We start from the raw sequence: 144,179 nt of genomic DNA, 5'->3' as shown, positions 1-144,179 counted from the left end.
CTACCTCATCACATGGAGGTTTGAATTATTTTTTTTGCTAATGCTGTGCAGAAAAAGTGAAATCCTTGTAACACAGGAAAAGACAGTTGTGTGTGCCCAAAACGCTTGTGTGACAAAGACTCATTGTCACAGCTTCTATCCGACAGGGGCCCTTCTATTTCGACTCCCAGACAAAAAAAATTTAAAAAACAGATCAGATATCAGTCCTCTGAACTGTGCAATCCAGCGGCTGGGGTCGATTCCTGGGGGTTGTAAAGGGGGCTTTACATCTCCCAAAGCCCTACTCTTCCTCCCCTCTGTATGTAATCCCCCCGAGAAGGGACCCCTTCTTAAATCAAAGACAGCAGAACTCGAATCCTGTGGGGCAGGGAGGCCGGGGAGCAAAAGAACAAGAAAAGCAAGAAGACATTATGTACAACTGAACAACCCTATTAAACAAGGCACTAGACTAGAGCAATAGATCAGCTCTCCTGGGTGTCTGTCTGCAAGTGTCTGGCATGCAGATGCAATGACACTGGGGGAATCAAGCGACAGAGGGTGAATCTGATGGGCACACAGGAGGTGGCTAGACAAGCAGGACACTAACCGCAATACACAATTAAAGTACCCTGAATAACAGTGACTACCGGTAAAAAATTATTTTTACTGTATTTATAAAGTGCATAATATTGCTGGCAAGGCGTCGAAGTGCATTTTTCGGCGGCACAGGGGTGTGCACCAGATGCAAGACACACATGGCCGGCGTTAAAGGCGGTAAATGCCAGCAGGAGCGCCAGTCCTTATCGCCCTTAGACTTGGGATTTATTTAACAAATAGGGTCATTCTGGGACTTGTAGTGTGTGTGAGTTGTGCTTCCTTTAAAGCAATCTTCAAAAAACAAGGGAACCCATTCAGTTATCTAGGGACCGTGGGTATCAACAATTCTCAAGCAACAATAGTCCCCAGAATATCTAGGATCAAGAATATGGATAAAATATAGGCCACAATGGGAGCTATATTTGGCCACTGTCCAGCCGGACAGGGTATTTTATTTTATATCAATTGAAAACAAAATAACGGGATGTATATCAGGCACATTCCTGTACCGTATTGGGAACACACAGGGAAGGGAATTTTTAGGCAAGAAAGTGCATTATTGGCCACTTGTAATTCAGTGATGTTTGTAAGTAATGCCAAACAAGTGCTAGACACAACATGAATAAAACATAATAGTTAGGTTGTTAAAGCACTTTTAACAAGTCAAAACTTGTCTTGTTAAAAGTGCTTTAACAACCTAACTATTATGTTTTATTCATGTTGTGTCTAGCATTTGTTTGGCATTACAAGTGGCCAATAATGCTCTTTCTTGCCTAAAAATTCCCTTCCCTGTGTGTTCCCAATACGGCACAGGAATGTGCCTGATATACATCCCGTTATTTTGTTTTCAATTGATATAAAATAAAATACCCTGTCCGGCTGGACAGTGGCCAAATATAGCTCCCATTGTGGCCTATATTTTATCCATTTTCTTGATCCTAGATATTCTGGGGACTATTGTTGCTTGAGAATCCTTTAAAGCAATAGCACCAACAGGGCTGAAGATCACACGCCCACCACTGGAAGCACGGGGACCCGCTAAACTCGAGCGATCTGATAACTCTGGGTGTAGGAGGTTAGCACACGTCAGAGGGATCGGGCGCAAGTGGTGGGCATCCAGGACTGGAGAACTCCCTTCCAACCCCCGAGATCGAGTCTCACTTTAATTAAAATATAATTACTTCCTGGTTCACCCTCTATATTAACCATTTAGTTAAAATAATTTCAATAGGAGTACACAATGAATCAGAGCTTTCAAGTTTGCCGGTTTCTTGCGTAAGAAGCTCGCCCAGCCCAGGTTTTCTCCCACTGCATTCTGGGATTTGTGGTCCTAGTTAACCTGCAGACTCCAGGATTGGAAGTCACAGAATGAAAACAAGCACGAATCACGTGGTGTCCAGTTAACCAATAGGGTGTAGGGTCTCGAGGGCGTAGTGAAACCGTTTTTCAGTAAACGCCGCTTGGTCGGTCCGGCGGCAATCAGTGACGTCAGGGGAGTACGAGAGAGCGGAGTTCCGGTGTCTGCGAAACTTGGAGCACAGCCAGCAATGACCTGTGAATACATAGAATGGGGGTCTTGTGTGCGTGCGTGTGTGTATTTAGTGTGTGTGCGTGTGTGTGTGTGTGTGTGCCTGCCTGCGTGTGTGCCTGCCTGCCTGTGTGTGTACCTGCCTGCATGTGTGTGTGTGTGTGTGCCTGCCTGCCTGCCTGTGTGCCTGCATGCCTGCATGTGTGTGTGCCTGCCTGCCTGCCTGTGTATGTGTGTGCATGCGTAGTGTGGCTGTGTGTGTGTATGTGTTAGTCACTTGCCAGGAATGTTCAATAGGAGATGTGCACGGCACAGGGCTGGGTTGGCACGCCCACGAGGTGAAATCGCCGAGGGCTTGCGCGTGCACATCCCCTGTCTCACATTCCCGGCAAGCCAACAGCAATAGGTCTTTCGCTGGACAGCGAGACCTAAAAAGGGTCAGTTTTGAGTGGGAAAATGTGATGTGTCCCCAATTGTGTTTTGGGCCTTTTGCTGTTGAGGGCACCAGGCCTACCCACACAAGTATGGTACCAGTTTTTATTGGGAGACTTGGGGGAATCCTGGGTGGAAGGAAGTGTGTGGCTCCATGAACATTTCTTTACTTTTCATAACAGAAATGTGAGGAAAAAATGTTTTTTAGTCAAACCTTGAGGTTTGCAAGGAATTCACAGTAAATAAACCTAGTGCGTGCCATGCAGGTTTACCCCAGGTGTCTAGTTTACAAAAATATGCAGGTTTTCTAGTTTTCCCTTGGTGAGGCTGAGCTAGGGCCCAAAATCCACAGCTACCTCTTTGCAAAAAAAAAAAAAAGAGTCAGTTTTGACTGTAAAAATATGATGTCTCATGTTGCGGTTTGGGCCCCTTCCTGTTATGGTCACTAGGCTTACCCGCACAAGTGAGGTACCATTTTTATCAGGGTACTTGGGTGTTGGACCTGTCGGCCTTAGGGTTGTCTTCCCCTACTTTTTTGCCCTTGCGCCTCCCATTTTCACTGTATCTTTTTGTTGGACTTAGGACTCTGGGCGCCTCACCACTGCTAAACAGTGCTGAGGTGCAGGTGCTCTCCCCTAAAACCATATGACGCTGGCATATCTGCCACAAGCCCCTGCTACCGCAGTAAGGCTTAATCCTCCATAGGCTAACATTGGGAACCCCCCTTATGGGATAATTTCTGACATGTACTTAATAAGCCTGTCATGTTTGGTCTTGTTGGACTCTGGGTGGGAAACCCTTTCCAATGATATATCGGGTTTGGGCACTACTACGCTAGGGTTCCCACTTTTAGAAAGTGGACCTTTTCCTGCCTACACTTAGATTGGGCACTGCCGACTCCCTCCTCCCCTCTGCATACTGATAGCTTCCTGGGTTGGTCTGTGGTAAATAAATAATTAATTACCGGTACTATTTTTGAATACAGTGAATAAAACAGATAGCTCAATAAATAAGAGACAGGATTCAAGGTATCTGAGTCTATCAGGCTTTAATCAGGCATAAGGGAAGGGACAGGAACGGGATAGCCTGCACGGAAATAGAATGGATGGCAGCTGCCAGGGAATGGGAATGGCATGGGCGGCTTTCAGTAACAGTACACAGTATATATATACTAAAACAATTACATTACATTCAATACAGTAGGCGTAGCAGTAGGCGTAACTCGTAGCAGTCGCGAAAGATAAGGACAAGATGGGTGTAACAAGAAGGCGTGTACAGGGCGTATACATAGACATGTGGTATGAAACGTCACAGAAATGTCATGAGTGGGCGGAAACATGGAGGGGGCTGCCTGAGAGCAGCTGGGACCTTTAACCTAGTGGTGCGCGCAAACGGGCAATGACGTGTTACCAGGAAGAACTGGGGGCTATGACTTCTGCACTAGAAGAGGAGACTAAAGTCTACGGTGTCAGGACGACATGTACCTATGGCATATCTGGTATCTTGTGTTTGGAGTACATGTTGATAGAAACTAAAAGTTATCAGGGCAGAGGCTACTTGACTCTAAGACTGGTGCATGCATTATTCTACATGTATTGCGTGTGCTAGGAATATTCTACGAATATTAATACAGTATTTCTCTTACATGGAGACAGAAAGACTAGACCATGGCTGGAACTGTTGATGTAATTCAGTAGCTTAGGAATGCAAAGACGAGAGGCTGGACTGATAACTAGAAGCATAACATACTCTTGGCAGACAGGCAGGCAGAGCCAGGCCGGGCCGGGCACCGCGCGGCAGAAAGTAAGTGAAGGGTCAGGGATGCAGGTGGGGGCTGTATCGCTCCTCGGAGCGGGTTCAGAAGACTGGAGCTTGAATCTGGTGTCCGGGCCCTTTTGAGGCCTAGAAATGGGGACAATGCGGTGAATTAACGTGCACACTGTAAACGTGGCAACATAGACCTAATACTCGTTGCTTTCACGAGAACTGGAAATTGGCATACTAGAGTTGGACACAACTGTGATTGCGTCTTTAATCGATCATAGGGGGATACATATGCATATTTAATCATGCACATATAACATAGGATGGGGAACACGTAGGCACATATAACATGGCAAAATTTACTTTTCCACATTCCCTCCTGGTGCCCTACGTTTCCATCAGGAAACATCAATATTCATGATACCATCTATCTGTTCATATAGCATCATTTGCTCGTCTCGAATTGTCTTGGAACGGGACTTAGGACTAGGAATACAGGATGTAGCACACAAGCCGCAAATCGCAGGGCCACATTGTAAACAGAGGCAGCAACTGAATATGATCATTACTGCTATACCTAGGTATGACAATACTTTCCATCCCCAGGCAGATATGATACTCCAGAGCCAACCAGACCATGTCCAGGTGCCTGGATTCTGGTGTAACTGATGGGCAATTTTATGAAGTCTGGTTATAGCTGAATAAACAGACGGCGCGTTATTAGGAATGAAAATGCAGCAACTAGATCCGATGACTCTACAAGCTCCTCCTCTATCGGCCAGTATGACGTCAAGAACGAGACGATTTTGGAGCACGACAAATCTAATGGCAGATTGCTTTTCGGTTAAGTTACCTAGAGCGGAAGTAGTCTCATTCACTACTGCTTCAAGGGTTCTGGCTAACCTACGTATTAACTTACTATTCTGGACAGGGCCTATAAAGAAAAAGAAACCTTTGTTGAAGTCTTGATATTGTTCTAGAGTAGTTTCAGTTTGATCGACAATTGGGGACTCAGTCTCCCTTCTATGTCTAACGTGTACTAGATGTGTGTTTCTGTGATAATCGGATGGGGCTAGAAAAACTGGTGGCAGTAGGAAGGCAATGTAAAATGTTCCATCCCAATCGAGGGGCAGACGAACATATGCGGTCTGACCACAAACAAAATAAGAATGACGTGAGGCTTTGAAAATAGATTTCCCACTGTCACTATACTCGACCACAGTAGTACAATCACTATGTCCTACATGTGCGGAACCATTCTTTCTGACACATAATTCGCCTTTGACTGGTAGTACTGAAATAGCAGGCAAATCTGGAGTAGTATCGGACTGAACATTCAGAACCATGAAATTCGAGGAATACTTACCTAAATCATATACTTCATTTTCTAGATCTAACCCTGTTCTATGGGAAAGACCTTGCTTGTCTGGGAAACATGTTCGATTCAGAAGAGACATATCAGTGGAGGATGACGTTAACGTGGACCATGCTCCACACGAACCATTATGTGAAAACGGATAAGGAAAGAGTGGCAGAACTCCCTTCGGTGTCTGGAAAGGGGGGAGTTGACCACACACCCAACAATTAGTAGCGTTGCTGGTCCGGTGTGAATAGTGCAACATTCGGATGAATGTGTTGTTACGCATAGCAAGACGATAGGATAGCTCGTGAGGAGGCAGATCACTAAATGTGTGCTCTATTTTAGCATTAGAAAACATATGTACATGTGAAATAGGAAAACATAAATGTAAAGCATAACTTATGCATGTAACCTAAGACTCAAAAATAATAAAAAGAATAGAACGATAATACATCTTTTAGAGTTTTGACTAACTCTCTCACTGTGTGGGTCTGTCTCATACATGTCAGGAACCTGTCTAACCGTTTCACCCGAGAGGGACTTAGACAATTAAACTGGCTGACTTATTTTACTAGACCGGAGTTTTGCTTTATACTCCTGCTGCGGAGTTTTCTCTAACAGGGGAAGTTTGAATTCAGAGTCTGTCTTTGGGCAGTCCTTAAGAATAGGGCAGTCTTTGATAAATGTCTTTTGTCGCAATCCATGGAATTTCTTGATATGGCTGGTATGCACCCAGCCCTTGCGTCCCTCGAGCTTGACGGCGGTCCTTGTTGTTAATAACACCAGCTGGGGCTCCTTCCAACGGGGCTCCAACGGACTTGAACGATCAAAATTGCGCACCAGGACGAATTCTCCCGGAACGACTTCATGCGGTTTCACCTCAGTGTTGTCTGGAAAAGCAGCGGCAACCTGTGAACGACAAGAGTGTAGGGCAGACATCAAGGAAGCTAGGTAATCTGTCAGCATATTACTGGAAACGTCTGTAATCTTTCGGGGCATAGGTGTACCCCACATATTAGGAGGACGGCCGAATACGACCTCGTATGGGGACAGACCTGATCTAGAGTGTGCAACCATTCTCATATAAAAAAGGGCAACTGGCAGTGCTACCAACCAATCTACACCTTTTTCTGTACATACTTTTGCAATGCGGATTTTCAAAGTCTGGTTATGTCTCTCAACTAGACCAGCTGCTTCGGGGTGCCGTACACAGTGGAACTTCCACTGGTACCCTAACAGAAGGGATACTTGTTTCATGAGTTCAGATGAGAATGGCTGGCCGTTGTCTGAATACACGACCCTTGGTAAACCATAGCGGGGAAAATACTCACGAACCAACTGCCTGGCAGTGGTCGCGGCTGTGTAATCTGGAACCGGATACGCTTCTGTCCATCTGGACAAAGCGCATACGACTACGAGGACATACTTGAAACCTCGACATCTCTCCATCTGAATATAATCTATTTGGAGGACTTCAAAAGGGTGGTCAGGAGGTTGGAATCCACCTTGTTCCACCGGGACACTTTTACCTGGATTGAACTGACAACATATCATACAGGTACGCACTTTCTGTTTGGCTGCTGCTCGTAAATGCTTGTTGAACCATATGTTCTGAATACTGTCTAACATGGCCTTTTCTCCTAGGTGTACTGGACTATGTGCGGTATTAATAATGACTTGAACCATTGAGTCGGGGAGAAACCATGTGGCTTTTCCCTTCGTCAACCATCCCTGATCTGTCTGGACCCCTCCTTGTTCGGACCATTTCTTGATTTCATCTGGAGTGGCATGTGACTGTATATCTATTACATCTTGTGTAGGGTCCTTAACTGTCATACAAGTAGTCTGATCTGGAATGAGTGTCGGTGTCGTGTTAACTGGAATGTCTGGAGTCTGAGCTGTAAGCTTGGCTGTTCGATCTGCCAGGTCGTTACCCTGGGAAATGATGTCAGTAACTTTCGTATGTGCCTTGCACTTCATAATGGCAATAGCTGTTGGCAAATGTATTGCATCTAACAGGGCTTGAATGAGGAGACCATGCTGAATCTTAGTTCCATGAGAAGTCATGAAACCTCTCTCTTGCCAGAGCATTCCAAAGTCGTGTACGACTCCGAATGCATAACGTGAATCTGTATATATGTTAACTTTCAGGTTCTTGGCACGTATACAGGCTTGGGTCAGGGCGACTAGCTCTGCTGCTTGAGCAGACAGGGTATCAATACGGTGTGTTTCTATAACTTTGGTTTCAGTAGTCACTGCATACGCGGCTACTAGTTCTCCTGTACTTGTTCTCATACATGAACCATCCACATAAAGTGTCAGGTCGGGATCAGGTAATGCAATGTCTGTCAAGTCTTGTCTTGGCTTTGTCATGGTGTTAACAATTTCCACACAGTCATGTGTGGCAGTATTTGAAGTAACTGACGGTAACAGTGTAGCTGGATTTAAAACGTTGCAGCGTCTGATTTCTATGTGTGGCTGAAACAGTGTCAGTTCATAACCTGTTAAACGTGCAATTGTCAAATGCTGGGTCTGAGTTCGGTTTAAAAGAACTTCCACGGAGTGTGGAACTTGTACTGTCAGGGAGTGTCCTAACACTATGGAATCACTTTGTCTGATAGCTAGAGCTGTGGCTGCAACTGACTTGAGGCACGCAGGCAGAGCCTGGGCCACTGGATCTAATGTGCTAGAAAAATAAGCACAGGGCTTGTATTGTCCTGCTTGATCTTGTGTAAGAACAGATAATGCAGTACCATCGCGTTCAGTAACAAAAAGTGTAAAAGGCTTACTGTAGTTTGGTGTTGCTAGAACAGGTGCTTGGCATAAAGCTTTCTTTAATTCATTAAAAACAAGTGTATGTTCCTGGGTCCAAGGGAGGACAGTCGATGTGGCTGCCTCCTGTGTTGTCAACTGTATCAGTGGTTTGGCTAGATATGCATACTGAGGAATCCATTGTCTGCAGTAAGAAGTGAGGCCGATAAAAGCTCGTACCTCCTTCTGTGTCTTGGGCTGTGGAAGATGCGCTATTAACTGGATACGGTCAGGTGTCAACTGCCTACCCCACTTGGACAGTAAGTGTCCCAAGTATACCACTTGCTGGACACAGAATTGTAATTTGGAAGGGGAAACCTTGTGCCCCATCTCGGCCAGAAAATACAGAACTTTAAGTGACGCACGCTCGCAGTCACGTTCAGAACGGGCTGTGATCAGTAGATCATCGACATACTGGAGCAGGGCAGTGTCAGTTGGCATGTGAATATTGTCTAGTTGTCTCTTAAGTGCTTGACTGTAAATACTAGGGCTTTCTGTAAAACCTTGAGGAGCTCGTGTGAATTTATAGCTTCTTCCATTTAAACAGAAACCGAAAAGGAACTGGCTGTCTGGATGAATGGGGACACTGAAGAATGCGTTCTTGAGATCGATAACTGTGAAGAACGTAGCTTCAGAATCAATGGCTGTCAATAGGGATGAAATATCTGGGACTACTGGGTACTGGGGTATGATACATTTATTAAGTTCTCGAAGGTCAATCACTAATCGATAAACTGGAGGTGCTTTTGGATCAGTACGTTTCAAGACTGGAATGATAGGAGAATTACATACATTGGAGTCAGTTTCTACAACCACTCCTTGGGCAATAAGTTCGTCAATAATTTTGGATAAGGCTGCTACAGCCTCAGGTGGCAATTTGTACTGTCTGATTCGTGGTAAAACAACACCTTGCTTTAGAGTCACACGATGGGGTGTGATATGCATACAACCTACATCAGTTGGACCTTGCGCCCATAAATGCTGTGGTACATTCAATAATCTTGGATCAAAATCACGTAATACATAATGACCTTTAAAATCTCGCAGGAACTGTCTTACTCCCTCTGGGGAGCAACAAATTATGGCACCTAATTCTTTCAGTGTCTTAATGCCTAATAAATTGTTAGGAATATTACACATTGTGGTAATTTAGCATTTTTTTAATGAAACACTTTTACATTCTGCATGTGAGTAAGGGGAGGGTAAGTGCATAACCCTTGTCCTGAAGAAGGAGGCTGTGACCTCCGAAACATGTTGACACTTTCACAGTGGTTTTCGATACCTTAACTCGTATCTACTTAACCACGCTCTGCACTTCTTTTTAACAATACCAGCCGGGGATTAATAAAATCCTGTTTTCTCCCACGTGCCAGGTATTTTTTAACTCTCCACTTTTTTCACCTCACCTCACTCACACCTTGGTTATATACACACACACCCCCACACATAGTTCACTTCAAAGTGCTCCTGCGTACCCGCGAGTCGTAGCACGCCGCATCCCGTAGAGGGGTGCGAAGGCCCCGATGATGAAGCATGACACCAAGGGGCCTGTTGGTGTGTGAGGGGCATTTAAACAACACTGTGTGTCTCCCCATCACTTTAGGGATCACCATCACCTTGAGTGGATTCCACTTTGTTTATTTAATACATTTTCTGGACATGACTTCGTAAGTAACAAATCTGTAGTTCGGGACAGTGGACCAACTTCTAGAGTAACTGGTTTCGATATTTCATTAACAATAGGCTTTCCTGAATATCCAAGGGAAACATTTCTTGAGCCTGAGAGCGGAGCCCCTGGAACCTCGTCATGACTGATGGTAGTCCTACTTGCCCCTGTATCAATCAGAAACTTTCTGTCTTTCCCTAATACTTGACTATGTACATAGGGACCCTCTTGATCTACAGGAATCTCGATGAGAGGCAAGCCAACCTCCCTCTCTAGGCTGTTTCATGAATACGGCTGATAATCTGGATACTCTGACTGTGCATACTGGTACATCTGCTGTGTAACGTGCTGTGTTGCAGCTATAGGCTGCGGTGCTGTAACTGTCTGTTGTGCGTTCTGCGGTGGCTGGGAAGTCTGTGAAACTTGTTCTTGTCTAGGCGGACGTGGTCTTTCTTTAGTTTTACCAGTAGCTATGTTGTGTTTCAGAACTGCACACTCGTTTATAAAATGACCTGGCTGTTTACAGTAATTGCAGGTCCCTTTAACGGGAGCTGCAGGATGACTGGCTTGATTCGGACCCCTCTTCTGACTGTCTTGTGGAACAGATTGTGCAACTAATACTTTCATTTTCGTGTCTTTCATACGTCTCCTTTCGTGTTCCTGCTCCTCCCTGATTCTGTTCTGGTGATACTGGAGCATTTGTAGCATCTGTGACGGAGTATTAGCTTGCCAGGTGCTTTCGACTTTCAATACTCGATTTTTAACTTGTGGACTTGAATTCTCGACTAGTTTGGTAACAAAAAGATGAGGGTACGATTCACTACTTGTTTTCAGACCACTATTAATAATAAAACATTTTTCAAATCTAGAATAAAAATCACTAGTATCTTCATCTTGTTTCTGTTTACAGGCTGAGATAGCATCCCAATCTTCCTTTTTCGTGGCTAGTAATCTTGGCAAGACTTGTATTAATAACTCGGGCAATTCTTTAGCTTTATCCCCAAGACCGGTACCTGGTACTCGTGTATTATCTTCAGCTTCTAGAGCTGTCCAATCTATCTTTTTCTCTCCTACCTCCCATTCTTTTTCTTTTTTTTTTTTCTTTTTTTTTATATATATTTTTATTAGTAAATCACCAAAGGAGAAATATACATACAGGGTGACAGCAAACGAAATACAACACATTTGCGGACCAGCAATAGAAGTGAAGAAGCGCTGCACAGTTCGAATCAACTGAGAAATCAACACCATCATATAGCCGAAGCAAAAACAATTAAACAGTACCGACCGCATTCACAGAATATACGAAGCAAACACAGGACACCCAGCTACGTGGAGACAGAACAGGATAATACGCCACATCTCTCGTGAAGAAGGGAAAAGGGAGATAGAATGGTCATAGAAAATAACAAAGGAAACATAAAAAACCCCGCCACGTCCCCCCACCCTACACCCCTGCAGATGGCTACGACCTAACCCCATTAGCAGTGTGCCTGTCGCCCCCTAAACTACACCCCAAGGAAGGGGAAAAAGTTGGAGGAGGAGAAAATTACAAATCAATACGGGCTCCCGGACTCCCATCCCCCCACGAAAGGCTGACGCCCCCTACCTTAGTAAGTAGCAAGTTTTAACAAATCAAGAGACAGCCGGAAGCAGGGGAGCAGCAATCAGAAAAGGACCATCCCACCCGACCCCGTTACACTAAAGAACTAAGATCGGGGGATCCAATATACGCCCACAACGCCTCTCGGTAGTAATGTTCAAGGTGGAACCCACACATTTACCGCTCAAATCAATGTCCGCTCAGATCAATGTCTCAAAACAGAAATCGTCCTCAGCCTTGACCCGCGCGATCATGCACACAGTAGTACGGCACCCGAGCCGCCGCCATCTTAGAAGAGTCAACAAACCGGAGATGAATGTCGAAATGTACACAGAAGCAAACCCAAAACAAATGTACACATTCGAGTCCACTGTCTCCAGGTCCCAGCAATGCCGACAAAAATTCTCGGAGTCGCTTCAAGTCCTGACGCACCAACTCAAAAGAGGGCGAGCGTACCGCCCGGATGATCCTCCACGGTTTCTGCACAGAAGCCAGCAGCCTCGACACATGGCTCGATTGTCCTCGTATCCGTCGCAGTGTCCCACACTCTGACACAGTCGGCACAGCCAGTACCTGGGCATGATCAGAGACACCCTCCCGAGAATCATGTATCCCACGCATCTCAGGGTCGACCTCAATAAGACTGGGTTCAGTGGACTCCAGTACTCTGGCAATACCACCAGTTTCAGAAACAGCCGTTTGTAAATGTCCCCATCCGAGAGCAGCGGCATCTAGTTTACTCCCCAGGATATGTGTCCTCCGGGCCAAGAAAAGACAGAGACCATCGAGTGCTGCAAGTATTACTCCAAGCGTAAGCTGAACTCCGGGCCGTTCCGTAAGCATCAGCCCGCAAGCGGCTTCCCGGACAGGAGATGGAGAGTCCACACAAAGAACATGGCCGTCCGGCTCATCTGCAGAACTGGGCTCGGGCGCCTTGGCGGAGCGGGTCTGGCTCACCGAGGGGTTGACGTGAGGCACCATACCTTGCTCTCGGCTCCCGGTCCGTCTCCCGGGCCCCCAGAGACAGACCCTCCAAAGATTAAGGGTAGAACCAGCAAGTCAATCCATCCGCGTGAGAGGGGGTCACTGCCTGATCAGGATATACCCGCGACCATCAGACCGACACCCCTCCGTGCTCCGGCAGAACAACACGCCACTTGTACCCACAGTTGAAGTAGTAGTACACTTCACTCCGGTGCCAAAAACCCCCGAATAGTGAGTTGCGATATCAGCGCAAACCTCCCCTCCGCTCCGACGGGCCGGCTCCTCCTCATTTTTATGGCCGATGACATCGAGCCGATGGCCGGCCGCACTCGCAATCGCGGCCCCGCTGAGGCAGGCAGCAAACTTCAGGGCGACGTTACAGCGCAATCAGAGCAGTAAAATCTTCGGGGTTACACGAGTCGGCACCATTCCAATTCCGCTACACGGGGGCAGCGCGCAGGTACAGGATGGGTGGCAGGATCTTGCAGCAGGATTAGGAGGGTTACGGAGCCGGGAACCTAAGCGGCCATCGCGGTCGCCATCTTGGCTCCTCCCCCCCATTCTTTTTCTTTGAGTTTTTCATATATGCCCGCGGGCAACAGGACCTTTAGCATTTTAATGATATCAGGATACGTGTATTCTCCCATACGGAGCATGTCTTTTAATTCACGGTGGAACCCTGCTGGATCTTTATCGTGACAGGGAATTAGCTTTTTCATCTCTAAGAGTTCCATTTTTGTGATGGGGGTGTAAACAAATACTCGTTCTAGAGCACCCCCCGTTGTCCTAACTGGATGTACTTCTCGTAACGGATTCTGTCTATCTATGTAGAATGACTTCCTTACTGGAGGTGGAACGGGAACAAAATGCGGATTCAGAAAAGTTCGGTATTTGTGGCGTTGTTCTAGAATGACATTAATTAAATCGGTACCTAGACCTTTCCATCTGTACTGGAGTAACTCGTTTAGTACATCATGTAGAGGACCTGGATCAGAATGTTGTTCCTCATACAATGTGATGAGGTGCTGAATCATATACATACCCACCAGACGTTGCTCGGCTGGGGGCAGTTTCAGGAACATTTGTGCCACTATTTCGTCTGGAAAAGTGGTAGAATCAGTAGTCCACCGGACTGCTGATCGGGCTAGTTCTTGTTCATGCATTGTACTGAGCTCACTATAACCTATTTGTGATTTCAGGATGTGATCGGTAGCTTGGAATACTTGCTCAAGAGAGCACTGTTCTGGTGCTGGAGGAGGAAAAACTTTCTGTACGGATAAAACAATATATTCTGTCTAGGTGTTCTCTCATATCGGGCAGGGTGTCCAAATAGTCGGTCACCCGTCTTAAACGTAATGAATATATGACCATATTACCATCGCCTGGAACTGGATCATAACGACATTCGGTAAGTGCTCGCTTGATATCTACGTATGTATTCACTTTTGGCGTACGCTGTAACGCTAGTTCATGTAGCGTCATACGTCTGTGTTGAGGCGGGGTACCAGGAGAATCTCCCCCCGCTGCTCCTAAACTAGAATCGTCGGTGTGTACTGTACGTGCTGGGAGAGTGACTGACGAAACGGGTACATGTACTGTGGGCTGGGCCGGGGGTGCTGTAACGGGTGCTGTAACATGAACTGAACCCACGGAACCAGCAACTGGAGGAACAGGAATTACATTATTAACGGGAGCAGGCGGAATGGGATTTGTATATTCTGGAACTGTATCGTCCAAATAGGACGAAAGAAAAATTTCAGCTGCGGTCGGTTTATGACGTAGCTTAGTCGGGACTAATGGTGGCGGAAAATTACTGGATGCTTCCGGGGTTGCCTTCGGCAAGCCCTCGGCAAGAAGAGGATACATGCCCTTAATAAGGGCATTTCTCTGTCTGTCTGACTGTTCTGCTCTAACTCGTTCACCTTCTTCGATTAATTCCCTTTCCTGGGCTTTTTCTGCGGATTCCGTACTTAATTCTGTTTTTCTGAATTCTTTTTCGGTTCTTTTATGAGATTCTTTACGCCATAACTCGATGGCATCTTTCTGGGACTGTCTGGCTTTCTTTTTCCATAATGCTTCTTCTACTCGCATGATGCACTCGGCATCCCATGTACCTGATACAGGCCATCTATATTTCTCTTCTAGATCCTTGGTATAGTCGACCCATAAGTCTAGATATAATATGCCACCTAAGCCATGCTTATGATACATAAAATGTCCTGGACTGTCCCTAGGCGGGACAGGAACTGATTCTTCGAGTAACCCTTTCCGGGTTCCTATCTGGCGTAACTTGGAAAACAGAGGCATTCTAGACTTGAATCCAAACACAATACAATACACGCTAAACACAGTAATGAATAGCAAAACAAATCACTCATACCACGGCATTGAAAACACATTAAATAACATTAATAACAGTTCGAACAGAATATTACCTGGTACATTGAAAACAGAACACATGAATTTCTCGAGAACAGACTTACTAGAATTACTGGATGCACTGCTAAAACAGTACAGAACATACCGGTCCCATAAAGAGACACGTCGGACCCGTATCCACCTAGGTGAATACTTGGGACTGGATCTGTGTACCCAAACCCAACGGACCAGAGACAAATTAATTGACCCTGTCTAGATACTACCCCAGCAACGGTACTCACCGGGCAGCAAGAACGGAAGGCCTCGGACTGGACTGGACTGCTACGACGTCGGACTACAAACTTCGGACTTCAGTTACAGGTGGGCCTCCGGATACCTCGGACCTTGTACTCTCGGCTTGGGCTCTGGTCGGGACTCGCCGCGTTCCTCACCGCCTCGTCTGGATGCTGGACCGCAACCTCCGTCTCCTCCGTGGGCCTGAGGGATACTTGAAGCAGAAATATCTGCACGTGCACGGTATGGTTCCGTCACGGCTGCAGAGGGTCAGGGGGCCTGCGTGGCTTCGCCGGCGCGTGGGGAAAGGGCAAGTCCCTATTCGGGCGCCATTATGTGGTAAATAAATAATTAATTACCGGTACTATTTTTGAATGCAGTGAATAAAACAGATAGCTCAATAAATAAGAGACAGGATTCGAGGTATCTGAGTCTATCAGGCTTTAATCAGGCATAAGGGAAGGGACAGGAACGGGATAGCCTGCACGGAAATAGAATGGATGGCAGCTGCCAGGGAATGGGAATGGCATGGGCGGCTTTCAGTAACAGTACACAGTATATATATACTAAAACAATTACATTACATTCAATACAGTAGGCGTAACTCGTAGCAGTCGCGAAAGATAAGGACAAGATGGGTGTAACAAGAAGGCGTGTACAGGGCGTATACATAGACATGTGGTATGAAACGTCACAGAAATGTCATGAGTGGGCGGAAACATGGAGGGGGCTGCCTGAGAGCAGCTGGGACCTTTAACCTAGTGGTGCGCGCAAACGGGCAATGACGTGTTACCAGGAAGAACTGGGGGCTATGACTTCTGCACTAGAAGAGGAGACTAAAGTCTACGGTGTCAGGACGACATGTACCTATGGCATATCTGGTATCTTGTGTTTGGAGTACATGTTGATAGAAACTAAAAGTTATCAGGGCAGAGGCTACTTGACTCTAAGACTGGTGCATGCATTATTCTACATGTATTGCGTGTGCTAGGAATATTCTACGAATATTAATACAGTATTTCTCTTACATGGAGACAGAAAGACTAGACCATGGCTGGAACTGTTGATGTAATTCAGTAGCTTAGGAATGCAAAGACGAGAGGCTGGACTGATAACTAGAAGCATAACATACTCTTGGCAGACAGGCAGGCAGAGCCAGGCCGGGCCGGGCACCGCGCGGCAGAAAGTAAGTGAAGGGTCAGGGATGCAGGTGGGGGCTTTATCGCTCCTCGGAGCGGGTTCAGAAGACTGGAGCTTGAATCTGGTGTCCGGGCCCTTTTGAGGCCTAGAAACGGGGACAATGCGGTGAATTAACGTACACACTGTAAACGTGGCAACATAGACCTAATACTCGTTGCTTTCACGAGAACTGGAAATTGGCATACTAGAGTTGGACACAACTGTGATTGCGTCTTTAATCGATCATAGGGGGATACATATGCATATTTAATCATGCACATATAACATAGGATGGGGAACACGTAGGCACATATAACATGGCAAAATTTACTTTTCCACAGGTCAAAGTAGACAATAGAGGGCTGCGGGGTCCAGTTTAGCCCGATAGCGGGACAGCAGGGAAGGGTGCAACCGGCATCTGGGGAGCAGGGACAACAGAGGCAAGTTCCAATGAAAGCCGGCTGTGTTCTCACGTTAAGTGCAGCTGGACCAATCTCAGCGCCAGCTTGACACCCTTTGCGTCTGCATTCTTACTGGGACACGGCGGGGGAGCATCAATGCTGGGAGGTTAACTCTTGTGGCACCAGGACTGTTTTTCTGGCTTTGGCGGCTGGATCTCATTTAAAGGGACATTAGTTTTGAACTGACTCTACCTTTCATCGCGGGCCCGAGGGCAACTGTGCACTTCAGACCACAGAGCCATTGCAGACTGTTGGTCCCCTTTCCTTTCCACACCGTGGGCCCATTAACTTGCACCTTTTGCCCTGCTGATAGCATAGGGACATGTGTTGGTAACCTTTCAACCACGGAGGATTCCACGACAATCTGCCCCAAATCTGTGACTGTTTTACACTAATGCAGATGGCTGGGGAAATCTTGGGCCCACAAGCCCAATTTTTTGACAACCTTACAGAGAGCTTTTTAAAGCCCTTTTTGGCCCTGAAACCTTTATGACTGTAAGTGGAATATCCTCGCCATATTTTTAGATCTTGCATAATTTGAGATAAACATATCTTTAATTCTATATCCAACTGGTGTGGTGTCCTTATGTAAGTGTTTTTACTGTGTCATTGTTGAAGTGTGTTGCACAATTACTTTACACATTGCCTCTGAAGTTACGCCTTCCCGCTCTGTGCCAGGCTACCCTGTCGGAAGCGATGGTCCCTACTTGGACTAGGGTACATACCCCGGCCAACTAGAGACCCCGGTTTTAACATTGGGGAAATTCTGGGTGGGTGGATGTTTGTCACTACCTCCAGATTTCAGAACTTTCCATCACAGAAATGTGAGAGAACTGTGTTTTTAGACATTGTTTGTGGATTGCAAGGGATTCTAGGTAATAGAACCTGGTGAATGCCACAGTTGCCACCACATGCTAGATTCCCTGGGTGTCTAGTTTTAAAAAATGTACAGGTTTGCTAGGTTTTCCTATGTGCTGGCTGAGCTAGTGTACAAAATCCACAGCTAGGGACATTGCAAAACAGAGACAGTTTTCAGTGGAAAAATGTGATGTGTCCACGTTGCAATTTGGGCTGTTTCTTGTCACAGGCACTATGCCTACCCAAACAAGAGAGGTACTATTTTTATTGGAAGACTTAGGGTAAAACAGAATGGTAGAATAAGTGTTATTACCAATGGTCTTTCTATGCATTTCTGCCTTCCAAACGTAACACAGTGTAAAAAAGAAGAAATTTTCAAAAATGCCCTCTAATTCACATGATAATATGGGTACCCACAAATTCAGAGATGTGCAAATACCCACTGGCTCTAAACTTAATATCTTATTCTCATTTAGGAAATGCATAGGTTCCCTTGATACCTATTTTTTCACTCTTTTTTTTTACAAAATGAATCGCTGTATTCCAAGTAGACAAATAAAACCATTGGAAGGTGCAGCTCAGTTATTGGCTCTGGATACCTCAGATTCTTGATGAACCTACAAGCCCTATATATCCCCACAACCAGAAAGGTCCGGCAGACATAACGGTTTATTGTTTTTATAAATCTGTCATAGTTTAAAAGAATTTACAGGTGAAAACGTAGGCAAAATGGCAGTTTCTTCAACTCAATTTGAATATTTTTTTATTTGAACTGTTACTTTTAATAGGAAAATCTTGAAGGGTATACACAAATGACCCCCTGCTAAATCCAGAATGTTGTCTACTTTTCAGAAATGTATAGCTTTCTGGGATCCATGATTGGTATCAAACTACCTGGAAGGAGGTTGAAAGCACAAATAAAATTGGGAAAAAGGCTTTGTCTCACTAATATGCCAAAACTGTGTAGAAAGTTTGCAGCCGCGGTCGGTAGGGGAGTACCTGCCGGGCGGTGATGTGGGGAGGGGGAGGGGCAGGGTGGGGGTTAGTAATGTATGGATAATGGAGGTTTGCAGGTAAGCAATTTTGGAAAAGGGGGGTGGTGATGGACAGAGTTTCTGAATGATGCAGAATACTCTTACCAAGTCAAGAGATCATGGTTTTAATCCATCACCGTTTTTTAGCTCACTGCACCATCCCAGCTCAGAACCTGGCTATATGCAAATTAGTCTGTTCCTGTCCCAGAGCATGATGGGAACAGGGCAAACCAAACTACCAAGCCAATTCTTATAATGGGAAGGAAACAAGCTTCCGGGGACCGGTTTCTGGCATCACAGCCTTCTTCGGCCCGGCTTGCTTGAATCCTGATGGTGCAATGAGCAAGGGACTCACGTCTGAGTATACCCTCCCACACATAGTGTGGATAAAACCGATTTTGGAAAAGGGGGGTGGTGATGGACAGAGTTTCTGAATGATGCAGAATACTCTTACCAAGTCAAGAGATCATGGTTTTAATCCATCACCGTTTTTTAGCTCACTGCACCATCCCAGCTCAGAACCTGGCTATATGCAAATTAGTCTGTTCCTGTCCCAAGCAAGCTGGGCCGAAGAAGGCTGTGATGCCAGAAACCGGTCCCCAGAAGCTTGTTTCCTTCCCAGTATAAGAATTGGCTTGGTAGTTTGGTTTGCCCTGTTCCCATCATGCACTGGGACAGGAACAGACTAATTTGCATATAGCCAGGTTCTGAGCTGGGATGGTGCAGTGAGCTAAAAAACGGTGATGGATTAAAACCATGATCTATTGACTTGGTAAGAGTATTCTGCATCATTCAGAAACTCTGTCCATCACCACCCCCCTTTTCCAAAATCGGTTTTATCCACACTATGTGTGGGAGGGTATACTCAGACGTGAGTCCCTTGCTCATTGCACCATCAGGATTCAAGCAAGCTGGGCCGAAGAAAGCTGTGATGCCAGAAACCGGTCCCCGGAAGCTTGTTTCCTTCCCAGTATAAGAATTGGCTTGGTAGTTTGGTTTGCCCTGTTCCCATCATGCACTGGGACAGGAACAGACTAATTTGCATATAGCCAGGTTCTGAGCTCGGATGGTGCAGTGAGCTAAAAAACGGTGATGGATTAAAACCATGATCTCTTGACTTGGTAAGAGTATTCTGCATCATTCAGAAACTCTGTCCATCACCACCCCCCTTTTCCAAAATCGGTTTTATCCACACTATGTGTGGGAGGGTATACTCAGACGTGAGTCCCTTGCTCATTGCACCATCAGGATTCAAGCAAGCTGGGCCGAAGAAGGCTGTGATGCCAGAAACCGGTCCCCGGAAGCTTGTTTCCTTCCCAGTATAAGAATTGGCTTGGTAGTTTGGTTTGCCCTGTTCCCATCATGCACTGGGACAGGAACAGACTAATTTGCATATAGCCAGGTTCTGAGCTGGGATGGTGCAGTGAGCTAAAAAACGGTGATGGATTAAAACCATGATCTATTGACTTGGTAAGAGTATTCTGCATCATTCAGAAACTCTGTCCATCACCACCCCCCTTTTCCAAAATCGGTTTTATCCACACTATGTGTGGGAGGGTATACTCAGACGTGAGTCCCTTGCTCATTGCACCATCAGGATTCAAGCAAGCTGGGCCGAAGAAGGCTGTGATGCCAGAAACCGGTCCCCGGAAGCTTGTTTCCTTCCCAGTATAAGAATTGGCTTGGTAGTTTGGTTTGCCCTGTTCCCATCATGCACTGGGACAGGAACAGACTAATTTGCATATAGCCAGGTTCTGAGCTGGGATGGTGCAGTGAGCTAAAAAACAGTGATGGATTAAAACCATGATCTATTGACTTGGTAAGAGTATTCTGCATCATTCAGAAACTCTGTCCATCACCACCCCCCTTTTCCAAAATCGGTTTTATCCACACTATGTGTGGGAGGGTATACTCAGACGTGAGTCCCTTGCTCATTGCACCATCAGAATTCAAGCAAGCTGGGCCGAAGAAGGCTGTGATGCCAGAAAACGGTCCCCGGAAGCTTGTTTCCTTCCCAGTATAAGAATTGGCTTGGTAGTTTGGTTTGCCCTGTTCCCATCATGCACTGGGACAGGAACAGACTAATTTGCATATAGCCAGGTTCTGAGCTGGGATGGTGCAGTGAGCTAAAAAACGGTGATGGATTAAAACCATGATCTATTGACTTGGTAAGAGTATTCTGCATCATTCAGAAACTCTGTCCATCACCACCCCCCTTTTCCAAAATCGGTTTTATCCACACTATGTGTGGGAGGGTATACTCAGACGTGAGTCCCTTGCTCATTGCACCATCAGGATTCAAGCAAGCTGGGCCGAAGAAGGCTGTGATGCCAGAAACCGGTCCCCGGAAGCTTGTTTCCTTCCCAGTATAAGAATTGGCTTGGTAGTTTGGTTTGCCCTGTTCCCATCATGCACTGGGACAGGAACAGACTAATTTGCATATAGCCAGGTTCTGAGCTGGGATGGTGCAGTGAGCTAAAAAACGGTGATGGATTAAAACCATGATCTATTGACTTGGTAAGAGTATTCTGCATCATTCAGAAACTCTGTCCATCACCACCCCCCTTTTCCAAAATCGGTTTTATCCACACTATGTGTGGGAGGGTATACTCAGACGTGAGTCCCTTGCTCATTGCACCATCAGGATTCAAGCAAGCTGGGCCGAAGAAGGCTGTGATGCCAGAAACCGGTCCCCGGAAGCTTGTTTCCTTCCCAGTATAAGAATTGGCCTGGTAGTTTGGTTTGCCCTGTTCCCATCATGCACTGGGACAGGAACAGACTAATTTGCATATAGCCAGGTTCTGAGCTGGGATGGTGCAGTGAGCTAAAAAACGGTGATGGATTAAAACCATGATCTATTGACTTGGTAAGAGTATTCTGCATCATTCAGAAACTCTGTCCATCACCACCCCCCTTTTCCAAAATCGGTTTTATCCACACTATGTGTGGGAGGGTATACTCAGACGTGAGTCCCTTGCTCATTGCACCATCAGGATTCAAGCAAGCTGGGCCGAAGAAGGCTGTGATGCCAGAAACCGGTCCCCGGAAGCTTGTTTCCTTCCCAGTATAAGAATTGGCTTGGTAGTTTGGTTTGCCCTGTTCCCATCATGCACTGGGACAGGAACAGACTAATTTGCATATAGCCAGGTTCTGAGCTGGGATGGTGCAGTGAGCTAAAAAACGGTGATGGATTAAAACCATGATCTATTGACTTGGTAAGAGTATTCTGCATCATTCAGAAACTCTGTCCATCACCACCCCCCTTTTCCAAAATAGGTTTTATCCACACTATGTGTGGGAGGGTATACTCAGACGTGAGTCCCTTGCTCATTGCACCATCAGGATTCAAGCAAGCTGGGCCGAAGAAGGCTGTGATGCCAGAAACCGGTCCCCGGAAGCTTGTTTCCTTCCCAGTATAAGAATTGGCTTGGTAGTTTGGTTTGCCCTGTTCCCATCATGCACTGGGACAGGAACAGACTAATTTGCATATAGCCAGGTTCTGAGCTGGGATGGTGCAGTGAGCTAAAAAACGGTGATGGATTAAAACCATGATCTATTGACTTGGTAAGAGTATTCTGCATCATTCAGAAACTCTGTCCATCACCACCCCCCTTTTCCAAAATCGGTTTTATCCACACTATGTGTGGGAGGGTATACTCAGACGTGAGTCCCTTGCTCATTGCACCATCAGGATTCAAGCAAGCTGGGCCGAAGAAGGCTGTGATGCCAGAAACCGGTCCCCGGAAGCTTGTTTCATTCCCAGTATAAGAATTGGCTTGGTAGTTTGGTTTGCCCTGTTCCCATCATGCACTGGGACAGGAACAGACTAATTTGCATATAGCCAGGTTCTGAGCTGGGATGGTGCAGTGAGCTAAAAAACGGTGATGGATTAAAACCATGATCTATTGACTTGGTAAGAGTATTCTGCATCATTCAGAAACTCTGTCCATCACCACCCCACTTTTCCAAAATCGGTTTGCAGGTAAGCAAACATTTAAATAAATCAAACGAATTTCGTTGTGCGCACTGCATTGCATTTGGGGATGCAGTGCGCACGACGAAATTCGTTTGATATATTTAAATGTTTACTTACCTGCAAGCCTCCATTATTCATACATTACTAACGCCCACCCCGCCCCTCCCCACGTCACCGCCCAGGAAGGTACTCCCCTACCGACCACGGCTGAAAGTTTGGTTTTCTGACAAATGTCTGCCTATTCCTGAAAGCTGGGAAGATGGCAATTTGAGCACTGCAAACCCTTTGTTGATAACATTTGCAGGGGGTGCAGGGGGTGGGGGGGCGGGGAAGATGCTTTCTTCTGCAGCACTTGTTTCCCATTTTTCAAAAACAAAATGAAATGTAGCTGTATTTTTGCTAATTTCTCTGTCTTGTCCAGGGGAACCCACAAACCCAGGGTACCTTTAGAATCCTCAGGATGTTGGAAAAAATGTATGCAAATTTTCCATAGATGCCTTATGTGGACAAAACGTTATGGGGCCCTAAGCGCCAACTACCCCAGATAGCCAATACAAGGCTTGGCATGGGAGGGTTAAAGGCTTGGCAGCAAAAGGGCTAGAGTAGCATAGTGGGTAAAAGATACAAACTGAAATGGTGTCTTGAGTGGATGAGATTGAATCATGCACTCCTTTCTTTGCTTTATTGTTTAGTACATTCTATACCCTATGTGTAACCCGTATGCCCAGATGGTAAGAGGATATTTTTCTCTGTGTTCCAACAGACTCAAGCTATACCTCAACCCAGTAGGTCTAATTAGGTCGAAACTGGTCATGAGTTGCCTTTTCCCAAACTGGAGGGGACCTGTCCTGACCATTCAAGCTGACCTGTTACTTTTGGAGCAGCACAGGACTGATTTGCATATGGCAAGTCTTTGTCTTGATTGGCATGATAGCAACAAACGATGGACTGAATTGCAATCTAGAGTAAAACACAAGTGGTTGAAATTCCCTTATACATTTATTTCATCACCTTGATGTTTGCTGCAGTAGATGTTCTAAATGGTATGCCCATACTAGAAGTGGTTCCTGTGTTCTCTGTGCCACAGGCCTAAAGTTAGTTATACCTCACTGAATAGGTCTCAGTGATGTATAACTCAGAACCCAGTCTGTAGTTCTTTGAGTTCCTGTCTGGAGGAGACTTGGACTGGCAGTCTGAGTCTGACAGTTTCTATTGGAGCAGGCCAAGATTGATCTGTATATGGAAAGTCGACAGCTAGAATGGCATACTGGGGGAATTATTATGAAGTTCAATGTGGTGAGAATGATTGCCAGTGATTGATATTATTGCAAGCATTTCTTCAATTACCTTCATGTATGTTGCACAGTACAGAAACTGCATAACACAGACGGAAAGGAGAAATAATAGGAATGAGAAATGTTAATTGATTTTCTCCTATTAAAAGCACTATATTTCTTCTTTTAATTGCCCATGCTTTCCTTGCTATCACTTCCGAACCAGGCGAGGAAGGAATACTGCATAATTAGTACAAAGAGACGTATTTCTGCATTTAGGTGAACAGTGAACATCGTGAGGTAGTGTCCCATCCCCTAACATGAAAATCTGTTTTCAGAACTTCATTTTAGCATTGTGGAAGGTGTAGGGAGCATGCACCGAGAGAGCAGGGTTGGGTACAATAAGTAGTGAAGAATTGCAGCTGAATTATAATTGAAAAAGCCCCACTCATCCTTTTCAGTTGGAGCAGCCACTTGATCTGATTCTGAGAAGAGCACACTGAAACTCAATGTAGAAGAACATTGTTACCAGCGTGAACTCTAGTCTCTAACCTGCCTGCACATCTGATTCACTCCAATGTTATACCACCTCTACCCATATTTATTATTTGGCTCGATTAACAGATACTAATTAAATTCCCTACCTATCATGAATATAAATTTAGGCAACCTTAGGCCCCGAATAGTGAGCCTGACGTGGGCCTATTCACTCGTATGAAACCTAGTATTTTGGTATTTTTCTAGGGTTTCTGACTTTCCCTTTCAACCAACTGTGACATTTGTGTCCAAATATTTCCTGTAGTGATAATGTTCTTTCTACAATGGCCTTTGAGGATATTGACACATCTATCTCTGTTTTTTGCTATTTTCCTTATTATTGTTATCTCTTGTGGAGAAGTGTGGCTCAATGATTAGAGCGGCAGACCGTGATGCAGAGGTCTAGCCCGGGACCAGGGTTCAATTCCCTGCCTCGGCGGGTCTTGGGCTCAAAATTCCACGGACCTGATAATTCTCGCCTCGGTGCCTATTCCAATCATGGAGTCCCACTCTGCAACTCTGAGCAATAGCTTGCTTAATCTCCACAACGGCCCCCACAACGCTAAGGATGCCTGGCCTCCACCTTGGGGGTGCCCAGGAGTGGACACCTCACAGGGAAAGCCAGGATGGGTTCCACAGCAGTATTCGTACAAGCGCCTTGAGACCCTTGCGGGTGAGTAGTGCGCTATACAAGTATCAATTTACAATTTACATTTAATAAACTTACTTTGGAACTTTAAGGCCATTCTGTGTTACATGGAATTGCTGTCAGGCTGTGGTGTTACACAGAACACCTCATGCGCTTTTGTAAAATGTCTTGCTGATCCAAGCTAACTACTATTGGTGAACCAACACCGTGTCCTAGGTTTCCTATAGCCAATAAGGAATGCTCCTGCAATCTTCAAAATAAATAAGCATGTTAATTTTAGCATGGCACTAAACTCAGAAAACCGATGTTAATATTTTGAAATTGCATTCAATGGCATTATTTCTTGATCATGTCAAACAATCTTTAAATGCCTTAATTTATTCTGGACAATAACATATGACAAGTACAATTTCTAAAAATAAAAACGCATGCAACTATGCAATTTGACAAACCATACTAATGCAACACTATTGTGCCCTTCTTCTTTTGTTGTGGTTCTTTCACTCGTGTGTCAATCCAAAGGTCATCTTCACAAGTCCTTAGGAGTCGTCCCCAGCTATATTCAGTTACTGCAGAGAGATTTCATTTCCGGGCAAAATAAAATGCTTACCATGTATTTGAACAGTGTTTCTAAAAGTGCCTGAGTTTGCATTCTACTGTAAACTCAAACTTCCGAATCCAATACTTTTTAGGTTGTAGTCCATCCAACTTAAAGTCAATACCCTATAAACATTGTAAACTAGACACCAGAGACGCTTTTGTAAACTGTCCATCAATGCTACTAGCCCTCTTATCTGCAGAACACCAGGGTTCTGCCAGAATCGTGGGTGCCCTGTTGGCCCTCAAGAAAAGCAACTTAAGGGACTCTAATTTAAAATAGCATTGTAGCGTACATTGATGAATTAATTTTTGATTTTAAAAAAGAAACACGGAAGGTTGTGGCATGTTATATCTAACTCTAAATTAGGCCCCAAAAGACAGCAAATAAAAACATTCTTTCTGTTTAGAAATCAGAAGTAATAATGCAACAATCATGGCTACCTCTTCTTTCTGCATTGCCATTATTTAAAATGTTGCAATGCATTTATTATACGTGCTTGTTTTTTGAATGAGTAACAATAAAATGAATAGAAAACACACTAAAATGATTTGCTATGATTGGAATAATTGGGATGTCCCAAACACAAACCCACTGGAAAGTAAACGCTGTTGATCAGGTATTTGACCACCTCCATTTCAAGATTAAGAGCTCAAGCTTTGACTCCAAAGTCTCAGGGAATCAGTCACTAATATGGAAAGACAAATCATTTTTAACTGCAGGTGGGAATAAATAAACATAAATAATTATGCGGTTTCTAAAAAAATATATATATTTATATGCACTTGTTGTTTTTTCAATTATCAGTATAGGATGTGATGAGGTAATTTAGATTTAGGGATTAGGATGGCAGAGACAAAAAAATGGCCAATAAATAATTATAATTTTCTTAATTCTTATTTTTCTGCTGTCCAGCACCAAAATAAAAGTGGAATTCCTTGGAGTTAGAACGGAATACCACACTTGTCCCAGTCATTTTTGCTAATGTCTACGGCAGCCTTTTGCTGCCAAAACAACATTTATATCAAATATCTTCTAAATATGTCAGTAATGGCAGCCAGTAAGAATTTAACACTTCTAGCTAGACGGAACATTCAAAATGTCATCAAACACGACTCAAACAAGAACGGTTATTTTTTTTAGTTGTACATTGTTTGACGGTGAAGAAAGCTACAAATATTTTCACTGTAACAGAAGACAATTTGTTATAAGTACAAATTTCGAAAATTAAAGCCATGCATTTAAAACAATAATATTACAATCTAGTAATGTTTCACTTTCAAAACTTGACAATGTTGACATTAACTACTGCTGAGCGCCCCTTCACTTATTTATGTTATAGTGTGGGTAAAATGATGCCTTCTTACTTTTTAGCGTCTCACTCAGGCCTTTCCATTACCACGTGGATTATTTTGGGAATTCCTATTTTGATTTGGATTAATTGTGTGTGTCATGAACATTCGTTTTCATGTTCTAATTACTAAACAGTGATGAATAATATTTGATACTCAGAAATGATCAATGCACTTTCCGGCTGAAACCAAACCCGTGAATTATTAGACGAGGCGACTGTATGCAGGTGCTCAAAGCGCAGCTTAAAGCTGGTATTGTCATGTGAGGTGCTATCAGAAATAATGGAAAATGCACTTGAAGAATTTAACATAAAACAACGTGACTATACAATACAAACTATGATCGCGCGTGTATTTTTAGCCATTAGAATGGAGTACTAAATTGTATACATTTATTCATAAATCTTAATGGAGTATGACAAAAAGATATGAAAAAATAGAAGTTCCTGAGGTTTACACTGTAAACGTTTTAGTACCTTTTCCATAAACAGAATTTGGGAAATATTGAAAGTGATCTGAATCTCCCTAATTTTGTGTTACACTTAATGAAAAGTCTACTCTCGTTTGTTCAACCAAATGATGAAGTCTATAATTTGTAGCTGATTTTCTGTAATACCAAGACATCAAGACATACCTCCATTTTTATTTTATGGGTTTTTAGAATATGCCTTATAATTTTGAGACGTCTGACAGGTCAATGAGAAGTTCCCTGTCAATTCTTCATTCGTTCTATACCATAGTCCAATAAATGCTAACCCGCTGTTTTGTAAAGGATGGCCCAACTATTCAGAGCACATAGCACTTAGACATCTCAGTGAAGTTTCATATTGCCTCCCTTGTTAACAGCTGATATGCGACCTCATTAAAAATGCAAATGACCTTTGAAAGAATGTACAGTACTGTAATGGACAAAGTTGCTGACATGGGCAGCAGACAGAGTGCTGCATTTTGCACTTGGCCTTACCTCCCACTGTACGGCGCACTGACCGCACACAAGATTTTCCGAAAGTTCATGATGAAAATGCATATATATATATTCTTATTTAAAAAGGAAGAGAGAAACAATTAGGTTTCGCTAAGGTTGCCATTGTACTGTTTTCTACCGACTGCAATTAAAAGTAATAAAATGGTGTATTGTAAGGGTCTGAGGTTTAATATTTAATTATGAAGGACAGAACCATTGACTCTGTAATGTGCCAAACTGGTCAATTCTTATATTAAGATCACACATTAAATACCTAATCGTTGTTGCAAACAATCCTCGGTAGTTAACATTTATTTGCACCTTGTTATATACAATATTATATCTCTATGTAATAATTTAAAAATTGTTGCTTTCAATACAAATTAAACACATTGGAAAAGCATGATAACATACCACATGTTATTTCTGTTTTGTTTCAAAACTTTTGAAAACCTCAAAATGTTCTTTATGAAATAGGAAAGTGTGGCATGCTTTCAATTGAGAAAAGCAACATTAAAGAACAATGATAACTTTCTCAGAGTTTTTGTGACTACGCGCCTTGCGGAATGTGATGTAAGGAGGCCTAGTCTGGCGAGAGGTGGAGAAGGCCACTAAGTGAGGGGTCTGACGCCACTCTCTGAAACCGGCCTTGTTGTCCATTGGCAAACCTGTATAGTGCTGTAGCAGGTAACCCTGTCACCACTGCCACTGTAGTGCAATAGCATTTTACCAGGGCTGTAACACAGGGCCCTGCAGTCCCAACACTAAAGGGGCCCCAAACGGCCCAGTCCACACTAGGCTAGTGGATATTTATGAGATATGGCAGACTCAGAGCCCATCTTCACAATCAGCAGAGGGGCCCCATCATTTTACATTACACGACTGCATCTTACTGCATTTTATGTATATGTTTGAGACGAACAAGCATACTTATATTAGCTGCATAACCTTTTTTCGGAACCGTTTGTTCCAAATCGTGTGATATTTATTGTTTTGTCAGAGGTGAATATTATGCTGAACCAGAACCTGATACATTTTTATAAATTCAAGAGGTGAGAACTCTGCAAAATGTTGAGTATATAAAAACAAAAATACGGGTTTGAGGTGTTGATGCGTGCTCAGAGGTAACATTTGCAGAGTGCTGCAAAGAATGATGTCTTGAGGTAATTATGGGGGATGGCTTATCATGAATTCATTCAGCAGCCAGGCTTTTACCATGGGTTCGGGGCAGGTTTATAGGGAGCTAGATCGTTTTAACTAATAGAGAATAGAAAGATGTCTAATGGGGATGTGAGGAAAGAGAATTAGATAGGGCTACTTATGGTACCTGTGCTAAGATAAGACCATCTTATGGCCTTACTTTCTGCAGAGCCATGGTAAGGGTCTGATTTCATGACATTTGCCAGTTTGAAATGTACTATCTAAAGGCGTATCAAAAAAGGATATGTATGTCAAAAATGTAAAACCCTCTAAAGGTTTTGCATGATTCAGAACAATGACAAAATGTTTTTATTCAACAGTTAGCTAGCTCAGTTAATAAGGTGGTGAAGATGTGATCTGCCAAAATAAGGAACCTATAAGACAGAAAGATAATTGCACAGGTTTTGTTTTTGAATGTATATTAAACAGCACTCGTGGGGCACATCAAATGGTGTTCCCCTACTCCATATCGCCTTGATCCCTTGATACACCTCCCTTATGCCAAATATAGCATTTCATCCTCTGGCTGCCTTATTCACATGATCCTAAAGCACTTACGTTGCAGGATTCTTTACAACTGTTGATCTGTTTGCACTGGTAGCAGTAGGTTTGCTTGTGTGCATGACTGATTGTATTTCTGTTAGGCCTTATGAAAATGGGTGCCTATAACATGCTTGTTCTTTGCTCATATGTTCAGTCTCTATTTGTTCATGTATGGTTACATGTTGTTTGCCTTTTTGGGCAGACAGTTTACAGACACCAAATCAATCGGCTTTACCAATATCTGTTACTACTGCTACTTAATCTACGTTCCTCTCCATCAAATAAAGCTCAGGGTAATGATTTTGCTTAACCTAAATGAGTATCTCCTGGAAAAGAAATGTCAGCTCTTTATGCTTTACGTACATCGCCAGTTGGTTTTATAGCATTAATTCAAGACTCTATGGAGGTAAGAGTGTATTTGGAACATATTCTGGGGCAGATTTATGAGGCCCTTGCGCCTCTTTGCGCCGCAATTGCATCACTTAATTTGACGCAACGGCGATGCAAACAATGAGCCCTATTTACAACGTGACGCATCTAGGAGATGCGTCATGTTGGAACGCCCTGCGCCATAAGGAGGCATTCCTGCGCAGGGGGGGGGGGGGGGGGTCCTGCGCAGGAACGCCTCCTAAAAGTGGCTGAGTGAAATCTATGAGATTTCACTTTCTACGTCAATTCCTTATGCCTGCTTGAAGCAGGCATAAGAGTGACGCACCATGCATTGTAGGGGTGGCCCCTGTGCATTGCAGCAATGCGCCGCCCGTACGCCGAAAGATGCGTCACACATCTTCCCTGCCTTGCACCATGGTGCGCCGTATTGTAAATGCGGCGCACCATGGGTGGCGGAGCTGTGGCGCACTGTGGCGCACATTAACTGGCGCATCCCTGGGGATGCGCCAGTTAACATAAATCTGCCCCTCTATATTTATTGAAGCATTACGAATGCATTTATGGGCAGATGAGTAGGGGTTTGCCTACTGTTTTATTGATTCATGATTAAGTACTTTACTTTGAAGAATCAATGCTTTTGTAAATACAAATTATCGAAGCAAGACAACAATGGCATTCTACAGAAGTTTAAAATGTTTTTATATACGCAAATTAAACATTTTTATAATGGGCATGCAGTGTGTGCCTTTAAACTAACTAAACCACAGAGTTACATACAATACCATACAAATATAAAAATCTACACAAAAATCTAAAACAAGACCACTATTAAGAATAAAAAGAGAAAGGACCATATTAAAAATATTTTGCCTGTATAAACCTAATACAGTTTCCAAATTCAATCACAATATATCAGCATGCTCAGTGGAAGATAAAGCAACTGGTGCATCACTGCGCCTTCTAATTCCATATTTTCATACTTTACTCAAAGTATTTCCACTGAGTATCATCATAGGTGGGATACTGCAATCACCAAACTAAAATACCTCCTAACAGGACCCGAAGTTCACGACACACATCCTAGGCACCCCTTGCGGCGGTCCCTCAACTTGGCTATAGTCAACAAAAGAAGAGCCCTAAGGAGGGCTATGCACCTGCATAAACTCAATGGTACAGTGCTCATTGCCAAAAACATGGCCTCATTAAGTGAAGCCTACAAAAAATCAACAAGGGAAGCTAAGAAACAAAAATAACAGATGGAGTGGCTAAAAATACATGGCCTCTTAAAAGAAAAATAAACGACACATTTCTGGAAATATATAAATAAACTTCACTCCTCCAACAAGAGCAGAGGGAATGCGGTCACTGAAGAAGCCTGGTTACGATGCGTTACCCAACAATATTGCTATGAAAGTTCAGATGTCACCCAACAATACTGCTGTGAAAGTCCAGACCTCACTGAGGCCGAAAACAGTGAGGCTTATGATAAGAAGGCCACGGATATCTGTGTGTTGACCACTTCGGCCCAGGTCTGTAGGCTTCTTAAATCCATGAAAAATGACAGTACCCCAGGGCCTAATGGCCTTCCATCCGCCGTATTTAAATGTGCGGAGGATAAACTGGCCAAGCTGTTTTTCTCCCTGTATAACTCTGCGTTTACTACATTCCAGATTCCAGGCTCATGGAAGGGTTCAATTTTATGCCCAATTTTCAAAAAAGGAGATCCCTCCCGCCCAGCTAATTCCTGACTCATAGCCCTGCTAGATCTTGAGGATAAGGTCTAGGCCTAGTGTCTTCTTAAGGCATTTGAAGAATGGGTTGCAGAAAACAATATACTACCATACTTTCAAACTGTGTTTCGAGCTTCTGCTCCACAATTGACAACTATCCTAGGTCATCAAGCAGTTCAAAGAAGTCAGCTTCTCATCTTTTGCTGCTTTATAGACTATAGTGCCCCCTTCGACAAAGTGTCTCGTAACACTCTTTGGAGGAAATTATACAATTGGGGATCCCAGGGAGTCTGCTCGAAGCCCTAATTTCCTTGCATAAGAACACATGGGTGCGTGTTAGAACAGGCCCCATGTCTGTCTCTGCAAAAATCTCTACATCAGATGGTCTAAAGCAAGGATGCGTTCTTGCACCTCTCTTGTTCAACCTTTAAACTGCTGTTCTTGGGAGATACCTGGAGCATAGCAGTCTAATTCCGTCACAATTGGGTCATGCAAAATCGAATCTGCACATTTTACAATATGCTGATGACATCTTCATAATGGACCAGGCCAGATGTGGCCTTCAACGAGCCCTGTGTAGGCTTGATGAATACAACAACGCTAACGCCCTTAAAATCAATCAGGAGAAGACTAAGGTCCTGATTTTTTGCCGCTTTCAAAAAAAGAAAACTCTAACATGAAACATCGAGTGCGCAAAGATAAATCCACATCTAAGTACAACTATTTGGAGGTATGTTTTAGTGAGTCTTCCAGAATATCTGTCCATGTTACTGCCCTGAAAAGAAAGCCGGGGCCATAAAATACAGTCCATGAGAAGTCCCTCAGCAGATCCTATACTGAAGGTGAATAAAGCCACCTTGCTTCCCGCCCTAAGCTATGGGCATCAGGCCTTTCCTGATGCATGTACAGCCAGTCTTGACCAAGCCCAGATTAATATCTCCCAAAACATCTTTCAACTTCTGAAATATATACATAGGGCAAGACTATGACTGGAGTTAGGCCTTATAAGACAATCTCTCTCCTGTGAGGCAAACACCCTGAAGTATTACATAAGGGTATTAAAAGCAGCAGATAACACTCTTAAGGCCCGTCTAAAAGAAACCTTTGCTAGTTCTGGGAACCCAAGGAACTGAAAAATTGAAAAGGTCATAAGATCCCTACAAATTGAGGACTCATCACTAACAGCAGACTATGTTCCCTACACAGTCTAGAAAAGGGTTATAAATAAGAAGGCAAGAAAAATCTCATTTAAGATAGACCGCCGGGCCTTAAAAACTACTACTATTCTGCTTCCTTTGAACGATTCATGCCTTCCAGGGCTTCCTCAACCATATCTCTCTGACAGTTTAAACGCATTGGCCCGCAGAAACATTATGTTTATGTGACTTCTAGGTCTGCAATCCACTGCTTTTAACCGTTGGGCCCCACGTGGTGAGCAGGGGGCTTGTAGATTGTGCAATAACAGGTCCGAATCATAGCTACATCTTCTGTGATGCTGTCCTGCCTTGGATGCCCTTGGAAGAGTCCGCCTACAGCCATTATATCTAAAAAGGGGCATTTACACATGCTTGGAGGCATCTGCTCCAAGCATGTGTAAGCAGATAATCAAATGCTTGCAAGGTCAGGAAAATATGTGAGAACTTTGGAAAATCTATTCTCTCCTCCCATTGCCTCTTCTCACTTGGTCATCATTTCTCAAAAACTTATCACAGACTAATTTGCACTATGTCTCAGTGGTTCTGCACTACACTGAGTCAGAATGTTATTTTATCTTCCATTCTGATGTTTTTGCCAGGGATTATGGCTATTGTATGAGATTGCCTTGTCCGAATAATGTGTTTTAAATGTGATGTTCTGCTCCGCCCTGCCTTGATGATGTAAAGATGTATCGGGGGCATTTCCATTGCAATGGTTTTTAACTGCTCAAAATTAATAACATCTTGAAATCTAATTCCATAATTTCTAAACAAAGTATGACAAACCTTTTTGTCGCAAAATGTGATGCAGGGCGCACTACGAAATTAGTTTTATTCATTTAATTGTTTACTTACCTGCAATCATCCATATTCCGGTGTTTATCACCCACCATCCTGCCCCTCCCTTGCCCCGCCTGTCTGCCCCACCTCAACTCCCTCCACGGGCCGCGGCTCTTTGGGGGCGAAGGCTCAACTGAGGTTCCCTGCCACATTGTGTGTTATGTGGATTAACCACATGATCCGCTCACCACAAGAAGTTGACACTTTAATAGCAAAAATCCAGCTTGATAAGCATGGAGGCCTGTGAGGGGGGAGCATAGAAGTCCAATGTAACACCTCAAGTCAAGCCGCCAGTTTACCATTATGTATTAATGTTTTTTTTTCTTAAAGCCCGGAGGGGGGAAGAGCCCAAATAGGCATTTCCCTATTGGAAGGTAGGGTTCCTCAGGGGGTAAGAGGGTTTGGGGGTCACGAGGAGGCAGAGAGGGAAGAGGGAGGTGGGAAGGAGGATGGGGAGGGGTGGGGCAAAGGGTGGCAGGAAAAAAGGAAAAAATCCTTCTCATCTCACTGGTCATCTAGACTATATTGTAAGTGTTATTTGCTAAGCAGGCAAGTCAGTGTGGAAAGACAAAATGAAGGGGGGGCGTAATATCCCATTTATTTAGTGGAATATGGCTTGAAATGTCCTAGAAGACAAAGACTGATCTTTAAATATTTAGAGATGTTACCAGTGCAGGTCTGCATATTGCTGGAAACCCACCTAAATCAAACAGAGTCTAAGAGCATTTTTTTTCAAACTCCCCTGGATACAATGTTTTTGCCACTCCCAACAATCAATAAACTGCCGTGGGGTGGTAATTTTGGTCAAGAGGGGATTTAGTTGTGAAATAAAATTGGTTTTAACAGACCAATCAGGAAGATGGATCATCGCCCAGTTGGATTTTGAAGGGGAAAAGCTGACTTGTTCCTCCTTCTATGGCCCCAACGTGGACGACCCTTTTTTTCTGGTTAAATTACAAGATAATCTCATCTCAGCATCACCCCCTCTAATAGTGGGAGGTGATTTTAATGTCCGGCTTGACCAGGTTAAGGATAGGTCATGCCACCAGATCCCCAAGATCCCGAAGGGCTTGAAAAATCTCCTATTAAACATCAATCTGGTGGACGTTTGGAGAGCTAAGGTGGGTAGCACACAGGGTTTTACCTTCCATAGTAAAAAGTATCACCACAGCTAGGATAGATTCTGTAATGATTAACAAAGAAGCCCTAGATGAGATCCTCAGTATCTCTATAGCACTAAGTCATCTTTCACACCATGCCCCTCTGCTTTTTTTTTTTGTAGAGTTTTATAGCGCGAACTAGACCAGAATCGAATCAGGTATCAGAGCGCTTTACATAGCACCAGTTACGTTACATGAAGACACACTTTCATTTTAGGCACGGGGAGATTAAATGATTTGCCCAGAATCACAGGAGGTTTTTTGGCGTCGTTACTGAGACTCGAAACCAGATCCCCAGGTCCGAGGTCGAGCGCCTTAGCCGTTAGGCCAACCCCTCCACGAGTAGTCCATGTCCACAAACAAGGTGGACTTTGAGTAGAGCATTCTTGTCAGACTCACAGATCATTCAGGCAACCAAAGAGGCTACTATTGAATTTTTTACTTTTAATATGGGTTCCACCTCAATAGATCAGATCTGGGATGCATATAAAGCCAATTTGAGAGGGGTGCTGGGCAGTAAAATAAGATCTAAAACTAAAAAAAAGACCCTGGAACTACAGTCCCTAGAGTCAAGAATATCTGCTCTTGAAAAAGAAAGGAATCTCATCAATCAAGAGAATACTAGGAATTTGGATGATCTGAAGGAGGAACATGAGAAAGCCGGGCAGAATCTTAGGATTTTCCTGGAGAATTTTGAATACGGGGAAAGTGCCGGAGCATTGTTGGCCTGGAAAGCAAGGTTGGACCGGGCAAAAAATGATATAAAAGAACTTATCATAGATAGTGAGGGTACTAAATCAAGTAAGCCTGCAGAAATGCAGGAATGCCTGCGTCCCTCTTTTCAACACTGTATAGAGAGGACATAACACCTTCCCCTGAAGCAATTAGCTCATGGTTAAGGGTCAAGTCCCTGCCCGTGTTAACTGAAGCTGACAAAGATTTGTTAGAAGCACCTATCTCCATTGAGGAGATAGGGGCCCAAATTAAGAGGGCAAAAAATAAAAAAGTGGCTGGCCTTGACTCTCTCCCCAATGAAATTTACAAATTATTAGCGGATGAGCTTTTGCCTATTCTTCATACACTTTTTATTTCAGTTTATTCCACTTCCGGGGTGGTCCCAAGATCTTGGAAAGAGGCCACAATAGTTTTAATATTGAAGCCAGGGAAGGACCCCCTGTTGGCAGACTCCCACCGACCAATCTTCCTGCTGAACGCCGACTATAAGATCTTTATGGGCATTTTAGCAGGGAGGTTGGTAAAATTGGCACCAAGCCTAATAATTACCGATCAGAAAGGCTTCATTTGTTGGGAGATCCTTTCAGGAGCAAACTCAGATTTTGATCGGGAATATCGATCTGGCAGAGAGTAGAGGCGACCCCTTAGCGGTAGTGGCCTAAGACGCCGCTAAGGCGTTTGATCGCGTGTGCTGTAGATATCTATGAGGGCGTTAGAGACTGCAGGAATGGGCCCAGTATTTGTGCAGACCCTAAAAAAATGCTACGCTGGGGAATCTGCAAAAATCTTGTTAAATGGTTCCCTGATTCCTAGTTTCGAAACACAGAGAGGAACAAGGTATGGATGCCCCCTGTCCCCGCTTTTATTCAATATATATATTGAACCCTTGGGGCAGATGATCAGGTTGGATTACGGTATTAGACCATTTAAATCACAAGATTATCAGAGCAAAATTGAACTTTATGCTGAGGATGTTATTATTTACACCAGTGACCCCAACATTGCCATTCCTCAGATCGAGATATTATTACAGGAGTTTGGCTCATTGTCATGATACCTTGCTAACTCGGTCAAAACTGAAATTATGTGTTGGAATACAACCCACAGGGGAGGCTCAGAAAGGGGGGAATTTAGATATCTTGGGATTAAAATAGTGAAGGATCTGAAGAAAATCCCCCTTCTAAATTTGGTTAAAATTGGAAATGACATAGATTATCTCTTTGCTAGTTGGAAAAACCTCCCTATGACGATCTACGGAAGGGTAAACCTAGTAAAGATGTCGGTCCTTCCTAAACTGACATATCTGTTTAACACGTTCCCTCTCACTTTTTCACAGAAAATCATTAGCAAAATCCAGGGTAAAATTGGAAGCTTTATATGGGGGCAGAAAAGCGCAAGATTATCCTGGAAGAAACTAAGAAGAAAGGTCTTAAAGGGCGGCATGGCCTTGCCAGATATTAACTGGTATCTAATGGCATTTTTAGTTTAAGGGCATCAGTATGTTGTTAACAACACCAGAGGAGACTAAGTGGGTTAGGCTTTTGAGGGAAATGGTATCAGCAGAGGGGGATAACGGGCAAAGTGGGTTTCTGTATAAATTTGGGGCTTTCAGATTCTTTAAACGAGTGCGCCTCAATGTTTTGAAAACTGCCTTGTTAATCTGGTATAAATTGAGGCGAATTTGGGGTAGAGGGTATTTTTCTGATCTCGCCCCAATATGGGATTCACCAGGGACCACAGAATGCCTGAATGGCAGCCTAGCGACTCCCATGAGGAAGGCTGGTCTGTGGAGATGGTCGGACCTGGTGGATCTAGATGGTCTACTCCCATGGGAACTGTTACTAGTTAAGATTGGCACCACCTTTTCAAGGTTTAAGTACCTCCAATTGACATCATGGTACAAGGCGGAAGCGGGTGAAATTAAAGGGAACTGGGATCTTGACCAGCTATTTCTAGTAAGGGTGGGCGTAGTAGGCGTAGTGGGCTATGCGAAGCTACGCGAAGTGGACCAGAAACTACGTCCACCTACGCACTTCGCGTAGCCCCACTACGTGCCACCCGCCTCCCTCCCGCCCTCACTAAATACCACCCGCGTGAGAAATGCGCATGCGCGGGTGGCCGCGCATGCGCATTACTATCCATGATGGCGGCGCGGTTACCAGAGGAAGCCCCGGAGACGCCGCCGACAAGGTAAGTGGTGTTTATTGTTTTTAAAATAAATATTTAAGTATTTAGGGAGGGCGGGAGGGAGGCGGGTGGCGGGCAACTTCGCTACGCCCACGGAGTGGGCGTAGTGTTGCCTGCTACGCCTACTTCGCAAATGGCGAAGTAGGTAACACTACGCTCACTCCGTGGGCGTAGCGAAGTGCTACGCCCAGGGTTAATTTCTAGAGCCGCAACCAAGGAAAAATGAAATATCCCTTTGGTATGCAAGATTGCTTGAAGCAGAGGATAGCGAGACCCCGTCTCAATCTTCGGTGTGGAACTCCCTTCCCCAGGCCTTCCCCACAGAAGTTCGATTTGAATCCTCCCTAAAACTGCTCTACAGATTTATAAAACCAGCTAGGCTAAAGAAGAAGCACTTTTTTTGTGCTAAATAGGCTTTATTATACCCTGACCTGACCAGCTGACCCTAATCACGTGAGAAAGCCCTGGGGGGGCATAGATCTTTGCAGTGAGCCGAAGGGCGCCCAGATACAACTCAGTCGGCTTGTAAAATCTGCCCCAATCTAAGGTGAGATGAGGACACAAAAAAAAAAAAAAGAATCACTAAGTATTCTCAGTCTGCATGCTTGTCGAGGATCAGTAATTCTATGCCATAAAGTGCTTAGGGAATGAACTTACTTACACAAGAAGCCTTTCCTAATGGGTACAAATGAATAGTTCCCATATTGTATGTTAAACCGTTTCAGTTTGCCAATCATTTCCATCACCATCCTGGCCATTTCCCATAGAGCAAAACAGTGATCAATTGTAAAATAGTTTTGAGTGAATCCTTTCTGCTCTATTAGAATAATTCCCTCCCCAAACACCCATGACTCAAGATGTTTCAACAGCATTTGGGCATATATTTCAGAGGATATATTCAGAAGGGAGCTCAGTCTGCAATTTGGTGGATCATTATTTCGGCCCTTTTTATGGATCAGTTTTATAACTGCAACTGACACCCTCTATGATTCAGGGATTACCCCTGTTGCTGATACACGTTTGAAGAAAGGGCTAAGCGTAGCAGTCCCTTTTGAGGATTACCATTAAATATAATGGAGGGCAAGTAATCGGGTCCCCCTACATGTGATGACATCATGTTGCTGATTATTTCAGAGATGAACGCCACACTGTGGGATAGTATTAGCAGACTATCCAACAAGGGGTTCTCGACTTGCTCCATATCAATTGGCCCATCAATATGATAAAGTGATGAGATAAACTTAATATACAGAGTTTCAATCACTTGGGCTTCCAGATTTGTGGGTGAAATCAACATTTTGCTATTTAATAGATGCCAATAATGTTTGGATTTATTGTTAAATATAGCAGCCAGCATATTGTTCAAGTTATAATATTATCACTCATAAACATGCTGTATTTATGTCTCAGAGGTTTAAACTCTCTGCTCACAATTTAATTGTCTCCATTTGTTAATATTTGGGTCACATCATCAACCCACCCACAAGGAGAATCCCTTTTGTTTTTGGTTTTATAGTTAGCTTTCAGGAGAGTCAGTACTAGCCTAATGAATGTGTTGTACTATTCTACATCATGGACACCCTTATTTGTCAACTCGAATTCGTATCTGTTTTGACCTTTGTGAACTCTTTGAGACTTTTATCAGTGATGGACACAATTATTCTATGATTATAGAACACTTAAATGTCAAGACTTGCCTTATTGGTTTTACTGGGTAACCTGTAAAGCACTTTCTCCATTGACAAGTTGTCCCTTTGCCCTACATCAGTCACCTTAAGCTTTTCAATGGATCCAAACAGCTCAAGAGGTATAATTACCTAATCAATCGACAGCCTTGCACTCCCATACCTAAATGTGACAGCTGCTGGACAATCAATTTGAATGGCCTTTTAAGTTTATTACATGATGTTGTGCTAATGTTGATAGAACTCCTTATTTGAAAAAGTTTGCATTGCTAGCCAGATCTTTCCCATGTGTATCCCTTTCTAGAGGCAGAAGTAACAATGGAGGTCTAGTTAATAAGGATGAGTTAATCTGTTAGTGCTGGTAGTGCTTGTTTGATGCACATTGCATATGTCAGTCAGGTTATATACATTATTTCACTGGCTTGTGTCTTTCCACATAAGTTAAACCAAGGGATCATTTTCATACTTGATTACACCACTCATTTTTATTATAGCCCATAGCTTAGCCTTAGTCATTCGTAGCTTTGCTACTTAAATTCATAGTGTTACCCCTCTTTGTCAGGATACATTTTTGATAATAAAAGTTCAGATTTCTCTATTTCTTCAAGTCTATATGGTCACATGTAGCTGTGTTACCTCTGCCATGGGTTATGCTAAAGTTTGACATATGTATATTCACCTCTTCTGTACTTTTCTAGACACTTCAGCCACCCTGAAGAGTCTAGGTAATTTTCTCCAACATTGTTTGATTCTTACAAATATTCCACCACAGCCCCTTATAATTATTGGTTCACACAAGAAATAATTGAAAAAATAAGGTAATTCTCCTCCAAATACATGATCTCTTTTTATTCTGCCCCTGCATTTCTGTTGTTCTGCACTCTTCTCAGACAGCTGTTTTATGTCTGACGAAGAGAGATAATACCTTAATTGTTTCCACTGATACTTAGTTACTTATTTATTCAAGTGAGTTGTACAGAACTGTGCATTGGCTTACAGTTAAGCCAGTGCATAGGGAAGTACTAAAGTTCCTGTCCATTCTGTGTCATCTCACAAATTAGTTGCAGCAATCTTTTCAGATCTACAAAGCATTTTAGATTTAGGAATTCTAACTTCTAACAGTTTCTGTATTTTTGGTTGGATTCAGCTATCTCAGTTCGGCCACAGTTATCATGGAAACGTGATGATATTTCTAGAACAAATAGTCAGATTTTAAGAAGCCACATCTTCTTTCTTCAATGCTTAGGCTCGTTGTCTTCCACAAATTTCAGATATGACCTTGTTCTTCAGAAACTCCACATTTCCAAATGGTTCAGATGTGCCTATTCTTTGCCAAAACAACATACACATTTTTAAAAACCTTCATGGTCTCAGTGAAATCTTTGTCTAGTTTTGTCCACACATCTTGGGTACTGAGGACAACAATGTTGGTCGTTTCCCATAAGGACATTATAATCAAACTATACTCTACTTTTAAAGCCCTTTTTCCTCATTTGGGGAATAGTTCCGCTCCATCTTGGTAGCAAAGGTGGAGAAGACCAGACCACATAATTAAGCCTCATCTTCTGCTGCTCGCACTTTCATTAGCTCCACTCCTCTCTTTTGGATCCTGATGACCTGGTAGAGAGGGGCAATCGATCACACCAGTTCACCATCTGATGTCAGAGCTCAGAGGAATTCTGTGTTCACCCAGAACATCTCTTTTGTGATAGGCTGTCAACAGTTCTTAAGAATCCCACAGATAGTTTCTCTCACAGCATGATCCAAAGCATTCAGAGTAGCATGTGTGACAGTGCTCTTGGGTTCCACACTGTCCTCCATTGGTACAGGGCACCATCAGACATGAAATGCAGTAGCATCCTGGCACCCAAAGCAGCTTCGACTACTGCCGCAGGGTCTTCAGCAGCAGTATTTACACAACACACCCTGTACCCACTCATGATGCTTCTGTAATCAATGGCAAGTAGGTAAAATTCACAATCACAGGCAAGTAATTCCACCTTGAGACCCGGCTTTGTGGGCTTATGAAGCACCCTGCACTCTGCCATAATTACTAGTTGCCATCTTGTAAGAAAGCTATACATTTCCATTTACATCACATATCATCACTAACATTGATTAATGTCATATCAATTGCAACTAATAGATCATAGGATTTGTATTATGTTTACAATTACTTGGACTATACTTGCCACTTGCCTTAATAAAGAGACACCATGCAGCTATATGTTGTTAGCTCTGTAAATGCACGAGTTTCTCAATAAAAATATGTTAACATTTTGAATTTTCAGATACGACTAGTATTTAATAAATGCAAAATACAGAAACAAAGCTGTATGGCCCGTGTTTTACAAATACACAACAATAACAGCATGAAAGGAGTGCAATCACAAAACTAAGAAATGTTGCAACATGCAAAACTTGAAACTATCATAGTTTGATATGATTCGACTAAACCTAAACGAAGGACCTGACCTCAAAAACATTTAAATTTGTCATTCAAAAATTTATAGTGGTTATCGCAATGCTCATTCCCTGTTTTGTGGAACTCTTTCTAAGGTGTTGACAAATCAGAGGCAGTTTCAGCACGACCAGTGAAACTATCTGCCTAGCTCTTTTGACATCTCACACTGAAGAAAATGCAAACATATCACTACTTATTGGATTCGATTTTTTTTAACACAATATATGTTTATCGCAATATAAGCGGTATTTTGCCATTCTGGGCAGCTGATAAATATTGTAGCAAACTTTATTTCAGCCATGCAAATAGGTTTCTGTTTCAGTCTTCAGTCTGTCTTTTCCTGAAATCCTACCAACAAAAAACTGTAGATTACATTTGGAACAATTCCACGGGGGTAAATAGACAGGTGTTCTACTTTTTCCACACAGGGCTCTGAGCACATATTCAGTGATGAACTGACACTTCACCTGAATATCATTCAAGAGAAAAAAAGTGAATAAGGCGGGTGAAACAGTTTTCTAGTGTTTGTAAAGCGAATCCTTTGACCTCTTAACAACATGGGAAATCAGGCATCGTCACAACAGAGACAGAACTTATACAGTTCAGTTTTATGTAGAGCTTCATTTCAGGCCCGCCAGGAACTGAATTTTCATTTTATATTTGCCCTTTACTTCCCTCATTGACCTATATCTCCATTCCCCAGGCTGAACGACTTTATCTTTACTTCCAAATCACAAAACATGCACTTGTGTGTCCTGGTGTGGAGGTATTTCTGTTCGGGTACTCGCTCAATCATCTGACACTGCTTTACAACTCAACTCTCAACATTCACTTATGGCAGAACGTGGTGCAAAATTGTGCACGACTTCTGGAACCTTTTTTACGTCATGGTTTGTCCTCAGCAGGCGTCACAAGTGGTAGGGTTACAAAAAAGCCTGGATGTTAAGATCTGAACACTGGTACATCTTACCACCATATTACATACTGCAATATATCATAGGATTTGTATTAGGTTTACAATTACTTGGACTATACTTGCCACTTGCCTTAATAAAGAGACACCATGCAGCTATATGTTGTTAGCTCTGTAAATGCACGAGTTTCTCAATAAAAATATGTTAACATTTTGAATTTTCAGATACGACTAGTATTTAATAAATGCAAAATACAGAAAGAAAGCTGTATGGCCCGCGTTTTACAAATACACAACAATAACAGCATGAAAGGAGTGCAACCACAAAACTAAGAAGTGTTGCAACATGCAAAACTTGAAACTGTCATAGTTTGATATGATTCGACTAAACCTAAACGAAGGACAATTCCACGGGGGTAAATAGACAGATGTTCTACTGTGGGGGCCCTGTGCCTCTGGTTCTAAATGACACAAATGAACAGGAAATCCCATTACTTTGACATATATTTTTCATTTCTATGACTTCGATTATATAGGGTATGTGTGGAGCACTGACATGGCCTTAACAATTATGCACGTTAAATGCCCAAATGCAGAAACAGCCTTTCAAATGTGAATATTAAGTACGTTTTATCACTTCTAAATTGCAATAAGAAATACATTTTTCATGTCATAACCACAGAATAGAATATTGCTCTGTCATCATAGCCGGGATAACCCACGTACTTCATAATTCTTTTTTAAGTGTTTTTTCTTTGCCTTCGTCTCAATGTGAATATTTCAGGATGCAGATTGGATTAGACAATCCTCAAAATGCAGATGTCACAGTTTATCAGCATTTATTAAAGGTTATATGATTGACTTATACATTCTACAAAGAATATTTAACAATCATAAGAGGTGCAGAGTAGATATTGCAACTGTTTGTTCCAGTTCATGGTTTCTGGTCAATGAAGATATCCAAAACGTGTGACATACCAAAATACTCTTCTTGAGTATCCTGTGAAAATAGTAACTGTTCTGAAAATATGAGTCTGCAAATAATATCCCACTTTTCTCTGAAGAACTACTACACATTTTTGACACAGCAAACTACAAATCAATCATAAGACCAAGCATGATCATATTTTTTACACACAAAAATAATATAACCTCATAGCCTTCTGCTGAGAGCTATAACAGTTGTTAAATGACTGAGTCACGGGCGAGGGCCTATAACAAGGGGAGTGGGCCTTTAATATCTGGTTTAGCCGGAGGCACAGGACCATAAGGATATTAGAGCATGCCATACTCTGAGGGTATGATATTGCAACTAAAAAGATAGCAACAGAAAGACCATTATTGCAATGTAGGATCAATAGGCTTATACCACCCATTATCAGCCCTGAGCCCATGTCTTCAATGGAGCGCCCAACACTTTAATATTCCAATACTTTATATTCCACATGCAGGATTCAGAACAGCAGTGCACTCACCTTGGCAGGGACAACAACTTATTCTTATATCTTGCAAAATCCATGCTGAGTCCCTTCAAAAAAATTCTCCATGTGGCTTTTTCCCTCATCAAAGGTGCAGACGAATCAGAACACGTAACTCCCATTTTGAAAGATCTTGATTTGCCTCCCCTGCAAAACCAGAATTTACTTCATATTTGCCTGCATCACACACAAAGTACTGGAGCCTAGATTTGCTAAGATTTTCTTTCAGGGTTGCGTCACTTTTATGGCGCAGCCCCAACACAAAAATAATTTTAGGATTTTCCAAGCAAAGTTGATTTGCTTGGCTTTGCATTGTTTAATAAAATACAAAGTGCTCCTGTGTCCTGGGCACTCCCCAATTAGTTTTGCTGACTGGTACTGGTTGTAACTGACTCTGGTTGACACTGGGCTCTTAACCAGGTCCAGGGCCAGTGCAATGCTGAAAGAGACACTTAGAATACAGTGAAAACACCTACATACACTAGTGTACACTATGGGTTAAGGTACTCCTTCGATTGGCATGGCCTCCCCTATAAGGTCCTTGTACACAATAGGGCAGGGGTATTGAAACTAGAGGCCAGCAGCCATTTCTGCACTTGCATGTGTGCACTGCTGAAGCCTCAGGTCGGTTCACAACCAGCCCTGTGTTGCAGGATTGCTCTTAAAATGCAAATTATGTCCAAATTTGACTTTGCTATTTGGGGGGGGGGTCAGGTATTTATAAGGAGGACCCTTATAAGATGAGTTTTGTATGCCCTGGGTTAGTTGAAATGACACATTTCACTTCCCACATTGTGATAAAGTGCTTCACAAAATCGACTTTTGTGCTAGGAGCACTGTGGAGTGAGGAACTACTATATATTCACATATTCTGAACCCCTAAAGTCTCCCCTAGGTGTCCAGGGGTATGAGGTTCTGTAGGTTTAGGCAGGGCTCTTATAAAATATGTTTTATAAACCATGGTGTTAGAAAAATGGCCTAAGTCATTTTTCCCATTGCAAATCCCCTGCCACATAGGTTAACATGGCAAGAAGTTATTAACGAATAATTCCCGCTAGGAGAATCATAAAAATGGTATTGATAAAACCAATAAGATGGTATTGTTGAATTTCTCCTAATGTGTACAGACAAAAAGTTATATGACTTTCTTGTCTGTAAGTCAAAATTCAGCCTTCCTGTGGTGTGTCATGATTGGTCAGAGTTAAGTGGATTAGCCAGGCCAGGCTCCTTTGATGAGGTGATAAATAGCCCCTCGGGTTATCCAGCTTTTCTGGAATGACAGGGTTCTTTTACATAGGAATGCCAGTGCAGGTGTCATAAACCATATTCTTCAATGGAAGGAGGAGACAGGCAGAAGAAGTTTTTTTTTTTTTGTAAAGCGCCTGGTTACAACTGAACGGTGTGTCCCCGTGTTGAAGTCCTAAGCAACAGTGAAGAGAGAAACAAGAATCAGATGAAATCAAGGAGTTAGCAAGAGTTGTAGAACAGCCAGGTTTTTCAGTTTACTTCGGAACGCTGTCTGTGAAGGAGAGTTTCAATTTACGTTTGAATTTGAAGTCACTTTCAATTTACACCTCTCCTCTTTGAACCCAGCCAGATGGTAGGATTAAGGACAGAATGAGCAGAGGCAAGGGGGAGAGACTATCGAAATTAACCATCCGGCAGGTGTGTTTAGCCAGCTCTTCTCTCCCTGCTGGAAAATCAGCCATTATGAATTTTGGAGAAATGTGCTCTCTGGGAGAAAATAGTACCACACTTTGGAGGATGTGGTCATACCCTGGGGTGCTACCCTGCACCTAATTTGACAGTAGTGCCCTTCTGCTTGACTCAGAGAACTTGGAATAGTCATCTGAGAGGGGCAGATTCTCTCAGATCTGCTCCTTGAGACTTAGGAGAGAAGAAGGGTCCATGCTGAGGAATTTGATTGGCATCAACCAGGCCCTGCACTCTGAAGATTGCGCCTGCTGAATAACCTGAGCTACAGCCCTGTGGACTGGTCTTGATTCAAAAGGACTAAAGAGTGGACTCCCTGAAAGCTACAGGTTACCAAAGCTCACCTGGAACATCACCACCAAGAATCCTCAGCCAGCCAGAAATTCTATCAGAGGATATGTAAGGTTTTGTCCAAGTGGATTGCAGAAACTGAAGTCCAAAACTTTCAAGGACCTTCTTTGTGTTTCCAGACCCTTGGAGTAAGTTTTGTACATGTTGGGATCCTTTGGCGAACTTCATGAAGAAGTTCCCAAAGGTTGGAGAAGTTTGGAGCAACTTTGGTAAAAAGCTCCACAAGTGGACCGACTCGACCTGGCCAGCCAAGCCGGTGACCCTCAACAGCGAGCTGGCGTGCTGTCCAGGTTCATCCTGTTGAAAAGATCCAGAGGTCCGACTTCCAGAGTTTGATCAGGAGTAAGCTGAAACCCAAACCGGCGAACCTTTACTTAAACTAAGAAAAAACGAACAAGACGACCTGACCAAGGTCTAGCACATCCAAAACATGAGTATAATAAATTTTGCTCCGCTGCGACACACTTCCCGCGCCTGTCGTCCCAAGGCACAATTCAGGTCAAACACTTGCATCAAATGGTGGAAGGCGTACTCAATTGAAATATGATAGATATCGGAGTCAAAATCGTTAAACTTCTTTTTTTTGGTAATTATACCAGGCAAATCACACAGCCAACGCGTTTCGTTCCTTTGACGGAACTTCGTCAGCGCAAAAGCAAATCTGTATCAGGTGGAACCGTCAACCAGTCAATAACTGGAACTCTTGTCGTGTTCTCGTTCTCTGCTCCAAGTTGCAACAATAATCCAGCTGAACTTGCCAATGTATGGCTCCAGAAACAAAATGGAATAGGTGGAGCAATATTAAAAGTCAGCCCCTGGAGGGTTGTTATGTCCAGGGTAGGCGAAGTGCAGAAAAAAGAGAGCGCTTTATATGGCTCCTGCGTAGCGATATGAGCTTAATTCCGAGCGGCGTCTCCCGGCATAATAACAGGGAAAGGGCAACTATTGCAATGTGGCATCAGGTTGTTTTTAATTATATGACGAGAACACGACAAGAGTTCTAGTTATTGACTGGTCGACGGTTCCACCTGATACAGATTTGCTTTTGCCCTGACGAAGTTCCGTCAAAGGAATGAAACGCGTTGGCTTTACTGAATCTAGCCTGGTGAAGAGCATCGAGGGACTATGCAAGAAAAAGCTCTAAGTCCAAACATAGGAGAGGTGACCAGGAATAACAGCGAGAGCCAATAGCCCACCTTCAACCGAGAGCCTGCCTGGATTCCTGGTTTGTTCTTCTGGAAAGCTCCAGAGGTCGAAATTACACAAGTTTGACCAGGAACTCATAACAAGGCAAGCTGGTGAACCCTCACCGAATCCAGATTGGCTAAGAGCTTCGGGGGACCCAGAAAGGAAAGCTCCAGAAAAGTTTCTGACTCAGAAGGTTAAAAACTTTGACCTAGACCTATTGCAAGGGGTAGCCGCGAAGGGCTCCATTGCTATTGGCCTGAAACTTTGCTTTGACCTGGTCTAACGTTATCAGATGTCCCAATAGCCACTATAGGTTTCTATGTGCTTTATAGTGCTAAATCTTTATAAAACATATCTCCAGTTTCCTACATTGGATTGTTTTTGTTTTGGTGTAATTTTAAAGATAAAAATACTTTCTCTTGTTATAAAGTGGTGTTGGATTTTTATTGTGTTTTGTGTCTTAATTATATACTGAATTGGTGTTTTTAAATGCTTTACATACCTGTCTTTGAAGTTATGCCTGCCTGCTTGCAGCCAGGCTACCAAGGGTTGAGCATGGGAAATATTTTCTAAGACTTGTACAGAGGCCTGTATTCTGGTAGTGGTCTTATTGCCAGGGTCAGATATACATTTGCCCCTACTAATAACCCACTTTCCAACCCAGAGTAACACAACATAGTGCCTAGCGTTGCCTTGCATTACATTGCGTCAGGTAGGCATTACATGGGTGGAGCATGGGCATTTCCATGTATCCATTTCATGTATTTTGAAGCAAACCAGCAAACACTTGTAAAGCTAGGGTTGTACCAAAATGTTGTGACTACCGGACAAAGTCACAACGATGAGAAACATATTTTTTTCTCCTCATTGCTTCATCTTTCCATGCATGCTTCCTCCACAAAATGAATCCTGCCCGCAACACAGGAATCTTTGTACCATGGTGCAAGGATGCCTATGTTAGCATTAGGTAGCTACAAGACTGCCAGCACATAGAGGGAGCTGAGCAGCATTCTATATTGATGAAATATGGTGCTGTCAGCTCTATCTGGCCACACAATGCAGCACATCAATTTAGGTTACTGCACTGCATTGCCTGAACGATTAGCAAATATGCTTCTCAATCTTGACCTTTATTTACCTAAAAACACAAGTTATGCACCTAAGGAGGTGAGAGATAGACTAAGAGACAAATAACTCTTTATAATGCAGATCCCAAAAATAGGACAACGACTCAGAAAAAGGCATTCACCAGACAAGCTCCAAGAATATGAAATTGACTTCCATAGGAAGAAGAGACAGACGCTCTACTATGGGCCCTTTAAAAGAATGTAAAAAAAACCTTTAGACAGCACCTAGAAAGCCAAGCCATGGCTGTACAAGCATATACAGTCATTGTCAATTATTCTAATGCCATATGTTCTTCTATGTCACTTGTCAAGCACTCAGTTGACCATGCGGCTGCATCTATTTTTGTAAAAAATTTGATTAATAAATAAATGATTTTATCATTAAAATTCTCAAATACATTATCTATGTAAATATAAATACCCTACATGAGATAACAGCAACATATCATCTGTTAAACTAAAGAACTAAGGGGCATATTCTCAAGGAGCTATCGCCGATTTAACAGCACTTTTTCGCAGCCAAAGTTGTGATAAATGTATCACCCCATTCACAAGCTGGTGCCAACAGTCCATAGCACCAGTTTACATGCAATAGCAGCCGCAAAAAACATTGCTACAGATGACCCCCGCAACTATCGCTAATGAGATGCAGAGTAGGCGTTCCCGTGCAAAACGCAGTGACAATACCACTCCACAACACTCTCAATGACCAGCTAGATCGGCAATATGACCACAAAACATGCGATAAGGCACCTTAGCAAAAGGAAATTAACACCTGCTCTGACCTGCTGCAAAGTCGGATGGCAGCCGGCAACAGAAAAGGGAGCCCAGTCAACAGCCACAGCTGAAGAACAACAGATGCCACGGAGCTACTAATCATGCAGCTCGGACACCAAAGAGGGCCACAATACCCATCACCACAACCCCCAGGCCCGCCACCACCCCCGAACCACCGCAGAAGCAGCGCAGACACAGACCGCGGACTTTCAGAAAACATACCAGATCACAGACTTAACACCAGAGAATGCCATTGCCCACTATAGACTCAAAAGGACAACCATCCTCCGTATCCTAAACATCATTGCCCACAGGCTGACAGTACCAACACAGCGTACAATCAACATCCCACCTCAGACAAAGCTGCTGGCTGTGCTGCACCTGTTGGCCTCTGGCACCTTCCAACCAATAACCGCCAGAGTCGGAGGAGTCTCACAGCCAGCCCTATCAAAGTTCCTCAAACATGTCCTGGACGCCATCATAAGCTCGGTTCCCCAGTACCTATACTTCCCCCACACTGCACAGGAACAGCCTGCAACCAAGCAAGGCTTCTACGCCATAGCTGGATACCCACACGTGTTGGGGGCAATCAACTGCACACATGTCCTACTTGTGCTGTCTGCCGACACTGCACATAATTACCGCAACAGAAAGCACATGCATTCCATCAATGTGCAGGCAATAGTGGACCACCGGGGACTCTTCACCAATGTCGTTGCCAACTACCCAGGAAGTGTGCATGATTTCTTCATCTCCTGACAGTCCATCATCAACTAGCACTTCCAGGATGGCACCTACGGAAATGCTCTGCTCGTTAGTAAGTACCAAATGAACACACCACACACCTAAACTTCACAATCATGCAACTCACAACTATGGGAATGTACACGTTGCAAACTCACATACAACATGCCAAACAACACGCCCACCCATCAGACACGACAGCACAACTTACTGTGGGAACCTGGGCTAGCCATGTGAACAAGTCATCAACAGCATGGCACCTCAGCCACACAATAGCAGATTGTGGGGAGAGATGGGAACCAGGCATGTGCGAAGGAAGCAAGTGACCCATGAATAAGCATGTACACAATGGCAAGTGTGGCGTGGATGTGCTGGACAGACTGCAGTATGCAGACCACACACATATCCATGTCAAGTACAGCCAGGCAGGTGCTCTACATTTGTGTCAGACCTGTCCTTGCAATGGGCCTACACACACGTGGCTGGCCACATTCTGCGCGACATCATCACTGTGTTGTACTCAGGCTTGTAGACATGCGCAGACAGGCATGTCAATGGTGTGCCGTAGTGGTGCATGTGATGTGATCGCGCTGCGCACACTAGTATATGTGCTTGGGGAGGTTCAGCAGTGAGGCTACGTAGTACACAGTGATGCAGCTCATGTGCAACACGCAGGACATGTGACCCAGGAACGTTATCCTTATCAGGGGGTCCTTGTTGTCTACAACACGCAGTACATGTCATACAGGAATCACTAAATCACACATATCACACACCAATGAACCAGTGAGCCTGCCAACACATCATGCAGTACGTAGTCGTGACTCATGTCTCCCTGCACTGTCACAGGTGACCAAGTATATATGCACTCTGCGCTTGGATGATGACACCCCTCCAAGCCCCGCACACAGAGGCACGACAATGTGGCCCACAAATGCACCAGGGGCATCGTGGAGCGCACATTTGGAAGATGATCATTGCATGTTGTGTGTTGCACACATATGCACGCAGCAAGGCCCCATGGATACAAGTGCCAGATGCACCGGACGATGATGATGAAGATGAGGTAGGTGGACAACACCCCACTGCAGCCGCAGCAGGACATAGCCCGCAGGGACTACATCATTGACAATTTATTTTCTGGTAGATGTCACATTGTGTGGGTCCTTAGTATGTTGACTGACCACAGGCACATGCTGTTGTTTAATAAGATAATGTTTAATTCATAAGTGGGTTTATGCTTTAAAAAAAAAATATCATATCATTCTTTTAAATATTTTATATTGACCTTATATTTGTATTATGAAATTGTTATTGTTTTAATTAACTTAAACAATAAAAATATATTCATATTCATATTCATATTCATTCATATTCACAGGCACTGCATGTGCTAATAAAAGCATTCCGATACACATTCCCTGTGTGCATGTCACTCATCTGTACAGACACTTCACTCAAACACGTGTGGGTGCGACATGTTGTGCTGTCAATTGAGGGATTTGTTAATGGATGGTGGGTGTGTCACCTCTGTGCATTGAGGCTGTTTATGGTGTCACGTATTCATACTGCCAGTTCTATGTGTCACAGTTGTGATGGTATCCCACTCTTCGGCGTTTCACATGTGTCCCAATTCATTCCATTTTGGCTGTCATTTGTTGCCTACAAGTGACAACAGGGATTCTTTTGTGCTCTGATATGTGCCGCCATGATGCAGGGATGCACCCTGTGTCTAAAGTCCCACGACATGGGCAACAGGTACGGAAGGGGGAGTCATTGCCCCTACATTAGTACGTGGTTTCATTCTTGTTTGATCATGGACATGGCACGTCGATGTGCAGGGGGTGTTGTTTGTCCCTCTGTAATGTGAGGGAGAGATGCGGTTTCACAGTGTGTACCATGTTTGTTTCCGCATTGGCGCAGGTTACATACTGAATGCATGTCGATGTACATTGTGGCTGTTTGTGCAGAATTGCCTATCTGATTTGGACAATGGTAATTTGTTCTGCGTCACAGCTGTGGGGTTGTGCTCGCATGTTGTCATCTCACCTTTTATTTACTCTGCTTTTATGGTGCATTTTCCCACCAGACGTGTGGGATTTGCAGGCTGGTTACTGGTTTTCGGTGCTTTTTGTACCGCAATTGGCCTCATTGCAAGATTTATTGCGTTCGTGAGTCACATTTTTGCGGCGTGGCGTTGATTTTAACGCGGACATTTGATGCGTTATCTGGAGACTATCACATGGTACCACCGTATTGAGAATGCTTCGTTAACACGGCGTAATTGTCCCCCGATAGACTGCGATGTTGGAAGTTGCGTTAAGTAACTTTTGAGATGGTTATCACAGGTTCTTGAGAATATGCCCCTAACTGGTGTGGATTGAAAGCATTTTCCCAAGCCACAGGTAACCTTATAATCTCTCTCTTCATGATGGAACAGGCAATAGAACAACCTGCATAGGACCATTCCACAAATAAAACAGACAATTCTATGGTAACTGATCAGTACACTATCACAGCATAAATCCAGATAACAGCCTTAACAATAACGAAGGTAGTCACAGAATCAATAAAAATGCAAAATCTTCAAAACACACTCAAATAGTCATATCACTGAAAAACGTTCAAAAATGAGATGAAACAGTCAGAAGCCATTTAAAGGTCAATGAGTCTCACAAAGTAAACACATGGGGTAAAACGAGTAAAACTACACACTAAGACAACCATAGCGCACACAAAACTTTGAAAACTACCAACCCGAGAAACCCCAACATTGACAAACCAAAATGAAATGGATAGTTCACAAAAACCATGAGTCAACAGCAGAATGGATCAACCGAAAAATAAGAAGCCAATCATTTAGGACAGCAACACACACAGTATTACAAATGCAAAGCCAGCTCTGAAATTAGTATGTAAATAATCGTTTCCCTATATAATAATTAAAGATAATGCACTGCATGAATTATTTTGAAAATATGTGATTATTTCCATACACAGCCTTTTTAAGGTTGCTACCTTTTATTGTACCTATTTTCTTTGCCTAAGAATTGTTGCTGAATCACAAAAAAGGGGAAGTGCCATAAATCGCAGGACAGTTCTTACAATATGTGTTCTATTACTTTTGATACCTCTGCCGTGGGAAATTTGAGTACCATTAAAAAGAGTAACTGTAACAGCTGTTAGTGAAACACATTAGCTACACTTATTTAGAAATTACAGAAACGTGGAATGAAGCCCTACATAAAATAAGTTAAGTTGTAGGGTAAATATAAATATATAAATATACAATAATATTTATTTAAATTTTTATCCACATATAAAATATTTTCTTCGAGAGGAAATCCCTCCTCTAAACCCAAATAACAAGCATTGGCAAAGTCAGTAGGTCCCCCCTATGTAAGAGCTATTGGCTTTGCTGATATCTTATACTGTGGTTTATCATGGCTAAAAGTTAGTGGAGGGGCATAGAGGAGAGTGGCATACAGGAGAATGGTGTTGTCACATGTCCAATAGGGACATTGTCGACATCTCTAAGTTAGCAGGAGCCTAGCAGCCATTATGCTGCTTTTGCACGTGTTACTACATGGCTTTATTTTTGCAAGCCTCTGTTCATGCCTTTCACATGAGGACTGTCTGCTTGGTTCATTCTCTGCCTGTTCCTGGAGTTTAGTCTGAACACTGTGAGCAAGGTCGATAAACAATGCCCCTTGTTATTCTGTTCTGGTCAGTCCGTAGCACCTAAACAAAACATGCTAATACAGCTGCTGCTGGAAACTCGTACTTCGATATTAGGGGGAGCATGTTTAAATAACATACACTTGGAGACGGAACTTTCCAGGGAGAAGAGCCATTCGGTTCCTATGATGTAGATATACCATTTAGGCACTGAGATATGGGGGTCTGCTGACAAAGCCTAATATATAATAATACTTCTTCTTACCAAGGGGAGGGAGGTTAGGCATTATAGTCCTTTCTCCACTGTCTTTAAATGATGACATCTCCCTGTATGTTATATGGCCTTGCTGCAATGCTAACTGTGTTGATTTTCTCCATTTGTTTGCTGGTTGTGGCTCGTATACTGCGTATTAGAGCATGAAAGTTAAAATAAACATTTTAAACAATATTCGTGTTTCGGTCAGCTCTTATTGTGGACAGGTACAAGATTGTGAGCAAAAAGGTGTGTCTTGTTACTGCGGTTAAGAAAACAATATAAATTCACCGCTGACTCTACTTCACGTACTTTGTCAGGTTTAAACATTTCTATTGAAGACTTGGTCTGGTGTAAAGAGCTGGGTCCGACTACCAGGGTGTTGGCCTGGGGTTGGGGGAAGCCTCACTTATGGCAGTATAGGTCCTTGCGTGTCTTGAGCTCCTCGATTAGAGTCCGATTCTGGTTTTCTAACACTGCCACACGAATCTCCAGACACTTCACGTACTCCTTTTTCTTTCTCCCGCACTCCCGTGCCGCCTCCATGTTCTTCATCAGCCGGATCTCCCGCTTCGGCTGGGGATCCACTGTCTTGGCATTGGCGGCAGCGGCGCTACTGAGGGCTAGCTGTGAGCTCATGAGCACTGTCTGGGGTAGCGCTGATGTGGTACTGCCACCCGCGGAGGTGGTGGTGCGAATCTGGTAAGTCTGCATGTCCCCAGAGGGGGTCTGCACCACCACCTGGTTGGAGGGAACCTAGATCTGTTGCCCGTCCGAGGTCTGTGCATGCTGCAGGATAGGGGTGCCGGCACCACCCAGGTGCTGGTGCAGATCCCCTCCACCGCTCATGCTCAGGGTCTGCAAGCCCTTCACTGTGTCCGAGGCCGGGGAAGCAAACTGTAGAGTGCCGTTGGGCGTGATGGCATAGTATTGGCCGGTGCTGGTCTGTTAGATGGTGGTGGTGGCGGCTGCCATCGAGGCAGCAAGGGCAGTGGAGGCACCCGCGCTCTCCTGCTCCTCCTGCAAGTGCTGCAGCTGCTCCTCGTCACCGCTCTCGCCACCGGACAACTCCTTCAGGATCTTTCGGTAGGAGGGCTGCCGAGCCAAAAGCTCCTGCGCCGCCTTCTGTTGGGAGTCCTCGCTGTGCGGCTGAGGGAAGCCCGTCTGTTCCTCGTCAGCCAGATGCTCCAGCTGCTGTTGAGCGGCACTCAGGATATGCTGCAGCGGCGCCGGCGACTGGATGACTGAAGAAGGCGCCGCGGCCTGGATTACACCGTGCACCTGCACCTGCTCTCCGCTGGGTAGCTGCAGCACTGTCACCTGCTGGCCCCCACCGGCACCACCTCGCAGCTACACGATCTGCTGCGCCAGCTGGGACACCTGTGCTGCCAACACGGTGATGGAGTGTGTTCCCTCTGAAACGCCGTCCCTGTCCGAAGCATCTTCCATGATTGCATCAGAGGAATGGGCTCGGGCACACCAGGAAGTGCACGCGGATGCCTGGGTGCTGTGTTCTGGGGTGTCTAATCATTTGCTTCTTCTTGACTCTGTAGGAGAGTGAGTGAGACACTATAGCTAGTCAGTCCTGGGTTTGTGGGTACTATGGTGGTGGGGAGGCTTAGCCCCTATACACAGAGCAGCATCCCTGCAACAGTGTAGAGTGGAGTGGCTTGGATTGGAGTGGTGTAGAGTAGTATAGAGTGGAGTGGAGTGACGTAGAGTAGAGTGGCGTAGAGTTGAGTGATATAGAGTGGAGTAGAGTGGCATAGCCTGGAGTGGCGAAGAGTAGAGTGGTGAAAAATGGAGTGGTATGGAGTAGAGTGACATAGAGTGATGTAGAGTGGAATAGAGTGGTGTAGAGTAGAGCGGCATAGAGTAGAGTGGTGTAGAATGGAGTTGGATAGTGTGGCCTGACATAAAGTAGAGTGAAGTGGCTTAGAGTAGACTGGCATAGAATAGAGTGGCATAGAGTGGATGGAGTAGAGTGGTGTGGAGTAGAGTGTAGCAGTGTTGAGTGGCATAAAGTGGCATAGAATGGCATAGAGAAGAACGGCATAGGGTGATGTGGAGTGGCATAGAGTGGAATGGCGTAGAGTAGAGAGGTGTACAGTTGAGTGGAGTAGAGGAATGGCATAGATTAGAGTGGCATAGAGTAAAGTGTAGTGCATAGAGTAGAGTGGAGTGACATAAAGTAGAGTAGTGCAGAGTAGAGTAGTGTAGAGTGGCATGTAGTGGGGTGGAGTGGTGTAAAGTAAAGTGGCATGGAGTAGAGTGAAAATGTGTAGAGTGGTGTTGAGTGCCATAGAGTAGAGTGGCATGGAGTGGAGTGGCGTAGAAGAGTGGAGAAGGGTCAGGTGGAGAGGCATAGAGTGGAAGTTGTGGAGTGGTATAGAGTGGAGTAGCATAGATTGGAGTAGTGTAGTACAGTTGGGCTTGTAAGTAACTGAAGCATTAACAGAGATGGCAGATAGGGTGAAAGTCACATAAGTAAGAAGCTATATGCCTGTGGTAGAAGTAGGAAAGCACATTGTGCGTCCAGGAATAATACATAAATGCTTCAAAAATAAAAAAATAGTAATTTGCAAAAGACAAGGAAGAACAAAGACGAGAAAGCACATGCAATTGATCAATGCTCAAGGGAGGAACGAACATAAGAAAGGAAGGGAAGCCTATGGGAGATAAGCAATCGAAAGATCTCAAATTAAAGTGACAATGAAAAAAACTAAAGGTATGTATGCTGTGGGCATGTTGTGGGCCACTAGATTGTTAACAATTCACACTGCAGCACAGCCCATATGCTGGGTAGGTGAGACCTAAAAATGGGAGTGTTCATTACACTGCTCCTCCATGAAAGTTCCACTCACTACTGATGTCCGAAGGTGAACTTTTCCATGTGTCCTGGGGCTTAGAAATGTAATACAAAGGTTAGTGAATACTCATGGAGTCATAACTTTTGAATGTGGCAATCTCCTAGAAAGACCCATTAACCCATACCTAACCCACACTATAACAGCAGAAAATTCAGCTAAGTGACAAATTAGAAGAGTAGAGACTATCTGTGCTCCAGAAAAACGTACAAATCGTTATTCTTTGACCTCGACTCTCATTTGTGGGTACAGAGTATTTTTTTGCACACCAAGTAATAACTTAGCAGTGAAAACACTTTAAGAAAGCTGGCCCACCATCTCTAACTATAATTGAAAGGAGTACCCCAGGACCAGACACGTCATTCTGACTTTCAGCAGAGAAAAGGAGTTACTGAAGTCCCGATTCATAATGCAGCATGTGCACCTAAAGGTATCTATTGTGTGAAATGCATGTTTTACAGGTATAAATTACAGATATAAAATGTGCAAACATGCCACTGTCTGGAAGAAACTAATACAAAAACTGTTGGAGTGATGTTCCTCCCTTTTCCATGAGCTCTTCCAAGTCATGGTCATGCCCACTTTAAAGCCATTGTCACGTCAAGGGAAAGCCCACCGACACCCATCTGCATCCAGGAAATACACAGTGTTGGTCTCCTAGGCCACTGACAATCTACTTCTTAGCCCTATATAACATATAGAGAGGCAACAAAATAAAGTTTAAAGCATCAATGCACATGTAGTAAAAAGATCCGAATTTCTTCTTCGTTTCTTAAGCACACTTCTTTTAATCTTGTCTTGTCGTCATACAGAGTGCCAAGAGATGTTACAAGCCCAGCAAAGAAAACAGCTAACGCGTTTCGCCCCACAGGGGGCTTCCTCAGGGCAGACTTAACAAAGTTTCAACTCAAAGGGTAACATATTTCACATCCCCCTTAGATATTTCTATTAACTCTCCGCAATTCACACCCTGCAGTCAAGGCTTCAATGACAGCTAAATTGTTCTTGGTTCTCGTATTGTGCTTCCTGTTTTCAAATATTCTTCCCATATAATCAGTTGACGTACAAAAATGGATGTGAGTACTTCAATGATCCATAGTGAGATGCCCGGTCAATACGATAGTTGACTCCAGACAAAGTGCTACGGTAGACGCACCGTCTCCGTATTCCCTCACGTCCACAACGGTATGAAGACCGCACCATGCATCACACTTTGTGATGCATGGCGTGCTACGAAATCCGTTTTATTTAATAAATTGCTTACTTACCTCCAATTATCCATATTCCAGTTTTTAGCACCCCCTCCCACCCTGCCCCTGCCCCGCCCCGCCTTTCTGCCCCGCCGAAATTCCCTCCATGGGCCGCGGCTGATGATTTCATCACACTTATTTTGCCTATCATCCTTCGATATGCTAATTTCATGGTTCTAGTTAAATTTAACATTGAGCTCAACAACCTGGAACAAGGCATTGTCTTTGCCTTTATTGACTCTTTAGAAGAAGACTTCTTTGCATGTATCTCAAGTCTGTTAATGAACTGGATTGATCACTGTGGCATTCTCTTTAGCTTGAAAACAGCCTATATGCCTTCTGTCCCTCCCCATCACCGTCCTACATTGTCCTCAGCTTGGTTCAAAGTTAACACTATCTCCCTCTTTATGGTCTTACGACAAACCATAGCAGGTGATTTGCAATCTAGTTAGTAATGGGCTTCCTTCCCAGTACAGAAGCATAGGAAGCATGCCATTGGACCTAGTGCAAGCAATGTAACTGTATCTTTGACTGCAGCTGGAGTAGTAACATAAAGCAAATATCATGGTCCAATGGGCTGCAGCAATGGTAGCTATGCCCCTGATCAGCTGCTCAATTATTATGGAGTGCCTCTTAAAAAGTTCTATTCCGGCACATCTGTTCCTTTCTGCAGCTTGGTATACTGTCAGTAGTTTAATGTCACTGCATAAGCCTGAAAGACAACAGAGAGAACAATTTCTTGGCCCTAACAATCTCATCTCTTCTGCGATATTTGAGCTTATAAAATTTTAATTAAGTACACCTGCTCCAAATTTATTGCTGACCTTATTTATCTAGCTACTCACTCCTTTAAGGTACTTTTTTAAAAAGTAAAAGAACATTCTGCTCTAAATCCTGTAGCAATTCCATCACTCCATTGATTCAGATTATAGATGATATATATCTCCCTTTACACAAATGGGGTACAGCCATCCTCATTCTCCTCGAATTTATCATGACATTTGATACTGTTTCTCATGGCACTCTCATTAACTGAATTGTGGAAAATTTTAATGACAGCCTCCATGATATTCAATCCAGATTTCATGACTGTGTGAATGTGGTTGTCGTGTTGATGAGTTGTAACTCGCTTAAGGTGAAGGGTAAAAAGGCAAATGTACCTCTCTTCAAGAAAAACTATAATATATTTAGAATTTGGCCACATGGCACCAGGGTCCATGCATGATTCCCATTCTAGCTTCTACGATGGGCAATTTGGGTATGTTTTCCTGATCCCTTTTTTTATGTATGACACGTCAGTAATGATGTTTCCACATTTTCTTTCTTCAAAGTACTGAGTATAGTGGTCCATTTCCTTCCTTTTACCCACTTGCCAACCATATGCAGTATTGGAAACCCCTTTTCCCCCTTACCTCCCTTCTTTCTCAAGCAATTGCACTTAGTACAAAATGTGGCCACCCAGATTATTTTTGACCTCCTGTTTTGGTCCTCTATCTCACAATATTTCAGAATCCTTCATTGGCTTTTCATTAACAATGCATTTTCATTAAAACTTCTGTATCTCTTGTTATGCCTTCCATTGACCAAGCCCATCATGCTTTCAACGTTGTTTTCTACTATACACTCACTGAAAGTAGAACTATTCCAACTAGCAAGCCCTTTCTGGTTCAGTGTATCTAAATTTCTCACACTTATTGCAGAGCATTCCTATTCACGTCTAGCCACATTAAGCCACAAAACAATAAAACACCCTTTCCCTCTATCTGCATTCTGTCTACAATCATTCTGCCTCCTCATACCAACTATCTGTTTTGCTTATCCCTTTCTTAACGCCTTTAGCACATGCTGCATCCTAACTCCTGCAGCAATAAGACACCCTTAGGTAACAACATATGGAAATAAATAAATGCATTGGTTATATCAACCTCATATCAAATTTCACGGACTGACGTTATCTTTGATCCAGGATAAATTATAGGTACACCTACTGCGAAAGCTCATATTTCCTTTTGTCTTTAAACTATTAGTGTATTCGTATGTCACTGACTTCTGTTGAGGTTTATCAAACAACATTCAACTTGGTTGGATATTTATGGGACCATCTGACCACCACTCACAATTCAATGGGGGTCAACTTCCTCAAAATGGATAGATTTTTGTGGCAAAGGTTGGCCTTTCATTTTGGGCCAATGAATTGTGGCCAAAAAGTCACAAAGGTTAAAAGCTTGGGTTTTGTGTTTGTCTCCAACCTTGTGGTCGGAGGGCAGTGCATGCGAGTGGACAGCTTCCACCCACTATTTTCACAGGATGGATGCCGTCCTCCTGCCAAGAAATTTGCTTCCAGTAAAATATGCTGAACTTGTCGCAGAATACTTTTCCAACACTGGGACACATTCAGCAGCACAAGCACGCTGTCTCCTTTCTATTCTCAGCAGATTCCAGCCAGGCCAAAAATAAAGTCTGAAATTTTAGGGGCGACCTGCCCTTCTTTTGTTCTACTATATGCCTGGCTGGAAGCTATCTGAATCCTAACAGCGAGATGCCAGAGCAATGCAGGCACAATAAAGGCACACAACTATCTCTTTACAAGTACTTAGGGCAAACTATGATTTGGAACGAAGCTTTTGACTTTGTACAATTCTTGTATAAAAGAGATATGCATGCATTGTAAGAATGTCAGATGTATCAGTTTGTATGAGCATTTACACAAATTACAATCTAAATACCACAATTGTTTTTAAAACTATTCTATAGCGGTACTCATCCTGATCTATATTGGCTATAAATCATACAAGTGTGTAAATGAATGTACAGGATGTGTTATGTAAGACATTGAGGGAAGGGCCACTGACATTATACTGCCGGGGTGGGCCAAATTATGCAGAAGGTTTACTAAATTAGGCAGCAAAAACGGCAAATTATACAGTGTAAAGCGGCACATTTAGGGCCTGATTCTGATGCGTTCAGGAAAGAATTCCCACCTAGGCCCTGATTCTGATGCTGTTAGGAAAACCTCCTAATGACATTTGCTCCTTCCAAATCGGATCGGGAACGTGTCTTCCCGACCCAAGGCCCAATTATGATGCGGTTAGGAACATATGCTCCTATTGAGTCCAACTAAATCGTATCTGGAAGCATCATACTCCTGTCGGTCGGACTCTCCCGATCCGAGTGGGTCGGAAACCATTTAGAAACTGATTTGGTTGGGAAGCTTTCCAACTCGCATCAGAATCAGGCCCTTAGTGTTAGTATTACCTCATAATTTGGGAATTGTACACATGTTTACACTATCTGGACAAAGCTTTCACCTCATTAGTACTGCTTTCACACCAAAATAGAGAAATAAGCAACAGAAGGATGACCAGTGAACCTATGCAATGGGGCTTCCACTGCACTGTGTCACTGTGCTTACAGTAACTATTGAACTGTTTGAGCTTAAAACATTTTTTTGTTGAAAACTGCAGTTTATGTAGCAGATGATAGATTAAGTGGCAAATACATAATTTTCTGCATTAGGCCATCTCTGCAACATTGCTCGATGAAGGGGCCATGAATGAGGGTTCCAAGGTGTAGGAGCTACATATTGTCCTTTATAGCCCACTGTAGTATTTTATAAGCACTTAACTACTGCTGTTTATGAACTACAAATAACAAAAGGATCTCTGTGTTAGAAACAGTAACCCACTTACCTATCCACTTAAAATAAAAACTATTTAGAGAAACATGGGAAGGCATGTATTGACATCCCTGTTGGGGCTACCTACTTCAGTCTCAGTTTATTGGCAATTCCAAGAATTGGACGAGGATGGCTCACTCACGTAATGTGACATGCTTTGTCATTTGCCACCCCGACCCACCCTGGGAAGATGGTACTGCCAGGGTGGACTCAACCTCAGGCTGGAGCTAACCTGAGGGAGATCTCGGATATTTCTTATCATATCTGGATAATACTATGATTCAGTTGACAGGTTGAAAACACCTTAGGATAGATCGATAAAAGTGTTCTTTATTCAGGTGGTATCCTAGGTATGTTAAAAGGTTACCAAAGAAGTAACTACATGAGGCATATATGGGTGTAATGACCAATATGTGTCACTGCATATGAGTAAACATTCATGCCAACATGTTTCTGCCTTCCGTTGGCCTATTCAGCAATAGCATTCATCCGGGCTATATCTATGAGTCCCTATACTGCAAGTAGTCAGTGCAGAGTACCCATAGAGAAGGAATATAAATGTGGAGAGGACCTACCTCTCACCTATGGTCTCTCCATAGCAGAAAAATATCATTTATATACTAATAAACAATGGAAAAAGAACAATTCAGTTCTTTTTCCTTTGTAATAGGCTCTGCAGAGCCTATTATTTGTATACCCTGAGGTATTCTTTGATTAAAAACCTTAGCAATATATGACTGTAAACCAAATGTGATGAGGTGATTATAAGAGCATTCATTGACACAACATACATAAGTGGCACAGCAAAACAACACATGGCACATCCATCCAAACTTTTTTGATCGAGGACGGATGTGCCATGTGTTGTTTTGTTTTGTAAATTCAGCACTCCATTCCATTTTAGACAACATGTGAATGTGATGTTTTAGTGTTTTTTCCTCTTGTGTTGGTTTCTTGTGCTTGCGTATTGAAGTATGTACATTATATATGTCATTTTTATATGTATTATTTATGTATATTTGTATGTTTGTTTTCAACCCTGAGGAAGCTCTCAGTGTGGGAGCGAAACGCGTTGGCTGATCTATGATGCAACTGATTCTTATCTGAAAGAACTTGATTAAATAAATAAGAAATATTTTCATACACTTTCTGCCTTTCTGAACTTTTTAAAATTGTGCACCCCCATTGCTATTTCAAATTATCTTGTGATCTGGAGCACAGTGACGCCATTCAGCAGCTGACACAGGGGTTGTCTGCGCGATCGCTCTTAACTATTATTGGAACTGGTACTGAGGTGCGGCATCGAGGGCCCGCAGCTGCGTTTTTTTTTTTTTTTTAGTTTGTTGTCTCACAACAAATATGATCTCCTCTAGTATATCCTGTGTAGGATTCTTTTTCAGTTTCTTGTAGTGTTTATCGTTATTCAACAATTTTCTACATTGTGTATGGAACATTTCTTAAAATCACGATGCCTCAGCCTTTGTCTGTGGGTTTTATCACTGCTGCGTCATTGTTTTTAAGTTCTTGTAATGCACTCTTCTGACAAATTCTGGAAGGGGGTGTGTTTCACCTGTCTCATTTGTTCTAGTCCTACATTAATGGCCTGTTCAAACGCTGCCACTTCAGGTGGTAGTTGCAGAATGGTGGGCTTCTAAGTTGATTTTTTTCGATGCCTGGTGTTTTTAATCCTCTATGCTATATCTATCTTCTAGGGTCTCTTTGTTTGAAAAAAAGCCCTGCAATCTGATTTTGCAGGAAAATCTTGCATCTCAATTTTTAGTTGACCAAAATCTTCTCTTGGGGTGGAGACAAATCCAAGACCTTTGTTTGATACTTGTCTCTGTGTTTTTGTCCAGGGTGTTTCAGTTAGATTTTTATCACATTATCCCCTATTTTCTGCTTGTTCCTGGTTGCGGTTCTCTGGTATTGGTTTCCCCTAGGTCTACTTCCTGATCGCTCCACATCACCCTTTGTTCTCAGTTTTTTTATCTCCCTTGTCCAAAGCCCCTCTCTAAAAAAGGCAACATGGGGAAGGATGGTTGCAACAGGACCCTTGTTGTGGAGGGCATTGTGGGAAACAATATGGTGGACATCCCCATTGTGGTACTGAGAATCCACCTCCAGAGTACAGTCCTTGTGACCTCTGGTTTCTTCTGTAGTTTCTCCTACCCCTTCCTCTTATTTGTGGTTGACCTGATACTCTGTCTGAAGACGTATCCGTTCCTGAGGAGTACCTACTCTCGTCAAAGGTGAAGGATGATTCCCTATCTCATCACACATAGGGCTCGATTAGGATCGCGGTTTTACCGCATCCTCCGGGCCGGCGGAAGCGGGAAAACCGCTGTGGAGGCACAAAAGACCCACCGCCAAATTAGGATGGCAGTGGGTCTCAAAATCCGACCGCAGCTTTTTCCGCCGCGGTCACCTTCCGACCGCGGCGGAAAAGCTCTAACATGGCTGGCGGTGTCTATCAGACACCGCCAGCCATATTAGGATAGCAGAAATCATATGCTTTTCCACGGCGGCTTTTCCGGCGTGGAAAAGCATACGGACATTGACTTTGGGGGCCCGTTGCGGGCCCCCTTGGTGAAGGGGGGGTGGGGAGTGCACATGGGGGGTACCTATGGTACCCCCCCGCATTTGCGTGGACAAAGCGGCAGGCACCGCGCGGTGCCTGCTGCTTTGTGCACGCAAATGCCGTGCATGCATTTTTAACATTGCGGCGGGTGCAGCTTGAAGCTGCACCCGCCGCAATGTTAAAGATTGAGGATGTGACCGCCAGGGTGGCGGTCACATCCTAATCTGCACGGAGGGACCGCCCCAGCCCCTGTGGACGGTCCCTCCTACTCTATGGTGGCGGACGGACTCGGCCCTCATAATGACCCCTTAGATCACCTTGGATTATGGGTATATTTTTTCGTGCAAGAAGTTTGCTACATCTTTTTGAAATTTGTTGTATTTTGATTGTGTCAAATAATCTTTGTATTCAGTGAGACACATGTTAATTTCTTGAAGTTTCTCTTTAAACACTGTGATGGACAGTTGGGTTCTTAGATCATTTTCTTGTGTCGTTATTTCTATTATCAGAGCATCGGAAAGTCTTTTGACTGTTTTTAAGATTAGTGCTAACGAGTCCCCAGTACATTTCAACAAAATTTGGGACCATTCCTTCTGAAATTCCTTGTCCTACGAAAGAATTCTCAGTGTGTTTGGTCACTATAAGTCCTATTAGGGCCACATTTTCCTGCAGGTATTCCACCATTATTGCGCCATGGAGCATGGTTTTTACTTGTGTCCTCTTTTGTTCTGCTAAGGAGTCCATTAATTCATCTGGTTAACTGTCTGTTCTAAGGTTGCATCTCCCATAATGGAGGGAGCTGCTAATATGGATACAACATCCTCATCGTCGAACAAGAGGTCTATATATTGGAAACGTTACTTCCTGGTGACCAATCTTAGCACCACTTAACAGTTCTCGCACAGCTGTCTGCTGTTCAAAATATTCTATCACACAAGAGGTGAGATACAGGGCATTTGTGGGCTCACGCCTGCCCTTAGTCAGTAATCAAAACACAAAGATGGCAGGACACCCCAGCACTTAACCCAAGTTCGCTATTTAGCAAAACATGGGAAGGGATGTGTTGACATCCCTGTTACCGCTACCTACTTTGAACAGACCATACAGCAATTAGCGCAGCAGAACTAGGTAAAAATAACCCTCTGTGTCTTCAGTTGTTGCTGTGCCATTTATGCATGTCGTGTTCTTATAATCACCTGATCACATTTGGTTTAGTCTCATATATTGCTATGGTTTTTAATCACAGTCTACCTCAGGGTATACAAATAATAGGCTCCACGGAGCAAAAACAAAGGAAAAATAACTGAATCATTCTTATTCATTGTTTATTAGCATGTCAAGGATTTTTTTCTACTACTTTCTCTTTATTCTTTGTATCTGTATTTTATTCCTAACTGATAGACCATAAGTGAGAGGTAGGTCCTCTCCATATACATATTCTTTCTCTATCGGTACTCTGCTCTGACTACTTGCACTATAGGGACTCATAGATACAGCCCTGTTGAATGCCATAGGTGAATAGGCCAACGAAAGGCAGAAATATGTTGGCGTGAATGTTTACTCATATGCAGTGACGCATATTGGTCATTACTCCCAATTATGCCTCCTGCAGTTACTTCATTGGTAACCTTTTAATATACCTAGAATACCACCTGAATAAAGGACACTATTGTTGTCTATCCTAAGGTGTTTTTAACCAACCTACTGGATAATAGTATTATCCAGATAAGAGAAGTAATATCTAAGAACTCCCTCAAGTTAGCCCCAGCCTGAGGTCTAGTCCGCTCTAGAAGTATGATCTTAGCAGGGTGCAAAGAGGTGGCAAATGATGAAGCATGTCACATTACGTGAGTGAGTCATCCTCGTCCAATTCTTAGAATTGCCAATAAACTGGGAGTGAAGTAGGTAGCGGCAACAGGGATGTCAACACATCCCTTTCTCATGTTTCGCTAAATAGCCAACTGGGGTTAAGTGCTGGGGTGTCATGCCTTCTTTGTGTTTTGAAAGTTGACTGTCAGACTGCTTTATATGAGTTGTGACTCGTCACTCAACCCCTTTTCGTTGCGACAGATTTACTCCCAATTTGTGCATTCCTGGTTGAAGGATTTTTCAAATTCCAGCACTGCTGTAAGGATCACACACAGGGCAGTAACAGGGTTGGAAAACAGTTTTAAGCCTGCCTTACGAATACCCTGTGGTTTTCCGAGCATGCCTAGCTCCAGAATCCCAGAATATATCAGCAGGAATAATGAAGAAAAAAGCCCACCCTGAAATTTTCCCAGAATGGAGCGTGTCAGGAAGCAGGAAGATTAACATTCATTGCGCATGGGAAGAGCTAAAAAATGAACAGGGAGAGCTGAGCCAAAGCAAAGGGTCCGGTTTGGTTCTAACAGACCATGCACGAACTGAACCCTGCATATTTTTGGCAAGTACATTATGTAACAAGTTTCATGTTAGAATATGATAAGCTATCTTTAAAATTCAAAGAAGAGTATTTATTTAGCACATGCAAGTGGTTTGCCTTAGTAGATCAAAATAAATCACTGCACGGAGAATGATTTATTAAAAGTGATGTTTATTTAAAAATGTAAACATTCCTGCACACTTCTGCCATGGTTACAATGGCATTAGTAAACTAAGAGGCAGGTCAGTTGTCATGTATACACTAAAGATGACCAATATTCATATTTTAAATGGAGCAATGTTGTAGTCTATTAAATCAGACACAAGTGGTTTTTGAACAGCACAGATCCTGAACGCACCTTACTGAAGGTGCTTTCATATATGGTGATAAAGAAAACAAAGGTTTGGTCAAATAAAATACTAACCCTGGACCTCATAATTGGTGAGCATGGCAGCCGCGATTGATCACTGGTTTTCTTCTTAACATTGTGCAGTTCAGCCCCTCAATGGGTATTTTTTTCTGACAACTATTAATGCTTTGTTCTCAATTCTCTGTGCATGCAGCTAGAGCATGGTGGCAGGCAGAATCTACATGAAAGCTTGGCTTGTGTTGAGCTCCAGTGCCAAAAAGACCTAAAGCTGAGCCAGAGCCAGCCATCTGACTCGAGCCTGGCTTGAGTTTTTAGTAGCTCGCCCCCCTCTGGTTGCACACCATTTAACAAGCTGAGCTGCCAGAATGTTCGTATTTTTGTTCCTGAGACCCAGTACTTGCCTTAGCCCCCTGCGCCTTGCCTTCCATTTCAACAGTGTGCACACACTGCACACTGATAGAAAAAAAAGCCAGATAGCAATTGCTGGCAGAGAGGAGTTCATACTCAGACCCTAGATATCATTGCCCCCCTAAACTCAGCAACTATAAAACTATAAAAAGGGGAAAATCTGCTTTAGAATGCCTAAATTCAAATGGAGGACTTAAAAATCTCCCGTGGACAAAATCATTTATAAAACGGTGCTAGGAAAGTACCACAAAAGTCAGTCAGTCAGTCAAAAAAACGTTATTTCAGCAATTACTGCCATAAAAGTGCAATAATATAACATTTATAAATTCATCATCATAAAATGACAGACTAATATTTAAAAGGAAATAAAAAAGCAGTAAGCAATTACAATTTAAATAAATTGACACATGGCCCAAATTGTCAAAGAGGTGGCTGAGTAGGGTGGGTCCCATCCCCTCGAGCAAATAATCCATGAGGAGTGTTAAACATAAAGGAATATCTCACTTGGGAGCAACTTTAGCAACATGTTAGACTATGTCATCATGGGCACAGACTGTTTAAAAAACTATAAATAAAGAGAAGAAACATTTTAAAAGTAGGTAGGCTTCAATTAATATCATCTAAAATCGGGATATCAATAAAACAACAACATCTAAGTTCTCTACTCTAAATATTCACAAGGCATCTGCACATTGCAAATAAAAATGTAGTAATTACACATCAAAGAACGGGTAAGTATCATATTTTAGTATCCAATAGAACTCTCTATAGTTTTTTATACCCAGGTTCCTACAAAGATGAAGAACCCATTTAGATCTAGCAACACTATATGCAGGATAAAAAAAGATCACACAAGTATTAAAGCACTAATAAAGACTCATATAGTTGATTGGAACAATAATGCTGGTAACTGAACAAAAGAACTCTATATGATATTGAGAGAATTCACCAATCCTCTTTGCGATGATATCTCAGACCACTTTGAACAAAAGAATCTCTACGTGTTATCTATCCTTTCCCAACAATTCAGAATCAGTAGGGCTGGCTCTATCTAACCTCTGGGCTACTTCCAACCCCACAATTATAGAAACATTTAATCCTGTTACTCCTGAACAAGTGTTGGTCTTGGTTAACAGGATTAAAATGGGTTACCAGAGGATCCAGTCCCGCCTTATTTCATGGCCCCTTTGGCCCCAACCTTCCTTGCTCTGATTACAGACCTGTATACATTTTCCTTGAGTTTGGAATCTTTCCCAGTAAAATGGAAAGCCGCCCGGTCAGACCAATTCTTAAAAAAACCTAAGGGTGAATCACAAGAGATGGTAAATTACAAACCTATACCACTACTCCACGTTCTTGGAAAGGTTATGGAGACCTTAGTCAATCAACAACTCATATCATTCCTAGAAACCACCCTCTGTTGGATCCTTCCCAGTCAGGCGATCATGCTTCCTATAGCATGGAAACAGCATTAATGAAGGCCCTGGACCGGGAACTCAGCTATGCTGGTTCTTCTAGATCTGTCCGGAGCATTCAACACCATCTCTCATGCAACCCTAATCCAGAGATTAGGGGAAATTGTTGTCGAGGGCAAAGCACTAGGACAGATGAAAAACCTTCTAACTGGTCAAACACACTCAGTACAGCCTGACCTTTTAAACTCTAGAACTATGGCCTTAGACAAGGGGGTACCACCGGGATCAGCGTTGAGTCCCACCCTTATTTAATAAATATTGGGCCCATCTGGCCAAAGTTAAAAAATCATGTGGCTTTAATGTCATCTTGTATGAAGATAACACACAATTGTAATCACTATGGTGCCTAATCCAGAGTTCACCAAATGCAGATTTGATAATTGTATGACCAAGATCACCTCCTGGATGTCTGCTAATTTCTTCTAATGGTGGCAATGAATGAGGGCCAAGCTCTAAGGTGTAAAGAACACAGCTGCCCATCTGGCCTTCAATCTTCATCCTCATTCTTCCTCTGAATGCAAGCTAAGATCCATGCATTGGCTTCCTATCAAAAAAAGCATGCCCTCTTCAAGTTTTTCTGCCTGGTCTACAAATCCTAACACAGATGTGGGTCAAGCTATATGCAAAATAAGTTGCATCCCTACATTCCAACCAGCAATGTCAGATCTAGTGAGCAACAGCTACTAGATCCTAAGCGTATTCGCACAGCCAGGTATGAGGGCTGTTCCTTTTCGGCCCCTCAACATTGGAACCAGCTACCTTTTCAGCTACGCTCCTGTCCTGACCTAGCTTAATTACAAAAATTCCTACAAACATGGCTTTTTAACCTTTAATTTTAATGTTAACCTATGTAGGTGCACAAACACTGAGGGACCCGATTGGGGATGGTTTGTGCACTTCACACATATAAATATTAAAAAAATATTTAAAAAAATAAATAAAGAGGATTTGACTGTATAACAAGAATCTAAGGCACAGATAAGATGATTTCTATCAATTACCCACGCTCTTACATCATGCACCATGAATTAAAGACAAAGCATTAACCCAGTGTTAAATAGGGGAAATAAAGTTAAACCCATCTTGTGGCGGAATTACACAGCATGAAAGCATAAAACATTGGGATCAATCCTGGCTTTCCCACTTGACCAAATTGTGTGTTTAGGCACATCTTCTTCTTGTGTTTGATCTAGTAGACTATATTGTTGTTCCATGTACATTAAGAATCTAAGACTCATACAGGGTGCTCGTGAAAATTGACTTGCCTTTTAGTTTTTTTTAGCAATGTTGTTAGGGCAGGGGTGGGCATGAATTTTTGTAAGTGTATACTAAATTCGACCAATCACTTTAAGTAAATGCCTGTCAATGCAGTGATATAATCTAAAATACGATGGTGAAACATTTCTGCATTTTAACAAAATGCGCTTTATGAATTGTGAATCAATTTAGCATATTTTGTTGTATCGATTAGTTGGCACTTTCTTGGCTCAGTTTGTACACGAGCTCTCCATGTTAGTTTGTTACTTCACCTATCCTTAAAGGAGCTAGTGTTTGAAAGCAAGGTTGGGGCCTGGGTGATTATAATGGTGCCCTTGGGCCCTGCTTTCAGAGTCAGAATCACTTCCTTGGAATGGAGACGCATACCAAGCACTTGCTGCATCACAGGAGCAACTCTGTTCAAAGATAAGATGCAGCATTTTGGTTAAAGTGGGATGGTGTGATTTCTGGCTGGATTAGTAGTACTTACCAAGAGCTGGAATGAAGACCTGGATCCAGTCAACTCGATGATGAAGCATGCCACATAGAAATATGGGGGTGATATTCTGCTTAAAAAAACTGGAGTTAATTGAGGTTACCTCATCTGTGACTTTTTAGTTGTAATGTGGTGGACTGAGGTATCTCCCTTATGTCCTTGTCTCTCTTTAATGGTTTGCCAATGGTGCACTTGCCAGACCATCTGGAATTTTACAAGTTACTCAAAGGACAGCTTTTTGGCTAATTGCTTTCTCTCTTGAAAATTTCTCTGTGCCTCTTTGCACAAGCTTGTGAAGTGCTTGCAATATTCTCTGTTATTTTGGTTTTCCTGATAGCTGTCTGTGACAGATTTTGTTCATTTCTTAAAATTATAGCACAAGGATGTCCTTGGGAAAGAGTTTACTCTACACATCAATAAATAGATAACATAAATAGGTAAATAACACCTAGGAAACTGTGACTATCCCACCATACTAGAATTACAGATATTTGCTCTGAACATAGGAGTAAGCATAAGAGAGCGAATTTCACCTCTTTCAAAATCATCCTTGAGGACAAAAATGCGCAAAACATTGTGCATGCCTACATTTAAATCAGGTGTGTAAATTACTTATTTTACTAATGTAAATTCATGTTTAGCATTCACAAAACATACATTTATACTGAGAAAATTTACTCACAAATATAGTTATACAAAAATATTCAAATAGTATGTTTTAAATGTTTGCTCACTGGCGGAGTTGCCTGGGTAATTAGGTGAAAATCCACAAACATGATGCTTTATGTACTTACAAACAATTACGAGGCAATTCCTGCCCTAGAGATTGACCTTCAAGTCCTGACAAGTGCAGAATTGATGTTGTATTCTGGCTGGTAGTGGGGAAGGAATACCCCCAGCATGTGTATGATTGGCCGCAGGAGGGTTTTTCTAAAGAGAATCATATTTTTTAAGTACAGAAAAAAAAGGAATGATATTAAAAATATTTTAAAATTGGAATGCACTATATATAGTCTACACACAATTCTAAATGTACAAAGGTCACATTAACACATGGAAGGAACATGAAACTACTACTCCTGGACTATTGTTGACTCAATCTTATCAGATATTCTAAAGATAAAGCGTCTATGTAGGATTTGGGTGATGTCCTCAAGAATATGTACGGAAATGTGCCACTAAGTAGATTGGATTTTGATCAACAAATCAGGTAACATATCAATTAAATACGCCTTCTTGAGATAGGATATAAATTGAAAACCATGAAGGGTTATGAAAATATTTAGCTTCATTACAGAAGGCAAAATATGGTCAATTTTGAAATCACTACACACACATCCACAAGGGACAAAGGTCTTAGGGACGGTTTACTGACCAAATCCCAGATTTAATCCCCAAATTCAACTTAGATCAATTAACACAACAACAATCTGGTGGTCAAAAAAAGGAAAGAAAAAGAGAAAACACAATTTCTAGTTATATAGCCCATTAACACTGTATTGTATCCCAGAGACAGGTTATGTTCCATAAATGAGATTACTATCAGACACAGAGACTATAACGAAACAGTCAGATTTCCATCAACTGCCAAAAAGTGGCCAGTGTCATCATTTGGATATCCTTCCTTCCTACCACTCCTCCTCTTGAACCCAGTTTTGAAATCAGTAAAAATGAATAATAATACATATATATTCAATTTCAATTCAGAAACTTTATTCGGTTTTACACAAACCATAAAAGTACATATACATATACATTTAACAACCATTAAAAACACATTTGTTGTAAACATATGTCAGATAAAGTGCCAGAGTGAGAAAGTGCAATAACAGCTTTACAACGAGTGAAAAGTGACTAGTGCATTCATCTCAAATAGCCATTACATGTCCAAACAATTTCTTAGTCTAACAGTCAATTTTAAAAATTCTGTGATATGGAGAATACTGTCATTATGCAAAAGCTGTAAGTACATTAGGGCCGGTCTGATCTGAGTAAAATTAAGTTTTTTTAAAAGAGTGACCAGATAGCGCCTGCGTGGGTATTCATAAAATATACATAAAATTATAAAATGCAGCATATCCTGTGGAGACTCTCCGTCGCAGCCACAGGGTCCTGCCAATTTGTTAAAAGCATCAGTTTTGGGTCTGATCAGCAGGTGATGAAAAAGATTTAACCTGAACCTTGTTAACAGGAACTTTTCATGGGAGGTCAGTGTGCCCAACAGATATGGCTCTGCAGTATCACATGTTTTCAACATGACAAATTTTCTCACACTTTGTTTCTGGAGTTCAACGTCTTCCCTCTGGATCTTCCTATCCAAAAGGAAGTCCCGTTTAATTACCTCCAGATCACCCTTTACAATCTTACTAGGGTGTTCGAACAATTCCAAACGGCCAAGCTTGACAAAGCAGGATTTCACATATTTTATCCAAGGAGAAGCCATTGCCTTGTCCTGGGTCATATAATCGCTCATAATCAGGTGAGTCAATGGTATATCCTGATTTAACCACAGTTTAGGCCAACAGGTTAATGAGCGTAAGGAAAAAATGTCACCTAGATATTGCATCCCTAGCTCTTCGTGTACCGAGAGGTTAGGTGTGCCTGCAGGAACACACAAAATGCGCTTCAGAAAAAAGTTTTCACCGATCTGCAACTGCTCACTGTCAGTGTACCCCCAAATTTCACTGCCATAAGTAGCAGTTGCTACCGATTTTCCATTATAAAGTTTCAGCATGGCACTAGTAGGTTTTTTACCTAATTTCGATGCGAAATTAAAGATGGAGGCATTAACCCTGACCAGTTCCCCTTTCTTTTTTGCCAGATGAGGACCCCAATTAAGCTTGGAGTCAAAAAGGACCCCAAGGTATGAAAATGTCTTAGTTACAGGAATCACTACATCATCAAGTTTAAATGAAAAGTTCCTTCTTGGTTGTTGGCCAACATGCATGACAAAAGATTTTGAGTTGTTGACCATAAGGTCTCTATCAGTCATGAACAGTTTAAAGGCATTTGATAAAGCTGGAAGGCCCCTCTCAGTTCTGGAAATTAAAACTGCATCATCTGCATATAAAAGTACAGGAATCCCCCGCCTACCAACTCTAGGGCAGTCTGACTGTACATTCTGCAACACACTATCAAGGTCGTTAATATAAAAATTAAAAAGAAAGGGGGCCAAGATACAGCCTTGACGAACCCCCTTTCTGTTGTCACAATTTTGTGTTGTGCTCAGATCTTGAGAGTATCTCACATTAGCTCTGGTATTACTATGTAGGTCAGCCAGGAAATTGACAATTCCACTGTCTACTCCCTTCACCCTCATGGACTGCCAGAACCTTCCCCTGTTTACACAATCGAAGGCTGAGGACAAGTCCTTGAAGGCGAGGTGAATGGTGCCCCTATGAGCCACAGTGTACTTGCTAAGTATTAAAAAAAGGTTAAGACACTGCGTTACAGTTGATCGGCTACTTCAAAACCCATACTGTACAATGGATATATTATTATTTTCCATCGTCCAATCAGAAAAGTCTCTGCAGTAGGATTCTACCTATAATTTTGACCATGGAGTCTATTAATGAAATAGGCCTATAACAAATTGGGCTGCTTTTGTCCCCTTTCTTAAAGACCGGGACAATTGTGGAGACCCCCCAGGATTGTGGGCAACCATATTTTGCTGCTGCATTGAAGACAGACTCTAAAATGGGTGCCCAAAAACTTGGCTCAGATTTAAATAGATCCGGAGGAATCCCATCGGGACCGGGAGCTTTCGCTGCTGTTAGGCCCTCAATGCCCTCCATAACCTCCCCCCTAGAGAAGCTAATCATCTTGCCATTGTCACTCGGGGCGGAGATGGTCCTTTCTTCCACCGGGCTACAGTACAATTGCTTGAAGTGTGATTCCCATTCCTCCTTTGCGATATAGCATTCCAGGCCATCACCCGGTACCTGGACCAGGAAAGGTTTCTTCATTACCGCCCAGAATCTAGAACTACACCGCAAAGTGGAAGGGTCCAGAATCTCTCTCCAAGCCTCCTCTCTAAGGCATTCCTTATGTTTAGTAATGATAGGTTTGTAATGCTTGCGGCACAATTGAACTGTCTCCTTTATTCTCGGTTTAGCTGCTAGTGCCAACCTTAGATTTCTGGCTGCTTTAGAGCAATCTCGATTGAACCACTTGGCTCCCACAGATTCTAACTTCTTTGCTGGGACCGACAATAACTTTGTCACCTTATCCGACAAACTTTGGTAGGCTTCAAGAACCTTCCACGGATGTGGACCTTCTTGTGTGCAAACCAAAATTTCATCTGCACAAGTGGTTTTAATATCTTTATACAACAGATCTGGGGTAATTTTAGACCATTTGAGACGACGTCTCCCATCAGTTGTACTTACCCTACCGGTAATGAGACTTGTGTCTACATTAGCTATCCAGGGACCCTCAGGTGAACAGTGAGTGGATTGTGATCACTGTATTCACTATATTTAATAACAAAGGAATCCACAAAGGATTGCATTGGCAAAGTTATTAATATATAATCAATAAAAGTCCCCCTACCATGCCCCTTAAAGGATGGGATCTCAAAACACTTTGTAGGGTCCACCAGTCCCGTGGTCAATGATAGATCTAAATCGTTAAGTAGATCATTAAAGAGTTCCCCCTCTGTCGTATGTTCCAGATGCAAACCCTCTAAGCGCGGGCAGTGCAAATCCGAGATACTTTTCAAAAGAAGATCCCCACAAGGGTGAACATTGAAATCTCCCATTATCATAAGAATATGGACACAAACCCTCATAGAATTTCTAATAAAAACATTCAGTACTGATAACTGACTGATAACTGAGCATGAATTGACAGCATTATAAAAATTGACCATACCAAGCATACAGTTTTCTCCCGTTAAAATTAGTCCAATAATACCAGAGTTACTAGTTATGGCTCTACGAGTTTTACACGATAAAGCAACAGAGATGAACGTCACCATTCCCCTCTTTGGTCTTCCATATAATATATATAGAAATTAGCGTGAGGGACAATTAAATTACTGAAATCCGTTACCAGTACCCGATGAAGCTGGATCTAAGATAATTAATTCAGCATGAGACTTAGGGTCAATCTCAAGAAGAAAGTACAAATTATTAAAAGTTCAGAGTATGCAACAAACCAATCTGGGTGTGTCCTCTAAGAATCAGGGAAGCAATTCTGACTCACCAACAAAATGAACCCCCATATATAGAAAAATACAAAGTAAAAATCACACAGTCAGCATAAGGAGAGAAATATGTTGCATAGGCTCAGGGAATCACAATTCAGAACGAAATGCAATACCTAATATCATCCCATAAATAATTAATAATTAGTACCCTTTTGATCTAATGCAATCCAATGTGACAGTACAAATCTAGCTACAAATAAGAGTGAAGGACTTATAAAACAAATGGGCTCACTGAGGTCAAACAGGAAAAGTCTTAAACAGTAACAGTTGACAGGAAGACATCCTCTAGATCTTACAAAGAACAACCGTTTCATCCATAGAAAGCAAGCAGAGTTACAAAATGTTTATGATTAAATAATGTTTCAATACACATTTCACAGTGTGTGGAGAGAGAAGAAATAAAAATATGTTCATGTATAGGATTCAAGCTGGAGTTTGGGCCTAGTTTGGCCAATTTATGCAAATCACAATTGTATAAAATGGATCAAGTTTGTTTCATGTGTAAATCATTTGTGCCACAAAATAGTAATTATTTATTCAGTAGACATTTGCTCTAATATTACTCATAGGAAATTGGAACTCTCACATCTTCAAATGAGTATGACTAAATTCCAAAATATTCAGAAATGTAGCTGACTTCTAGGAATAGACCTAAGGGATTTCATTTCAGAGGTTACTTGAGAACTAGACTCATTGTGCCCATTTCACAAGCCAATTGGCAATAACGTCGAACTTACATGCATTAATGGCATTTTGTGTTAGGAAAAACTTGCATTCTCAAAATGTAAATTAGCAATCAGAAAGAAATTTCCTTAAATAAATATCACACCAGCATCATGAGATATTATATTTGATCAAATGTTCTCACACAGGCAGGAAATGGGTGTGCCCAGCGCAGCCTAGCTCCCTACACCAGAGACCTCTTGCTCCAGTCTCAAAAGATGTGCTCTTGTTTCAGGCATCTGGAGCAGATGTCAACTTCACTTTTGTAATAGGACACACACCAGTTGTTCGTGGCCCAGCCCGCTTCAGATATCAAGTAGTGAGGGAATGGGGAACATGGCTCCTCCATCTACGATAAATTGCTGGGGGGAATTAAAGTTTGTGCAAATGAAAGCTGCCTCAGTTCCCTCTGTATGTGAGTACCCAAAACCACTGTGATGAACCTGAAATTCCCTGAATGGCAGCACAATGCAATCTCAATCCACAGGAAGAGGGTTCAAAAAATCTGTGAGTCACAACATCTATGACCTCTTCAGGCAGCCAGAAAAGAAATGTATCACACCGCGGGGCTTTGTCTCCCCCACAGGACTGCCACAAAGCACTCATCTTGTCTACCACGTGTTTGATCATGAACATGAAATGATCACAATCAAAGTAGCGAATAATGCGAAACCGGCTGTTCCCTGATAATAATCCGACCCTCTGCCTTATAAAATTGTTAAGTTCGGGGTGACAAATTCTTATTTTCGTTACGAGACTCACTTCTGTAAATCTCCGCTCTCCCTGAAATTCACAGGGCTAGAGGAAAGCTAAAAAATCTGCATCCCTGTCGGAAGCTACATAAGGTAAAAGTGAATGGGCCTTTACATCTACCCACGTGTGCTTTTTCTCTTCTTGTCATGGTTAGTGAGGAACTGACTTTAAACTAAAGAAGGCATAACTCCAAGCGTCTTTCATCTGTACAGGAGCAGGGTGGAAGTTGAATATTCATGTAAAAAGGTAAACCTCCAAAACAACTTTTGGGCAGCCTGATATTCCAACACTCAGGCTTTCCCAAGGGGCAGAGTAAAAAACATGTTCCTTTAGTTCCTTTATTCCACTTGATCCTCGCTGCCTTACTGTATTGTAGGACAATTGTTAGTTGCCCTCTCCAATTTCTGCATATCCCAGTTCAGTGGCTTCTGTGCGTAGCCAAAGTGTTTGCACAATGTTTTAAGGACATGATGACTGTTTTCAAGGTGTTATTTGTGGGAAACAACAAACTAACAAAATGGTTAAACAATGAGGAATGTAAGGTCCAGGCTATTGTGGTTTAAAAAAAAATTAAAACATGTTTCAAATTAATACTATTCAAATGCCCCATCATATGCTTATTTGGCTGCACACATTTAGGCATTAGACTGGGTTTTTGTCTGGACCTTTACGTGCATTTAATTCAGACCCTGCAAATAGTGTAATCATCAGACAAAATAATTAACCAATGAGGAATGTAAGTTCCAGGCTATTGTGGTTTGAAAAAATAATAAAACATAATTCAAATTAATACTATTCAAATGCCCCATCATATGCCTAATTGGCTGCACACATTCAGGCATTAGACTGGGTTTTATCTGGACCTTTACGTACATTTACTTCAGACCCTGCACATAGTGTAATCATCAGACTTTGAATTGAATAGCTGCTGTGTTGATTTAACCAGTTAAAAAGTGGTAACCAGTTCTGTGCCTTTTTTTCATTCGTGCATGTATGTATTTTAAGTATTCTGATCTTTCCAATGTTGTGAAGCTGATGCCTTACTCTTAACCAAGTTCTTACAGGTTTCCCTCCTTGCCAACAGTATCATATAAAATACAAGTTTACTTTGGTTTGACAATAATTACAAATTTCTTTTAATTCTTCTCTTAAAAACCCCCAAAAAGTGACAATGGGACGTACCTCTACCCTCTTAAATAAAATAAAAATGATAAGATGGGTTTAAACACATTTTATTATTGTTTTATTGTTTTTGTGTGTGTCAAGTGTTGGGACGGGGCTAGGGTGGTAACAGTACTGAAGAGGGATTGGTGGGCACTGCCTTCAGTGCACGTGATGATTTGGAAGGCCATCTCAGACCGGCCAAACCGTCATGTGCACTAAAGCTTTCTCCAACCCAAACTGTTTTGCCAGGTTGGAGAGAGCAGGCAGAGGTTCGCAATCTGTCAGGGAGCATAAATTCACAGTGCCCAGTCCAATCCTGAAGCTGCTCTCATGCATGAGAGCAGCTTCAGAATTAGCAGAAGGGCAGTCTGGGAGCCTGTGCCTGCATCCAGTGGAGCCAGAAGATCGCAACCCTGGAGGACGGCAGGTAAGTTAGTTTTTCTTTTTTTTCTTTTTCTCCATCGCCCCTTCCACCTCAACCCCTCCTTTTGTCCCGCATCTTTTCCCTGACACAAGCCGCTTCGGCAATTGACAAACATATGTAGGTCATCGGCATTGCTGCCTTCGCATTTAAGGCATCTCTCTTTCGTATGCTTCCTAAATTTTGGTAACCTTGAGGGAGTCTGATAAACCCCTGTGGACAGTGAACAGATGATTTTTTCTTAAAGGTATAGCCTTTACTATAGCATCTAAAGTGGTAAGAGATTCTTGCCAAGAATCTTCCTGCACCACACTGTATTCATTCCACGCACTCATTGGAGCTTTTTGTCCTTCATCAGCTTCTGCCAATAGTGCTCAATCCCACTCCACAACTTCCTGTTTCTTATGTACACTAAATTTCAAAACTAACTTGCTATGATTTGTCACCTTCGTAACATCCTGGTGCAATTTAGTCTATTCAAGTAGTTGGTGGTATTCATATCCGGAAATCTTACTACTCATTTTCTCTGTCAGACATTCCCAAGACTACAGCCTCCCTACTTCTATTAGATATCCCCACTTCTGAATGCCAGATTGTTTTAACTGCAGCAATAACTGATTTCAAATGCATTCCAGCCCACCCAGGGAGCCCCTAATTGGTGCTAGCGTACTGTAGTAAGGAATATCTAATTTGGATCAGATCTCATGCCAAAGTTAGGCAGCAGCTTGCAAATCCCTAAAATAAAAATATTTCATACAATATTTTGGTTCAGTAAACTGATATAAAAAAGTGTTCCCACCTATCACGCCAGCCAACTTCCTTGTAGAATTCTGATAATTATAAAACAATCTAGTGCCAGAGTTACCAATTTGCAGTTTTTAAACTATAACAGACAGCAGTAATGTTGTAAGTCTGGAACTGTTAGATCTCCTTTATCCCTTCTCCTTCTGAGTTTCATCCAAGAGAATCTAATTTCTTTTGAGGCCCATGCAAAACTCCTAATCTTCCCCTGTAAGTTCTCAATTTGTTTTTTGTTGAAGCTTAAGTGTATATTTAATCTGATCTACCTTCTGTAAACGGTCAATGGTACGTTTTTCAATGTCTTCATTAGATAATCTAACTTTAAAATCACTTTCATAAGGTTAACCTCTGGGATTTACTTTGTCTTGTATCACTACTAGTCCTAGATACCTCATTTCCATTCTTACTAGTCTTCATTCCCATGTCAAGTTTCTTGTCATAATTTCTGTCTTTGAATTGTTAAGTATCCACCTAGCTACCAAATATACAATAATAACTGTATGGGGAAGGGAGTCTTTGACATCTGATGAATAAATCATTAGGTCATCAGCATATAGGGCTAGTTTCTTCTTGAGACCATTACTGACAAAATACACTATCTTCTTGTCTTCTATGGGATGTTGAGCAACCAGTTCAATACACAAATCAAACAACAAAGGCAAAAGTGCCCCGACCCACGGTCTATTGTGGAGTTAGATTTCCATTTACAAACAGTCCAGCTGTAGAAGTACATTAAATCTGTTGAATTGTTCAGTAAAACCAATGCTTAAACCCAAAATGAACCTGCATGCCCATCAGGTATTTCCAGCTTACTCTGTCAAAGGCTTTTATTGGGTCAAATGTCAGAACTGGTAAAGGTATCTTGTGGGTTGTAGCCAGACTAACCCTGGGCAGAGCACTTCGCTCCGGCCACGGAGTGCACGTAATGTTGCCTACCACGCGATTCGCAAAGTAGGCGTAGTAGGCAACACTAGGCACACCCGTGGACGGAGCGAAGTCGCCCGCCGCCCACCTCCCTCCCGCCCTCTTCTACACCCCTAATTTGGATTTTTAATAGGTTAAAAGGTAAAGAAAAGCACTTACCTTTTATGCGGCGTCCCGGGGCTTCCTCTTCTTCTTTGCGCCAACTTCATCCAACCAAATGCGCATGAGCGGGCGGCCGCGCATGCGCATTTCTTGCTCTGAACTGGGGTGGCGTGGTGAGCAAAATAACGATGGATTAAACCCTGATATGTGACTGGGAGTGAATGTTTTGCCAATGCGCAACATTCCGTCCATCATCTTGTGTGGTTTGCTGTCTTACGTGTGTGGCACCTCCCATGTGTGACTGTTAGACTTGGCATCCTTGGCGTAGTTATCCCTGACTTTTTGCATCTACTTCCCACTTTTTTCTCTGTGTGTGTGCTGTATTTACTTTTTGCTGGCTTAGATGCTATGGGCACTTTGCCACTGCTGATCAGTGTCAAAGTGGAAGTGCTCCCTGTATAAATAATGATTATGATTGGGTATCCATGATTGCCATATTTGATTTACTGGTCCCTAGTAAAGTGCACTGTGTGTGCCCAAGGCCTGTAAATCAAATGCTACTAGTGGGCCTGCAGCACTGATTGTGCCACCTATACAAGTAGCCCTTCAAAGGTGTCTCAGACCTGCCACTGCAGTGCCTGCATGCAGTTTTTAACTGCCATGTCTGCCTTTCAAGGGCACCCACTTGCCAGGCCGTAACCTTCCCTTTTCGTACATGTAAGTCACCCCTAAGGTAGGCCCAAGGTACCTCTATGGGAAGGTTGCAGTAGATGTGAAAGGTGGGACATGTACTGGTGTGTGTTACATGTCCTGATAGTGGGAAAACTATGCAATTCGCTTTCACTATTGCAAGGACTGGTTCTCCAATAGGCTCTCATTAGAGCTGCACTGTAAAATGTACATGTGTAACATTTGATTGAGAACAGCTAGAGAGTATTCATAACTGAATGAACAATTACACAACTAATTGTAGGCACTGCAGGCAACTGGGCTTGTCCTGGCAGGCCAACTCTTGATGGTTGCACCAACATGGTGCACAAAGCTTACTGAGTTAACCGTCTAAAAAGTCTAACTAAATTAGCATACAATGGTTGCAGCTGTCGAGCAGTACTATTTGCCTAATCAGGGTATGAATTGTATCTGGCTAAAGCTGGCCAGGCCGCTCCTTCATTACTAAGGAGACCTATATGTACATGTGCAAGTACATGGGATAGGGCACTGTGGAAGCAAGTAGAGTGCTCCTGACAAAAAAGTGGTATTTCTAAGTGCGCATATACTCTGTATTGTGCGGGTGGTAGAGCAACAGGGTATTGGTGAAATGTGTTTGTATTAGCATCCACAGCTGGAAAATTGACCAAAAAATAAAATACTTTAAAGCAATATCCATTGTGGACTTTTAACTTAATCTCTTATCAACCTAGTGTTTTCCTGCCCTCCCCAAGTGATTCAATCTATTCTTGCTAATTGGTCTGTATTGATGCAGCATGATTTTAAAAGATCATAATACAGAATATGTTTATACACAAAAGACACAAAGGGTTGAAAGTACACGTTTCACATGTTAAACACAGTGGCACATGATACACAGACAAGTATAGTAGAAGCAATGTAAAAGCATAATTTAAAACATGAGATAAAGAGGACATATCTAAGGCAAGTCGCCTAGTATTTTTCATGCACTTTGTTGAGAATGCACTAATTAGAAAAGTCAGCACAAAAATGTGTAGCAAAACAGTGCAAGTTTGATATTCTGTAATATGATATTAAACACTCTATAGCTTAAATAATATTAAAAATTAATTTTGAAGGATGAAATTAGAAAAACATGCATTTATATGAATATCGTACCATTTTTGGTAGTAGGGCATTCCTAATGTTATCCATTTCCATGTAATAATGTTATAAATATGCAATGCTAACTTAAAAGCCTTTTCAAAACGTTTTTCTCTAGTGCTGATGTTTCCCCTTATTTATTACAATGGGTCATTCTTTACAAGTGAAATGTTACGTATTTGTTCCAAACATATGTTTCCCCGGACATTCTTGAATGTTTCTTCAACATGCACTGTGAAATATTCTTGTGGGAATGGAATTTCACCTATGCCTATGAACAGACTACTTGGTACCTTTTTATTTAATGCTATGCTTGTGTGGACTCACAATTTTTCATTTTTCATGAATTGCATAGGAAGCCATCTCGGTGTTTCAATTGTCCTAGGTGGAAATATGTGAACATGGACATGTGATGGTGTGATGCCACACCTCGGGACATTGCTAAAAAGTCTATAAAAAAGAATTCCCAAAGGAGGGGCAACAACCGCCAATCTGTTTTTTCCTGGTATGCTATTATGCTATGCTGATCTGTCTTTACTTTGAACTGTTTGGCAATGCTACAATCGGTAGATGATGGAATGAGACCTTCTTTGCTTAACCATTTCTATTATTCAATTTCTGATTATATCTTTAGTTCTAAGCTAATGGACTTACGTCTAATGGACTTTAAGTCTGAACATTTCCCTATTTCCGTAGGACATGAGCTGTTCAAAATGCTAACCAATCTTCTGCCTTAAAGGATAGTGGGACTCTGTAACTCTGTAAACAGAATATTATCACCACTCAGCTGTGATATTCTTGATCAAAGTCATTAAGAAATTGCTAATTTTAATGAATTTTGATTCTTTAATACAGATGTAGCGGGAATATCATTTTACTTGTAGTGGTGCCTTATAATCACAGGTGTAGAGCGCACCTGCATATATTCTTGGTGTTAGAGTTTTGAATGTATTAACCTGAAATGTGATGTATCTAGGCCATTGAAAAGTAACATGGAGAATTAACGTAGAAAGTGAATTTAACTAGCAGAAAACATTAACCTGTAGAACTTGTGTTGTGAAAGTGACAATTATGCATATATTAAATGTGTTTGGATCACTGACAAAATATCGACCAAGAAAATATCGACCTACAGGAATATCGATGCAGAAATATCGAAGGCAAGAATATCGACATCCTATCTACAACATGGTAAGTACAAAAATATCAAAAAAATATATAGATGTTAAAAATATCGATGTTAAAAATATCGTTTTTTTCTGTAAAAATATAAATGTAAAATGAAGTAAATAACACTAATAAATCAAATGAATATAGTTAAAAATATCTAATAATGTTTAAAATTAATAAATAATACATATATATGAATAATACATTAATTAAACATATACAGAAAATATATAATATATATACTTAACAATAACTTGTAATAAATATTTTAATAATTTATAAACTACAAATACAATTACAAACATAAAACAAAAACATAAATAAAAAATAAAGAATTATGTTTAATAAATGAAAAAAATTAAATATACTTTCAATATTTTTAAAATTAATTATATACTACATTATCTAAATTTATACAAAAAAATTAAATAGCTAAATAAATAAAAATACTATTCAAAATCCAAAAGTAAAAATTACAGTAATAAAAATGTTGGATAGCATAGAACTTTAAATTACCATTCCCACTTCACAGAGCGCAACAGTATAGAAACCGTTGGATAGCGTAGGGGTAAAAATGACTATTCCAACTCCAGAGAGTGCAACAGTAGGGAAAAAGTTGGATAGCGTAGGGGTAAAAATTACTATCCCAACACCAGAGAGTGCAACAGTAGGGAAAACTATGTATAGCGTAGAGGTAAAAATTACTATTCCCACTCCAGAGAGTTCAACAGTAGGGAAAGTGTTGGATAGCGCAGGGGTAAAAATTACTATTCCAACTCCAGAGAGTGCAACAGTAGGGAACACGTTGGATAGCATAGGGGTAAAAATTACTATTCCCACTCTAGAGAGTGAAACAGTAGGGAGAGCGTTGGATCGCGTAGGGGTGAAAATTACTATTCCCACTCCAGAGAGTGCAACAGTAGGGAAAAGGTTGGATAGCGTAGGGGTAAAAATTACTATTCCAACTCCAAACAGTGCAATAGTAGGGAAAGCATTGGATAACGGGAGGGTAAAACTTACTATTCCCACTCCAGAGAGTGCAACAGTAGGGAAAGCGTTGGATAGCGTAGAGGTAAAAATTACTATTCCCACTCCAGAGAGTGCCAAAGTAGGGAAAGCGTTGGATAGCAGGTTGGTAAAAATTACTATTCCAACTCCAGAGAGTGCAACAGTAGGGAAAGCATTGGATAGTGTAGAGGTAAAAATTACTATTCCCACTACAGAGAGTGCAAAAGTAGGGGAAGCGTTGGATAGCTTAGGGGTAGAAATTACTATTCCCACTCCAGAGAGTGCAACAGTAGGGAAAGCATTGGATAGTGTAGAAGTTAAATATAACATACCTATAAATAATTGTTGTAAATAAAATAATTAAAAATTAAATTTTTAAATAACTGTACATCATTTGCAAATACCCATTAATATTGAATAATTAAATAACAATAAAATAACAATAAATACCAACAAATATTAATTAATAAATATAAATTACCAAATAATTAACTATTAAAAATATCAATTACCAATTTAAAAAAATTAATTACCAATCAAAAAAATGTATTAACAACTAAAAAATGTAATTACCAATTACAAACCTTAATAACCAATTAAAAAAATTAATTACCAATTAAAATAAATAATTACCAATTAAAATAATTAATTAGAAATAAAATAATTATCAATACCAATAACAAATAACTAATTAATTAATTACAATTAAATTACTTCCCACCCAATTCCCCTATAAACCCACAACCCGCTACAGAACTTAAGCGCAAACATCAAATAAAATTAATTTACAATTACTAAAAATTAATAAATAATTTACTATAATTAAATTACTTTCACCCTATTCCCCTATAAATCCACAACCCGCTCCAGTACTAAAACATTAAATTCAATTAAAAATAAAAATTTTAATATATAAAAAATAGTACACATATCATTTAAAACAAATAAAATACTTAACAAAAACATTTAACACATACATATAAAATACATAATAAAATACATAATAACAAACTAATATCGATATTAGTAACATCGAAATTAGTGACAACGATATATTTGATATCAATATTACTAACTTCGATATTACTTACATCGATATAAAAAAATCGATATTACTTACCTTAGGGTCGATATTCTGTCCAACGATATTCTTCACCTCGATATTCTTCCCCTTCGATATTTTTGACTCGATATTACTGTAGGTCGATAATAGGGAATCGATGTTTTGACTGTGCACCAATGTGTTCATTAATTGTGTCATTTATAAGTAGGTAAATGCATTAATTGAAGGTGCCTTATTTTGTAAAGTTCATATGATGTTTTCTTATGTTAGCTGAATCTTTTAGGCCTAAAATGCAGTTGCCCAGAAACTCTTGCTTTAGAATTAACAAGTCGGATTTCATGTGTGCTGTGGAATTTGTTCTTTCTCACGTTTTGTGTTGCTGGTGAAAGAAGCATCCTTGTCAGCTAGAATAATGTCTTTGTTTTAATAGTCAAGCAAGGAGAGAAGAAGTTACAATTGTGTGGCTTGAAACAAAAAAGGAAGGTTGTTGTGCTTCACACAGGAGAACTCCTTTGTCCCATGGAAAACTACCTTCAGAATCGTACCCAGAGCAGATGGCGTGATCCGTAATGAATCTTGGGAACGTTACCTATATATTTTGTGTTGTAGGAAGTAGGGAGAGACCCTTCCTTAATTCTTGCCTTCAAAGAGAGAGCATTTTAGGTTAAGCTCTACCTTCATAGCCTTATGCTACCTGGCCCATCGATGGTGGAGAAACTTCTTAGGAAGACTCCACCTCATTACACCTTTTTATTCTTCCACCTGAGAATGCTTAAGGAGGGATGTCACTTTAGCGTTAGAGTAGGAACAGATTAATCCTGCTTATTCATCAACCCAAGATGCAGGGAAATTTGCACTCATGCATTCTGATCCTCTGCATTTTGCTTCTTGAATTAATTGTATTATTCACGCTACATCATCTAAATTGGATCAGCAGATTTGGCTTCATGCTAATTCCGATGCATTTCTACACTCTTGTATTGAGGTGTCATTCTGTTCAGTTACTTTTGACTTTGTAATAAATCAAACTAATCCTTAGTTAGTTGTCTGTACTATGTGTCCCGAGGATCCTTGTCTACATGATTGGCCCTAATAATTAATTTCCTCCCCGCTACCCATTCATGCTGTGAAAAAAAAACTACTGCATTGTGAATCTAGAACAGATTTAAACTTATGAGCCTGGCCTTTTCTATAATATAGCCAAATTATTCCTAATCTGTCAGAGTCTATTAGTGAGTCCTGTTGGTTCGTCCATTTAAATTGTGCTACCGTACTGATGTTTTACATGCGTTACAGGGAGAATCAGCAAGCTCTATCAGAACATCAGGTTTTACATCTTTTATTCTGTGTTGCTATTGCAGAGCTTCGATTGCATAATCCTCACTCAACTTCTTTAGGAGGTTTAGTCTTCCAGTTGCTATTCTTTATTTCTTCAGTATGGTCTTAGGAGTGGTGTACCTAAATTTGATTTCTAACTTGCGAGTTGGCTGTCAATTAATGGTCCACATTGTACACTAACGTGGGGTTTGGTCACCCTAATTTCCACCCCTCCTATTGGCAGAGAAAGATGAATCAGAAGATCACTGGTTCACTGTCTCTGTGGTAAATAGAAATGCTTCAGACTGTCTAATTATAAAGTGTCCGGTACAGTTAGAGTAGTAAGGAGAGTAAGCGTATGAAAAAAACATTACGCACGCTTTACGCTGCAACAGTATCAAGGTGCTCCACCTCCTCTGCTGTAATGTATGCAAATCTATTTTGCACCTCTTACATGGGAGGGTGATTGATCTTCTAAAATCAATATGGATGTTCTTTCTCCATCAGAATGTAAGATTGATGAGAAGTCCTTTAGCATTCTTAATGTTTCACTTGCTTCTACCACTTTTTGGATCCTGACTTCCCATTTCACACTTTGTTTAGGTAGGTTTTTTGTGTATTTAAACTGGGCTTTACTTATTATGCTATTTATCTTTGTAGTTTTTATCATTTTACAGTCAGAATTATCCCTCTACAGAATAGACTTTTTTTTCTCTTGATCATCCCAAGTGTTTTTCCTCTCTACTCCAGATATCACCCTTTTCCTTTACACTGACCTTAAAGTGTCCCACCTAACATCAGCCTGCATATGAAACAAGGGTTCTGCCAGTGGCATCACAATGCCCTCCGCAGCCCCCACAGTGCGGGGGGCCAAGCTCCAGGGGGCCCTCTCAGCACAATGCTCTGGCTGCACAGCTCCTGATTGAGTCAAAGTGGACCCCCAAAGCGATACCAAAGGGCATGATGGACAGAGCGCTTGAGCAAATCAAACACTCACCCCCAGTGAACTGATCTGGGTTTAATCAATCATCATTCTTTAGCTCACTCCACCACCCAGTTCAGACGTATGCAAATCAGTCTGACCCTGTGCCTCATGGGAACAGTCCAGCCCGAACTGCCAAGAAATGTCTTCCCTGGACCGGAAACAAGCATCCTGGGACCGGTTTCGGGCTCATAACACTCATCAGCCAGGCAATCTTGAATCCAGTGGCAAAGTGAGCAAGGGACCCATGTCTGGGCATACCCTGCCAACTTAGGGCATACAACGCGATACCAAAGGGCATGATGGACGGAGCGCTTGAGCAAATCAAACACTTACCCACAGTCAACTGATCTGGGTTTAATCCATCATCATTCTTTAGCTCACTCCACCACCCCAGTTCAGACATGGCTTATGCAAATCAGTCTGACCCTGTGCCTCATGGGAACAGTCCAGCCGACCTGCCCCATAATTGATTACTGTATCGACTTGAAGGAACCAAAATATTACACTAATGGACTATACTCACCAGTAGCCCATACACCTTACTTACAATAATAAGTCAGTCGGCAATGGAGAAGGTTCAATCATTTATTCTGCAAAATACAAACCCTGATAGGGGAGCCTCAGTCTACACGACCCTCAGAGGTGCGCAGAGGAGACTGCCTACATGCAAGTGGTACAAAGCATATATACATTTCACACATAGCACGATGACACCTTACTAGGAAAAATACAACTTGTCAGTGAGCCAGCAGGAAAACCCATATAAGGCACAATTGATTGCTAGTAGCTGGGCCCAAGCTATTCCGGGGGCAGGTCAGTAAGGTGCCTCCCTTTCTATCTGTAGCTCGAGGAGTGCGAGAACGGGATCTGCTAGAATGTGCGCATCCCACAAGAAGGGCAGGTGTGACCTTGGGTTTCCCTGAGCTACAAACTAGCAAGACGAGCAGACAGCTAAGCCAGCATTGTGGTTACATGTAAAAGCCTAATCACGTGATTTAAGGGAAACGGTACATGGAACAGAGAAACGAAACGCAAGGGCCTGGTCACATCAATAGGTTAACGGACAGAGAAAGTGAATAATTCTTTACTATAATAATACAATGTGAATAATGCAAGGCTAACGTGTGGTTATAAGGTTATATTGTATATATTAGGCCAATAACATGTACTTATCGAATTTATATCCCATCAGACGGCCCTTTTGGCCTACTATAGCCAATATAACTAGATTTATTCTACAAACACTCCCTCATCAATCTGCATAGGATCTGAAACCTCCTTCGGAATCATTTGTTTTTCGACTTTGGTCTGACGAGAAACGGTCAAGGCGGACGTAATTCTAGCCGCACAAAAAGAACAACAAGCCGGGCCACAATGGAGACAGAGGCAGCAAGTAAATATGACTCCAAAGGCTCCAGCATGAATCATAAATATTTTCCAACCCCAGGTAGATAAAAGACCCCAGAACCACCCACTAAGAGACCAAGTACCATTGTCGACATGTGCTTCACTAGCTAACCGGTGTAATTTCTGAATTGCAAGATGTATGGTTGAGTCCGAATCAGGAATGAAAATACATCAAGAGCTGGCGATTACGCGGCAGGCTCCTCCCCTATCTACGAGGATGACGTCAAGAACCATTCGGTACTGAAGCGAAACAAGCCTCGTAGCCTGAAGCTCGACAGTAATATTGGTCAGAATCCCAGTTGTGGTCTGAACCACGTTCTCCACTATCCTTGAAGCGAAACAAGCCTCGTAGCCTGAAGCTCGACAGTAATATTGTTCAGAATCCCAGTTGTGGTCTGAACCACGTTCTCCACTATCCTTGACAGGCGTTGTATACTACGGCTATTAAAAATTGGTCCCCAAAAAGGGGTAAGACCTTTGGTGAAATCTTCAAACTGTTGTAAGGAGGTATCAGTCTGATCAGTACTATCAGTATCGAAACTCCTGATACTCCGGTTAGATTCTATCTCTCTTTTAACTAGCTGATGTGTCTTATGATAGTCAGATGGGGCAATATATACTAGGGGGTAGAGGAATGAAAGGTAACAACGCCCTGCCCATCCTCGAGGAAGCCATGTATATGCGTTTTCACCACACACAAAATATACATTCGGGGGAGTAATCACTGGAGGAGTGCTGTACGTTTGCAAGGTGTAAGTGTAATTACATCTACTGCTTCCTACCTTAATGTGACCTCGTCCCTGTATGCAAAAGGGGGAAGTACCATTTATAATGGGAATAGGCAAAGCTTTGTCATTAGTGACATTTCGTTCTTTGAAGTGCTGAAAATACATGGTGGAGTTGAAAAGTTCAAAATCCTGCATTTCCTCCTGCAACCAGGTAGCATTTTTATATTCAGTGTATACATTCATGCGAGCATTTGGGTCCAAGGATCCTTCTCCTCGATTGCCTTCAGCATCAAATCCTTGATGCTGCTCTATGTACTTCAGAATGGCCTCATAATCTCTTTCGGTATATATTTTAGGTTCAGCTACACAATGAGAATACATTAGTGACAATAATTGGAACTAGGCTTCACAGCTAGCTAAGTGAGACAAAGGTAAGGAAATGAAAAGTTCATGCTGATGCATTACTGACGGGAGTAACCCACAGACCCAACAATTCGTTTTGTTCGTTGTGCTATGAGCCTGATGTAACATTTCAATAAAAACATTTTTTGAATAAGTTTCTCTGTGTCTAGCCTTATGCGGAGGTAAGGAATAAAAGAGGTGTTCCTCCGGGGCAGGGGTAGTTCCTAGCAATTTCTGTACAGGGTGCTGAAATTCTAAATATGCAAATACACACATCATAATTACTGTGATTATAACAATAAAAGCAACGAATACCACCTTCACTCTGGTGGGCCATCCGGAAAATGATTGCATATTATCAATATACTGTCGAGGGGCAAGTGGTCGTTCATCCTCCATGGCAAATCGGGCAAAAGGAAACATACTCTCTATAAGTCCAAAGTCTAACTCGGTTCCTCTCTAAAAGTCGAAATCTAATCTTTGTATCCACAAAGCACACACACCACCAGAGGGTTCTTCTCCCTGTGTCCGTTAGTGTCTCACAGGTAGACTCCTATCGTTCATCAAAAGAAACAAACTTTATATTCCAGTAGTACGACCGCAGCCCTCAACTCAGTCTTTCTTGCTGAACAGAGCTATTTATCACAATGTTCCAAGCTCTCAACAAGTTCAGTCCAGTGTCTCACTCAGTACCCCAGTAAAACTATCCCATGTTCCTCAACTCAAGTCTCTGTCTACCTCCTACCAGTGGAAGCTGGGGTACCGCACTGTTTTCGGGGCCGCAGGTCGTATTTACAATGGCCAGGTTGCTCCTGGTCAGAAAACAATTCCGCTGCAAGGGCATCTGATGCATCCGAAACCTGTGGTGCCCTAGGAATAACAGCTTCCGTTGATTGAGCTGTCGCACTTTCAACTGCGGGCAACACCTCACTTGGTTGCCCTATTTCTTGGACGTCGGAAAAGGGGACAAAACTTTGATTCAGCTCCCCCTCTTGGCTCGGAACTCCTTCTCGGTTCCGCAGGTCAAACGGCAGAGGCAGTGGCAGCCGTTTCAGATGGGTGACGTGGATCCAGTGCTTTCTTCCATTCACTTTCACCGCTGTTCTTGTCACCAAAAGGATCTGGTAGGGATCGGTCCACTTCGGCTCCAAACTCGATTTCCCCTGGAAATTCTTCACTAACACCCACTGGTCAGGTAGCAATCGATGTCCAGGACCCTCCGGTAGTGGCTGCAATGTGTACGATACCTGTTGATGAATAGAACGCAAATCTTTAGTTAACGCGTTCAGGTAGTCTGTCATCAAAGGGTAATCAATATCCCTAAAGGATCAGGGTCTAGGGACTCCCCACACATTGGCGGGGTGACCAAAGATCACTTCGTATGGGGACAATCCAGTTCTAGTGTGAGGGGTTGTCCTTAGGGACAGCAATGCCAATGGAAGTGCGTCGGGCCATTTTAGTCCAGTACTCTCACAAATTTTAGCCATTTTTAATTTCAGGGTGCCATTATACTTTTCAACCAGGCCATCCGACTGGGGGTGTCTGGCGGCATGGAACTTTTGTTTTATCTGCAGTCCTTCACAAACACTCTGTACTAACTGGGCATTAAAATGAGGCCCGTTGTCGGACCAGATGACCCGGGGCAAACAATATCGGGGCAAGTATTCCTTAACCAGGGCTTTGGCAGTTGCAACTGCAGTAGCTTTTTTAGTAGGGTAGGCTTCAACCCATTTACTGAACGCGCATACCACTACCAGTACATGCTTCAGATTATTTACTCTTTCCATCTGAATGTAATCAACTTGTATCACCTCAAAAGGCAAAGTCGGTGGGGCAAAATTTCCACTCAACACAGATTCTCTATCTCCAGGATTATGACGTAAACACACAGGGCAATATTTCACTATGTGTGCTGCAGTTTTGGGAATGTTTGGGTTGTTCCAACTGGGTCTAACACCGCACAAATACCTTTTGCACCTATGTGGGCCGGACCATGGGCCATGGTCACTACAGCATACACCAATGCATTAGGTAGTAACCATCGCTGTTTCACAGATAGATCTATCCAACAGTCATTCTTATCTAGTTTGCCTACTTCCTGTTCCCATCTCTGTACTCATCTATTGTCGCTTCCTTTTGTAGTTCTCTCACACTTTCCATAGTGTTATCGAAGAGGGATGTTTCTCTTACCCATCGGTCCGATGTGCTAGGGAACATGGGGCTCATTCTAGTCTGGGCTGTTTCTTTCGCTACTGAATCAGCAAAAGCGTTTCCCTTACCAATGGAGTCAATGACTTTCTTGTGGGCGCTACACTTAATGATGGCCCCTTTCTCTGGTAATGTCAAAGCAAATAATAATCGATCAATCAGAGGGCCATGCTGAATTTTCTGGCCATGTGTGGTAAAGAAACCCCTCTCCCGCCACAGCCTCCCAAAGCTATGGGCCACACCAAAGGCCTACTGGCTGTCCGTAAAAATGTTCACCCTCAGTCCTTCACTCAATTTGCATGCTCTTAACAAGGCTATTAGTTCAGCTGCCTGGGCTGAGTGATGAGAAATCCTTGCGGTCTCCACCACCGTCTTTAATGTAGTAACAGCATATGCAGCTGTCACAGTGCCATCTGGTAATTTAAAACAAGAGCCATCCACATACAACTCCCCTTGGGGTTCAGATAAAGGGGTGTCAGTGAGATCTACGCGTTCCTTCGTTTCCTCTTCTGTTCTAAATATACAATCATGGACATCGTCCTTTTCCATGGACATTCGAAGGGAGGGGTAGTAATGTGGCTGGGTTCAAAGTGGCACATCTTTTAATGATAAAATGGGGTGCAAACAAAGTTAACTCGTACCCTGTCAATCGAGCACTCGTAATGTGCTGAGTCTTAGTTCTATTCAAAAGGATATCCACAGCATGCGGTACCATGACTGTGAGATCTGTATTCAGGACTATTCCCTATGATTTCTGGATGGCCACCGCTACTGCAGCAGTGGCCCTCAGGCAATTCGGGAGGGCTCGTGCAACAATATCCAGGACTGATGAAAAGAATGCACAGGGTCTTTGCTTTCCGCCAAAACCCTGTGTTAACACTGAAAGTGAGCAACCGTCCACCTCATGCACATAAAGTGAAAAAGTCTTCCGGTAATCTGGAGTACCCAAGACAGGTGCAGAACAAAGAGCAGACTTTAAAGGATCAAAGGCTTCTTGACATTCATCCGTCCAGGGCAGGGGTTCATGCACATCTTTGGTTGTCAAATACAACAAGGGTTGTTGCAACTCTGGGCAATAGCTTGCTTAATCTCCACAACGGCCCCCACAAAGGATGCCTGGCCTCCACCTTGGGGGTGCCCAGGAGTGGACACCTCACAGGGAAAGCCAGGATGGGTTCCACAGCGGTATTCGTACAAGCGCCTTGAGACCCTTGCGGGTGAGTAGTGCGCTATACAAGTATCAATTTACAATTTACAGAGAGGAGTGAATAGTTAGGAATCCACTGGCGACAGTAAGAGGTTATACCAAGAAAAGCACGAACATCACGTTAAGTACGAGGTACAGACATGTTAGTTATCACAGATATTCACTCTGGAGTCAATCGCCTCCCCGCTTTTGACAGTAAGTGGCCAAGGTAGGTCACTTCCTGTCGACAATATTGGAATCTAGAAAGGGACACTTTATTACCCTTGGTAGCCAAATGTTTCAATAATTTAACCGTGGCCTCCTTACAGCCTTCCTCAGTATCCGAGGCCACCAAGATGTCATCCACATACTGGATGATCGTATTCCCCGCAGGCAAAATTAATTCATTGAGGACTGCTTTTAAAGCTTGGCTATGAATGCTGAGACTCTCTGTATAGCCTTGAGGTGCGCGTGTGAATCTAAAGCTCCAGCCAGCTAATGAGAATCCGAAGATATGTCTGCTGTCAGAATGAATAGGGATGCTAAAGAAAGCATTTTTTAGATCGATTACCGAAAAATACTGAGCCGTCGGGGGAATCATTGTTAGAATTGTAGTAATATCGGGTACCACTGGGTTTGTGGGACCACGATTTTGTTGACCTCTCGGAGGTCAATCACAAAACGATATGTATTTTTATAATCCGGGGCACCATCAATTGGTGTTTTCTTCAAAATCGATAAGATCAGGCTGTTACAAACATTAACAGCTGTCTCCTCTACCACTCCTCTCTGAATGAGGTCACGGATAATGTGCAACAAGGCCTCTTCACCTTCTAGTGAAATTTTATACTGAGGAATGCGGGGCAGCTGTGCATTAGGTTTCAAGGTTATTGACACGGGGGCTAATCTTAACAGACCTACATCGGTGTCTCCAGTAGCCCACAGTGTCTGAGGAATCGTAGAAAATTCAGGGGGAAGGCATTCATTTTTAGAAAAATACTGTGCTGCATTCGGGGGGGGTTTCTGCATTGTTAAATAGACACCATCGGGGGAGCAGAACATTTGTGCATTTAACCTTTTCAAAATGTCCAAACTCAAAAGGTTTTCTCCACAATTTGAAGTTAAAAGAAAAGGCGACTGTATAGAAATGGGGCCAATGGTTAGAGGCAGAGGTTTAGAAACAGGGCTAACACAAGGTATCCCAGAGAATCCCACTGATACTTTATTTTGGCCAGACAGAGCAGCCCCTGGGACCAGTGTACGGGCAACTGAACTATTCATTGCCCCAGTATCCACTAGAAATTTTCCCGATGTTCTCAACAGTTCCCCTTTTATATAAGGTCCCTCTTGGTCAACTGGTTCTGTAAAGTGGCCCCCGCTCTGTCCTTGGCTGTCTCATGCATAGTCCTGTCCATCATACCCATCATCCCCATAATTCTCGTTGTAGTATTGCCTGGTTTGAGGATTGTCAAAGTAATTCTTTCGGGAATCCTCATGCTGCTTCTCTTCTCGTTTCATGCTATTTCGGTCTATATTTCGTCGACCCCTTCCTCGTCCTCTATTAGGACTGTTCATTGCCTGCAACAGAGGGCAATCTACCCTCCAATGTCCTTCCTGTTTGCAATAGGAACATTGATATATACCAATGTTCGGGGGACCTCCTCTACCTCTTCCCATAGTTGCACCCCTTTGGAAAGAGCCGTGCCCTCCCCGTCCTGTATTCTGTCCTCTACTAACTTGCTGCAACAGAACTCTAGTTTTTAAGTCTTTTGTCTTCTTTTCTGTCTTCTCTTTACTTTCATTCTCTCGATGTTCATAATATTGAGCCATACTGAGAATTACTGACGGAGCAGCTGTAGTCCACGTGCTCTCGGCTGCTTGGAGACGGGACATAACTTCAGGGAGCAAATTTGTAACGAATCTATTCACAAATAACCGTACCCCACCTTCCGTGGATAGGTCCTGCCCACTGAAATCTATGAAGACTTTTTCAAATCTGGTAAAGAAATCTGACACGCTTTCATCCTTCTTCTGTTTACAGGCTGTTAATTTGTCCCAATCAACTTTTCTAGGAGGGAGGAGAGTCTGCATATATGTGATAATGTAGTCTGGTACTGCTAGTACTTGGCAGCCTCTGTTAATTCCTTATAGTAAGCAGTGGGATTTTTACGAGGGTCAGGGAGCTGAGCTTTTAGAGTGAGGACCTCGCTTCGTTTCCAAGGGATGTAAACCCATTGTTCCTGTAGCCTAGCCTCCACGCGAGCCCTTGTTACCACGTTATTGGCATCCTTTAATTCAGGTAGTTCTGGATAAAAGAGGGGGTGCACCTCTCTCATGGGTTGCTGTGCTCCCCAATCGGCACACTTTCGATGCATTTGTTCACGGTAATGTACAAGAGTAGCTACGTTCTGATATACTTCATCAGCCTGTAACTGAAATCTAAAAGCTCGGTCTCTTATATCACGCAGTATCTGAGGAGGCAATCCTTCTTCGAAACACTGCTCCCATAATGATATTAATTGGATCGCCATATTCTCTAAAGCCAGTTGCTGCGCAACTGGTTCAAAATCTTTCATAGTGCTCCAAATGTCTTCCAAAGTATAAATGGCGTTCCGCATCCACTGGGATGCCTGAATCACTATGGCCTTTCTTTCTTCCGTGCCCAACAACGACCTAGTATAGACTCGTTGATCACTCAAGTCAGGTCTAGGCAAGCCGTATATCGGGGATCTATGGCGGTCTGAGTCAGAGGGGGGAGAAATACTGGATGCAAAGGGGAGGGGATAGCCGCGTCCGGCTGTAGGGATATCAAGGGTGAGGCAGTTGGTCGGAAAATAAGGAGGGGGAAGTAATGCACTCCGTACTGACCCGTCAACAGGGGCCGTGGCGACCGTTCCCACCGGTACTCCAGCAGCCGATGCTGTTCCAAGTCGGTCTGCTCGTATCAAGGGCACTGCTGGGTATAATCCCTGCGGGGCATAAGGAGGGGGTGGCCGGGCTTCTAATAAGTCCACTATTTCATCTCCAGTATCGGGTCGGGCCACATAACTTTTGTCCATCTCTAAACGGAACTGCCTATCCATTTGTACAATATTTTCTTCGACCTTCCCCTTATCATAGGCTATCGCTTTCTGGGTGACTGTTTGTCCTGATTTAGGCTTTCCAAATTTCTCTTCTCTTATCCGTCGTCGTTTTGCCTCCTTCAACCATAGGTTCAAGGAATCAAACATTGACTGGCGGCTTTTCTTTATAAACAATTTGTTTTGGATATAATTAATCTTTTTCTCATCAAAGGACCCAGTTAGAGGCCATTGCAAATCGGAATTGTCTTTAGTATATTTATGCCAAATCGTATTAAACAAAATCGGTGTAAGACCGTGTTTTACATACATATCAAAACTGGGGCTGCCCTCGGGAGGGGCAGGCTGTCTTTCTTCCAGCCGTCCATTTTGCCTAGAGCAGCACCCAAAACACATTTTACTAAAGCAGGGCATTTTTATAATATTCACACAATTTTACTCATATATGTCAAAACCATTCACATTTGGACGCATCCTTCTCACCACTCACACTCTCATTCTCTCCTATTTTCTCACCATAAAGTGCTGTAAAGCGTCGTAAGGCAGTAGCTTTTTCTGTACTCGTTCTATGCAAATGACATGTCTTCTAAACGAACAGAGCCCGTCGGCTCCTGTTCGGGAAATATATTCCAAAGAAAACCGGACTAACAAAATTCAACAACAAAAGAAACAGTCATCAGACTGTTCTAAGATCACCTGATAGGCGAACCACAAACCCTCTTACAGGCCATCCCATGGTCCTGTTCTGGTTGGGCTGGGCGTCTGGGCACACGACTCCAGAACCCTAGCTTACCCAGTTGCTCCCAGGGTTTTCCCGAAGAGGATTTGGCCAAGGGAGTAACTCCGTACACCGCTAAGGAACCAGGTGTTGTCTCAAGTTTTCACCAAACAAGTCCATGAGGCATCTACCCGTGCAGCCACTTTGCCACAACGTCAGACCCCCAGATTTCCTCGTGGTCCGGCTTCCCCGGCCACCAACAAAAAGCAGTTAACCGCTCCCAAAGAGACACTTCCTCCAAGTGTTTCTCATCCAATGCAATCACAGATTCACTCACCTGGAGCACTCAGGTCGATTGCGAATTCTCCACTGCCGACTCCTAGACAGACCGACACAGTCTGTTTTTCTCTCGGGTTAAGCCCGTAGGACTCCAGCGTAGGGTCTTCAGCAGCTGGGAGGGATACTGGGCTTGGGAGTGGAATTTCTTGTTTTTCGTACCACAAGCGGGTGTTTCAAATCAGGATCCACTTTCTGTCCACCCACTTGGCCAGAACTCCTCCCTGTCCCTTCTACTCCTGCTTACAGGAGGGGACGACCCTATTGCGGAGTCCCGGCGGAGTCGCCAACTGAAGGAACCAAAATATTACACTAATGTACTATACTCACCAATAGCCCATACATCTTACTTACAATAATAAGTCAGTCGGCAATGGAGAAGGTTCAATCGTTTATTCTGCAAAATACAAACCCTGACAGGGGAGCCTCAGTCTACACGACCCTCAGAGGTGCGCAGAGGAGACTGTCTACATGCAAGTGGTACAAAGCATATATACGTTTCACACATAGCATGATGACACCTTACTAGGAAAGATGCAACTTGTCAGTGAGCCAGCAGGAAGACCCATATAAGGCACAATTGATTGCTAGTAGCTAGGCCCAAGCTATTCCGGGGGCAGGTCAGTAAGGTGCCTCCCTTTCTATCTGCAGCTCGAGGAGTGCGAGAACGGGATCTGCTAGAATGTACGCATCCCACAAGAAGGGCAGGTGTGACCTTGGGTTTCCCTGAGCTACAAACTAGCAAGTCGAGCAGACAGCTAAGCCAGCATTGTGGTTACATGTAAAAGCCTAATCACGTGATTTAAGGGAAACGGTACATGGAACAGAGAAACGAAACGCAAGGGCCTGGTCACATCAATAGGTTAACGGACAGAGAAAGTGAATCATTCTTTACTATAAAAATACAATGTGAATAATGCAAGGCTAACGTGTGGTTATAAGGTTATATTGTATATATTAGGCCAATAACATGTATTTATCGAATTTATATCCCATCAGACTCAGTGAGAACGGTATTGGTGGCACGGCACTGAGATGGTTCATATCCTTTCTGGCCAACCGCTCCCAAACCATATGGTCCCCTCCTTTTGCTGCTGAGATTCCTTTTTTTGAACGTGGGTGTCCCCCAGGGCTCTATTCTGAGCCCTACACTATTTAATTTGTACATGGCCCCACCAGCCCCCCTCGGGGAGTGAGCAGGGGCTAAAATAGTGTCTTACGGTGACGACACCCAATTGTTGTTTACATGTGAGAAGGGTGTTGATTTCAATGGTACTCTCATTAACTCTTGTCTTTCAAAAGTCTTTTCCTGGTTTAGTCAGAATCACTTAAAATGCAATTCCGAGAAATCCAAGATTATTTTTTTCGGGCAACGCTCCTCCGAAGCCTGGCATACATGGTGGCCACAAGACATGTCCCCTCCTATCTCTTCGGTTTCTACCGTGAAAAATCTGGGAGTCAAACTGGATGCAACCCTCTCAATGAAAGTCCAAGTTCAGACTGTGGCTGGGGTCTGTTTTGGACTTTTGAGAATGTTGCGGAATTTTCCTCCTTTGCTTTCCATTCCTTACAGGAAAACTGTTGTCCTGGCCTTGGTTCTCTCTAGACTTGATTATGTGAACTCCTTGCCTCCCGGATTATCTCTTGGGCCGACTGCAAATGATTCAGAACGCAGCGGCCAGGGCCATCTTCCTGATTGGGCCTAGAACCCATACTTCCCAACTTCTGGTTTCGCTGCACTGGCTCCCTGTGCAGAAAGGAATATTTTTCAAGGCCCTGGTCCTGGTCTTCAAAGCTTTCCACAAGATTGGAGCACATCACCTTAGGGACAGATTTCAACCTTACCTCCCTCAGCGCACTCTGAGATCTTCTTCCGAACTGCTGATTACTGTCCCTAAGGTCCAACTTTCCCGGGTGGGGGGCAGATCTTTTCATGCAATGGCCTCCAGGTTATGGAACAGCCTGCCTTTTGCTATCAGACAGAGTTCTGACCTCCTCATCTGTAGAAAAAGTTTGAAAACGTGGCTCTTTCAGATGTGATTTCAGCATGGTTGTTTGTGCATGGTCTGATGTTATGGGGTCTACACTTGTGCTCCAGCGCCGGGACACTCCTGGGAGTAGCCGTGCGCTATACAAATATAGAGGAACATAACTGCCAAGCCATGTCTTCCCTAGACCGGAAACAAGCATCCTGGGACCGGTTTCGGGTTCATAACCCTCATCAGCCAGGCTATCATGAATCCAGTGGCAAAGTGAGCAAGGGACCCTCATCTGGGCATACCCTGCGAACTTAGGGTGTACAAAGCAATACCAAAGCGGATGATGGATGGAGCGCTTGAGCAAATCAAACACTCACCCCCAGTCAACTGAGCTGGGTTTAATCCATCATCATTCTTTAGATCACTCAACCACCCCAGTTCAGACATGGCCATATGCAAATCAGTCTGACCCTGTGTCTCATAGGAACACTCTAGCCTGAACTGCAAATCCATATCTTACCTTGACTGGAAACAAGCATCCTGGGACCGGTTCCAGGTTCATAACCCTCATCAGCCAGGTTATCTTGAATCCAGTGGCAAAGTGAGCAAGGGACCCACGTCTGGGCATACCCTGCCTACTTAGGGCGAACAAAGCGATACCAAAGGGGATGATGGACGGAGCGCTTGAGCAAATCAAACACTCACCCCCAGTCAACTGATCTGGGTTTAATCTATCATAATTTTTTAGCTCACTCCACCACCCTAGTTCAGGCATGGCCATATGCAAATCAGTCTGACCCTGTGCCTCATGGGAACAGTTCAGCCTGAACTGCCAAGCCATGTCTTCCCTGGACCGGAAACAAGCATCCTGGGACCAGTTTCGTGTTCATAACCCTCATCAGCCAGGCTATCTTGAATGCAGTGGCAAAGAGAACTAGGGACCAACGTCTGGGCATACCCTTCCAACTTAGGGCGAGCAAAACGATACCAAAGGGGATGATGGACGAAGCGCTTGAGCACATCAAACACTCCCCCCAGTCAACTGATCTGGGTTTAATCCATCATCATTCTTTAGATCACTCCACCACCCCAGTTCAGTCATGGCCATATGCAAATCAGTCTGACCCTGTGCCTCATGGGAACAGTCCAGCCCGAACTGCCAAGTCATGTCTTCCCTGGACCGGAAACAAGCATCCTGGGACCGGTTTCGGGTTCATAACCCTCATCAGCCAGGCTATCTTGAATCCAGTGGCAAAGTGAGCAAGTGACCCACGTCTGGGCATACCTTGGCAACTTAGGGCAAACAAAGAGATATGGTCATGTCTGAACTGGGGTGGTGGAGTGAGCTAAAGAATGATGATGGATTAAACCCAGATCAGTTGACTGGGGGTCAGTGTTTGATTTGCTCAAACGCTCCATCTATCATCCCCTTTGGAATCGTCAAAGTGGGCCCCTCCACGTACCTTGCAGGGGGGGCCCCAAGTTTCATCACACCAGTGATATTGTATGGCATTTTATAGGTACAATTCACATTGCGCTGATATAGTCATGGAAATCATACCCATATTTAGACATAGCCCATGCAGTCCAAACACAGGCATGGCAACTTCCACCTGTACCAAAACGGCACAACGATTTCTTGGAAAATCGCCTTAAACAGTCAGGGACCTCCCCTTGCTTGAATATTGATTTTTCCAAGAACTCATGGAGTTTACAAAGAACTACTATTCCCTTGGCGTTCTTTAGATTCTTGGCAAAGAAAACTAAACCTATGCTACACCACACTTACTTCTTCCCTCGTACTAGACTTAGGTTAGGTACAATGGGGTAGGCGTATTTTAGAAGCACCAGTTGAGTACTTTTAGCCATTTGTTATGTATGTATGTATTCATATATGGTTTAGAAACCATGCAATGCTTTTACAGTATTATTTTATGATTCTGTTCTCACTGTACGCGTTATACTTTGCAGCCTGCATTACAATAGTACCAGATCACTTTACTTGCATGAGAAAGAAGACTCTTCAATAAATCCTTTTATTGAAAACACCTGTCTCTCTATTTCTCTGCACCTCTGTTGAAACAAAGCACGCATGATTGACTGAGTAAAATATTTATCTATTGTTTCCACGACTCTGAAGATACGTTTATTCTTGTGGAAATAAAGTTGTCATGTTTATGCGGTTGTCAGAAACTAATCCCTTCTTGTGTATTCGAGAAAGTTTCTAGTGATCTCTGAGCTAGCTGGCACTCACTATTAAGTTTAGTATATTCGATAGAGACCTAGTCGACCTCAGTCCTACGTCTAAACTATAGGATATACTATTCCAATGCGCAGAGCCTATTGGGAATATAGGAACTACACTACAGTGTGTGCTACTGGTCTCAGCCCAGCCTTTAAGTTAGGACTACATGTCACTTCACCCTCTTTCAAGGTGTCTATCGCCGTGTTATCCCTACTCGAGTTCACCTGCAGACCAGTTCCTATGGAGCTGGGCTTGTGCCTCAATCCATCAGACAGCCACAACCAGAGGATAATTTCTCTTTGCCTTCCCTGCTCCTGCTCTTGCAGCTCATCTACCACCTCCTTAGCGAGCAGACCACACTGGTACTGACTCTGCTGGTACTTCTCCAGGGAAAAATGCTCGCCGGCATCTCCCTTTAACTTCTCAGCTTCATCGCTGATCGCGACCAGAGCTTGGTGTTCTTTGTATGACACATCCAGTACGGTTGGATCTTTTTATTTTCCTTCTTTCAGTCCTTTTAAGCAACCTAGAGGCATGAACCACTGTAAAGAGAGAGCGAAACACAATGTTTACCGTTTTTGAACTTCCCATATCTTCGCAGAGCTCCCAACTTTCTCTCCTAGCTGGCCACCATGTTCGCCGATTCATCCGGTTATGAGGAAAATTGTTTGGACTATCCAATTAGAGTGAGTGCCTTACAATAAAGTTATGAGAGAGTCTTGACAATATGTGTAGGGGTAGAAATGTAAAAACACTCTAAATACCAACATTGCTCTTCTTTAAGTGGAACTGAAAGTACGGTCAGGAATGAGCCTCAAAGGGTCCTAGGGCCCGATGTAGGTAAAATAGATTTACCGATTTTTAATTACCGAATCATACCGATTCGGTAATTAAAAATCGGTAAATCTAAGGGGTTGAGATGTAGGAACATCCAGATGTTCCTGCTACCGAATCGGTAAAAATCTGTATTTACCGATTCGGTAAATACCGACCGATAATGGCCCATTCATTCCTATGGGCTTTGAAGCCCATAGGAATGAATGGGGCATTACCGGTCGGTATTTACCGAATCGGTAAATACAGATTTTGACAAGGGTGCAGGGGGTGTCACTTTGACACCCTCTAGCACCCCCAAAAAAGATTCGGGGGCCATGTGGCAGGCATACCTGCCCTAAGGGCAGGTCTGCCTGTCATATGGCACAGGTGTGCATGCACACATGTGCATGCACACCTGAATCGGTATTTTACCATCAAATATATTTGATGGTAAAATACAGAATCGGTAAGGGTTGTGGGACTCAGAAGAGTCCCACCTACATATCAAAAATACCGAATAGGTATAAATACCGATTCGGTATTTTACAGATTCGGTGAATTTACCGATCGGTAAATTTACCGAATCTGTAAAATTCTGGGCCCTACATACCAAATCTTATTTTCCGGTCGGTAACGGCCGAAAATACCGATTTTCGGCAGTTACCGACCGACCTACATCTGGCCCCTAGATCCCATGCGATGAAATGTGGGCCAGACGTAAAACGTACCTTTTGTACTTACGTCTTGTCATACAGGGTCTGCTCTATAGAAAGACAATTCTAGGAAGTCACAAAAGGTGCCACTGGTAAGTAACTCTTCATTGTTCCTCCAGCCAGCAAGTGAAACCATATTGCCATGGTCGTTGAGCCGTAAAAGTTTACTTCACCTAGGGTAACACAATTCATTGCACTAGCACTGTTGATATGTTTGGATCGGTTTCCAAAACATACATAAAATATGTGAAACTATTTAGGGTGCCCCAAATTTGCAGAATCTTACGTTATGCTTTCCGTTGAATGACATCTTTATTTGTATTTTTGGGTGGATGGCTAGGGAGGGAAATAAAGACGATGAAACAGTTTAATATATGTTGCGTGAATTGAAGGAAATGAAGGTACAATGTCCTATGTAATTCATGGTATCTATAGAGTAAAAAGAGAAAAGTGGACAACTGTTGATAGTTTGTTTTTAAATTGATTCTCAACCATTTGTAACAATTAGGTTATAAAATCTGATGGAAGGCCATAAATGAATCGAGGATTAAATATCAATTGATTGTTAAAAGAGCAGTTACTGAGTTTTATTAAGTATATAGAATGTAAATCTTTTTTGGCACGCAATTAATTCAAAATTACATGAGCAGTAAATGTGTAATTAAATCTGCAAGGACTGTTTAGGCTTTTAGTTGGCATTTAGGAAAGAAGCTACAGTAAGTTTATTAACAAGCAGTTTATTGCTAAATCTGCTGTCACTTCGTGAGTATGTTGATTGAAATACATCTTGCTTTTCTTATGGGCCAATTAAATGCCTCTGAAAGCCTTCCAAGTAAATTAAGAAACAAAAGATATTTTATGTATTCATAAGGGTGAGGCAAAATGTCGTTGTTAGGTTTATCTTCCACTAAATCTCAACAAGTGCTTGCCTCCAAGTCACCACGTTTGACAGAATTATTTTTCTTTAACATGATTGTAAAACGATGTTGCATCGCCATTAATTAAAGGCATTGACAATGAAAGGTTTCTCTTTCAGAATTATGAATTTAATGTCATGTCTGGTGGATGAAAAGTTGTTAGCTTGATTTCACGAGTTGATGACAGACTTCTGAGGCACCATATTGTATCTGTACCTTGGTTAAGGGCCTACATCTCAAATGCAGGACACCAGCTCGCACCAGAACACATTATCAGTTGCAATATTGGTGGGGGTGGGGTTGAAGGGTTCTACTCGACGCAGTGAACATATGGACACCATCTAAGCTCTTGTGATGAAAAAAAAAATTGTGAAACCATAGTTCCGTTCAAACTTAGGTTTTTATATTCCATGTTATTTGAAGGTATATTTTGGATAGTTTTTTTCCTTGCACCATAGATGTAATGATTACAAAAACTCAGGAGCATAGTTTTGAGGGAGTGTTACACCGCCCTAATAAATGTATTATTTATTAAATAGTTGGGGACAGGAGCCTTTCGTCGGATATAGTAAGATATACTCCACTCCCTTTCACCTGGTCCTTACGCCCCCCTCATGCGCTGCTTCTCATATCATGATTAAAATTATATGCCAGAGTGATTGTCGGAAAATCTGAAGCTTACATCTCCTAGTCTTAGTGGCCAAGCTACGCCCTTGTAAAAAACTATGCAATGTGCCATTTGTTTGACACAAATGGTTCTTCCACATGAAAATTGAGACTTTTGACATCCTTTTTTAGGTCGCGCAGTTGAGACCTCTTGTGTATACTTTAGTATATACCCATATGTGTATGTACTTTGTGGGCTCTAGAGATCAGCCCTAGGACTTGTCTGCTTCCGCTTGGGGAATTTTTTCTTTTCAACTGCCTCTATTTAATTGTCTTGATAGAAAACGACCAGTAGAGGTCAGTAAAATGCCGAATTACGTTCTGCTGAGGAACTTTCTTTTTTTTTTCTGGCAACTGCCTCAATTTAACTTTCTCGATGGAAAACGATCAGCAGAGGTCAGTACAAGACCATAATCACTTTAGCATTCTCTAGATTCCAGTCCATAAAAATTGTCTTCCAAGAGCACCCGTAGACAATAATATTTTTTTCAAATATTGTATTTTCAGTGATATGACCACCAAAGGCCCTGCTTTTGTATTAAAAACAGAGCGTTGGACTATACCATTTCCCGCTGAAAGGCAAGATTTCTCTCCATATGTTCCCATACCCAATGTGTCACGCAGTTTGGTGCTTACTTTCCCTCCATGTTAAAGCACAGTAGATATTTTCAGCACACAGGCTAAAGTGCGGCATAGCTAAAAACATATAAGGTCCCAAAGGCGAGACCGATTGCACTGCAAATTCATGTTATTTCTGGAAATAGAGAAACCTTTTTATTTTACTAAACAAATACTTAGTTATAGGAGCTTTCAGCCAGCCCTCTTCATCAGTTGGTCTGTTATCACTTGCCCAGGTTGTATGGTGTAGTAGGAGGATTCTGACAGATGAAATGGCATGGATGGATCAAATGATGAGCTGCTAGCTGAACTACCATGGCTGGTTCAAATCTGTGATACACATTAGTAATATGACTGGCTTTCTAAGATTTCACTGAGGGCATCGACATACCATGAAACTCTAACAGTATGCATACAGTCACTTACCAAGAAATTGATGAATATTGTAATTATGAAACTAAAATATATCTTCATACATAAACAGTAGGATGTTTTAGACTTTCTCACAGAACTTTTATGCCTGATGGCACAAAGTTCAAGTTCAAGTTTAAAATTTGTATAGCGCACTACTCACCCAGAGGGTCTCAAGGCGCTTGAGGGAGGGGGGGTGCTTTACTTATCGAATATCCAAGTTTTTAGTTGTTTTCTGAAGGAGAGGTGGTTCTGTGTAAGGCAGAGGTAGGTGGGGAGAGCATTCCAGGTCTTGGCCGCTAAGTAGGAGAAAGATCTTCCCCCCATGGTGGATCTTTGGATGCGTGGAATTGTGGCGAGGGCTTGATTGGACGATCGTAGTTGGCGGGTGGGGGTGTAAAAGGACAGGCGCGTGTTGAGGTATTCGGGTCCTAGGTCGTAGAGGGCTTTGTGTGCGTGGGTGAGGAGACGGAACGTTATTCTCTTGTTGACGGGGAGCCAGTGGAGGTCTTTTAGGTGACCGGAAATGTGAGCTTGGCGGGGGATATCTAGGATGAGTCTGGCTGAGGCGTTTTGGATGCGTTGGAGTTTTTTCTGTAGTTTGGCTGTGGATCCGGCGTAAAGGGTGTTTCCATAGTCCAGTCGGCTTGTGACCAGTGCATGGGTGACCGTTTTTCTTGTTTCGGTGGGGATCCAACGGAAGATTTTTCTGAGCATACGTAGGATGTTGAAGCATGATGATGAGAGGGCGTTGACTTGTCTGGTCATCGAGAGGGAGGATTCCAGGATGAAGCCCAGGTTACGTGCGTGTTCCGTTGGTATGGGTGCGTTTCCCAGGGCCGGTGGCCACCATGAGTCGTCCCAGGCGGAGGGGGATGAACCTAAGATGAGGACTTCCGTTTTGTCCGAGTTCAGTTTTAAACGGCTAATCTTCATCCACTCGGCTACTTCTTTCATCCCTTCGTGTAGGTTGCTTTTGGCGGTGTTTGGGTCTTTGGTGAGGGAGTGGATCAGCTGGGTGTCGTCTGCCTAGGAGATGATGTTGAGGTTGTGTTGGCGCGCGATGGATGCGAGGGGACTCATGTATACGTTGAAGAGGGTGGGGCTGAGTGATGATCCTTTTGGTACGCCACAGATGACTTCGGTGGCCTCTGATCTAAAAGAGGGGAGGCGGACTCTCTGGGTTCTTCCGGCGAGGAACAAGATGATCCAGTCCAATGCTTTTCCTTGTATTCCGACGTTGCTAAGGCGTTGTATAAGGGTGCTATGACAGACTGTGTCGAAGGCTGCGGAGAGGTCAAGTAGGATGAGGGCAGCTGTTTCTCCGTTGTCCAGTAAAGTTCGAATGTCGTCTGTTGCTGCGATGAGGGCGGTCTCGTGCTGTGTTTGGCTCGGAAGCCGGACTGTGAAGGGTCGAGGGATTTGTTGGATTCGAGGAAGGCGGCGAGCTGACTGTTGACGGCTTTCTCAATGACTTTGGCAGGGAAAGGGAGGAGCGAAATGGGGCGGTAGTTCTTAAGTTCAGTGTGGTCTGCTGTGGGTTTCTTCAGGAGGGCGCTGAGTTCGGCATGTTTCCAGCTTTCCGGGAAGGTAGCGGTGTTGAGGGAGCAGTTGATGACGTCTTGGAGATGGGGAGCGATCAAGGAGTCTGCTTTGTTGAAAATGTGGTGGGGACATGGGTCGGTTGGCGATCCTGAGTGGATGGAGTTCATCAGGCGGATGGTGTCTACAGTGGTGATAGGGTTCCAGTCGCAAAGGTTGTTGGAGGGGGGTTTAAGTTCGGAGGTAGGTGGGGTGGACTGGTCTCCAAAGCTGTTATGTATGTCAGCGATTTTGTTGTGGAAGTACGAGGCTAGAGAGTCGCAGAGGTCTTGGGAGGGAGTGATGTCGTTGGTGCCGGCGGTGGGGTTGATGAACTCCTTGACGACGTTGAATAGTTCCTTGCTGTTGTGGGCGTTGTTGTCGAGTCGATCCTTGAAAGCTGATTTCTTGGTGGATCGGATCAGTTGGTGGTGTTTGCGGGTGGCGTTCTTGAAGGTGGCCAGGTTGTCAGTGGTTGGGTTTTTTCGCCAGGCTTTCTCGAGGGTACGACAGATCTTCTTGGATTTCTTAAGGTCATCATTGAACCAGGGGGCTTTCTTGCTACCTTGCCTGATTTGATGGTTTTTCAAGGGTACTAATTCATCAGCGCTGTGGGTGATCCATTGTGTGAGGTTGGTGGCTGCTTGGTTTGGGTCCGATGATTTGGCCGGAGGGTTTTGGTGAAGCGATGTGAAGAGCTGGTCGGTGGTAATTTTGTTCCAGTTTCTGCGGGGATTTGGTTGTGGGTGGTTGAGGGTCGTAGTCTTTTTGTAGTTGAAGTGAACGCAGCTGTGGTCCGTCCAATGGAGAGCTGTTGTGTGATTGAAGGAGATGTGCTTGCTGGAGGTGAAGATTGGGTCGAGCGTGTGCCCGGCATAGTGGGTGGGGGTGTCAACAAATTGTTTAAGTCCGAGATTGGCGAGGTTGTCCAGAAGGGTGGTGGTGTTTCTGTCGTTGTTCTTTTCAAGGTGGAAGTTGAGGTCTCCCAGTAGAATGTAGTCCTCGGAGGGGAGGGCGTGTGGGCTGATGAAGTCAGTGATGTCTTCGCTGAATTGTGTGCGGGGTCCTGGTGGCCTGTAGATGAGGGTGCCTCTGAGTGTGGTGTTGGGGTCGGTGTGGATCTGGAAGTGAAGGTGTTCGGCGGCTGCGAGGTTATCGTCGGAACTGGTCGTGATGCGGATGGTGTTCTTATGGACGATGGCGATGCCTCCTCCTGTTTGGTTGTTGCGGTCCTTTCGGATGATCTTGTAGCCGTCCGGGATGGCTATGGCGATGTCGGGCGTTGATGAGGCGTTCATCCATGTTTCTGTAAGAAAGGCGACGTCCGGCGATGTGGTGTCGAGTAGGTTTTAAAGTTCGATGGCGTGTCTGTGGATCGAGCGGGTGTTGAGCAGGATGCACTTCAGGTGGTTGGTGTGGGAGCTCTGTTTGGAGTTTGTGGATTTGGTGTGGGTTCTGATGCAGTCGAACTTGCAGGAGTGGCAGGTGAAGGGACCATGGGTGTGTCCTGGGGCGGCTTGGTAGTAGTTTGGGAGTCGGCCGGGGTTAAGTGCTGAGAGGGTTGCGGCGTCGTACGTTATGCGGGTGGAGTGGACTTTGTGGGGACCAGGGGGTCTGGCGCTGGGCGCGGTCCAGGCGCGGACGGGCGTAGACGGGCTTACCTTTGGCGTGCCTTCGGCGCGCATGGGGCGCGAGCGCTGCGCGTAAGCTGCTTTGACATAAGTGGATAGTGGGGGGGCGGAGCGAGGGAGGGTCAGCTGGGAGGCGGGAGCGGGGTGGAGGGACGGGCTGGGAGGCACAACAACAAGATGGCAGCAAAGCAAAAGCGAAACAGGACGAGGTTGGGGCACAAGCTGCACTGTCGCTATGATGTGGGCAGAGGCACCGGCACAATCAGGCACAATTCAATTAAGAGGCAATGCTAACTTTGCAGTGAAGCGCTACGAGTTAAGAGAGGCACAATTCAAAATAGACGCTATGTGGGCTATGCAAGTATAGCGCTACGCTGTAATCAGGCACTAATATAAATGCAGGCAATGAGAGCAGAGCGCTACGCTATAAACAGGCACTAATATAATAACAAGCAAAGAGAGCAGAGCACTACGATACCAGGTGATCAGGGAGACCAGGGAGCGTGGGGGAGCGACCGCTTCTGCACGAGTCAGGACGGTCACCAAAGAACATCAGGGATGAGATGACTCCATAAATGTGACTTAATTGTATATATCGGTTGGGCTTAAAACTACAGATACTTTCTGCACATTGCCCACATTTATCACACATAGCTATAGAGATTTACATATTTAATTTACTGAAGCACTTGGGCAGTGTTTGAGATCATGTAACTGGCGTTGAATGCGGGTTAGGCAAAGGGAGCAGAGGTCACAAGGTGTGCTGGTAAGCTTTTTGTGTGTCTGAAAGTGTGTTATAAGGGCTTGTTTGAACTTTGCAAGGGGCAAAGTAGATCTAAACTAGTTAATGAGGGTGTTCCAGGGAAGAGGTTTGAGAAGCTCAAGGGTTTGAACGTTCAGAGGGTTATATATTTGGTGATCGCAACATTTGAAACATTGTGATTAACAGAGCATATTGAGCATAGTGGTTGTGCCAAGTAAGTGGTTAAGAGAGGTAAGAAGATGCAGTGCCATGAATGGCATTGCACAGCAATATGCATTGTTAATATTGAAGCCTGTTTTGACAGATAGTCATAGCACTTAGTGTGTGGTCAATTATAGTATGCCTACTGATAGGATTAAGGGCCAGATGTATGACCCTACCAATTTTCGAACCACAAATTGCGTCGTTTTGCAACTCGAAATTTGCAACTCGCAAATTGGAATGTACAACAGTGTCTCAGGCCCTGTTTGCGATTCCTAATTGGGTTGCAAATTGCATGCCTCATTAATATTTATGAGGCAGATGCAATTTGCAACCCTATTAGGAATGGCTAGCACTCCTAATGTGGTCAGCAGACCACCGTGTCTGTGACTGCTTTTTAAATAAAGCAGGTTTTATTTAAATGCTGCCTGTTTTCCTTACAAGAAAACGGGCTGCATTTTAAAAATACAAAGAGAAACCCTTATGTTTCATTTTTGAAGGGCAGGCAATGGTCCCTGGGACCATTGCCTGCTCTTAATAAATATTTTCGTATCCATTCACAATGGTGAAGGGATCCCCTGGGGACCCCTTCCCGTTTGCGAGTGACTTACCACCTACATGAAGTAGGTGCTAAGCTACAAGTTTTTTGCGGCCGCAATTGCGGTCGCAAAAGAATGGTACATTACATTGTGACTTGCTATTAGGAAGGGACACCCCTTCCTAATAACGAGAGTCACAAACGCTATTTTGCAAGTCACCAACATGCAAAATAGTATTTGTACATAACAGGACCCTTTTTTGCAGACACAAACAGACAGATTTCCTGTTTGTGACCCTTTTTTTCACTCACAAATGGGCTGATTTTCAGTTTGCGACTGCAAAAAACGGTTGTACATCTTGCCCAATGATTATTTACAAGGTCCAAAAATAAATATCAGAGGAGTCCACTCAGTAAGAGTCCAGGGTGCAGGCAATGTTTCAGATATTATGTGGCTTCAATCTACCAGCTGTGGTGCTGAAGTACATGAACTACTCCTAATACATGCTGGAATTAAACTCCATGACTAGGTTCATAGCAGAGCAAGAAGATATCAAGGAGGCTTAAAAAAAAGCTGCTAGTGAAGGGTCTTGGAATCAGTTGTGGTTAAGATGTATATTATTTGATTTTTGAGCATTAATGAGCCTTAATGCGGACAATACAGAAATAGATGGAGGTTTATCATCCAAATACACAAAAACAATATTTCTGATGCACTGTAAGTTTTTTCTCAGTATGAGGGAGACAAGAGCATTTTTCAATGCCAGGACTGATATTGGAGTCCAAGAAAACGTACTGGAAGGATAAGGTAAGGATCACCCTGAATAGCACAGCCTCTCCAATACCATTCCTGCTGGTAGGTGAGAGGGAAGAAGCGTGTTTCTGATGGCAAAGATGGCTGCGGATCACCTATCAGAAACAAGGCATCTTATGCACCTCTATATGAGCCATAATTTGGTGGAAGAGGTACTCACTGGTTTTTGACAGATGCCACAGTATTCGCCAGTCACTTTTTCTTTAAAAAAATTACCAATCTCAATAGGTTAGCATTTGTCCCTCAGGCATGTATGCTAATGGCTCCTACCATTGGTGTACACCACAACAGAAACATCAGTTTTGTTACAGTACTCCTTTATTGTTTTCTAAATTGTTTAATTGTGCATTGTCCCCTGTTAGGTGTACAGGAAAACGGTCAAAAATGTGTACTCTCTCCTGCAACTCCTTCACGATGTGACTAAGCCTGCAAGTATGATGGGAGGGGTGGAGGTCTGACGCATGTATGAGAGTAGTTTGTGAGTACTCTCACCCTTGTGGCCTGATTGGGCTGTGCCAAAGGCAATGGACTAGGTACCTGGTGCACTACAAGGCTCTGTACCAGAATTCAATTGGCTGAATACCCATTGGCAAGCACTTTCTTTTGGAGGAAGAATTCAAAGGGCCCTTTGGCTCACCTCACCCCATTCCAAAGCTCATATTAGGTCATAAGTACACATTTTAATTCCCCTCCTAAATGGATTGCATTCAGCATCACTCTTTGGCATTGGATGACCCTCTGCATGATGTAAAAATGGGATTTCACACAAATGAAGAATCGTCCCTCTTTCAATGCATATATATACTGTTCCTGTCAGAATATTGGGTGTAAAAGATTGCTTATGTAATGCCAAACTGCAATGATAAAAAGATAAAAATGGAGCAAATCAAACATTTCTGTTGATCTCTATCACTTATACCCCCACTCATTTAACATAATGGACAGTTATCAATATATGTTGTGCTATCACATAGATGTGCGCATAACTCTAAGACATTGGGTTATTTTGATTATTCGATGCAAATGATGTGAGTCATTGAAAAGTAGTAGGTTAGCAATTATCTTTTTGCTGGTAGCCATATACCCCAGTATAGCACTTGACTCTCTTGGGATAATGAGGCAGAGCAGTCCAAGTCCTACTCAGGAGAGGGGATATGGTCCAGCAATCCCAATTCACTGGCACTCAACAACAACACTCAATAAAAGATTGTCTAGTCAACACCTTTACTTTAAAAAAACGAATAGTGCTTTTATTATGTGGCATCCATTTTTCAGGTTATATTTTGTGACAGTCAATAGGAGCAGGCCTGCAGAGAGTGAAGAGCTATTGGCCTTTAAGTGAGCTTGAACTGTCTGTACTTTTGCTGTAATTGCAAGGCCTTGAGAAATGACCAAGAACAAGGGTGTTTGACAAGCTGTTGCTATTCGTCTCTTGCTAATTTCATTACTTAATGTTCATGTGTAGGTAAAAGCAAGTGTTTGCACCTGATTGGACAATCATTGTGCAAATCCTAAGGATGTGGCCATCACACATGCTGCACTCCTGGAACACAAAATGTTATTCTATTGTGATTGCTTGAACACTTAATGCTTGAGTAACTTTTTTCCTTTTCAGAAACTCATCATGTATGCTGTGGAAATCACAATTTCTGTATTTTGAATGGATCTGTATCAACACGCCTTTTGGGTTTTTTATGTATAAAACACCTAGATAAAGTTCAGCAAATTGGACATCCTGCAGCCTTCCTGTGACTCACGTATAAAGGTGCTTATGAAACTTGACAATTATCTGTATTTCTTTAATTTAGGTTCTGCAATTACATACACACACAATTAGTTAGTACTCATTAAATTGCAAATGTATACATTAAGGTAGAGGAAGTACTGTTGGTGACACCCTCATAACACATTACACTCTAAGGGGCCGATTATGATCGCGGTTTTCCCGCATCCTCCGGGCCGGTGGAAGCCACAGCCGGCCCGGAGGATGCGGGAAAAGCGCTGCGGAGCCTCCAAAGACCCACCGCCAAATTAGGATGGCTGGTGGATCTTGAATTCCGTCTGCAGCTTTTCCACCGCGGTTGCCTTCCGATTGTGGCGGAAAAGCGCTAACATGGCTGGCGGTGTCTATCAGACACCGTCAGCCATATTAGGATGAAGGGAATCACATGCTTTTCCGTGGCTGCTTTTCCGCCGTGGAAAAGCATACGGACATTCACTTCGGGGGCCCGTTGCGGGCCCCCTGGGTGAAGGGGGGGTGGGGGGTGCACATGGGGGGTACCTATGGTACCCCCTGCCTTTGCGTGCACGAAGCGGCAGGCACCACGCGGTGCCTGCCGCTTTGTGCATGCAAATGCACTGCTTTCATTTTTTACATTGCGGCGGGTGCTGCTTCAAGCAGCACCCGCCGCAATGTAAAAAATACAGGATGTGACCGCCAGGGTGGCGGTCACATCCTAATTGCCATGGAGGGACCGCCGCTGCCCATGCGGACGGTCCCTCTTACTCAGGGGTGGCGGACGGGTGCAAGTCCGTCCGCCATCATAATAGGGCCCCTAGTGAGTCCTTTACCCCATAACCACAATATTTCCCACCTATAGCAGATGCCACATCACAGTATAGGGGATATAATTTTAAATGAGACAGGCCTACCGGCTTTGTCTGGGTGTCAGCACATTAATCGCTATAACCACTGGTTAAACTATGTCAGCGTAACACTTTATAAGACTTTTCAATATATAAAAAACAGACCTGCGGACTGCACGTTAGTAAAGTCTTGTTTCAATCTAACACAATTAGTAAACACAGTTTTAATAATCAATAGTACTCACTATGCTGATAACCACACATTGTTCAATATTAATGGTGTCAATAAAACATTTAAATTTAAATCAACATATGTGTCAGAGTCTTCCTTCACAATCTACAGGCCAAATGGTGATGCCTTTAGACCAAACACAAGGAATCCCTGCACTGCAGAGCCAAAGAGCAAAACCTCCATCTCAGAGTTCTTTCAATCAATGAAAAACCGTTCTCGGGTCACCTACATAGCTCTGTGGGTGAGTTAGGATGACTTTCTTATGAACATTCATGGGAAACAGTTACACTTCCTGCACTTCCCCACAACACAAGTCAAATGTTGGTGGTGCCTCCAGTTTTCCTGTGGAGAACACAAGAAAGGAAATAAGCACATTCCAGCTAGTGTATGGAAATAAGGGCACTCCTCTCCAGGACCAATAAATATTTTAATAGTAGCTTTTTGGCTTTTGATTGCGCCACAGTCTCAGGCCTTTTGTTTTTTAGATCTGGATGACCTGGTCCCACCTTCGGCAACTTCAGCCTCTGTGCTTTCCATGGTGAGCTGGATAGCCTAGCTCCCTCTGCCAGACCTGTTCTCTGCCTGGTTTCCTGTCCGATTATCCTGCTGGTGGGGTCCTAATGCACAGATTCTCCACAACCAGGTAGCAAAAACATCCTCCATTCCATACCCCAAGATCCAGAGCCTTCAGGCTTGTTGAAGCGCACCATTGCGTCTGTGAAGTTCAGGATCAGTCTGCAGAGGTCTCCAGTGGAACCCTCCAGGTCCCGCAGTAGGTTCATTTTACAACTGGACCTCAGAGAGCATAAGGTGGCCAGCACTACTGGCCATGGAGAGTCCTGGGGATCAGCTGGAGTCAAAGCCCTTAGTCCATCTTTGGAGGGCATCAGGCGACTTCTCCTTCCAGCTGGGCATCATTTTGCTATTGTCACACCCAGTCCAAGGTCTTTTCATCGTCCTTTCAATCCTCTCCTAAATTCTAGATAATTGGATAAGGACAGGAGATGGATAGGTAGCTTATTCCATAACCGTGGAGCCACGTATGAAAAGGACCTGCAACCAAACCTTGACGTCCGTGCTCTGGGCTGGGACAGCAAGAACTTAAAGCTAGAGCGGAGAGCTCTAGCCGGGGTGTACCAGGCCAATTTTTCTTTTAGAGAGGAAGGACCAACACCGTGCAGAAGTTTATGGGTTAAGCTCAGGATTTTGAATTGACATCTTTGGCGCACAGGAAGCCAGTGCAATTTCCTAAGAGTTGGTCTAGAAGCAGACCTTGGAGGCAAACCCAACACTAGTCTTGCCGCCGTGTTCTGAATAGTGTGTAATTTTGTCAGCAGATTCTCGTTAATGGAAGCAAACATGGCATTTCCATAATCAAGCCTGCTGACAATCAGACCCTGAACCAGCGGCTTTCTAGCTTCAGTTGGGAGCCGTTTAAAGATGTTACGCAGTTGTCGCAGGATCCCAAAACAAGTCCCAACGACCTGGTGTACATGGGCCTTCATAGAGAGATCCCCGTCAAGCGTAATCCCCAGGTCTCTTACAGTTTCTTTAGGCTGGGGGCAAGGCCCTAGATCCCGAGGCCACCAGTCTTGGGACCAGAAGGTCTTAGCCTTGCCAAAAAGTAAGATTTCGGTCTTACTGCAGTTAAGTTGGAGCATGTTATCACTCATCCAGCTTTGAATGTGAGTCATACATTGTTTAAAGCTGGAGCAAGTGTCCTGGAGATGATTAGATTTACAGGTAATAAGTACCTGTGAATCATCTGCATAAGACACAGTGGAGAAGCCGTAAGATTTTATAATATGGGCCAAAGGACGGAGATAGAGATTAAACAACAGGGGACTAAGGATGGATCCCTGCGGGACCCCTATGGAAAGAGGAATAGTGGCAGATGCGTGAGAGTTCATCCTGATGTAAGCACTACGATCCCTGAGATAGTCTGCGAACCAAGCCAAGGCATTATCTCTGACACCAACCTCCCACAAACGATGTTTCAAAATGCTGTGGGAGATGGTGTCAAAGGCAGCGGAGAAGTCTAATAAAACCAAAATGGCTGATTCGCCCCTATCCAAGGAGAGTCGGATGTTATCCACTACTTCTATTACTGCGGTTTCCGTACCATGGGCGGCACGGAATCCTGACTGTGACGGGTCAAGAAGAGCATGGGTTTCGACATAAGAGGACACACGTTTGTTTACCAAATATTCGACAATTTTACCAAAAAAAGATAATAACGAGATTAGTCTGTAGTTAGAAAAAACAGAGGGGTCACTCTTTGGCTTTTTAAGGATTGGTCTGACTTGCGCCACCTTCCAACTACTAGGGAAGGAGGCGCTCTCAAAGGAGGCATTAAAAATGCTGGTCAGATCGTCAGCCAGCAAAGGGAATAATTCACTGCACTTACTTACTGTGTGTGGCCAGGGCCTGTAAATCAAATTCTACTAGTGGGCCTGCAGCACTGATTGTGCCACCCACACGATTAGTCCTGTAAACTTGTATCCGGCCTGCCACTGCAGTGTTTGTAAGTGCAGTTTCAAACTGCCATGTCAACCTGGCAACTACACCCACTTGCCAGGCCCACATTTTTCCTTTTATTACATGTAAGGCACCCCTAACGGAGTCCTAAGGTAGCCCTATGGGCAGCGTGCAGTGTAATTGAAAGGTAGGACATGTACTGGTATGTTTTACAGGTCCTGATAGTGAAATACTGCTAAATATTTTTTTCACTTTGGCAAGGACTATCGCTCCTATAGCTTATAATTCGAGCTGCCTTGTAACATCTTATAAGTACAACTTTCAATTGAGAAACGATAGAGATTTGAAGTTTGGGATCCCTGAACTCAGAATTTAAAAAACATTGTTCTGTAACGCTAGTTGTTAAATTGGGTGTTTAAAAATTACACTTTTAGAAAGTGAACTTTTTTTGCTTTACCATCCTGTGCCTCTGCATGCCTGTGGAATCCACGTCTGGTTTAGACTAACAGTTGGGCTGCTTGTGCATTTACTCTAGACAGTCACACAATGGAAGCAGAGGCGTGCCCTGCATATCATGATTGCCTGTCACCAGGCTGGTGAGCCTTCCTGAGCTAGAGTGGTAGGAGAACTTATCAATGACACCTGAATAGGGCTGTGCCTGTCCTCTCACAATGCAGTCTCCACCCCATGTAGTGTGTCTGGAGCCAGGACAGGGCAAGGCAAGATCTGTGCACTACAAAGACTATCCTTTGAAGTATGAGTACTTTAAAGGCACAAAGGAGTACAGGTATTGGACCGGTAACCCCACCTTTTTAGAACCCTTCTCGATCAAGGGGAGATTCTGCTAAGAAGAAGAGCTGGGGATGCTTTAAAAGATCTGCCACTCTGCTGTTGCTTTGTTGTGCTGGCCTGATTCTGGCTGCTTCTGTCTTGGGAAGTGGAAGGACTGGAATGTAGGACTGACTTCCAGCTTATCAAGGTTCTCCACAGGCTTGTGTGTGCTTGCCTCCTGTTGGAAATCTCAGGGCCTTCAAAGGCTTCACCTGCTGCTCCCCTGATCTCCTCTGCTGGGATTTCTGACATGCCAAGTGGTGCCATCTCCACTCTTGGGCCCATGGAAGTAGTTTTGCTGCTTCAAGACGCCAAAAATCCGTGCAATGCCCTTCAGTGCTGTTATTCCAGCCGTCAGCTTGCCGTTTGGTTGAAAAACCAATTCGTCTGTGCAGCTGGAAAATCAATGCAGCACCTGTTCACAGCTTTGAAGAACCACTGCAGCTCGAGTCCAAAGCACTTTATCTCTGACTTCCGAGACCCCCACTCTGACTTCGATGCAGGCCATAATGTGCAGCTGAAGTAACTGAAGCATCAAGTAAACAAAACAAGAGTGTTCCAAGGTAGTGGCGAACCACCGGTATGGAGCAAACAAACGACTTCACTTAAGGCGTTAAGGAAAGCCCTCACTCACCACCTAGTGATGACATGCTTCATCATCGGCCCCACAAAAGAGACCTAGCGTCCCTTTTGTGTGCTTCAACGCCAGATCTACTGCGGAGCGGGTTGGTGGGTAAGGACAGTGTTGTGCGAAGAAATTTAAGTGAGTGGTGAGAGGTTAAAAGAAGTCTGTAGTGTATCAAAATTCGTTTTATTAAGATGATCACTAAGGACTTAGAGATAAAAATATGTGTAGGAAATGCGTCCACACTTAATTAAGTGGTAGTTTCCTAAGTCAGTAGACATGTTTCAGCCACGAAACGGTATAAATTTACCTGGCATTCATCAGGACTCAGTGTGAATAAACCCTGGCGGTATGGACTCTCTAAGGCCCACCCTTACCTAGGGGCGTGAAAGTGAAAAATTAAATAGTGAAAAAGTGCAAAAAATTTGAAAGAAAAATTGTCTTTCTAATATCTCCTGGTTTAGGAGGCTTCCGAATTTACGGTTTCTGTCGGTTACTTCTTAATGATCGGAAAAATTACAAATTCCTGTCGGTCGATCCCACTGAGGATCTAAGATCACGGATCTCGACACTAGTAAGAAGAGCGGAAGAGGACGGACTCATTTCAAAGAATGAGGCAGACTTCCTCAATATCAATGAAAGTACTATGCCTTACTTCTATACCCTTCCCAAAACCCACAAAAACCGGATGCCACCTCCCGGACGACCAATCGTCTCCGGAATTGGCTCCTTACTGGAACCTCTATCGCGCTTCTGCTATTATTATCTGAAGCCGTTAGTATAGAGCACTCCCACCTACCTCAAGGACACCAAGAGCCTTCTCCAGTTACTGGAGAACCTGAGCTTTACTGAAAATACCGTAACTCTTGTTACGCTTGACATTGAGAGCTTATATACGAGCATCCCCCAGGACGATACAATCAAGGTCCTGGGAGCAGCTCTAGACTCTGTCAATTGGAACTATCAAGCCTCCAAGAGTTTTATTTTAGAGTGCGCAACACTGGCACTTAAAGAAAATTTCTTTTCCTATGGTGGCAACCTCTACCTCCAGTGTACTGGTACCTCTATGGGCAGTACTTTTGCCCCGAGCGTGGCGGGGCTTTATGTAGCAGACTTTGAGGCTAAACACATCCTGCCCACTAACAGTCCCTTCTCTCAGTCAATACAAGTGTGGCGTCGCTACATCGACGACGTACTGGTCCTGTGGACCGGTGACGAAGAAGAACTTCAGATCTTCCTGACCTGGGTCAATAACCTCGACCCCAATCTGAAATTTACGTACGCAACCAGCAAAACTGAAGCTACATTCCTGGATGTCACAATCCAAATCACTGGAACTAAACTCACCACTAAGACTTATCACAAGCCAACTGCCAAAAACAATCTCCTGGAATATACCAGCTTTCATCCTCGCCCTTTGAAAGAGAATCTCCCCTACGGCCAATATTTACGACTGAGACGTAATTGTTCTGAACTGCAGGACTTCAAGGCACAATCTGCGGAATTACCAACCAAACTCAAGGCCAGAGGATACCCGACCGCAATCCTGAACAAGGGTTACAAAAGAGCTCGCAATCAGCCGAGGGAGGCTCTCCTTGAGGAAAGGGAACATAACCAAAAGGACATCCCTCTGACTTGTGTAACAACATACAGTACATTGTCAAACATAATGAAAAAATCGATCAATAAAAACTGGCGAATTCTGTCCAGCACGAACAAAACCTGGGAAAAACCTCTCTTTTCCTTCAAGAAAGGTAGAAGCATAAAGGATGCACTGGTCCACACACGACCGAGATCCAAAACCACAGAAACACCGAGATCAGTAACCGACGTCTGGGGTCTTCCTAAGGTGTGGGCCACTACCCTTGCTCTAATTGTAGTGTCTGCCATTTAACCACACACACAAAAACTCTAGAACTAGAACCAGGCAGGACATGGACTCAACGAGATCATACAAACTGCAATACCAACAATGTAGTTTATCTCATCACGTGTCCCTGCGATCTACGTTATGTAGGCATGACCAGTAGAAAGGTCAAACAGAGAATCTGTGAGCATCGGTCCAACATCAGATGCAAAAAATCCACTACTAAAATGAGCAAACATTTTTTAGAACTCAACCACACCACCAATGACATGCACTGGACAATAATTGAATACATTGGAAGTGGTAATAACATCAATGACCGTTTGTTCGAGAAGGAACAAAGGTGGGTCTATGGACTTGGGACCCACCTTCGTGGGCTGAACGACGATATCCCTTGGAACTCTGTCTTGAAGTAGACTTAAAGGTAGCTGTTTATACTGAATTACACCCATCTATGATTGTAATTGACAAACATATGATCCCCAATATATGCGAATTTCAGTCAATACCTCACTGTTACCCTTTTAGGATATACCTGACACCCCAGAGGCACGTCATCCGCTTGGTGTAACTTAGCCACTGACAACTGATGCTTTACAGTAACTGCCAACCCCTGTACTCTTCAGTGCCGGGCCGATAATCCAGTTCTGCCAAACGTTAAACTACGTTGTCCCTGACAACGTCTAAGACCCTCATGATTGGCCCATGAGAACCACGTGCTCTTTTCGTGAGTGTACATTTCTGAACCCAATCCTCATTTCTGCAGTAGGATCACCACAGAACCGATATCGTGTTCATGATCACAAACCAGGAGCAATCACTGGTATTTGACTCTCGAATCGCTTATTACAAACACCATTCAAAAGAATCACCCGGCTTGTGTTATTGGTTGTCAACAACAACGAGACCACCAGCTCCCATTGGCTGCGTAAACGGCGCGTCACATTCATTGGTATACACCGATTGGCCTACTCTCAGGCCTCGACGTGGCACGACCACGCCCACCCGGAAGCAAAGTACCGCTTAGCGTTTATTTAACGCCCTCGCTGCCTCGAGCACACATCGTCGGGGTCCATCGGAGGGTCGCTATAGGTATACAACGGGTGCCGAGCGTCGAGGGCGTGAGTATAGAAGCCAGAACCCTCCCATCAAAACTTCACCAAGCTAAGTACCTATCCGAGTTGCTTGACTTCCCCTTTTGTTTCTGTCAATTGCAGGGTGTGCCAATTACGCTCCCACCCCCCTCCTGTGACCCATGGTGTGAATCCATTACACCCTAAAAGTGAGAAATTATTTTAAAATCATTAGCACGATCGTGATCGCGCCGACATTTTAGTTTGATAGCGTTTTAACTCACAAAACCCCTTGTAAATAGCATTGCCTGTATATAGCACGTATAGTACACATCACTACCTACCCATAACGCTGTATAAATTTGGGGACCAAGGTGGCGTTAACTATATTGTTACTCAACCACACGATGCCTCTGATACCACGAACTGGAGCACAATGGACTGACATTAAGCGATCAGCATCACAACTCATTGTATGTTTTGTCCTTTATGTTTGTCCGTGTTATATTTCTTCCCTACAGGTGCAGAAACCGCAAATTCGAAAGCCTCCTAAACCAGGAGTTATTAGAAAGACAATTTTTCTTTCTAATTTTTTGCACTTGTTCACTATTTAATTTTTCACTTTCACGCCCCTAGGTAAGGGTGGGCCTTAGAGAGTCCATACCGCCAGGGTTTATTCACACTGAGTCCTGATGAATGCCAGGTAAATTTATACCGTTTCGTGGCTGAAACATGTCGACTGACTTAGGAAACTACCACTTAATTAAGTGTGGACGCATTTCCTACACATATTTTTATCTCTAAGTCCTTAGTGATCATCTTAATAAAACAAATTTTGATACACTACAGACTTCTTTTAACCTCTCACCACTCACTTAAATTTCTTCGCACAACACTGTCCTTACCCACCAACCCGCTCCGCAGTAGATCTGGCGTTGAAGCACACAAAAGGGACGCTAGGTCTCTTTTGTGGGGCCCGATGATGAAGCATGGTGGTGGTGAGTGAGGGCTTTCCTTAACGCCTTAAGTGAAGTCGTTTGTTTGCTCCATACCGGTGGTTCGCCACTACCTTGGAACACTCTTGTTTTGTTTACTTGATCTATACTGGGGTATAAGAGTGTCCCACTACCCTGCCTCTCTTTTTGATTTGACGTAACTGAAGCATCAACAGCTCACAGCTGACTGAATCTACACAGCGTCAGTTTCACAGCCGCCGCATCGACCCCAGAGTGTCTGGATTTTCCATGCATCGCACCTTGGCACAAAGTTTACAGCACATCACCCTACAACAAAGAGCTGTTTTCAGAACTCAACCCATCTCTTCTCCTTGAAGAAAGGAATCAATGCAGCACCTTTCCTGCGTGCAGCAGAATTGAAGGGTCCTTTCTCCTGAGACTCAAGAATCAATGCATTGCTTGTGTTTTCTGATGCTTCCCTCCTTTGCAGCTGTTTTTCGTCTTGTATTTTGATGCTTCAAAGGTACTTTAAGGTAAAACCAATGCATCTATGGACTGAATTGTTTAAACCTTTAAAAAGTGATATCTCTGCTTATGTATGTTAGATTTTTGTCATTTTGGTCTTGTTTGGTTTAGTTAAAGATTGGTTGTTTTTCTTTACTGGTGTGGGGTCCATTTGTAGTGTTTTCACTGTGTTACTGTGCGTTTTATGTACAAATGCTTTACAAATTGCCTCTGAGATAGACCTGACTGCTTGTGCCACGCTATCAAGGGTGTGAGCAGTGCTATCTTTGGTGTGTAACTCCCTGACTAGAAGGATTGAGCTCTACTTGGACAGGGTGAATACCACTGCCAACTAGAGACCCCTATTTCTAACACTAATTAACAAATACACATCTCATCCATACCCCTTTTCTTTTCCCAGAAACTTGTTAAGCACTATTAGTTTACCTTTTGTATGAGGAGGCTGTTGATATCCCTGCTAAGGAGCAAAGTAATGAACTTGGCCTAATAGAGGGGGACAAAGACCTGGAATCTGATTATGAGCTGAGCCAGAGAAATATGACAACTTCTGAAGTCTGATAAGATGTTGGTGTGTTATTTGCAAGTTCTAACTCAGTATGCAAGTTTAACCACAGTATGATATCTCGATGGACTTTGCGGGTGACCTGTGTGCAGATACTGGGCTGTGCCTGATGACAGTCTCATATGCAGCCTACACATGTGCACCTGTGTCCACATGTAACCACCCCACAGGCTGTTACCCTAGCTGTGCAGCTGTGGTCTTATATCAGAAAGGCAAACACTGGCAGGTAACATGCTTGTTGCATTACTGTGAGTGAGACTCAGGTTGTAAGTCTCACTCACAGCAAAAGACCAAAGAAAAGGCTGTCATGTGAAAAATCCTATGGGACTAAATGGTGGATTCCAATGTGATAGATACTAAGGAATATCCTCTCAGAAGATATAAAATAGGCATTCTTTGCGTAGCCGTTGACTAAGAAAATAGAGATTATATGAATACTATGATGTAATCTTTCAATACCATGTTGTACAATATATCTCATATATGGTCAATGGTCAGTAAAGTAGCCAGCAACAATCTAATGTTAGGATGCATTTTTCGTTTCAGACTTTTGCTTAAATTCTACACAAGTGCCCTTCATGCATGAAAGCACAATATAAATAACTACTAAATGTATTAGTTAGAAACACAATATTTTGCCACAGTTGCACACATTTAGTGATTTGTTGATGTTTTAATCACTAAAGTTACATCCCTTCTTCCCCCCAAAAAACCAAACCTTGCATAATAATGTCACTGTAGCAAATGTGTGATCATGCTGTTGATAGAGCAATAGTGTAGTGTAGTTCCTATATTCCCAATAGGCTCTGAGCATTGGAATAATATATCCTATAGATTTGACATAGGACTTAGTTCGACTAGGTCTCTATCGAATATATCAGACTTAATTGTGAGTGCCAGCTAGCTTAGAGGTCACAAGAAACTTTCTTGAATACACAAGAAGGGATTCGTTTCTGACAACCGCATAAACATAACAACTTTGTTTCCCCAAGATAAAACTGATTTTCAGAGTCATGGAAACAATAGATAGATATTTCACTTAGTCAATCGTGCATGCTTCGTTTCACCAGAGGTGCAGAGAAATAGAGAGACAGGCGTTTTCAATAAAAGTATTTATTGAACATTCTTCTTTCTCATCAAAAGAAATTAACTGCTACATCGCAATACTGGCTGTACAGCTTAATGCGTACAGCAAGAAGAGTATTATAAAATAATACTGTAAAAGCATGGGATGGTTTCTAAGCCATAAAATACATACCTAAATAACAAAGACTAAAAGTACTCAACTGGTGCTTCTAAAAGATGCCTACCCTGATGTACCTAACCTAAGTCTAGTACGAGGGGAGAAGTAAGTATAGGTTTAGTTTCTTTGCCAAGAATCTATCCAAGATTTCTCTTAGGGTCTAATCAGCTCTGTACCTTGGTTTAGAATAAAGGAGGTCTGGTATCATTGCCTCGGGACTCGATTTCCCAACACCCCGCGAGGGGAGCTTGGAAAAACAAACTGGAGCTGGATTCTCAGCAACAGAAAGGCAGCCTCTCTGTCAGTGCATCAGCTGGAGGGTCGGCTTCCTTCGGCACTTGCTGTAAAGAGATGTGTCGGGCAAGTAGATAGTCAAACTGCTCCAAACCACTGTGTTTGCTAGGGCAAGTGTGGGCATATTTATAACTTGAAGGTGCCTGGTTTGACGTAATGTCGGACATTATAACGTCACCAAAGAACCCCAAGGGAATGGTAGTTCTTTGAAAACACCATGATTTCTAGGTCAAATCAATATTCAAGAAAGGGGATGTCCCTGACTGCTGAAGCCGAGTTATCCAAGAAATCGTTGTAGCTTTTTGGAACTAGTGAAAGTAGCCATGCCTGTATTAGGACTGCATGGATTATGTCTAAATATGTCTAAATTATGTCTAAATATGGGTATGATTTCTATGCCTATATAAGGGTAATTTGAATTATACCTATATAAGGGCATGAATCGGGACAATTACACTAGGGTCCTAAAACGCTATACAACAGTAGTGAGGTGCACTTTAGGGACATAATCTATGGTATGCCTGGGTGGAGCTCGTGGAGTTTCACTTTGAGCAATTCTCCAGTGTTACCAAAAAACGATGCTAAATTCCGCTGAGTTCAATGAGCGGGCAGTGTAAAATGTGATATATAAACAGATTGTTGAATAGGGCATGCATCTACATGGAACAACCTTCTGCATTAATAAAATTCACCACTAGGACTTACACATACAGCAAATTTAACGATATGTAAATACCAAGTGTTAATTTTCCAATCTCATTGGTAGTTGTTTAGTCGCTTTTATAAGCTGAAAAACATAGGTGTTGATGTAATACATATTATTTTCAGCTCTGAGCAGGATGTTCTCATTTTGCAGGTCGGGTGTTCTAAGCACTAGCTGTGGGATGACATGCACTGTATGTTCTGTGTTACATTGAGACTAACATGCAATATTCAAGATTCGAAAACTTGGAGCTCGTATTCCTCATCTTTGTGTTGGGAAGGTAGCAAATAGCTGTAGCATATTTGACGGAAGCCAAATAACACCTTATAAACATGATTTGTCTTACACAGCATTACACTGATTTTAGACCAAACACTGCGCCATTACTGCCCCATTACTTTAACTCGCCATACAAAGGCTCTCTCATTATAAAATGGCCAGAAATAAAGAGAGGGGCGAAGGGGGGGATACTAGGGCCGAAGATAAGGATGATAGGAGGTAATTCCGCCCCCTTCTGGCTATCTTGAGCTAAACCTGGAATGGGGAATTACTTGTGGGAGCCAGTCCTTTCCCACACTGTATGCCAATTCCAGGCCTTCGTCATGGACATTGTGCACAGATGTGTGCCACTGGTGTGTTCACCAGCTGTGGTTTCGTACCCAGGAAACTGGCACAGTATTTTGGCCCCCAGTAATTCTCGGGTGGGAACCCTGGGTCACAGAGACTGGCCAGAGTGATGTCCTACGTGGGATAACGCTCTTCCCAGCTCTTCACAAGCTTCCGCCACATGCCCCCATCTTGAATTTCAAAAATGAAATAACTCAGCAGAACACTTTAAGTGATTGATCCTCCAAGTATAGGGGGTGTCAGTCGTTTCATTGTGAATACATTCTTTGCAGCTTGTGTACAAAAGACTACATAGAACCTTGGAAAAAATACTAAAATTCCCATTGGTGGCATTAAACTTGTTCTCACAAGACGTTTTAAATGATCGGCTAGCGCCATACCTGGGAATTAAATGTGCAGAATTACAGAATGGCTAATGTTAAGCTGTTTTTTTTCAATGCTTGCGTGTGGTGAGCCCTTCTGCTCACTTTTCTTTAATTATCGTGCCACACTCTGGTCTTGTTTTTGATTCAAAATCGACATGCTTATGAAGTAAGTGAGAAAAAATGTGGGACCTTACTCGCGGCAATGATGTTATCAAGCTGCTTTCAAGGGGGTGTATTTAGGAGGTAATGTTTCTCTTGCCAGCAGCCGTGACTGTCAGTTGGGGTCACTGGTGGGAACATATTGGGTTTCCACCTGCAGTACTGCACATGTGCGCACCATAAAGATTTCCAGTTCAGAAATCCATCGGTGGCTCAGCATGGAATGAAAAGGGGGGGCCCTTGGCCCCCCCGCCCGCATGGCGACGCGGCGACCGCTCCCCTCTCCAGGTGCCCCCCTGACCCGGATGTCATCATTGGACTTCCGGGTCCGGGGGGCGGGCCGCAGGCGGGGCCGGGTGGGGGGCGTAGCCGCCCCCCACCGTGCCTCCTTGGGAATATAGAGGCGGGGAGCGCCCAGGTGACCCTCTTGTTCCTGGACGCTCCCCTGCAACTGGTCGTGCCCCGCGCCCGGGGGCCTCTTGTTTTTTTTAAAAATCCCTCTCGTATATTTTACAGGTTTCGTCGGAGCGGCGCCTGAGGCAATTTCGTGAGCGGACTCTCAGAGGGCTGCCGGGCGACGAGTACAACGGAGCGGATTCTCAGAGGGCTGCCGGGCGACGAGTGCAACGCACAAGAGCGGCGTCCGGGTTGCGTCAGGACGAGGTTTCCACGTTCCCGCCTTAGAGTGGCGCTTAAGGCTGTTCCAGCACAACAAGGTATTTTGCGGGGAGGGGGGGGCGCCGCATCGAGGGCCTGTGCACAGCCGGCAGTCGGGCTTTGGGGACACGCTGACCTGGGCTAGAAATACGGACGGTCTATCCCTTTGTTTGGGGCACATACGCGGGAATTTCCCGGCTGGAAACTCGGATGGTCTATCTCTTTGTTTGGGGCACATACGCGGGAACTTCCCGCCTTCAGAGCGCCGCGTTCGGGTCTAGAAATACCCGTGTGCGCTGTGTGTTTCCCAGCCACTGCGCTGGTTAGCTTTATAAAAGCTTTAAAAAGTAAAGGGCGAAGCAGGGTCGACCAGGGCAGGGCCTGGAAGGGAGACCTGGGAAAAATTTTCAAATTTACTGTGAAGGGATTTCTTAATAGTTGGAGGTGTTGAAGAATAACGAAAGGGGGTGATAATTAAGCTATCCTTAGGCCTTCTAAGAGGAGGATTATTGTGCCATTCAGTTAATTTCAACTGTGTAGTGTGGTGGTATACTGGTCAATTTCGTTATTTAAACTGTTTGGTGTGGTAAATAACAGTGTACTGTTTAAGAATAAGGTTATTAGGCCAACATTGTACTGCGTGTGAATAAGGTGAATAGCCGAGTTGTGAACCGCCGCATACTCCCAGGGATTAATATAATTTTCTATTTCAGGACTTAAAGTGAATTTTACGAACAATTGTCTCGGATCAGCACGAAGGCGTGGACTGGGGTCGTGGTCACAGACCGGTAACGGCGGGACGGGCGCAGAATTGGTCGGTAAGAGGGGAACGGGGGGCTGGCATTCATCGCTCCTGGTTGCCGCCGGGTGGGTCTACATTAGGTTTACCCACCCCTTACATAGCCGGATAAGCCGGTGGTGTTGCGGTTGCCGTTGCATGGTGTTGAAAGCCCCCTGGAGACCCTCCATCTGGTAAAGGTACAGAATACCTGATTGTGACACTAGGAGTGTAGCAGTTATCATCATGCCAGGAGCAAGGGGTGGTAAAGGAGGGTCTAAGATGGAGGTGATGATGCGAGCCATGATGCGGGAAATGGGTGAAATGAACAAAAGGTTGGGGAAGATTGATGAACTAGAGGCACGAATTAATGAAAGGTTTGATGATTCCCCTGGCCCATCGGGTAGACCTGTTCGTAGGAAGGCACCCCCCTTGCCAAGGGGGGATTTTGTCACCTCACCAAAGAGGTCTAAGGCCAAGAAAACTAGGTACGCGGCTCCCACCCCAGAGCCGGTAGTCCCGGTGCCTGTTGCACCTTCACCTGTAATCCCAGTGCCCGCGGCACCGACTCCTGTCATCCCGCCGGCGCTCCCGCCTCTGGGGCCTGCCCCTGTGATCCCAGCGCCCGGGGCACCGGCGCCTGCCATCCCGCCGGCGCTCCCCCCCCTGGGGCCAGCACCTTCCCCCTGTCTCCAACTCCAGTTACGCCTGCGGCGCCAGTGCCAGTTACGCCTGCACCCTTGCCCATTGCTCCTGTGCCCCTGACCGTGCCCACAGTGATGCCGGCGGGCCAGCGGGTACTGAGGCATTGCCTTCTGAATTGGTATCTCGGATTGCAGATTTGCTACCGTGGTTAAGAAAGGGGGGTATGTCCTTTGATTCATCTGATCATGTAGCCGAAGCACAAAAACTGGTAGAAAAGATCAAGGCTTTAACGGCGGTCGCCAGCAATGCGGGACCAGCATCTTCTTCCCTTACAGGTTCGGGTCCTGCTCAGGCGAACGGGGAGAGTGCCCTACCGGCTCAAGTGCCTGTGAATGGTAAGGAAGTGTCTCTGCCGCTGTTAGTGGACGGCTTAGTGCCAACGAGAAGTGAAAATTTGGGGCAACATGTGTCCAAGAGGTGAAGGAGTTGATTTGGGCAGGGAAATATGTTTACATTTACTCTTTACTGCTAGACAATAGGGAGATGGAACAGGCAAAGGTATTGAAGGAGTGGATGCATCCTAGTGAATGGAGGGCACAATGCTCCAGGTTTAGAGTGGAGGAGACATTGAAGAATTGGATTAGGGCTTTCGCTGTCCTCTCAGCCATCACGGCAGAACGCCCCCCAAATGTGCAGGCCGAAATGGCTTGCTACCTGAGTAGGATTGTGGGGTGGAGTGATCAATACACGGGTGATGCGTGGAAGGAATATGATGTAAACTTCAGGAAGTCCAAGGAATTTAACGCATCCCTAGCATGGGACAAGGTCGATTCCTTGTCTTGGCATAAACAGTTTTCGGGTGACTCAGTCTCTTCACAGCCCATCAGTACAGTGAGGGTATTTTCCGCAAAGCCTCATCAGCCCTTTCGGGCAACCCAAGGGAGTGAGGTCCCGGGGAAGAGTAGGGGGACGGGGTCAGAAAAGAGAGGGGTATGCTGGGATTTCAATAGGCGCACATGCACAAGACCCCAGGGCACCTGTAGATTCAGGCATGCGTGTTCAATCTGTGGCCACCCATCACATCCCGAGACAACCTGCAGGTCCAAGCCAGGCAACCACGGGCATAGAGGAAGGGGGAAGCCGGAGTAACTGTCACGAGCAGGGCCCCCCCACGCCAATAGATGTGTTAGCATTGATCCCCTGGTTAAATAGATACCCTGATCACACGGCAGCCACCCTACTTCAGGAGGGGTTTTCGCGAGGTTTTAGGATTCCGGCAGTGGGTTACACAGGTAGCAGTACTTGCAGGAATCAATTATCAGTGAAACAAAATCCAACGGTAGTGTCCGCTAAGATTAACAAGGAACTGTCCCTAGGCAGGATAGCGGGCCCTTTCCAAGAGGCACCGGTCCCCAATTTTGTGTGTTCACCACTGGGAGTAGTGCCCAAAAAAGAGAAAGGAGAATTTAGATTGATCCACAATTTGTCTGCGCCAAGAGGATCATCATTGAACGATGCTATTGATGAAGGGATTTGTAGTGTGAAATATGCCTCTTTTGATCAAGCTCTTGACTTGTTGCGTGCACTGGGCCCGGGAGCATTGATGGCAAAATCTGACATAAAATCCGCTTTTCGCCTCCTACCAGTGCACCCGAGTGACTACCATCTCCTAGGCTTCACTTTTGAGGGCAAGTTTTACATGGACAAATGTATGCCCATGGGCTGTTCCATATCTTGTGCCTACTTTGAGACATTTAGCTCATTCCTAGAATGGGTTATGAGACAGGTAACGGGCCACCAGCAAGTTATGCATTACTTGGATGATTTCTTGTTCCTAGGACCGGCGGATTCTCAGGAGTGTGCGTGGGCATTGCAGGAATTTTGCGTGCTCATGCGGGCTTTTGGGGTTCCGTTGGCGCCGGGGAAGACGGTGGGCCCGGCTACTCGCTTGGAATTTCTGGGCATTGAAATTGATTCGGTTCAAGGATGTTTCAGGTTGCCCGAGGACAAAGTGTCTAGGTTCAGAGCAGCTCTGCGGGAATGTCTAAGAAAGACCAAGGTTTCTTTGCAGCAGCTGCAGGAAGTGGTGGGGCAACTGAATTTTGCATTACGGGTCATCCCAATGGCACGCCCATTCTCACGCTCTATTGCCCATGCTATGAAAGGACTACGGGAGAAGCACCACCGCACTAGGCTGTCAGCTGAGGTTCGCCAGGATATGCTGATATGGATGGCATTTCTGGGGGACTTTAATGGCAGGGTAGTGTGGGCGGGTCCTCCCGCGTCATCACCAGAATTAGGTTTGTGGACGGACGCCGCTGGCAGTGTTGGTTTTGGTGCCATCTTAGGGACCAAGTGGGTAGCCCAACGGTGGCCAGAGGAATGGAAAAGATGGGGCTTGACGGCCAACATTGTCTTCCTGGAACTTTTTCCAGTGTGGGTGGCATTGAAGGTCTGGCCGGAACATCTATGTAACCAATCAGTGGTGTTCTGGTCGGATAACATGACAGTGGTCGAATGCATAAACCAGCAAGGGGCGCGCTGTCCGTTCATCTTGCGCCTGATCAAAGAGATTGTGTTGCTGTGCTTAAAACTGAATATACTCTTCAAGGCCAAACATGTCCCAGGCGTCCTTAACAATGCAGCTGACTCCCTTTCTCGCTTCAAAATGCAGGTTTTCAGGGAACACCTTCCTGCAGCAGACCCCTCGCCAGCACAATTCCCGACGGTACTCTGGCAGATTGGTGCCCCAGATTACAGGACCTCGTGGTTGCTAGCCTAGCACCCAGGACCAAGGCAGCTTACGAAGGGGCGTTTCTGTCTTACCGCTTGTTCTTAGGGCAGGAGTGGGAGGTCAAATGGGCGCAGGAGGACAGTTTTGCTGAATATTTGGAATGGATGCACAGGGAAGGGAGATCAGTGGCAGCCGCGGGCAGACATAGGGCGGCTGTTTCCTTCTTTGCACAGGCTAAGGGCATGCGAGACCCCACCAATAATTTTGTGGTGCGCAAGGCCATGAGGGGATGGCGCCGGTTGCAGGGCCATACTGCAGATACAAGGAAGCCCATAGGCTTGGCGCGGCTGACAGCCTTATTAGGGGCACTGCACGAGGTGTGTAGTTCAGAGGCCCTCTGCACCTGTCATCGGATTATTAACGGCAGGGCACCCCTTCCACTTCAGGGTCTCCTGACTCATTACGAGCCGACACGCGCACTCAGATCCTCTGGATCAGGGCGCCTTACCATTCCCAAAGTGACCAGAGCTAGGATGGGCGGCAGGTCCTTCAGGTATCTTGCCGCATCCAGCTGGAATAAACTTCCGGTTGCGCTGCGTTTGGAACCTACAGAGTCGATATTTAGAGCAAAGCTAAAAACACTCCTATATGTGAAATAACGGCCTCCCCTCAGTACCGCCTCTTACCACGCTCGTATCGGAGCGCGGGGATACGCCGTTGTGCGTCACCATGCGCTTTACAAGACCCCCTATTATTAGAATGGGAGATACATCTGTTCAAAGCGGCTTTTTCCTTGGCTTTTTATGGTGCTTTAAGAATTGGCGAACTGGTAGCAGGGTCAAAAGGGGATAAGTTGGACCGGTGAGCAGCTAATTTTAAGGTCTGAGGGGGCGGGCATCATCCCATAAAGGAGGTTCCCGCCCAGGGGGAGGGGCCATTGGCACCTCCTAGAACTTCAGGGGCAAGGTAACTGGTGCTTCAAAGGGTCGCGGGTTGGAGTAGTCACGCTTTCCTTTGGCTGGTAGCCACCCCGCGCGCGCATACTCATGACGTCACCGGATGGCACAGAGTAAGGGCCCTCCTTTAGTGGGTAAATGGAGTTCACGGCGTGGACCAGGTAATTTAACGAGCTTGGCTACGCATGCGCACCACTCTAGGTAAGGCGCAGCTTGTAGGACCTGACACCGGTTAGCGACCTTGCCATATGACCAGAAATGTAGTATACAAAATCTAGATGAGGATGTTAGATTCGGTTAGGAAACAAATGTATTAGAGTCTCTGTTAAGGTTAGGCTTTCACATTTGTTGACACCATTGTATCTAATGTCTTGATGATTTTGTATAAAACGTTTATCATGCAATTAAAATTTTATGATCTTATATCTTAATAAATACGGCCGGGGGTTTCGTGACCCCTGCCTTCCAAAAGTTAACTATGCTTCATGAGCCTGTGTCCTGGGTTGGCTTGGTGAGTTCGAGGGAGGGGGGCGGCAGCCAGTCGGCGACCATGCGAATAATTCGTTTTTCATTCAGGATGCTCCTCTTTGCTGGTATGGTGTGCGACGTTTAATACAAAATAATAATACAATAATACATCTTAACATTTCTTAAACTTTTCACTGAATGTATTGCTTTTTTCGTTTTTTCCACAGATGTTTATTCTACGGTTCGGGACACTCACGACAATTTAGCCATTTCTACCGATAATCCGGTGGAAATAAACTGTGAGCATGACGACAGCTGCTTCCTCTATAATATTAATTCATAATTTATAATTTAACATTGATAAGGCGCAGCGAATCATCCCCAGGGGGATCTCTCGACACCTGGGAGGCAGATTACAGGATGGAAAGCGTTGTAGCAAAACAGCCACGTCTTGAGAAGCTTCTTGAATTGTGCCAGGTTCTATAAGTACAGGTACTGACAGTATGAGTATAGGGGGGCAGGGCTCACTTTAATGGGCACCTCGATAAGAGGCAATGACCCTAATCTTGACAAAGACTTCAAACAAGGATATTAAATCACCAGGCAACAAGTCCTCTTTTCGGCTCTCAAGGTTCTGGCAGGAGTAGGAAACAACTCTGCCACCTACTAATGTCAGCCAGCCAAGCACAGCGACCCAACCCTGTGGCAAGACCTGCTCCCTTAATAGTTTATACATAATTGTTCTGCAGTGATAGCTCTTCAATGAATGTACTGATAATTTAAATATGCTTATGCCGTTTTTAAACTTGACAATACAATCATTGCATCAACATGTACTTTACAAAAGACTCATATTGCCACCAGTACGTCAAGTCTCAAACAAAGCCATAGTGACCTTGAACACATGCCCCTTGTAGCTTTTCCCATAACACCCTCTCTTCTGGAAGATCTACAGCGCAGGCCGATAGTATAGCACCAAACCTGGAGAAAGGACAAACTTAGTCTTGCTTAAAAAAAAGACATGAAAAACAACATGAACATATTCAAACGTTATAACAATCCAATAATCTAAGCAGGGCATCAAATCAGACGGGACCATCTCTGCACTCCTCTCATCCAAGTGTATCATAGGACATGGGATCTGGATATGTAAGCACTGAGGGTGTCCCAAACTCCCCCAAGTGTACCCCATGTCTAGGCAATTTGTAAGATTTGTTATAAAATCTATGAATCCCAAAAAATCATTCAGATTTAGTTTTGACGTTTTTATTTATTACAGTCGATAGGGGGTTAGAAATTGGTGCCCACTGTCTCGTCCGTCTCCGAAACCACCTTGTGCACCGGTGCCACATCAGAAAACCCCTTTACAGTTCTCAGCGTCTCTCACCCCTGAATCATGCTCATGCCAATTCCCATGTTGAAAATGCTGCCTGCTGCCCAGAAGGTGCTGCAGATGGCACTACCAGCTGGCAGTAAGGTACGTGTGGCTGCCCACTCGGCTCTGGCTTTTAGTGCCTATGTGTGTTGAGAATTAAATATCGATGTCAAAACTACAAGGGTTGGCCAGTATCCTCCTGGGGAATGGTGCATCTCCCATGGAGACATTTCCAGTAATCTAAAAAAGTGGTCCTACCCACCTCAAAGTGATCAGGTTGAGCCTGTGATGAATACTGAAACATAACTATGCGTGGAAGACTTCTCTGTGCAGAGGAAGAACAAATATGACAGTGAAATTGCATTGAATGCAAGCTACTGATCTGACGACAAAGGCCACTTCACTCTGTGCACTCATCTATCCAGCTAGTGGATACGAGAGCTCAAAGGGATGTATCGCTGCTTACTGGTAGTGGCTGACCCCAGGCTGAGAAGGTTCGTTGGTGAGAGCTGGACATAGGCAAATGAGTTCATCTCTTCTGTAGAGCCTTTACGGAATGATTCCTAAATTCACAGATGAACATAGAAACAACTAATCCGTCATATGAATCAGATTTGTGGGATGTGCATGTATTTTTGCAGGGATTGCATTCACACACCAGTTGGTTAAGTTAGTGAGTACTTGCCCAACACAGACCTGTTGTCCTGTGCAAAATAGGAAATTGAACAAAACTTTATTGTGAATACATTTTGGTGCCTGAGCACTATCTGGTGGCAATACAAGTGCAGAAAGATTAGCAATTTTGTCCTATTCGCTTTAATAAAAATTAGGGGGGAGCGGCGCATGCCGGTAAACTCCACTCTGCCTCCGGTTAGTGGAGATTTTGCCAAACTCCACACTCTAAGCAGAGCGTGGAGTGACAAAAGTCTGTGAACTCCACCAGAGTTTACTGCCCATGCCTAGTCTATGACCATTGATTCAGGACCATGCCACATGGTTTGATATCTTAATTACCACATCTCATGCACTGTAACGTGACATAATTCTTGTATTCTGCTTCAGCATCTGTTCAGGATATCTAGGTGATTTTTTGTAATTTGTCTTTGTGTTAGTCTTTGAATTATTAATAAAAACTATATCTATATTCACAGCATTCATATAGTATTCTTTATCATTCATATAACGATTGTGGCCAATGTGTTTATTCATCTAGAAGGCACTCGTTCATTTGCATAAGGTGGGGCTGCCATTCTGCATCTTCTGCTAATTATAAAAATGTATGTATTGGTGGGTAAAAGCTCCTGCAGACATGGATACCCGATTCCCATTACTGTCATTGTCTGGTTGAGCCTTAGAAGCCACATATGCATGGAAGAACTGCTCTACTCTGCAATCCCATACCTCTTCACTTCTGGCCAGAATGCTAGGTCAGCATTTCATTCAGCTGTCAAAGGGTGATCATCAACCAGACTAGCATTGCTCTTCTTAAAATGTGTGTGGTATACCTGGGGATCTCTCATACATTGTACCATATTGGATTTAAAGGTTATATATGACCCTGTGAATCCCTACCCAAAAAGTACCAGAAATCCACCGGATATACATATTTGTCCAACTCATAATGTTTTATTGGGGATGTTAACACAATGTTTCAGCCACATTCAGTTGAAGTTGAACTTAGTGAACTGTGTTCAGATGATTGCACTTATTCTTAGGCAATTAACACATGATTACAGCCACAGCCATCATATGTTTCACTAATTCATCCAATTCTTCAGGGCTCCACTGTAGCAGAACATACAATACACGAAAAAAGTACATAAATGTCAAATAAATACAGTAACTAATTTAATATTACAACAATTATGGGCTATATTCGTACTAACAATATCACTAAAACTGCTCTGAGTCATTGTATTTAGAGTCAGGCAGTTGTTTCAAGAAAATGTGCATTCAGACTTGTGAAAGAGGTTTATATATAAACCAGGGAAAGTATTAGAAAAACAATTGTCTATTATTTTAGTTCATCAAATTCCATTTTAATACCCAGTCAGACATACCTATCTGTTATAAAATTGAAGATTATTTCATTTCAGATTCTTACTCTCAATGATCCACATTTGTATGAATCTATATATATGCCCACAGCAATATCATACCATAAGTTTCTTTTGAATTAGTTTGAGATGACATAAACAGAACTAGTTCTAATATTAACATGTATGTGTCGCAGTTTACGAAGCATGGTAAAGTCTTGTCATGTATATGTTTAAGCAAATTCTAATTTGGTCCCAACATTCTGAATATACATCTATATTATTTGCTATTAGTTCCTTACCCATCTAATTTCCCGATCATCATGCCTCTCACAAATCGTGCTCTTTCAAAATCTGGAATTCTTACTCAATAAAAAAAATCCTCAATTCTAAAATAAGAACATAAACAAGGAATTCTAACTTTTTGGCTATAAGTCAACAAGTAGCCCATAGGGGAAGTCCCTACTTATTAACACTCTAACCATATAATAGCCAATATATATTGTGACCAAAAATATTTCCAAATAGTTATGTCAAAAATATTTATGTTGTCCTATTCCTTTAGTAGGAAATGACTTCCACAATTCGAATCCAGAAACAAAATAAAACGTTCAAACAAAACATCACGTATTGCTTTTCATTGCTATCTGACCTCCCAATCCTGAATCTTTGCATCCATTGTTCTATAATTCGATCTTTCTAATTTGACCATCACATTTTTGTATTAGGAACCAACTATATGTTTTTTCTTAATCAGCTCATGATCAACTTCCACCTCACACTACAAGTTACTAGTGTCTTACTAGATGCATACACTCACTGAGGGAGAAATTATTCACAAGGCCTTATCTCCGATCTATCCCCACCTTAATGCAACAAAAGTGGAGATAGATTTAACACCACATTTACAAGCTGGTGCAAAATGAAGACATCACGTGTATTCCCAAGATAACTGCCCCAAAATGTATCTCCAAGGTGGACACCACCAACTAACCCTAATGAGATGCAGAGTAGGCGTTCCCGTGCAAAAACACACAAAAAAACCCACAACACCACTTTCACAATGAACTGCCAGATCTGTGATGCGAAACAAAAACAGGCCATAAGCCAGGGTAGCAGCAGGGAATTAACACCTGCCTATTGTTGGTGTTAAGCAGGACGACTACCTGCAGCATAAAAGGGAGCCCAGCCAAGAGCCACACCTGAAGACCCACAGATGCCATGGAGACAATGGCCATGCACCACAGATACCCATGAGGGCCACAACACCCACTGCAACCACTCCAGGCCCGCCACCACCCCAGGACCCGTCAGGCCCCCCCCCCCCCGGAACACCACAGAAGCAGGGTACAGAAAGACAGAGGACCAACCTGAAACCCACCTGCCGCCCACAGTCATGCAACTCATGACACTGCCAATGGGCACGCAGCACATCAAATGTAAATGTAAATGTAGTTGAGCTTATATAGCGCACAGCTACCCGCAGTGGGTTTCCCGGCGCTTGCTTAGGGAACCCGTCCTGATATTCCCCTGTGAGATAGCAGGGTATCCACAAGGTGAAAGTCAGGCATCCCGCCGCGAGGGGCCGTTGTGGAGATTAAGCAAGCTATTGCCCAGAGTCGCAGAGTGTGAACCCGTGAGTCGAGGAGGCACCGGGGCGAGAATTATCGAGTCCGTGGAATTTTTAGCCCAAGACCCGCCGAGGCGGGGAATTGAACCCTGGTCCAGGACCGATCTCAGCTTCCGGGTCTGCTGCCTCTAACCCCTGAGCCACACTTCTCCACATCAACATCCAACATGATACACAACATGCCAACCGACCAGACACAACAACACAACTCCATTGGGAATACGGTCTTGCCATGCCCACAACCCAATTACGGCATGGCACCACAGACACACAATAGCAAGATGTGAGGAGAGGTATGGAGCAGGTATGTGCGAAAGCGGCAAGTGACTAAGGAATGTGAACCTACCCAATGCCAGGTATGGCGTGGAGGTGCCGGACAGACCACAGAGTGCAAACCCCGGAAATGACCATGTGGAGATCAACTGCCGGTGCATGGAGTGTAGTGGCCAGTGGACGCTACCATATCCACACAGGCTGTGGGGCAGAACGTGGAAATGTTGTATGTTACGTCCACCCCTGCATGCACGTGTGTAGTGGCTTGGACCTGCGTACGACAGGCCCGCGTAGGGGTGTGCACAATTAGCCCGTCGCACTGGTTGTGGTTCTCATTCGGAATGGACCATGCGTCAGCCAGGATGGAACCTCTCAGTCCGCCATGAGTGATGCGCCGAGCGCGGCAGGGCCTGCTTCCCTGAGCACCTGCTGCACCCCAGGTCGCTGATCCCCAGACCCATCATGCCTGCCCCAGCGCACCAATGAGGCTCTGTTCACCTGCCTACACCAGCATGTGTCAAAGAGGGCCCACCAGCTGCCGGTGCAAGCTCCAAGCACTAGTCCTGCGACCTCTGCTTCGGCCAAGTAGGTCCCACATGTGGAACTGTGTCCTGAGTCCTGCATGGAAGTGACCCCAAGTCCGTGGCAGCGGCCACAGGACTAGACTCCCTTTGATCAGTGAGGCATAGTTCCATATGGCAGGCCTGCAACACGTGGTACAACTAACTCTGTTCAATGCCAGCCGGTCACACGAGGTGCCACTAAACCTGTTCAACACCAGCCGGCCACACGTGGATGAGGGCTCAGGCCTACCCTGCGGACCAGTAGGTCCAACATCCAGCACTTAGTCGCTAATCATCAATGGCAGTGTCCACACCAGTGAATGAATGGAGAAGAATAAGAGGAAGATGCGGCTCAGTCCGGATGAAAGCCGGATCAAAGTCACGGAGGTGATCGAACACTATCAACGACTGACCTGGTGCCATCAACCCTGTTCACCGCAAGTCCGCGTCCCTTTGTGCCACTGAACCTAAACTACACAGGCCCGTGGGGCCATCCAACCTAAGCCGGCGACACTCACTGAATGGCCTGTGCTGAGCACTGCCTCAGATCTACACTGAGGTCCAGTAGGACACACATGCGGAACTGTGTCTTGGGTAATATGTGGAGGAATCCACACCATTGGACATGCCTCATTGAAGGCAGCAACCCCTAACAGCACTGGTGCCACTAACTCTGTGCGCAATGAGTCATGGGCACTATCTGGTTGGACCTTGGTGGCGTCTGAGTCCATGGCCTGGTGGTATCCTGCATCTTCATCTGGCTGGACCGAACTTGGTGTCCATTCATATCCACCATAGTGACTGTTTCAGCATGGTCCTGCCCTCTGCATCATGCCCTGGGGGTACACTTTCCACTGTGCAGCGAGACACTCCGCGACAAGCTCCTTTTACATCTACGGAAACCTGCTCTGCACTCGTGACCCTGCCTAAGTGCCCCGCTTGTCAGTGTTCCGCGGCGGTAGGCAGGCAGGACGCTCTGTATCCGGAGCCACTAACTCTGTGCATCACAAGTCATGGGGCCTTCTTGGTTGAATGGGTGTGTTCTTTACGATGTACACTGTTGTCGATTTCTGACTGCACCACGCAGCCCTTGCCGGCTGGTGTGCACACACCCCACACACATCCAACACAGGTGTCACTCGGTGTGTGAGCTTGCTAATAAATGTGGCCGTGTGCAGGTGTCCGTAGCCATTCACACCATCTTAGCAAGTGTGTCCGTGTGATCATTGTGTCAGCATGATGGGCACAGGCCCTGCAAAATCACAGTGTGCTGTCTTCAGCTGAAGTTACCATGTCACCTCAGTGGTTTGCAGTGACCCTGGACATGTAGCTGCGTGCGCAAACGGCGTGTGCTGGGCCGGCGTATGTCAGGTCAGTGCAGGGGTGTGCTGATTCAGCAGGGGGAGCAGGCCGTGGCCCGGACCTGGCCTTGGGCAGGAAGAGCAGTAAGTGTGTCTCTGTGTTGGGGTGTAGTCGCCATTAGGGCCACAGTAGTCGATGTTGCAATGTAGCAAGCACCAGGCGGGCGGGCCCGCACATACGGGGACATGTAGGAGCACAAAAACTCTTAGGGTCTTGGCACATGCATGCCAAGTGTTATGTGTATCAGCCCTGAGGATGCATGAGTCAGTTGCCTGGCTTCATTTATAGCATGATCACAGCCAGCCATGGGCTGTACATCTGTTTCCGCTCTGTCCGGTCCATTGGCCTACACCCACGTGGCCGCACACCTTCAAAGGCCAGCGTCACAGTGTTCCCAGGGTTGCAGACATTCCACCACGCCCGGCCTTTGTACATCTCCTGTATGCATGCAGATGGTGAAATTACTCTAGGGATGAAAGGTCATTTGTCTGAACTATTAGGTGATAGCACATCTTCAGCTCCAAGCAGGAACTTGCATGTGGCTGGCACCCCCTAACAGATGCGATAGCATTTGCTTGTTACTCCCACACTACGCACTGCCCGAAGTGAGACCAACGTGTACACATCCCGCAAGCAGAAGTCCTTGGTCATAGTTGGTGTGAGTGAAATGGCCTTCACATGTACTCCCACCCCACCCCAGGCCTGCACCCATTGCACACAGACACTGCTCATTTGCACCGAGCTGTACCATTTCATCCACAGGACGGGTGCAGGGCAAGTCAGTGCCGCTTCTAGCAGGGCCACTGACGCAATGGCAGACCATCCCGGACACATGCTCGACTAAAGTCACGTGGACCTGTACCGTGCACGTCTGCTGCATGTACTGGGGGCACTGCCATTGGCCATCTTGCAGATCAGTAACGGGCTGAGCTTCCGCCTTGCGGACGTCACCTGCATTCAGCCTGTGTTGCATTGTCGCTCATGCATATTCGAGTGGTCGATGGATGTCTGTCTCTCCAACATAATGGTAACTGACCTGGATTACAATGTGTGTGTGCACCCCCTGTTGGCCCACGACCTGGAGTGTCACCACAATGCCTGTTTATGGCATGCATGGATGTTTGGCATGCAGGCTGGAAACTGAACCTGGGAGATTGCACAAGTCCTTGCGTGCAGTGAGCACATTGAGCCACTACCTGATTGGGCTTTGGTGCACATTGGGGCCAGTGGTTGGAGTCAGCACATCTGTCCGGGTCAGCTTATTGATTATGTCAACATCATGTCAGATGTGGTGGACGACGATCGCTCATTGGAGATGTTGGCCTATGCAGATGCACTCGCCTTCATGAATGAGTGACAAGGTACCTGCAGCCACAACTGGATGTGACCCATTGCCATGTCCCGATGCCTGGTTGCATGTTGTGTATCTGGTCACATGTCCCATGACGACAGTGGACCTGGCTGTATTGGCCTGGACTCATGATCCAATGCACGGACAACCGACGTGGGTTGGCACTGACTTGTGTTGGCGATTGACTCCCCAGAGGTGGAAATAGGCGCTTTCCTACTTTCCTCGTTCAGACATGCTGCTGCATTGGTCTGCATATCGTGGAACTTCTCTTGGCCGTACTGACACGCACTTGTTGATAAAGTTTGTGCTCTTTCACTTGTCTCCAACTGTGTTGTGTCTTGATTTGGATGCCAATGTGTATGTAACAGATTTTCTGGCTCCCTGCCATACGTGCATTGCTACCCCACTACCCCATCAGGACTGTGGGTTTGTACTTGTGCATTGTCATGTCCCTGTTTCGTGCTTAGCCAGATTCATATGGCCGTTTACTGGCACTGGGCGGGTGCACTTGTGTCCTGTGTTCGGTTGTGCAAATGTTGGTCTTTGTACCACATTGTGTTCGATGTTGGGGTGCTCTGCTTCCTATGTGTGTGTGCTGCACTGTGTGTGAGATGTCCCTTCAGCTCTGAATTGGCTCACCCTTCTCACTTTCAGGCAGTTTGGTTTTCACTTCTGTGCTTGTTCAGTGGTGAGATGTTGCTGGGTTGTGTGACTTGTGCTCTTGGTTGGTGTTGTTACTCTTGGGAATGGTTTGTCTGCAGTTGTGCTGTGCTTAATTGTGCATGTGTGCCATTGTGCACATCTCCTCCCGTCCCCCCTGTCCCTGCTGGTTCCTCTCCTTTTTGCTGTTGTGTCTATTGTTTTGGGCAGTTTCCGGTCCCCGTGTCCTACCACCGTCTCCAGACTAATGTGGTGGACACCATTTCCTCCATGTCATCCAGCTCCTGGTGTGGCGCTGGCCTCCCACCTCTGGTGTGCTTTGATGTCTTCTTGTTGTCGGCATGTTTCTGATTGTTTGTGCGTTTCACATCATTCTGGATGTTCTGGTTTTCTTCCATTGTCCTCCTCCACTCTCAGGCTGCTTTGACCGTGTCCAAAATGGCCTGCCATGTACAATGTTTTGTTGCCAATGGGGCTTGCGGGGTTGTATACTGGCTCGGGTTGCCTCCATTGTGCTTGGCTGTTGTTTTCTGTTTGGATTGTCTCTTTTTTTCAGGCTTTTGTTGTGCTTATTCCCGCCTGTCGTGTGTGTCGCGGGCCTAGCGGTGCTTATTCCTGCTTTCATCATCGCAAATGGGCTCTTCACATGTTTTTTTGTGTTGTGGTTTGTGTTTTTATCTCCGTAGAGGTGGTTGTATCGTGGACATTGGCCGTGGTTTCGGCAGACTATCGCATGGTACCGC

At 43.8% G+C, this 144,179-nt stretch overlaps 1 pseudogene; it reads right to left on the bottom strand.

Annotated features, from left to right (window-relative positions):
* Positions 1-55,015: 55,015 nt before the first annotated feature.
* On the bottom strand, positions 55,016-116,422 carry LOC144798023 (cyclic AMP-dependent transcription factor ATF-1 pseudogene; annotated as a pseudogene).
* Positions 116,423-144,179: the final 27,757 nt, after the last annotated feature.

This window comes from Lissotriton helveticus, chromosome 12, assembly GCF_964261635.1.
Source record: "Lissotriton helveticus chromosome 12, aLisHel1.1, whole genome shotgun sequence".
Lineage (NCBI taxonomy): Eukaryota > Metazoa > Chordata > Amphibia > Caudata > Salamandridae > Lissotriton > Lissotriton helveticus.
Note: the sequence above shows the minus strand (reverse complement) of the source record. Positions and strands in the feature narration are given on the sequence as shown.